Raw genomic sequence first — 115,546 nt, forward strand, 5'->3', positions numbered from 1 at the left:
GGGAGATGGTTACTTTGGACCTCTACCAGAATTGCTGTCGGCAGAGAAACCAGCAATATATCGTGATTTCAGCGCTCAAGAATTCCTTGAAAACTTTTACACCAAGGGGCTGGATAGCACGTCTTTGATTGACAAAATCACAATCAATCATGACTAAGATTACTCTAAACTAAATGTTAATTCCGAATTAGTCAATTCTTATATATGTGAATGCCTTCTAAGTGAGATATGTGTGCGTATAATTTTAATGTATAAGGAGATTATTAATTTATATATCAAGTGGGACTTATGTCGTTTTTTTAAAATGTATTATCTTACAAATTTAAGGAATTATTAATTTACCACGTTGGTCTCAAATCAAGACCGATCAAAAATATTATTTAATCGAAAACATTAATTTATGGAGTATTAATTTATATAAATTTTACTGTATATATTCATTGTTTGGTGGCTTTAATCCGACGTGAACATTTAGTTTTATCCATACCTGGACTTAACTTTTTTTTATCCATGTGAAACTGTATTAATTTAAGACTATATACGAAGAAAGAGAGATTCATTTTTTTTCCTCCTTCTCTTAATTCAAGATTTAAATGTAAAACTTTCGGCATAACAACTCAAAATTTGATCGTCCAAAATTTTTAAATTTTTTTTTATATCATATGAAATTTTTAAAATTTTTAATATATTCTCTTAATGGTCTTCTCAAAATAATTTTTTATTTAATACTTAACACAAATAAAAAATAATAGAAAATGATCTCATATGCCTCACTCAACTTTAAAGTTTTTTTTTGCTTTCTTCTTTCAATTTATATTATTATTTTATTTATATATTTTTTTTCATTTTTATTCTAGTTACTCATATGTTCTAAATTTTTATAAACTTTCTTCTTCAAATTTCTACGAACCATCAACCATATTCTTTTTCTTTCTTTTTTGTTACGTCATATGCGGGTTCTATATTCTACTTGCCATGTTTTTCTTTTTTATATTATATGGATTTTATGTTCTATAATTTTAATCTTTAAAAATTAATAAATTATTATGTAGTTTTCAAATATAAGTTATAGTATTACACTATAACTTAAAATTTCATCCATGTATCATTTTTTTTATTAATCCTAATTATGTAAGAGAAAATTATTTTAAGTGTATCATTTTTATGTGCTTTACGTTTTATATTTAGTTGCAAGAAAATTATCTTAAATATATAGTTTTTAAATAATCTTGACTATATAAAAGAAAATTATTAATATTGTCACGGCCCGGAACCTCCCTCGAGCCCATGACAATCGCCGTGACGTCCCGATTGATACTCATTACCCGAAATATCAATCGGAACCCCGCAAGGCTTACATATCAGTTTTAAACAAGTTTCAGTCATTTTCGGCTCAAGTAAATGAAAAGACAAAAATATAACATTTTTATATAAAACAATATTTATAGAAACACGTGTAAGTAATCTTTTGTAACTTAGAAGTAAAATAAATTCATACATACAATAATTTATAAAGTTATAATGTACAATAATAATTACAATGACAAGTAGCCCATAAATTCACCAAGTGTTGGTGATAGTAACCTATTGTCTGTGTGATAGAGGGGTCAACTGGAATCCTCGACAAAATCGGGTATCTACAAGCTACCACAGGCCTGAAATATTTGGAAAGGAGGTGGGTGAGATTTTGCAATCCCAATGAGTAAACAGACATTATCATAAATATCTAAAGGTGAGTAAAATGGAGACAAGTTTAAATAACAAATTACAAACCATTTCATAAGGTTTTCAATTTATTTTTTAAACCATAAAATATTTATAATTTACCAAAACAGTTGTTAAGGCTTATGACTTTTATTAGAAACAGGGCTCAAGCCAAAAACTAGTCCTCGGGGATACCTTGGCCGAGGCATCTAATCGAGTCCGCCAAGGTTGTTAAAATATTTACATGTTAAACACATGTTAGTTTTGAAAACAAGTCGTTCCTTGGCATTGGCCGAGTTACACATTCACGTGGGGGTTCGACGTTAAGTGAGCTCTAACACTACCCCAAGAGTTACCCTCCTTGCCTCTACAGCCAGAGTAACTATATAACCGGGTTTACCGTGCCCCTCTAATAGGCAGTTCACGAAAACCCGCCACTACAGTGACTAAACCCACCAATTTTAATAAAATTTCGACAATATAACGTGGCTTTTATCTATTTACCTAGCCTGCATAGTAAAAGACAGCTTACATAAATTCTCAATGCAATTATAAAATATAGCCACATATACTCATATATCATAAGCCATTCATAGAAAAATATATTTTTCAAGACAATTGGCAACCTCCAATTACTCAATTTTATAATCAATAGTTTCTTATTTCAGAAAATCAAGACAATATATTTATTTGTCACATTTATTTCTAAAACATCAAAAATCTCATTTTAATCTCATTTTCATTTCATAAAATCCATGAAGAGCATTTAAAAATAAACTCTAGATAATTTACAATAATAATAGGTTTACTCACCGTTTGTATAAATTAAATGCTTTCTAGGTACCCCGATCACTGTTCGTCGGTTATGACTTCCTTGTCTTTACTGGAAGGCTCTCCTACTAGACACATTGCACAAATTACACAATTCACCACATTGATGCTAAATCACTATATAATTGACTTAAATCCTATACTAGTGCATGGTATGAAATGCAATAGCCTAAAACGGCTTAAACGCAGTATTAAACTATTTTTAGCACTTTACCCGATAAATTGCTAACGCGCTCCATTTTAACTCTAAATTATCCCATTTTCTCTCCAACATTTCTAACCATTAAATATCAGCCAATAACCCTTTAAAATCACCAAAATCAGCTCACTTTCCTCTTTGAAAATTTTGGTCAAAAATGGGACATTAACTAGGTAAATTTTTCACTTTGTTTTTCTATCACATTTAACCATTTTTCATCATTTTCTCTTCATTTCTCTTAGAATAAAAATCAGTTCTTCATCATTGTACATCATTGAAGATTCGGCCAAGGGTGGGTATTGTGAAAATTTCATGCTTTCTTGCCCAATTTGATTTCTATACACATTTAACTAAGTAAAACTATCAATTTAACTAAGAATCAAAACCTAAAAAATTCAAAATCCTCCCCCTTAAAATTCGGCCAGCCCTTGGTATCACTTTTTGATCTCTCTCCTCAAGCATGCTAAATGGAAACAAAGGCATAGGAAAGGTAGAAATCAAGCTAAAGTCAAAAAATCTTACCGTTAGACGCGTAAACGGTCGAAAAACGCGAATTCTCCTTTGAATTTTCTACTTTTCCTTTGGTTTTTCTCTTTTCTTCCTTTCCTCTCTATTTTCTCTCCTATTTTCTCCTTATGGCCGGCCATCACCTGATGTGGGGTTTAAATGGGTTGACTTTCCTTTAAAAAAATATTAAATCATTAAAAAGTGTCATGTGTCACTTTCCCATTGGCCCATTTTTAAAATTTCGTCCTTTAAACTTCAATTTTTCACCACTTAGAATACCATAGTTATTCATATCAAAAATAAATAAATCCTATGATTTTGACAAGTTTTGGGTGGTGAAAATTACAGTTTTACCCCTCATGCGACAAAATTACTGTTTTGCCCCTATGTTTCAAAAATTGCCAGAATTGAAATTTTTCACTTCCTATCATTAAATTATACTCCAAATAGTTAATCTTGATCAAAAATTTCACTCCATGATCAAATTATTATCTTAGGTGACAAAATGACGATTTTACCCCTAAACATCAAAATTTTCAATTTTTTTCCAAATGAACCCTCGAACTCCGAACAATCATTTTTAGTCATTCTTGAACTATAAAATATTAAATTTCATCCTACGATTCTTATTTGAACTAGTTCGAGATTAAATCAACTCAAGTGTACCGTTAGGTACAATACCAGGTTTCGTCTATTCTTAGGGACTTTCTTAGCATAATAGCATGCTACTCAGTGCATGTATGTCATGACATGTGTTTATAGGGTCGAGTTTTAGAAATATGGTATATCGTATTTAACTATTTATATTTTCTGTATTATAATTTTATATTTAGTATTATAAGATTAAATAGAAATAAAATTATAAGAATATTGGATCTTGACTGTATTAATTTTTTTTTTCAAATTTGATTAAAGTTTTAATTATTGGTTAAATTCAACATATTTGTTTTTAAAATTTTTAACCTTGATTCCTCTATTTTTGACCTAACAAAAATTGGCTAGTTCCGCCCTTGCTTAAAAGTACTTTTAATTAAATATAAAGCCTACAAAATCCATCTTTTCTCCGGACTTCAAAATTCTAATAATTTTATTACATAAACCTAAATCTATGAAACACTTAAACAATATTTAAGAAGATAAATAAACCACAAGGATGATTATTAAGTGTGATATTATTAGATTAACAACTAACTAACATCAGGAAACAAGGGTGGCAAGAGTTCAAAAGAGTCAAAATGAAAAACTATACTTAGGAAGGAAGCAGTAAAATGATAAGGTACTCCAAAGCATTACAAGTGGAGATCCAGGCTCCAAACCGTGAATGTCAAGAACCTACGCTCAAGAATCTCATGAAAGATACTGAGAAGCTTGTTTAAAGGTTATGATAAGGTGATGGATGATTCCATATTGAGAAAAATAAAGACTAACAGAAGAAAATCGATAAATTTTGCCTTTGTGAGGTTTAATTAAGGAGAGAGGAGAATTGTTAAGGCTGATCAAGATATGAGGCTTTCTGAAGAAGTTGGTTTCCTCAAAACCACAATCAACTAAGTAGTTCACTAGTAGGAAAGACAATCTAACATGTAGTCAAAATTTATGATCATATGCAAGTATGTGAGTACAAGTCACAAAGCTTACCTCCTTGTTCATGAGGAATGTGAGGGAGACAACGAAGGAAGGAGTGTCACAACCACTAAAATGTGGTGTAATATCAATATGCCAATCGAGGAGATGGACCAAGCTTTCAAAAGCATGACTACAAAATTTAGGCATAATTTCATGCTAAGTGAGGTTTAATTTGAGTTCTTTGTGGGAGGCATTTGGGTCTAAATATCAACAGGGGACTAGAATGTAATGATCACAATTGGTGAGAGGAAGGAAATGGTTACATTTATTAGCAGTTATTTTGGGACATGTTCAATGTATGGTTTAAGTATTATAGATAGTTGATTTTTTTTATTACTTATTCTATAAAGAATTGTTTTACAGTGTAATGTTGTACAAAAAATAATGAAAACAACTAGAATAAGTGAAACTACTTCATACAGAATAAATGGAACAAGTGAAATAATATTTCACGCAGAACAACTACTTCACACGAATGACAGCGAAAGTAACCCGAAATAAGTAAGACAGTTCATGGGTTACTTCCATTTTAAGATGTTCTGGAGAGTTTGGCTTGGTGGCTCTGATATGGAGGTAGTTAAGAGGTCTTCCTCTTAACCTTTTCCTGAAGTACAAGTGTTTGTCCCTCTTACCTTGTTATCATGTCCCTATTCACGTACATCTTTTTCTCTTGTAAATGTTCATGTATACCTTCTTCTCCTAACTTGTTCTCGTATAGCTTTTCACATATACCTCTTCTCTATTATCTTCTACTACAAGTCTTATTACACCCAATTACTTCAATGGTTATATAACGAGTTTCTAATCGTTACTCATTATATGCAATAAAATTACCATTTTAATATTCACATCATGGGTTACAGTAACAGTTACCCATATTAAAGCTCTTCATAGTAATGTCATTCATTATGCACACATTTGGCTCATTGGTTGGTGTATAATCCCCCTACTTAAAGAGCAAAATTCGAATCCCCCCTCCCCTAATTATAAAAAAAAAAAAACTTATTCTTGAGTAACCACCACTTCTAGCACTATATATAAAGCCCTCTCAATTCATTTGGGAGACTTTCTCTGCTCCGAAGCTTAAGCATTTTCACCTAGAGCTTCTCTCTCTAAATTTTCTCTCAAGCCCTCTTTTACTTAATGCTTCTCAGTTTCACTCTACTACTCGCTTATTCTTTACCTATCCTTAATCATTACTTTACTATTCATTTAGTTTCTTCCACCTACCATGACAGTACTTCAAGAACTACTCCAATCTTCCTTTCTGTTACCTCCGGTACATCCTTTTTACTTTTTTGTAACACTTCCTCTCCCTTTCACAAGAACCTCTTTATATTTTGGTGACTTCATTAGGAAGGAATAATTGCATTAGGTAAAAGCTTAGTAGAAAACTTTGAGTTACAAGAAGAGATGGACAATTCCACTATATAGAATGAAAACGCTTCTCCATGAGTGGATTAGGGATGAAAAAGTGGACTTGCCTTATGTTACACGACCACCAACAAAAGAAGAGAAGTCTAATTATGTCACAGCCCAAATCTCGAGCCATGACTGGCGCATGGACCCAATAGGCATGGCTCATTGGGCCCAAGCAAGCCTTTTTATGAAAACTTGTTCACTAGACCCTCTGTCCCTCATTTACCTCTAAAGTTCTTAATTCATAGTTTTCAAAAATAATTTCTTCTCAAGAATGAATCATGGTAACCGAACATATACCATTCACAAAATAATATTACCATTTGCCAACCTGTGGCGACATTATCATGCAAACCAAACATACAGTGTTTACAAAAAATCTCACGAATTACGTTTAAATAACTATATACACATACAAAAAACCTTAACTATCAGCAGAGTGACTCTGGCGTGGGTACTATCATGGAGTGTCCTGGTAAACCTACCATACGATGAATAGGAGAAAATACCTCTACCTAGGATCCAACTACCTTCAAGCTTGAAAACTAAAACATGAAGTTGAAAAGAATTAGTACAAACCCAGTGAGTGAACATAAGAAGAGAACAAGCAAATGATACGGAAGGTTTTCGAAAACATGATGCACTCATTTTAAAACCATGCAATTTGTATATCATAAACAACTCAATACCATGTTGTCGTTTAACTCATTTTAAAACACTTAGGAAATTCAACTTTCAATAATCAATGCAATCACATTTCATTTTCCAAACATCCCTACTCTACAGGGCAGGTACACAAGCATGTAAGAATTCATGTATACATTTTGTGTGTATATATATATATATATATATATTTTTTTTCAAACATTCATCAAATATATCAAGATCATTCCCACACTAGTCAACATCGCTCAACGCATACAACCACAGGCTCATCAGCTCATGTGCACTCCCACATCGCACATAGCTAGAATCATCATCCATCGGTCATCAGCTCGTGTGCATTCCCACAGCCGCACATAGCTGGAATCATCATCCACCGGTCATTAGCTCATGTGCACTCCCACACAGCACATAACTGAAATCACCCATCATCACCGGCATGTGCACTCCCACACCGCACACGCGTAGTTACAATTATCACACAATATTAGCATTCAAAGCATAACATATATATCATCAAAATATAAGGAACACATGGGTTCATCACATTACACATTTTACAACATAAAACGTTTCATCAAGGGCTTGTTCCCAGGCTTGATTTAGAGAAAAAAAAGTAAAATATAATCATTTAAGTATTTCGTCTCAACAAATATGTATTTCCCAAAAATAATTTAATGCAAGTTCACTCACCTTAACAATGCCACCTAACAAGACTAGCACCCACAAGATCTTAATCCAGGTAGTCCCAAAATACCATTAAAACCTATAATTGCCAATAAACAATAATAGCTTCAAATATATCATAAATTTAAACTTAATAATTCTAATAAGCATAATCTTGATAAACTACATTCTAGCCTAATTTTTAACCTAGAATTCTAGTCTAATTCTCAAACCCATCATATCAACAATTCCAATGTAAAGGTTCTTTACCTTGGTGAGCTTGGAGGCATAAAGATCAACAAAAACCTAATATTTTCAAGAAAAAGAATTTGAAGAAATTAGGAAATAAAATTTGAAAATATAACCCATAAATTCATAAATTCCAAGAGTTAAAAATATATACCTTTTAGCCTTAAAAATGGAGATTTAAAGTTGAAAATTCAAGTGTACGGTGATGGTGGAGTAGACATAAAAAATAAAGGAAAGAAAGAGAGATTTTTTCCTTCTCTCTCCTAGAGTTTGGTTGTGCTAAAAAATGAGGTTAGAAGCTGCAAGTTTGGTGCCCAAGAAGTTAGGAGAAGAAAGAAGTAAGAAAAGAAAGGAAATGAAAAGAAAACAAGGAAAATCAAATGAAAAACATTTGATTTTCATGGAGGTGAAATGAAAATGGCGTTGGGTGGGTGAGGAAGAAGAAGAAAATATCTTTTTGTGAAGATAAGAACCAGTCATGGGATAAGGATGAAGAGTCAAAGCTTCCTTTGAAAGCTTTGACCAAACTAATGGTAAAATTATCATTTTGCCCTCCAAGGTTTTCATCCTTTTTAATTGTATCCTCCCACAATCTTTTAATTTCAATTTCTTTCCATTTTCTTTCTTAACACTTGTACCAATAAAATGTCAAGTTTATGCTTCAACACTGTATCACCGCAATATTTAAATATTTGCTTACACGTACTAGCTTTATTTAATAAAGACACGCAGGCCCCATTAACATCATTTTTCTCTAAAATTTCCTCATTCTTCTTCTCCCTCACTTAGATTGACCATAAACTCCTTCTTCATGAAAAAATTTGACACTGAATAAAATATTGATATTTTAATATTATTTTAGTAATAAAATATTATTTTATTCTAAAATTTTCCATTTGTTTGCTTAGCACCCAAAATGTTTTATTTTTCTTCGATTCACTTCTGAATCACTTTTTTTATATCGTTAATTCATTCTCAATAAAAATATTATTATCTAATTGTTATTTCTTCACATACGAAATATTTTACTCCAGAATATTCCTTTCACCTTTCATCACTTTTAAACATTTTAATTAACCTCAATTGACATTCGATAAGTTTTATTAGCCACCATATCAAAGTCTGGGTATTACAAATGGTCATTCACTTCTAGAATGAAGAGACTTGCGTAAACTATTCCATTAAAAGTCGCATGTAGGTTATTTATTGGGAACAACAGGGTCCAAAATAACTCGTTCTCGAATAATTTATAATACTTCTAAGACTTTGACTCTTCATTATTTCATGAATTGCAATTTGACATTTGAAAAGAAAAGAAATTCATATTCAGCCACTAGCTTTATCGCTTATATTTTGGCTACAATTTTATTATGCTACTGGTCGCAAGCTTTATCACTTATTCTTTGACCATAGCTCGTCACTCTCACTTCAATTGCAGGTTTTACTGCTCATATTTTTGCTGTAATGATAATTTTTTTATTGATCGCAAGCTTTATCGCTCATTCTTTGACCATAATTCATCATTCATATTCTAGCCGCTAGCTTTATCACTCATAATTTGACTGTAATGATGTTATATAATAGCTACAAGCTTTATCGCTCATTTTTTGACCCTAGCCTATTATTCACAAATTGGTTGCAACTCTTATGCTTACGTATTCAAAGGGTTGAATTTACCTCGTTCATGTTGGGTTTGAGTTAACCTTCTTGATATAAAGTTGAGAGTTCCTTTTTGGCCACATATAATAATGTGACATGTGAGTAATACACAATATGCATATAATATTATTATTATTGTAAAAAGAAAAAGAGATACGATATACCAACAGGAAAGTACTAGCTCAAACGAGCTTTCAAAGAAGAAAAAAAAGAAGAAAAAGACTAGCCAATTACATATTCCATAGAGAAGAGCTACTATTAGCAAAGGCATCTAATTGTTCTCACACTTTAGCATCACACTTTCTTGATGAAGCTATCTTCGTTGCAATGTTTTCTAAGTCATTTTCCAAGGAAAACTTGTTGAGAAAAGTTTTAGCTCTAGATCTACAATCATTGAGGCACTCAAGTTTGAATCCAATCTTACAAGCATCATCAAAATCCTGTAACATCAGTTGCAATTTTTCTAGTAAAGTACTCATCAATGGAGCATAGGAAATCACTAAAGCTCTATCCAACATCTCCATCATGGGACAAATGACATCTACGTTCTTTCAAAATGAGGTATGCCAAAATTCCCCCTCTATACTGAAAATATACTCCAAGAATTCCATATACTCTGATGAAATTGGAAAACCATGAAAGTCGACTTTCCTACCACTTTTTTCTGTACACGCTACTTAAGTGCCAGAAACACTACTAGCATCTTTGTGTTTTGGCACTAGGGAGGAAGACACACGAGCATTAATCAAACTAGCTCTAGCATCATCAGTAGCAACTCCGACATTATGAACAACCTCAACATTCGAAGTAATTCTAGCATCAACTCCAGCATCATGAATAACCTCAATAATTGAAGTAACTCTAGCATTAACTTTGACATCAAAGACAACTTCAATAGCATGAATAGCCTCATTATTAAAAACAACTTCATCTTGAGTATCTTGGGGAGTAAGAACAATTTTAGTTTCTAAAAAGAAATTCGAAACAACATCAACTGGAGTAACACAATAATATGATTCTACCTGGTTTATATTGAAATTCTGAGTATGTGAGGGAAATAGAGCATCCAAATCAACGAAATCATCAAAAAATGTTAACTCATCCTTAACTTCAGCCTCATCAACATCAACAGATTTGTCATTTGATTTGTCACCACATTTAAAGTCATATGATTCTTCCTTAGTCTTAACTTTAGAAGTCTCTACCTCTTTAACCTAGTTAAGTTCTACTCTTGTAGTTATTTCTCCCTAAAAACAAACAAAATGAGGCAATAAGTTTAATAAAAAAAATGGAAGAAGAAACAAAGGATGAACTCACTTTTCCACAAGATGATTATCTTTTGTTCGATAAGTAAGAGCATGAAGAGCAGCATCCTCTTCATTTACACTTTTCTTTTATTTAAAAGTAATCAAGCACAAGGATATATTAATGTTACTGACATGCAGAGTGTAAAGATGAGCTTTAGGATTAGCTAATGGCACGACAAAATATCTCCATTCTGCATGACATTTTCTTCAATAAGGAAACCATCCAAAAATGTGGATACCAACTTTATCAAAAGATGGGATAGTACAACTCTTAAGTTTATCTAAACAAATTTGAAGTCCTACCATAAGAAATGAAGAAACACAAAAAGAAAAACTGATAGATAAAGAAAAGTTAAGTGGAACGGCTAAGTAGAGTGTTGATTGATCATTATATTATCCAAAAAAATTAAGAACCATGGGCCATGGCACCCGAAAAATGGGGCAGTGGCCTCACGGATTCCCCAAAGTGGGTGCGATCCCGCTATAGTGGGTTGCCAACAATGGGCAACCCACTTGATTTTTTCGTTTCTTGTGGGCTACCAAATTTGGGCAACCCACCTTTCACACTTAAACCCATTTTCATTTACACCCCCTATCACTTCAACTCACATACCCCTCCCCCTTAAGTGCAAATTGCTACACTTTTCACACATTTCTTCCTACCCATTACTCTCCGTCTCTTCTCTACTCATCTTCTTGCACCCCTTCTTCCTTCATCAATATTCCTCCATACCCATTACCCATACATATTTTCAACATATTTGCTCTAACTTTCAAGTTTCAATATTTTTTTTTCTTTCTTCATATATATTTATATATATACACATATATATATATATTCTTTCTTCTTCTTCTTCTTCTTCTTTTTATTATTTTTAAGAAATATTATTGACTTACTTCACATTATTTATTTTGTTGGAAATTTGTGATGAGTATTGATGATTCTTGAGACATTGTGCTTAGTTATTTTATGGGTATATTAGATTGTTTGGATTTGTGCTTTGAATTTCACGAGTAAGTTGAAATTGGAAATATGGGTAAGTTTCTTGATTTTAAATTATTATTTTTTTATGCCTAGTAATCTAAAAAAATTTAATTGCTAGATTTTTACTTGATACTATGGGCATTATTTTATTTTGATGAGAGGGCATATAGGCTAATATTGTTGGTGGTCTATTATGTTTTGTTGGTACTTTTCTTTTCTTTGGTTAAGAATTAATTAGAGGAAATTTGAGAATGACACCCAAACAGGCAAGACAAAATTCCTGTGGCTCATTTGATCATACTAGATTTATGTCAACTGACACTGTGGCTAGACACGTTAGTTCTCTTGCCAACAAAATTGAAATACCCGAACGAGGACTAGCTCAAGGGTTGATCACACACCTTGACCTTCAACCAATGACTGATGGATGCCACTGGAAAAAATTTTGTGCCTCACCAGCAACTTCGAATGTCCCTCTAGTAAGAGAATTTTACACTAACACTATTGAAGCTACTAATGATTTGTTTTTATGCGAGGTAAATTAGTTCCATTCTCGAGCCATGCCATTAATGAATTTTACGAAACTCCTACTATTGATAACGATGGATATGGTCAATATTTGGCTGAGCATGAGGATTAGGATGATATTATTCATATACTTTGTGAGAAAGGTGCTCAATGGTGATTTTTCAATAATGCACCAATTTCATTCAAGAGGAATGTTATGAAACCAACTTTTAAGATATGGTTATATTTTATGGCTTCCAAATTACTTCTTATCACATATCTCATTGATGTCATAAAAGATCGAGCCATCTTTATTCATTCCATCATGACTTGACGCATAATTAATATTGGCCACGTAATTTACAAAGCCATGATTCACACTACACAATCAAAGCATGAAAGCTTATGGTTCCCTTCTCTAATTTCAACTATGTGCAAGCAAGCTGGTATAAATTGGGATGCTAGTGAGGAGTTGTTGCATCCTAAACTTTCAATTGAGCTCAATCTCATCCTTAGACAATCTCAAAATTCTACTAGAAGTAGTTCTTTTTCTACGCACCATCCTCTACCCCCTCACCAAGGCATCAATAACTGTCAATGACTCAAAGAATTGAGAACCTTGAGCACTTAATTGAGCAAATTGGGAACTAGTTTAAGCAACACATGACTTATCAGACCCAATGTAATCAAGATATGGATCACATGTTTCGAGCTTATGATGCTTTTATTGGAATGGACATGTCTACTTTTCCACTAGCACCTAATCCTTTTAGGAGTGCTAATGAGGTAAAGGAAAATGAGGACAATGAGGCAAAGGATGATGGAGATGAAGATGAGGATTAGAGCTTCACCAAATTCATTCAACTATCATAAGAGTATTCTTTACCTTTCCTTTATTTTTTTTAACATTAAAGAAAATGTTTAGTTTAAGTTTGGGGGGTGAATTTATTTTTTCTAGTGGTGAATATTCTATGGAAGTTTTAGATTTAGTTTTATCTGCATGCGTATCTAGATTTAGACTTATCAAAATAATGTTTCAAAAACATTCCAATAAATTATCCAACATATCAAAATATATAAGAGTGCAACCGCCCTATATAGCATCTAATGCTCTGTGTAGTTTATTTATGGGGTCATCTCCTCAACTAAACTCCTACACATCTTTATCCTTGGCCCTTGCAATATGTCATACATATGAGAACCAAGTGTAAGGTATCATATACTTTAAAATATAGAGTTGAGTTACTTAGCAAATGGTACCTCAATTAGAAACTTCAATAAGCTTCCTTTTCTTGCTCACAATAGCTAGGCAACCCTTGCAATACCTCCTCCAATGCCTAGGTTTGCCACAATGATGGCAAATATCCTTCTCTTTGTCCTTTTTTACACCTCCCTTAGGCTTTAGTGCCTTTTCATTTTGGGATTTTACCTTTTTCCCCTTTTGCACTTTCTTTTTTTGTTGCTTCATAAGAGCCTTTAAAAAAAAATAAGAAACAATGATCCCTTATCTTTCCTAATGGACTTCTCTATCGTGTTTAGCATGTTCAAAAGTTTAGGAAAAGTGGCTTCCAATCGATTCATATAGGAGTTCAACACAAACTGCCGAAGATGTCAAGAAGAGATCATAGAACTAAGTCTATTCTTAACTCATGATCCATCACTAATCCCAATTGTCCAAGTCTCTCGATGAGTGTAATCATCTTTAGCACATGGGGCTTGATAGAATTGCCTTCTACCTTCTTGCATGGGAATATTTCCTTAGATATCTCATATATCTTAGTGTGCCCTTCCTTATCAAATAGTTCTTTAAGGTAAAGAATCATGGATTATACATCTATGTGCTCATGCTACTTTTGGAGCTCAAGGGTCATACTAGCCAACATCACACATGCTGCCTAATCATCATCATCTTCATGACGTTGATATGCTTCCTTATCCCCAGCACTAGCATTAACAACAAGGATTGATGGAATAGGAGTATCAAAAGACATATGATTTCTTTTCCTGTTTCAAGACAATTTTGAGATTCTTAAACTAATCTAGGAAATTTGGGCCAGTGAGTTTATATACATCCAGGATGCTTTGTAGTGACAGATTATTAGCCAATTGTAATGTATATAAATATGTTTGAATAAAATAAAGCAATTGGTAAATAACATACATAAACTATTTAAAAGAAGGTTTTAAGATTTTAAATAGTTCTCCCACTATTTTATATGCAAAATGACAACCCTCAAAGTCATTTCGAAAAGTCTTTAACAGTATCCTTCTAATGGGCTAGGTCCCATTCATTCTAGTCATGATCTTGAGTTTTCTTAACAAATCATGATAGGTGAATTAGGTAGGTAATTGTGCTTACCAATTATAACTCTATATAACTCCTAGATTAGCTAGGTGGCAACACATTACTTGAACATATTATATATGTTTCACTTAGTCATTGCCTCTAGTTTCATAATAATCAAGTTTTCACGCATTCGAATTTTATGAAACTAGTTGAGTAAGACCCACCAATAGCTCAAACATACTCATGTAAAAGTTTGGCCTTGAGTTTTCTCAACAAACCTTCAATTAAAAGAGCAACCAAGTTATCTTGCTATATGGTCATATGTGGCATGTGACTCAATATATAATGAGGGATTTTGTTTTTGATTTTTTTAAGGTCTTATCTTTGCATGCATAAAATACACCAATTTCTAAACTTCATTTATTTTCAATCTCAATAATACATCAACCAAGAACATTTAGAGATTATGCTTTGATGCATAAGGATCTCATAATTGCAACCCATTACAATTCTCTTGCAAGGCATATTAATCTCATGAACTTTATCTAATAGACTTATAACCTTTATAATTGATGTCTTATTGATGAATGAAAACCTCTAATCACTCAATGTGAATGATATAATTGCATGATTAGAACTATGCCTTGACCAATGTCAATTGGTTGCAGACCTCATTCTAATAAAAAGGACAGTTGTTCACTAAAGGCACTATCAAATTACTCAAATACGGGTCTAAAATGTATGTGTCAGATGTTGATGATTTAAAACGAGAGATCTTAGAAGAGGCCCATGTAGTAGCCTATGTAGTATATCTAGGTGCCACCAAAATGTACCAAGACTTGAAAAAAATGTACTGGTGGGAAGGTCTAAAGAGAGATGTGGCTGAGTATGTAGCCAAATGCTTAGTGTGCCAACAAGTTAACGCAAAACATCAGAAGCCTGCCAATTTATTACAGGCCTTATCTATTCTCAAATAGAAGTGGGAACATATCTCAATGGATTTTGTGATTGGACTACCCTATACAAGTAAGGGGTATGATTCTATTTAGGTGCTAATGGATAGACTGACTAAGTTTGCTCATTTTCTTCTAGTGAGGACCACTTATGGAATGGCGTAATATACTCAATTGTACATGGATGAGATAGTGCAATTGCATGGAGTTCTAGTCATTATAATGTCAAATATAGGCATGTAATTCACTAGTTGATTTTAAGGAAAAGTTCAAGCAGCATTAGGGACTAAGTTAAATTTTAGTAATGCTTTTCACCCACGAACAAACGGACAGTCTGAGAGGACTATTCAAACCTTAGCAAATATGTTGAGAGCTTACATTGTAAACTTGGAGTCGCATGGGATCAACACTTGCCATGGAAAAGTTTGCCTATAATAACAGCTTCTAGTCCAATATTCAGATGGCACTTTATAAGGCTTTAAATGGACGAAGATGTAGATCTCACATATGTTGGTTTGAGGTCAGTAAGTAGAAGTTACTTCGATCGGAGATTGTTCAAGAGACCACTAACAAGATACAATTGAATAGAGAGAGGATGTTGGTGGCACAGAGTCGTCAAAAGTCATACGTCAACCATAAACGTCAAGATTTGGAGCCTGAGGTTAAAGATCATGTATTCCTTAGAGTCTCGCCAACCAAGGGCATTAAGATATTTAGAAAGAAGGGTAAGTGGAGCTCGAGGTTATCTTGGTCCATTTGAAATCCTTGAGAAGACTGGCACCGTAGCTTATATTTTAGCACTTTCGCTAGATCTTGCTAATGTCCACCCGATATTCCATGTTTCAGTATTATAGAAGTAACATGTGGATCTGTCTCATGTGATTCAACATGAGACCATTCCATTGAAGAATTACTTGAGTTACGTGGATAAGCCTACAACCATTTTGGATAGGCAAGTTAAGAAACTTCACTCCAAAAAAAAAGATTTGGTCAAGGTACAATCACGCAATCACTTTAATGAAAATGTGACGTGGGAACTTGAGGACAAGATGATTGTGAAGTACCCACATTTATTTTTAATAGCATAATCTATTATGTTGATGTAAATTCGAGGACAAATTTTCTTAAAGAGAAGAGAATGTGAAACCTTAATTTTTTTTTTATGATTGAAATTGATAAAAGAATCTAAGCTTTATGGATTATATATTGGTGATGATTATCAATGGAAGTTTCTTGTTATTTGATGTTCAAACTCTCCATATTATTAAGTTACATTCATGGAAAAATGTTGGTTTCAAGAATGGATGAAAAAAAAAAAGGAAACTAAAGATATTGATTGGGCTATGATAGCCCAAGGATTATGTGAATGAATTATGATTCCATACAATGTCGGATGATGGATGAGTTTTCCCAACAATATTGGTGTGAAATTCTTGCTATGATGATGTTATAGTTGATGTAATGTGATTGAATGAGAGAATGATATGAAATGATGACCAAAGAAAGGCAATTTTTACAAATCTAAGCTTGAAGAATTGATTCTAAGGCAAGAAAGGTCAATTCCAAGGTATATATGAACCTTAGATAGCTATTAGAAGTGTGAAAAATTGACCTCAAGCAAGGAAATATCGATTCTTGCCAGATAGAATAGCTTCTGGATTAAAAGAATTAATTCCTGGAAATTGAGAAGTCGATTCTTGCAACTCAAACAAGGTTTTGAACTAGAAAAATCAATTCCAAGAAATCAATAAGTTGGTTCTTGCAAGTCTAGAATTCCAAAGAATCGATTCTTGGGAATCAAGAAGTCGATTCTTTGGCTCTAGCATGGAAAAAAAATATAAAACCCAATTTGAGCCCTAAAATCCATTTTACACTTTTCCAGCCTCCAATTCGTCCCCAACACCATCCAAACCCTCTCCCAACCTCCCAAGACCCCATTGGAAAAATATTCAACCTTCCAACTCAAATCTAAGGTAAAATTTAGCATTTTTGAATTTAAACCTTATAAGTATGACCTAACACTAGATTTTTTTAATTTCAGCTCATTTAGATCCATTCTTGAGCTTTTGATTTTGGGGATCTTGCCTTTCAAGGAGGTTGTGAAGGTAAGGAAAGTTAAGGTTGTTCATTTATGGATTGGACTTGAAATATGGAAATTTATGGATTGGACTTGAAGTATGGAAATTTATTAGAACTTAAAGAAAGGATCTTTCAATAAATCTCCTAGTTTCCAAAAATGGGTTTTTGCTATAAACTAAGAGCTTATGTTAGGATTTGTGTTGTTAGGTGATTGTCAGAGCTCGAGACTATTGACGAGCAAGATTTTGGTGACTCAAAGCTTAAGAAAAGAATATGCTTCTTGTCAAGATGAGTGGATACACCACTTTCAAATTATTTTGGTATGTAAAGCTGAAGCATGATTTGATGAGTATGGTTTCACATAAAAGTTTTGCAAAGTGAAAATGTGTTTCTAGATGATAAATTGTTTTGAAATGGTTTTCAAATCTACTATGTATGCATAAATATTCTATTATGTATTAGTCTTCAACAATGAGGGATAAGTCTTTTCAAATGTTTAGACCAAAACCACCACTCTATGAGATGTGTATGAAATGCTTAAAGCATGCTAATCGCTATGATTATGATTATGTGTATCAAATGAATTCCACAAATTGGATGAAGTTATGAATTACTACATGTTGTATGTATGTTAATTTGTATGTGATGACATTACCACATATCTCATGAATGAGAATAGACATATGATGTAAATTATGTTAAGATATGTGAGATAAATTCCACGTAATCCATGATATGAGAATAAGCACATGTTGAATGTCATGATGCTAAGCATGAGAGGTGGTTCCACATACCACACGTTATGAGTATGAGGGCACAACATGATGCCTAATGAACACTATGATTCTAATGAATAATGGTGAATTATAGATGAGTATTTGATGTTAAGACGTGAAATGTTGATGTTGCCCATGGTTAACGAGGGTTATTCCATTAACAAATTTTATAAGGTAATGAAGGATTTTTCCATTACCATATTTTGAGTAAAAGGAGTGAAGTGATGATTCCATTCCCCTATATGCCAGCACTCAAGCCGACAAGAGTTATATTGGAAGGCCTATGGTGAATTGGTGTTATTCCATCACAAACATGAATTGATGAATGTTAATTGATTAATGTTACTTGATGCATGTTAATGATGTATTTGATTTTATTTAATGACTATGATGTGTATTATTTGTGATGGCATGATTCATAAAAGGTTGGGACAAGATTCCTTAGTCTATTATGAAAGCAAGAGGTAAAGTTTGATGTATGAGATTTGGAATCAGATAGTCTGAATTCCTTGACTTTCAAGTCCATGGTTGTTGAACTCTACAAGGAAAGCCTCACTTCCATGATATGAGATGATTAATACATAAGCTAGCCTTTTTTGGATGAGATTCAAAAGGTTTTATATTTGAATTGGTTCTAAAAGATTAAATGATTTCATCGGGCATAAAAAATGTTTTCCTACTTTATTTGAACCCTCAACTCAACGATTTAAAGGAATGGTACCTGTTTCCAATGAATTTATGAAACTTATTTGAACATGTGATTATTCTCTTATAGGTTCCCTATACGTATTTAAAATATCATAAGTGCATGGTTATATAAATGTTAATTGTGCAAAAACTCTAACCTCTTGACTTGTTCCATTCCCATATCTACTCACAGAGTCTTTGTGACTCACGTTAATATTCTCCAATTTTATTTGCAAATCAATGATAGTTGTTAAGCACCCATGTCACGAAAACGTGGTTTGTTCTTCCTTCAATAAGTGACATAGCAACCTTTTAAGCTTAGGGAGTCAAGTCATGTTTCACTTGATGAGTCGATCTTTAAATTTCCATTTATAAATGTTTGTTTATGGATAACTATTAAGACATTGAGTGGCAAGATATCTCTCATAATGTTATGTAAAGGCTATGGATTATGACTTGAGGCCTTATGGGCACCTAAGGTGTCAATTTCAGAATTTATATGAAATGTACTGGGTATAATTACTATGAATGAAATTGTTCACACCTTTTATGTTGAGATGTCTATAATTGTGTGATTCGCCCATGTATGGATGTTTATGATTATATGACTCATGTTATGCATATATGATGATAATGATGGCAAATGAGCCAAATGTGATTGATTAATAATAGAATGACATTAGAAGGCTTACTAGGGTCTAGTGAGCCATACCTTTTTAGGTTTTAGTGCCGGTGATAATCCTTCCAAAAAATGGGATGTAATAGTTTAGTAGCAGAAAGTAAAAATTCACCACACTCATACTTGAACTTCAAAATTGATTGCCTTGGAATACCAACTCTTTTATGAAGAGGTGCTTTTGAGCATAGACAATCCCAATCATATCCAACGAATTTAGAAAGATGTTCCTCAACTTGTCTGGCACGGACTTCTTTCCAAAAACGATCTTCTTCTCTTTCTCTAATAACTTCATCTTCCTAGTTTTCAAAAACGAAAGAAACTTCACTAGTTTTTCTTACTCTAATCTTCTTGGGATGAACAATTGCAAATGCAATACTCTTCTTTTTATGTGCAATGGCCATTTTTCTTGTTGTAGCCCTTCTAAGCTCACCATAATGAATCTTTGCAGCTAAACGCGTCCTAGACATAGAGGAAGATGGAAAGGAGGCTTACAAACATAATGATGGAAAAAGAGACAAGTATCATATATAATAATGTTTTTATTCTTATTAGCATAAATATATATACATTAAAAAAAACTTATCAAAATTATAAATTTTATCAATATTTTTATTGATTTGGTTGTTAAAAAAATTATGAATAGCAACAAATAAAGTTGCTCGCAGCACAAATAAAAGAACAACACGCGACACTTGTATGCATGGAGTCCATGCACATAAGTTACTGTTCAAAATATATATAATTAATTTTTTTTCTTTCTTTTTACTATGTTCTTCTTCTAAAATCAAACAATTTTTTTTTCTACTTGAACATATATATATATATATAAAAATTCTCTTTCAATAAAAAACCTTTATCTCATGCATGAAAAATTTCTTGTTTTATATTTCAATTAAAAAAAATTTCATACAAGGGGCAATAAGCAAAAGAAATTCAAATTTATTTGAAAAGTAAGAAATATACAAGTAAAAAACATAAGAATAAGGCAAGTAAGAAATTATAAGAAAAAGAAGAAAAACTTACTTGCTCAAAAAAAAAAAACAAGATTCACAAAAGAACCGACTTTGCTCTGAATTTTGTTTAGCTTTTTGAAGTTTGCTTTATTTTGAATCTGAATAAAGAAAATTGTTCATAATAGCTTCATTTTTATAGGGCACATAGAATCAAGGTTTTTTTATGAAAAAGATTAACTTTCCTTCTACAATTTGTATCTTGAAAATCTTATTTTATATGAAAAATATATTATTACATAATCAATCAAATATTACACAAGATATTTGCATCACACCTTACACTAACATGTTACTACCTAAGGCATTACTGCTTCAAATGTAACTACCTAAGGCATTACTATTTCAGGTGTTACTGTCTAAGGTGGTATTGCTCGAGGCTTTCCAGCACGAGGTGTTACAATACAATGCATTATAGTACAAAATAAAAGTTTTTCTTAAATTAATATATAAGAACTATTAAAAAAAAATTCTTATGCAGGGGGCAAAATGTAGATAGTTGATTTTGGTCATTACCTATTCTCTAAAAAATTGTTTTACAATGTAATGCTATACAAAGAATAATAAAAACAACTAGAACAAGTGAAGCACTACTTCACACAAAACTAGAACAAGTGAAATACTATTTCACATAAAACAACTACTTCACATAGATTATAGTGAAAGCAATTAGGAATAAGTGGAAGGATTTATGAGTTACTTTCATCTTCGGAAGATCCGGAGAGTTTAGCTTGGTGGCTTAGATATAGAGGTAGTTAAAAGGTATTCCTTTTAACCAAGTGTTTCTCTCCCTTACCTTATTTTCATGTACCTATTCATATACACCCTCTTCTTTTGTATATGTTCACGTACATATTTTTCTTCTAACTTGTTCGCGTATAGCTTTTCACATATAACTCTTTACTTATCCTCAATCACTAATTTACTATCATCTAGTCTCTTCCACTTATCACGACACTTAATACTTTAGGAACTGCTCCAATCTTTCTGTTTGTTGCCTTCGGTACATTCTTTTTATTTGTTTCCAACAATCCTGTCCCCTTTACAAGTATCTAAAACCTTACAACTTGGAGGACACTAGTGTCATGCCAACTTGGGTCAAAGTGGAAAACATGCCTTTCCATTTATGACATGAAGATGTTTTTAGTTCTATAGGGAGTAAATGGAGCAAATTCATCACAATTGATAGGGCTACCAAGCGAAGGGAACGGTTTGATTAGGCATTTTTGTTGAGTGAGGTGGTTAATAAGATGAGTTTTCCAACCAAAATTAAGCTCAATGTTAATGGACGGTGTTTCCTCGTTTTGGCCTCTGTGGTGGAGATGAGCAGGAGAGAATTGCAGAACTAAGCGTGGGAAGCAGATAAGCTATCAGAAGCAGTAGCAGACTTCTCCACTGGAACTAATTCCGAAGCTCTACAGTGGTGGAATGCTGAAGATGGGGCTTGCTCCAAAACAGTGGATAGCACCGGTCAGAATGTCATCTCGATAAGCAGGGATCGCCATACAGAGCAAGTAAAGATTTTGAATCGGGTCAAGTATTGACCTCGAGTTCTAACAATGATAGCACTAGGTATGGAAACACAATGTGCAAAAGAGTAAGAAGACTGAATAGGGTGGTTCGGCTCAAAAAGGGCTCAACAGCACTTAGGCCAGGAGTTTGTGGCTGAAGCCTGCTTAGCTGCCAAGGGCCTAGGAAGTTGAGTAAATATCAGTAGGCCTGCTTGTGACGGTTGAGGGTGTAGAGGAGTGATAGACCGAGCCCAAGAGATGAACAGGCCTAACGGCTAAATTAATGTTAAAGGACTCTTCTACAGTAGTAGCCTTACAATGAGACAAAATGCGACGATCACTGTATAAAATGACTGGGATACCGCAAGCCATACTGCCATGAGATGATACGGAAATAACATGGTCTCGCTTATCCTCTGCATTCTGTTAAGCTAAACCCGCATAGACCATCTCTTCAATTGATTGCCGCTTTGTTTGTTCACATGCGTGCCCATATGTTTAGTCTAATGCATAAATATGTCCCATTATTGTTAAACTCTTATGCTTACATTCATAGCGATGAAGTTGCATTTTCTGCAACCTACTATAAAAGTTTGACAGATATTCAATTGAGAATTCGCCTTGCAAGTTGCAACTTCTTTTTTTTCAACTCTTTTTAGTCGACGGCAGTGTAAGGAACTCCAGGTCCACACTAGATCTTCTCTTACAACATTTTGTGGAGATTAGAGCAATCCCACACATATATCCACACAAGGAAAACACCTAGCGTAGTCAAACATAAAATTGAACCTCAATTTAAACTCAAAATCTTCATCAATTGCCAAATCCCGACATCACATGTCAACAAAACAGATCAGCAAAGAACTAAATGGAAAAATTTTCCAAGTCTGATATTCAAATGCTTTTAAAGCAGGTATTATAACCCCACTCGTAGTTTACTTGATCTTCTTCTTGGGCCTCAACTGCAAGAAGGTTAAGGGTTATTTAGTTCATAGCAACAAGAGGAAGTTCAACGAATATTACAACCTACATAAAACCCAAATACAGAACACAAACCTGATTGCTATGACCGCACTTCTTCTTTCGACAGTTCACAGCTCTGGGATGCAAGCGAGCATAACACCTAGCCAACAAAAAATTTAGGAGAATAATATTTTTCAGTGACCAAAAACTCAACAAATTAAGAACATTCACAAATATTTAATAGTTTTACATGGAGATACCACTTAAACCATAATATTCAACAAAACTGAAAAAAATTAACTGATAAAATGCCATTGTCCCATTGAAGAATCAGAGCATACTAGTTCATGTCAGTAGGCCCTTCGACTTAATCATTCACTCAAATCCTACATTATATGAGACATCAATCTCCACAAGAACACCGCAATAAGTGTTTTTAAATAAGCCTCAAAACAATTAGAAAAAACTAATCTTGAGCTTTATCAAGTCTCATACACAAGGGGCAAAGCATCAAATATCATGTACCAACCTAGAAAATCAACTGCAAGTAAAGATTAGACCAGTTGACAAAGTTAAAGAATGGAAATTTCAATGTTGGGAACTAGGATGCCCTCCGTTACATTCTTTTACTTCAAAAGAGGGTTCAACTTGTAGTCCCATTATCACTGATATCAAACATTAAAAATTTGAATGGAATTTATTTATTGAATCTTTCCATTGTGCCATTCATGAAAACCAACTGCCAAGAAAATTAGCTCAGCTGACAAAGTTGAAGAATGGTTACAATCATTTTTGGGACCTCGTATGACCTCTATCTCATTTCAACTAAACAGTAGAGGCTAAGTCAGGTCCCCCTTACCAATAACTAAAAAATACCCATAAAATAAAACAAAGTACAGGAAAACAGAAGGAGCTTACTTGCGGCAAATCATTTTGTCTTGGTTGTATTTGCGAGCCAAAGCCATCAAAGAAGGCTCAATGATTCCACCTCTCAACCTCAATACTAGATGAAGCGTTGATTCTACCCAAAGAAGAACCAGAAAAGACAAACCTTAGTTAAGTATATTAATCAAAATTAAAAATTAAAAATATCGTTAACAAGAGAGTAAACCCAAAAGAGAAACCTTTCTGGATGTTGTAGTCAGCCAAGGTCCGGCCATCTTCGAGCTGTTTTCCGGCGAAGATGAGACGCTGTTGGTCCGGTGGTATTCCTTTTAGTTCATACAAGTTAAACTTTTTGAAGTGATTTCTGATTTTAAGATGAAAAGAAGTGAAAAAACAGGAAAGGGAAAGGAAGGGAAAAGCTACCTTCTTTGTCTTGGATCTTGGCTTTGACATTATCAATAGTGTCGCTGCTCTCGACCTCGAGAGTTATGGTCTTGCCGGTGAGGGTTTTCACGAATATCTGCATCGTTTCCTGGCTCTGTCCTTTCTTTTACCGGCCGTCACAAAAAGAATGAGCGGCTCAGTTGGGAAATGTCACGGTTTTATAGTAATGTTCTAGGGTTTCTTTCTTCTGCAGGTCAATGTATTGGGCTTTTTCTTCTTCTTTTGTCTTTTTTTTGGATAGTGTACTGGGCTCTTTCTCTTTCCACCGAAAAAGGAAAACAATTCTTTGGTATTTGAATGGGCTTATAACTACAAAAGCCCAATTTTAACTATAATTATCATTTTAAAATGGTATGATATTTTTTAAAAAAATTATCTATTTTAAATAATTTAAATAAATTTAAATACATTTTATTTTTTTATTACATTAATTAAGTTTTTATATTTTTATTTTGAATAAAATAACTTTTTGTAATTACTGATTAATTAATTGTTATTAGTCAAAATATAATTTGTCATTCTATATCACATGACATATTCATATAGCATAATAATCGATGGCATGACATGCTAGTATTACACGATGATATAATCATGTGAAATTTTTCATTGTTCACGTCAGCACCACATAAGCATCAAATGACAAGTGGCATATTGATTAATGACAATTAGTCAACTATTAATTATAAAGGTTTATTTGATTATAAGAATTTGATTAAATACAATAGAAGAATAAAAATAAATTTAAATTTTTCCAATAATTCAAGAATTTTTTAAAGTATTATACTTTCTAAAATTATCAACTTCATTTTTTTTAATTTTAATTCACTCATATCTCATAATGATTTAATTTCTTTTTTTTATCTTTAAATTAAAGTTCAGTCAATTTTTTATTTCTGTAAAACAATATGTTAAATTGATATAAACATAGAATGGGAATACAAATAAATGAATCCTTATATAAGAAAAATAAAAAACGAGTCTTGTTTTGTCTTCAATCTCTTCCCTATGTCGTTTCAACGAATTTCAATTGTTTTCATAAAAGGATTTAAAATGTCACTTATGTCAAGACAAATTAACATAGATTATGCATGTATTAGATAGTGTATTGATAATAAGTCCAAGAAGCTCAAGAAATAAAGGGAAACAAAAATCCCAGATTAAAGAAAAGATGAGGAAAGCAAAAGGCTGGACAAGGAAGAAGAAATAAAATGCATAGTTTCATTTAATTAAAGAAACGCACCATATTAACTAACTAGGCTTAGTGCAGTGATCATTGAAAAAGTTGCTATTTAAGTTTTTAAATGTTAGTTTTTAGTTAAAGCTGTAATTAATTCTCTTTTACCTTTCTTCTAGGTTAGTTGAAACACATGTATATATACTCTTTGTACCATTGATTTTGTATCAAAGAATGTATTCACATTCCTTCATACCCTTTGTGTGGTCTCTCATTTTCTGACTTGGTATTAGAGCAAGTATGGCTGTTGTGGAGATCCATTTCAAGAAATCAACAATAATTGCAAGTTTGTTCATTGTTTTTTTTTTTTTTACTGTTATTATTGATTTCATTCTTCACAAAAATCACCAATAAGTTTTTCATTTTCTTCTAGTTTTATTTCATCATCTAGCATTTAGCTGTAATCAAATGGCTGAGTCTACTACTGAATCTATTACTTCGAGACCACAAGTATCTCAAGCAGCATTTGAATCGACATAACAGATATCCCCTATTTCAAGTCCACGATCACCATACTACCTCCATCACATAAACCGTCCAAGGTCAATCATAATCAATCCTAAGTTAACCACAAATAACTATGTGGTTTGGAGCAATTTTTTCATTTTAGCACTTTTCATCAAGAACAAGTTAGGATTCACAAATGGGACCATACCAAAACTTGCAATAACAGACCCTTTATACCTTTCATGGAGTCACTACAACAACTTGATAATTGCCTAGTTATTGGACTTTGTGTCTCAAACCATAGCTTCAACCATATTTTACATGGATTTAAGAGTTGAAATCTAGAATGCATTGAAGCAAAATTTTGCACAACCCAATGACACAAGAGTATGCAATTTGCAGTTCAATTTGCGAAATGTGACACGGGGGAATAAGTTAGTTGATGCCTACTTCATCAAGTTAAATGGTATTTGGGAGGAATTAAAAAGCTTTCAACTATTGCCACATTGTGAGTGTGGAAAATGCAACTCAAACTACTTCAAGAAGTATATTGAGTAGTATCAAAAAGATATAGTATTCAAATTCTCAAATGCTTTTAATGAATCATTTTCAACTATCAGATCACAGATCATCCTCATGGATCTTATCTCTCCTCTTGATAATAGGGGGGCACTAGGCAGTTCGGTTGGCCTTGGTTGTGGAAGAGGCCACAACCTATCAAGCCAATCGAGGTGGTGGAACCGGCCTCCATCAACAAAGCCAAAGGATAAGCCGATCAAATAGTGATCAACCATGCTTGTTCTAACAGTTGCCAAAGTAAATTTGGCATAACAAACATGGTGGCGATAGACATCCTCTCAAAGCTTTCAGTTGAATCCTTGGCATGTTTTAGTTGTGTTTGTAAGCCTTGGTCTTTTTCTTTCCAGACCTTTGATTTCATTATTAAACAATAACCTCAAAAACAACAACCTTAATCTCTTTCTCAAATGTTGTCATAGCATCACCCTTGATGACATCCATTATTTCTCAACACTTTCAATAGAAAAAGGGAAAACCTTTTAGTAGCAAAGAACATTCACAGTTCACTTGCTTTTTTTTAAGAATTATTGGTATGCCCTCATAGTTTCATGTCCTTGTAATGAATTTCATGGAAAAAGCTCAACTGAAACCCCTGTGAAAGTCGTGAGTAGTTCTCAAAGCAAAGAGTGAAAGGATGATCAGAAAGAAGATGTTAAAGAAAAGTTAAAGCTTAACCTTTCACTTTATAAGGGTCAGTTTTTTGATCGGTGTCAAGGGGAAAGATTCCCCATTGATGACCGAATCGATTAACTTCCCAAACCACCACAATCAACTGACTCTTCAATCGGAGTCGATTGACTAAACTTTTTTCAACCAAAATAGCTAGAAATCATCGGTTGGGTGGTTTCAACTACCCAGATGCTCAGCCTACTTGATAAGGTATACAACCTAGTTCTCAGGGAAGAGACACAAAGAAATCTTCTGTTTCAATCAGAACTTGTCCTTGAATCTTCTGCCATGTTAACTACAACTGATGCAAGGAAGAAAATGAAAAAGGATCTGATGTGCAATCATTGTGGAAAAAGAGGTCATACAAAGGACAAGTGTTATAGATTAATTGGTTTTCCTAAAGATTTTAAATTCACCAAAAAGGAATCAAGCCACAAGAGAGGAAAAGCATTGGTAAACAATGTCTCTGCTACAATTGAATGCAAGCCAATGAAATACAGTTAAATCATGATAAGGATCAGGTGAGGGCTAGCAATATGTCTTAAATGTCCATTATCAAGCAACAAGTTAGCAGATTAATGGATCTCCTCAACGAGGATAGCATAAACTGCAATGATGGTAAGAATAATTCACCTAATAGCCAGCAGACAAAACATTCCTTTGTGAACTCAACATTTGCAAGTATTACATCCAACCATTCTCGTTTTGATACTACAAACAACTTGCCATCTAGATTTAAACATATTAGTAATCTCATGATAAAACAAAATAGTTGGATTGTGGATTCTAGTGTAATTAACCAAATGTCTTATACTCTGAATAACTTTATTTCAGCCACACCTGTTAAAAATTGTTTTGTACAACTACTAAACAATGGTAAAGCAATTGTTTCTCACATAGAAAAGCGAAGGTAACCCCCTTCTTGATACTTGAAAATGTCTTGTGTGTCCATGATTTTAAATTCAACCTTGTATTAGTAAGTGAGCTGACTAAATCAAAGAAACCTATGTTCTCTTCATTGACACATATTGTGTTATTCAATATATTCCCACATGGACAGTGACTGGGGTTGCTAGGGTGTTTTCAGGCTTGTATCTAATGCAGGATAGCCAAGATGGTCAAGATTTGTCACAACTTAGTTTTAAAAAATTTGTTAAGACTCCTTTTAGTTTTTCAATCAATTCTTTTAAACAAAGACATAAAGACTTTGATCTTTGGCATTTTAGACTTGGTCATACTCTTTTTGAGAGAATTAATGTAATAAATCAAGTTTTTCCATAAATTAATTGTTCAAATGAGTTATCGTGTGAAGTATGCCCACTTGCAAAACAAAAGAAACTACCATTCCCCATGCAAGTTCAAGGTTCTAAAACTGTTTTTGAGTTAGTACATATGGATATTTAGGGTCCATATGAAAACCCTACTTTATCTAGTCATAGATTTTTTTCAACTATAATTGATTTTTCCAGATGTACCTAGATTTTTTTAATGAAAAGCAAATCAGAGGTTTCATCAATTATACCCTATTTTAATAGTATTGTTCAAAAATAGTTTGATGCTAAAATTAAATGTCTTAAAATAAATAATGGGAAGGAATTTGAAATGATTGAATTTTATCCTAAAACTGGTATAATACATCAGTTATCTTGTGTAGATACTCCACAATAGAATGGAGTTGTAGAAAGAAAATACACATTCTACTTGTAGCAAAAGCCCTAATGCACCAGTCATGTGTTCCATTTCATTTTATGGGAGATGCAGTACTTATTGCAATTCACATTATAAACAGAGTTCCTACCAAAATTCTTCAAAACAGATCACCATATGAATTGTTTCATAAAAAAACACCTACTTATGACCATTTTAAAGTATTCGGGAGCTTATGCTTTGTTTCCACTCTAGCCAAACATAGAAAGAAATTTGATAAAAGGGTTAGTAAGTGCATTTTCGTTGGTTATCTAAATAACACCAAAGGATATAAGGTATATGATATTGATGCACAAAGAGTCCTAATATCTAAAAATATTATTTTCATGAAGATTCTTTTTCTTTTCTATCAAGGTAGCATGATAAACATCAATCTGCATTTTATCAAACACTTGAGATGCATGACAATTCTCATACTCTTTTTGAACCTAATTTCACTAATCATTCACTTTTAGACCATACATTCGCTAAATCATCTTCTGTTGAGCCTATTCTAGTTTTAGACCAGCCAAATTCATCATACTTAAATGAAAATTCAAATGACTTGTTGGTATCAGATAGTTTGCATACTAGTCACAATACTGATGAAACAGAAATCGACTTTGATCCTAATCAAACACAGCCAATTAGGAGAAGCATTCGAACTAAACACACTCTAAAATACTTAAATGATTATGAAATAGATATACCATCCCATACAGACACAGTAACTTCACACTCTATATCCAAATACCTATTATATCAAAATCTATCCTCTACACATAAAGCCTTCACAATATCCCTATCAAACATAAAAGAACCCAGTTCATACTAGCAAGCAGTTAAGCATTCTCATTAGAGAGATGCCATGAATCTCATATTAAAAGCCTTGGAGGACAATGGAACTTGGAGTATTGTACATCTACCTTTATATTCTCATACAAATTGGATGCAAATGGATATATAAAGAAAAAATAAATGCTGATATCAAGATAGAAAGGTTCAAAGCAAGATTGGTTGCCAAAGGAAATAATCAAGTAAAAGGTTTTGACTACCAAGAAACTTTCAGTCCAGTAGTAAAACAATCAACTGTTAGACTATTCCTGGTTTTAGCTGTTGCAAACAACTGAACACTGTCTCATTTAGATGTGAATAATGCATTTCTTCATGGTGATATAAATGAAGATCTGTACATGGAGATTCCACAGGGTATGAAGTTAACGTGGAGTGTCATGGAAGTTCAAGATTAGTCTGCAAACTCCATAAGTCTTTATATGGACTCAAACAAGCTTCTAAGTAATGGAATGCCAAGCTAACTTCATCTATTTTACAGTATGGATTCAAACAATCATTGTCGGATTACTCATTGTTCACCATGAGCTCAACAGATGGAGCTTTCACTACATTATTGATCTATGCAGATGACATTCTAGTTGGTAGCACATCAACCAAAGCAGCAAATGATGTGAGAGAATACCAAAGTTCATAGTTCAAACTAAAGGTCTTAGGAGTAGTAAAGTACTTCCTACGACTTGAGGTTACTCAGTTACTAGAGGGCATTTATATATGTCAAAGAAAATATGCATTGGATCTACTTTAAGAATATGGAATGCTTGGAGCCAAACCAGTAACCACCCTTGTTGATTATAATCACAAGTTGTCAAGAATAAATAAAGATAAGGAATTAAACAATCTAACAAGGTACAGGCAGTTAGTTGAAAACTATTATATCTTACTTTTACAAGACCAGATATATCATATGTTGTACAGGTCCTTTCTCAGTTCATGGATAAACCAACAAAAAAGCATCTCAATGTAGCTCACAGAGTGCTGAAGTACCTAAAAAGAGCACTAGGTCATGGAATTCTAATGAAACCAAGGTCCAATCTAAAAATCACAAAATATTAAAACATTGACAGGGTAGGATGCCCAAACACCAAAAAGTCTATAACAAGCTATTGTATATTAAATGGAGATTCGATGATAAGTTGTAAGTAAAAAAAACCACAGGCTGTAGCTCGAAGTTCAACTGAGGTAGAGTATAGATCCATATTATCAACATGCTGTGAGATGATATGGTTAAAATACTTGTTGGTAGACTTTGAAATCAACCAAACTCTATAGTGACAACCAATCAAAAATCTATATCAGCAAAAACCCTATGTTTCATGAGATGACAAAACACATAGAGATAAATTGTCACTTCATTCAAGAGAAAATCTTATATGGGGAAATCAAAGTTGAGCATGTTTTAACACGGCTTCAATTTTATGACATGTTCACAAAAGGTTTACAACCAAGACAATTCCAAAAGTTATTATGCAATATGAGTGTTCATGACATTCACACTTCGTTTTAAGGGGAAGTGTCAGATAGTGTATTAATAATAAGTCCAGGAAGCTCAAGAAATAAAGGGAAACAGAAGACCCAGATTGATGAAAAGATAAGGAAAGCGGAAGGCTAGACAAAGAAGAAAAAATAAAACACACAATTTCATTTAATCAAAGAAACACACCATATCAATTGAATATAGGCCTAATGCAGTGACTGTTGAAACAGTTACTATTTAAGTTTTTAAATGTTAGTTTTTAGTTAAAGTTGTAATTAATTAAACTCTTTTTTTACCTTTCTTCTAGGTTAGTTGAAACACATGTATATATACTCTTTGTACCTTTGATTTTGTTATCAGAGAATGTACTCACATTCCTTCATACCCTTTTTGTCGTTTTTCATTTTTTGATAACACGAACAAGAATATTTTTTTTCTTTCTTTTTTTTCCATAAAAGAAAATTTTATAATTCAAAAGAAGATATATTCAAATCTCACTAAACTTTTTGTTCTTTGCTGTTTACCATTTAAGTTAAGCATAAGTCCAAGTGAATTGATAACACTTTGAGCCTATTTGACTTTTTTTTTTTTTTTAACTTAAAAGCTATTATGAAATTCTTATGAAAAATAATAAGTTTTAAAGTTAAGCTAAATCTGTTTGGTTATTTTATAAGTTTTTTCTATAGATAAGTTATTTGTCAAAGCAACTTATATAAGTTCTAATTTTAGTTATGTAGACACTTAATTTTTAATGAATATTATTTACCTGTTAATTAAATATTATAATAAGAAACAAAAAAAAACAACACAAAACAAAAAAATGAATGAAAAAAATGAAAAAATAGTACTGGCAGGGCTCAAATAATACCCCCAGATCCCACCAGTATGATGGGCGGATCCGGGAGAACGTCCTCGATAAAAGGTTATTCGTCCGACATTTTTTATCTCACGCCATGCATTTCATCTTGCCTCACATTTGCATTTCATTTTATAATGGAATAAAATAATTTAATAAATTGGAGATAAAATAAGCAAATTATAGCTAAGGAAATATAATGAACTTAAAGATTAAAGCCCGATAAGATAATCTAAAAATAGTACCGTTCATGGAACGGGCATATCAGAGGTGCTAATCCTTCCTCGGGCGTAACCGTACTCCCGAACCTAGATCTAGAAAAACGTAGACCAGTTTAAGATTCTCTCGGCAAGCTTAACATTAATTTAAGACTCCGTCGATTAGAATCGAGTAAATAGGTGACCAATCACACCTAGAAAAAAGATTGGTGGTAACTCTTAGTGTGTCTTCATCACGTCTGGCGGTCGGGTTCTCGGACTCGCAAGTTACTACAAGTGGTGACTTCACTGGGGACTGCCGAGAGTCGAACCATTAAATAATAATAGGTTATCCAAGGCTTTAAATAATTCAATGTTTCCTTAGTATTAATGATTTGCTCTACATATTTTGTTTGATGCATTTGTTTATTTCGTATTTATTACTTTATTACTTTTAATAATTATGGGGATTTAAGATAAAGGGATGTGAGATTATTGGTCCAAAATCAATGTGTTCCTTCACACATACAACACATTTTGCATTCATGCATAAGCCTTCTACCCGGACTATGTCCATTTTTAGGAGGGAGTTTAGTAGCTATGCTCTCGTGAGGTGATAACCTCCGCACGAGCTAGTGAAGACTCCCACTTAAATCTAACCTAGTCCATTTGAAGCTTGTAATGGGTGAGGACCGGGGTGCCTTACTAGTCCACGTGGACAACAGTGAGGAACGATTTGGGAACCTTTAGCTCCGTCTATAATCCCAGCTCAGCATATAGAATACTGAGAGTAGCTTATTCCTAGGTAGGGCCTTACTTGTGAGAGTGTACCCTATAAACAAGTACACATGAAGAAACTTCTTCTACTCCCTCTATTTTAAATTTCCCCATGAGATAATAAAGTATCGTGGAGTAGATAATGTCTAATGACGTTAGTAATACCCATTATACTAATTATTATTCTCTCATTATTTTTAACACTTTATTATTTTTACTATACTAACTTAAGTTTATTTTGCTTGTCATTTGCATTTTACATGTTCATTTGCATTAATCATAATTGCATATAGGAGAAAATTGGCTGCACAACACTCAACCAAAGAGATCCCAGTTACATCCATGGCATCTTCATTAGCAAATCCACTCAATAAGTACAGAAATGACTATGAGATAAAGTTACAGATGAGGCAAGCTCAGCAAGAAGAAGGAGATTATTTGACTCAAAGACATGTCTCAACTTTGCCAGAAAGAGTTCACCTTGATCTTCAACAGAATGATTTCACGAAAATGATAAGTATTTGGGATCAGTGAAGATGCGCTCACCGAGACAATTTTCAGAGCAAGTATGGACATATTGCATGGCTTCTCTATGTACCCATAAATGACCAAATGCTTAGAGTTATTGTCCAGTTTTGGGATCTTTCGTATCGTTGCTTTGTGTTTAACAAGGTGGACATGACCTCAACTACAGAAGAATACTCCTCTCTACTCTGAATAGAGCAGATGCAGCCAGATAAGATATATTGGAGGGCCCATAAGACTGGACACTGGTGAAAGTTGGCCAAATTGCTAAGTATGACTACAAGAGAGATGCATCAGCATCTGAAAAAGAAAAGGGACACAGAATGCCTTCCATGAAGCTTATTGAATGGGTACATTAGAAAACACATGAAAGATGAGCAAGGTTTCCTAGCTTTCGCGATGGCAATATACGGCTTAGTGGTCTTTTCGAAGGTTCTGGGTCATGTGGATGTATCAGTTATAGACTTCTTCAACCAAGTAATGAGGAATATCAACCCGACTCCATCCATCTTAGTCGAAACCTTTAGATCATTGAATTACTGTCGGCGTAAAGGTAAGGGATGTTTCATCGGGTGTGCCCAGCTTCTAACCATATGGATTAAAAGCCACTTTGAATGTAAGGTAAGCAGATTTTGGAAACCTTTTTTTTCTACGAGTTGTCCTGTCCTCGAGTTCTACGAGAGTGAATGGCCGGATAGCAAGAAGAAAGAAGAGTGGATCGCAAGGCTCAAGAGGTTGATAAGCGTCGAAGTAACTTGGAGAACCCCTTGGATGCCACGGATGCAAGTGATGTATAAGTGTGGGGACAAGCAATGGGTGCCACTGATGGAACTATGAAGAGCCATTAGTTATGCACCGATAATGGTACGAAGATAGTTTAGATCCGAGTAATTCGTGCCTATGACTCATCAGCTTAATTAGTTGGAGTTTGCATACGAAAAGTTGAAAACTTTGAAGAAAATTGAGGAAATTGCGCAAGATTGGAAAAAAACGAGTAAGGTAGATCAAGGGAGGTTTACCGATGAAGTCATCACAGGATATGTGACTTGGCATGCACAAAGGGTGAAAGATGTTGTGTGCCCTTTAGAAAATGCATCAAAGCATTCTGTAAACCCAGAACCCCAAGATGTCCTATTAGAGAGCGAGTTGACAAGGAAAAAACTTGAGAAAAAGATGGCAAACATGAAGCGGGGACATGGGGATGAGCTAGAAGAAATGAAGAAAGAGACAGCAAGAAAGGTATGGATGGCTTTGGAAGAGCGAGATGAATGGCGAAGCAAGTTTAAGGGATCAAATGCAGCAAATTCTTCTCTGATGGCCAGAATGCAAGAAATTCAAAGCATCAATGACACTTTGCAAAATAAAGTACAAAGGCAAGAACACACTATCCAAGGGTTGAGAAACGACTGTGACTTGATGAAAACCGCCATGGAGGGCTACAAGGCACAGTATGAAGCTGTGAGGCGAGAGTATTTTCAGATGAGGGGAAAAAATGATTTGTGCACACAAAGCCTTCAAAGAAAAAAAGTCGAAATGGGATGGATACTGAGGCAGATGAGAGAAGTAGTGTTTAAGGCATAAGTGATGGCGGACAAGACAGAAGAACTCAGGCAAAAGATCTTTCCGAAGGATGAGTTGAGTGAGCTGTTGATTGATCACCTTAGGACAATTCGAGACTAGTATGACAGAATTGGTTTTTCTTTTTGGTAATTATGTAAATGTTTTGGACATGGATGTAATCAGATATTCAGTTTTATGGATATGGATTTTCTTATGGTAAATGTTGGATGGCCAATATTTTTCATATGTTCCTTTGCAAAGCATTTCATTTGCATCATAATTGCATGATTCATTTAAATAATATATGAAAAATAATAATAAATAATACATATTTGTCAACATTATTTTAATAAAATTCTAACTTATGCATTTGACCCATAAAGAATAAAATTTCAAAGAAACGAACTCTCCACAGATATAACATAAGAGCTCGTTCTAAGATCATGGGGGACGAATATTCGAAAAGAATGGATAAGATCGAGAAAAAGCTTAAGTTCATTATATTTATTAAATTAAATATTTTATTCCATGAATGTTACGACTGGCCCATAATCTCTTCTTATCTTTTCTCTATCTTATCCATTCTTTTCGAATGGTCGTCCATCATGATCTTAGAGCGGGCTCTTGTGTTATATCTATGGAGAGTTTGTTTCTTTGAAATTTTGTTCTTTATGGGTCAAATGCATAAGTTAGAATTTTATTAAAATAATGTTGACAAATGCATATTATTTATTATTATTTTTCATATTTTATTTAAATGAATCATGCAATTATGATGCAAATGAAATGCTTTGCAAAGGAAAATAGAAAAAATATTGGCCATCCAACATTTACCATAAGAAAATCCATATCCATAAAACTGAAGATCTGATTACATCCATGTCCAAAACATTTACATAATTACCAAAAGGAAAAACCAACTCTATCATACTGGTCCCGAACTGTCCTAAAGTGATCAATCAATCGCTCACTCAACTCATCCCTCGAAAGGATCTCTCGCTTGAGTTCTTCTGTCTTGTACGCCATCGCTCATGCCCTAAACGTTACTTCTCTCATCTGCCTCAGTATCTATTCCATTTCGGCTTCTTTTCTTTGAAGGCTTTGCGTGCACAAATCATTTCTTTCCCTCATATGAAAATACTCTCGCCTCACAGCTTCATATTGTGCCTTGTAGCCCTCAATGGCGGTTTCCATCAAGTCACAGTCGTTTCTCAACCCTTGGATAGTGTGTTCTTGCCTTCGTACTTTATTCTGCACAATGTCATTGATGCTTTGAATTACTTGCATCTTGGCCATCAAAGAAGAATTTGCTGCGTTCGATCCCTCAAACTTGCTTCGCCATTCATCTCACTCTTCCAAAGCCATCCATACCTTTCTTATTGTCTCTTTCTTCATTTCTTCTAGCTCATCCTCATGTCCCCGCTTCATGTTTACCATCTCTTTCTGAAGTTTTTTCCTTGTCAACTCGCTTTCTAATAGGACATCTTGGGGTTCTGGGTTTACAAGATGCTTTGATGCATTTTCTAGGGGGCACACGACATCTTTCACCCTTTGTGCATGCCAAGTCACATATCCTGTGGTGACTTCATCGGTAAACCTCCCTTGATCTATCCTGCTCGTTTTCCTCCAATCTTGCACAATTTTCTCAATTTTTTTCAGAGTTTTCAACTCTCCGTATGCAAACTCTAACTGATTAAGCTGGTGAATCATAGGTACGAATTGCTCGAATCCAAATTGTCTTTGTACCATTATCGATGCATAACTAATGGCTCCCCATGGTCCCATCAGCGGCATCCATGGCTTGTCCCCACACTTATACATCGCTTGCATCTGTGGCATCCAAGGGGCTCTCCAAGTTATTTCGACGTTTATCAACCTCCTAAGCCTTGCGATCCACTCTTCTTTCCTCTTGCTATCCGGCCATTCACTCTTGCAAAACTCGAGGACAAGACAACTCGTAGATAGAAAAGGCTTTCAAAATTTGCTTACCTTACATTCAAAATGGCTTTTAATCCATAAGGTTAGAAGTTGGGCACACTCGATGAAACGCCCCTCACCTTTGTGTCGATAGTAATTCAATGATCTAAAGGTTTCGGCTAAGATGGATGGAGCCAGGTTGATATTCCTTGTTACCTGGTCGAAGAAGTCTATAACTGATACCTCCACATGACCCAGAACCTTCGGAAAGACCACTAAGCCATATATTATCATCGCAAAAGTTAGGAAACCTTGCTAATCTTCCATGTGTTTTCTAATGTACCCATTCAATAAGCTCCATAGAAGGCATCTGTGTCCCCTTTCTTTTTCAAATGTTGATCCACCTCTCCAGTAGTCATACTTAGCAATTTGGCCAACTTTCGCCGGTGTCCAGTCTTCTGGGCCCTCCAATATATCTTATTTGGTTGCATCTGCTCTATTTAGAGTAGAAAGGAGTATTCTTCTATAGTCAGGGTCATGTCCACCTTGTTAAACACAAAGCAACATTACGAAGGATCCCAAAACTGGACAATAGCTCTGAGCATTTGGTCATCTACGGGTACATAGAGGAGCCATGCAATATGTCCATACTTGCTCTGAAAATTATCTCGGTGAACGCGTCTTCACTGTTCCCAAATACTTATCATTTTCGTGAAATCATTTTGCTGAAGATCAAGGTGAACTCTCTCTGGCAAAGTTGAGACATGTCCTTGAGTCAAATAATCTCCTTTTTCTTGCTGAGCTTGCCTCATCTGTAACTCTATCTCATAGTCATTTCTGTACTTATTGAGTGGACTTGCTGATGACGATGTCATGGATGTAACCGAGATCTCTTCGGTTGAGTGTTGTGCAACCAATATTTCTCCTATATGCAATTGTGATGTATGCAAATAAGCATGTAAAATGCATATGACAAGCAAAATAAACTTAAGTTAGTATAGTAAAAATAATAAAATGTTAAAAATAATGAGAGAATAATAATTAGAATCATAGGTATTACTAACGTCATTAGACATTATCTACTCCACGATACTTTATTATCTCGTGGGAAAATTTAAAACAGAGGGAGTAGAAGAAGTTCCTTCATGTGTACCTATTTATAGGGTACACTCTCACGGGTAAGGCCCTACCTAGGAATAAGCTGCTCTTGGTATTCTATATGCTGAGCTGGGATTATAGACGGAGCTAAAGGTTCCCAAATCGTTCCTCACTATCGTCCACACGGACTAGTAAGGCACCCCGGTCCTCACCCATTACAGCTTTAAACGAACTAGGTTCGATTTGAGTGGGAGTCTTCACTAGCCCGTGCGGAGGTTATCACCTCACGAGAGCGTAGCTACTAAACTCCCTCCTAAAAATGGACATAGCCCGGGTAGAGGGCTTATGAATGAATGCAAAATGTGTTGTGTGTGTGTGAAGGAACACATTGATTTTGGACCAATAATCTCACATCCCTCTATCCTAAATCCCCACAATTATTAAAAGCTATAAAGTAATAAATACGAAATAAACAAATGCATCAAACAAAATATGCAGAGCAAATCATTAATACTAAGGAAACATTAATTATTTAAAGCCTTGGATAACCTATTATTATTTAATGGTTCGACTCTCAACAGTCCCTAGTGGAGTCATCACCTGTCATAATGTGCGAGTTCGAGAACCCGACAGTCAGACGTGATGAAGACACACTAAGAGTCACCACCAATCTTTTTTCTAGGTGTGATTGGTCACCTATTGACTCGATTCTAATCGACGAAGTCTTAAATTAATTTTAAGCCCGTCGAAAGAATCTTAAATTGGTCTACGTTTTTCTAGATCTAGGTTCAGGAGTACAGTTACGCCCAAGGAAGAATTAGCACCCCTAAGACGCTCGTTCCATGAACGGTACCATTTTTAGATTATCCTATTGGGCTTTAATCTTTAAGTTCATTATATTTCCTTAGCTATAATTTGCTTATTTTATCTCCAATTTATTAAATTATTTTATTTGATTCTAAAATGAAACGCAAATGTGAGGTAAGATGAAATTCATGACGTGAGATAAAAAATATCGGACGAATAACCTTTTATCGAGGACGTTCTCTCGGATCCGCCCTTCATACTGGTGGGATCTAGGGGTATTCTCTCACTTAGGGAATTATTCGAGAAATTCGCCTTCGCAAATTCGACGAATAAATCCCATAATCGGGGTTATCATACATTTTTTAAAAAATACAATATTTTCATGAATTTGAACGTATTACGACCAAAAGTCTTTTTATTAAAGATATTTTTCGAGCCCTCCCATCATACTGGTGGGATCCGGGGACATCTTTTTACCTAGGGAGTTTTTCGAGAGAAACTCGCTTTCGCAAGATCTTTGAAAAATCCCATCATCGGGACTTAACTAGTGAACAAAAATGTGTATATGCCATGATATGCATGATACGATAGAAATCTATACTAGGCTTGTGAAGCTTATCTTTATTTTATTTTTATTATTATTATATTTTTTATTATATTTTTTTATATTTTATTAATTTTTTAACTAATTTTTATGTAGTAATTTTTTTAATTATTTAAAATAAAAATCTCAAAATCTCGAAATGGAGGCTCTCCCATCGTATTGGTGGAGCTTTAATTCGGATTTCGAACCTAGGAAAAATTAGCCCGGGATTACAACTCCTTACATCCCGACCAATCATCCCATCATCGGTATTGAATTCATTTTTATCCCATTTTCATCATCTCTCTATTTTTATAAAACTATTTCTTTGAACAAGTTTATCATCCACAAATGAGAATTCTATTTATTATTTTTTTATTTTTCATAATTCATTCCTATGTTACCTATATAAATTCACATACTTATGTGTTTTACAGTTTTATCTAAGATCCCAACCTTCCATATAATTTATGTTTTCTTTTGTCATTTAAAAAAAAATTATAGTATATCTTTTATTCTAATTAAGCTAAATTAATTATTTTCCTATTTAAATAATGAATCTAACACAATATCACAAAGTTAACATTAGAGAAAGTAAGAGGTATACCTTCAATGGGCTGACAATAGTCTAACCCAGATAGCCTGCCACAACTAGCCTACCCCACAAAAGCCCACTAGATCTCCCCTGAAATGCACTGATTCAATGCTTAACCGGCAACCACTCCCAAGTGCCCAAGAACGACGCCGTTCAAAGTGATGAAAGAGAGAAACTCTTTGGAAGGCCAAAAAACGACGTCGTTTGGTGTTTTTAGACTCTAACTATGTTAGCTATTTTTTTGCACTTCACTTTCTACTTTTTCTCCTCTCAAAGCCGCCGACCCTTCGCACCCCTCTAACTCTCCAGTCGCACCTTTCCTTTTTCTCCCTTCCTTCTGCTATCGTCGACGACAACTGAGCTCCCAAGCTTGCAGCGCCAGCCCGGTCCCCTTCTCTATCTCTTTTTCCTGCCTTTTGCTCGACAACTCTAGATCTCTCTCAAAATGTCACCGACCGACTCTCCCCTTTAGTGCTAATTGGTTTTCTCTCTCTATCCTTTCTTTCGCTCGACAACTCTAGATCTCTCCCAAAATGTCGCCGACCGACTCTTCCTTTGGGGCCGATTGGTTCTCTCTCTCTCTCTCTCTCCCTCTCTCTCCCTTTCCTCCCTTTCGTCGACCACCCAAAAGCTCTAGATCTCTCCAAACGGTAACCCAAAACCCCCAAAATCTCTCTTTTAACCGACGGCAGGAAACCCAAGACTCTTCTCCTGAAACCAACGACACAAACCCCTCCAAATCTCCCTAAAAACAAACTAAAAATTTCCCAAAAAAACACAGCCACTTGCTTTCTCTCATTGTGAATTTTTTTATTTTTTTATTTATTTTTAATTTTTTTGGTATTTTTTTATTATGGATTGTGGTTGTTTCTAGTTGCTAGACTAGAAATTTGATTTGCAGGTTGCTAAAGATTTTTTAGGGTTTTTTTATTGTTGTTCCTCCCTCGTTGTTGTGGCTACAGTACCTTTTTTATATGCTCAATTTTTTTGGTTGGGTGTATCAATCGAGTGCCATCTCCACTACTGTGCCAGACGCCATTTTTATGCGTTTGGCGTTGCAATGCAGGTACTGGTGAGGTGCGTCCGCGCCCTGCCAGTACTCTTTTTTCATTTTTCATTTTTTCTTCTTTTTCTAATTTTTTCATTCATTATTTTTATTTTTTTTGTTTTGTTTTTTTTAAAAGTAAAAGTCAGGTTAAATAAAAATTTAAAAATTTAAAAAGTATTTTTTATATAATATAAAGTTTATAATTAATTATAAATTATATAAAAATAAAAATGAATAATATTGAGATTATTTTTAATAAATAAGGATATTTTTAAAGCAAAAAGAAAATTTTTCTTAAAAAATTGACGTGTTTTTAAAAGAAAAGCTCTTGAATTTTTTTTGAAATTTTTTTTATGTTAAATTTTTTTTAATTAAAAAATTATTATGAAGCTTTTAAAAAAATAATTTTTAAAATTAAATTAAATTTGTTTGGTAAATTTATTTTGATAAATTTTTTTATAGATAAATCATTTTATAATATAACTTATAAAAATTTTAATTTTAATTAAAATTATCATAAAATGTATTTAATAATTAACTATTTATTAATCACAAGTTTTTTTATTTACAATGGAAACAAGTTAACTTAATTTTTTTATTTATTAAAAATAAATTTTAAAAATATAAAAAATATTTTTATATAATATAAATTTATAATTAATAATAAAACGAATAATATTAAGATTATTTTTAATAGATGAAGACATTTTAAAACAAAAAGAAAATTTTCCTAAAAATTCATATTTTTAAAAAAAATTAAAAGCTTTTCGAAAATCTTATTTGATTTAAACTAAAAAAAAAAACAAACAGACTAGATATTTTCAAAAAAATTACTTTTTTTTTAACTTCTTAAAATCTTATTTAACTTGACTTCTACTTTTAAAAAATAAATAAATTAAAAAAATCAAACCAAACAAACTATTTCACATGTTGATTAAAAATAAACCTTACCCTGCTAATTTGTTATCCAAGTTAAATTAAAAAATAAACCTAACCCTGTTAATTTGTTATCCAAGTTCAAAAGAAATCTATTTACAGAAACCAATTTCTTTAAATAAGAATCAGGCATTTTCTATAAACTCAATTTAACCTGAGCTGCTGGACTTATCTTCAAGGGAAGATCAATTGGCACTGGCAAGATTTTTATCTTTTGGGGCAGTTTAAGATTAAAAGTCTTACTGCTATTAAACAAAAGGTGCCATAACCATAAAAATTAATTATAAGAGGGGCGTTCCTACACCTCCACATGGAAAACCAAGAACAATAATTATAAGCTTATCTTTAAAGTTGGATGGAATAGTTCCACAACTTTTGTCTTTGTAAATTCAGATCAAAATCCATTCCAGAACTACAAATGTGCAACAAGAGAACAGGGCAAAACAAGCTTGAATCTAATCAGAAAATTGTTTTAAAAAAAGAAAGAAAACTTCCAGCATAGGAGCAGCAGCTGAGAAAAAGATAGGAAGCAATGAATCACAGCCTTCTTCCACGTCTACCACCCTTTCTACGGGTACTGTCAGTGGGAATGGGAGTCACATCCTCTGAGGTGAAGAATACGTTTCATGTCAATTTACAGGAGTTGAAGTGAATGAACCTAACCTAAGAAACCATGAGAAATAAAAGGATGAGCGCATTGTACCTATGCGACCAATTTTCATCCCTGAACGAGCAAGAGCTCTAAGTGCTGACTGGGCACCAGGACCAGGTGTCTTGGTCTTGTTCCCTCCAGTTGCTCGGAGCTTGATATGCAAGGCAGTAATACCCAACTCCTACAGATAAAAACATGAATAGGCATAAGTTTACTGCATAACTATGTATTGCACCACAATTCAGAGGGTCAGTGATCAAGAAAAAAATTCAGAGAGTGAGCTATAAGACCTTGCAACGTTGAGCAACATCTTGTGCTGCAAGCATGGCTGCATAAGGGGAAGACTCATCCCTATCAGCTTTCACCTTCATGCCACCTACAATTGAAAGACACAAGGAATGAGTTAAAAAAAATAATATTCACTGAAATAACTCCAAGCTGAGTTATGAAGATCAAGGCATGTTGCAATGTTAAATTAACATTTTTTTATCACAACATTTTAACTGGATTTTATAGTAGTAAGCAGTTGGTTCCTTTTCATAAATCCAACTTGGGAGTTGGGCAGTAAAATTATTAGAACCAACGAAGACAATTGTAAAAATCTAGAGATAACAATAACAGCAGAAACCCAGGATAGCAAAAGAAATCAGTTTTCAAAAGGCAAGCATCAAACATACCAGTGATGCGAACCATTGTTTCCCTCCCAGACAAATCAGTCACATGCTGCAAATACAAACATAGCATTTTAAAGGTAGTGAACTAACAGAAAATCAATGTAAATAGAAGAGGTTATTACTTACGATAAATGTGTCATTAAATGAAGCAAAAATGTGAGCCACCCCGAAAACATGCTCGCCCTCTCGTACAGCAGGTCCAAGATTAGTATTCTCCTCCTTGGGCTCCCTAACCTTTCTCCTTGACTACAAAATACCACAAATCAATCAATACATCACATCGGCTATCCTATTTGCATCTCAAAAAACACCACCGACAAAGAATGCGAGGTTAAAACCTAATGCAATTAGTAAATGATTCCATTTAAACTTGCCCATTTCAAGACTAAGACAGAGCATCGCACATTTCCTATTTTAATTTTACTTCAGTTTATCTAGCATAGAAACATACTAGAGCTGGTGCAAAGTAAATAAAATCAACCTTTCAAAAAATAAAGAAACATAAAATCACATTGTTTTTAAATTTAGTCTGTAAAATTGATTCCTTTTCAACTATTTTCTATACACAAATCCCAAACATTTTCTCAGCCGCCGGACAAGCTTTAGTTACCGGCGAGAATCGAATAGACGAGAAGAGAGACTTACCATGGCTTCCGGCTAATGAATGAGAGCTGGAGAAACTAGGGTTTCTGAGAGCGCTTTAGCTGATGCTTTAGCCTCCAAGGACTCTGGCTTTCGAAGGGAAGCTTGGATATCAGCGGCTACGATTTATAGCTAGGGTTTTGGTGGCCGTGATCTGAAATGACGAAAAGGACCTTGCATTGGTTTGAGGTTGGAGCAGGGTAAATGCGTCCTTGTAAATTTAGTTTTTGCTGATTGTTAATAAACGTTTTTGTTTTCCTAGGTATTTATTGGATAAAAGAATAATAAGTAGGGTTCTCAAATTGCCCTAACCCAAATCTTATTTGATAGGTTACTCGAGTTTTAAAAATAGTCTATTAAGTTTCTATTCGAAATCCGTATTTAAATATTTTAAATATTATTTATTAAATATTTATATCTATTAAATATTTGATTAAAATAGCATTTAGCTCATTGGTTAATGCATGATCTCCTACTTAAAGAGTAAAGTTTGAATCCTCTCTCCCTTAATTATAAAATAAATAAATAAATAAACTTTTATGTATATTATTAATAAAAATTAACTTAATAAATTAAAGTAGTTCATAAAAAAATTTAAAATTTAAAATCATACTTAAAACAATTAATGAATTTTAATAGGTATTACATTAAGTAAAAAATTATAACAAAAAATAATAATATATAAAACTAAAAACTAATATTTAAAATCATTATATATAATGATTCGGGTAGTGAGTGTCCTAAGACCACTATCTAAACCCTACCCGAACTCATGATGAGTAGTAGTTTTATTATCCAAATTTAGTCGAACCTAATTATAGGATAACTTAATATTGTTTAATAGGGTAAGGTAATATACAGGTACCAGATTATAATGTACTTATTAACATCCCTACAAAAGAATGTTTATAGGATATTTTATTTCCAAAAAAAGATTGGTATTTGAAAGAAATTATAGGCAAAGATAATTAAAAAATAAATTCTATGAAATAAAAATTTAGCAAGCCCCATAAGTATGAGCCTTCTGTGAGGCATAAAGAATGAAAATAAATAAAGAAACGGAATATTAGTTCTACTTCATTTTTGAAAAAGAGAAAGGAGAAGTCTTGTACAATTTTTTGTATGGGAAAGAAATCTCAAGATTACAAGTTGTGATCAATTCAACAAGAAATAACTAGATTAATTAGTGGTGTCTGGATATACTCTAGTGGTAGTATCAAAATTACCTAACTTCTGATTTTGGTTTCCTTTTCGCTTGTATCAAAAGTATTTTAATTGCGCAGATTGTGTTAAATTCAAGAGTTAGAGCTGGTGTAGATTTGAAGTAAAAGTTTTAGACTTGTTGTATCAAATAATTGCATAATTTTGCCTTTATGATGATAACCTAATCCATTATAAAATTCCAAGCAAACCATTATAACTCTTTAGAATTTGAGAGTGGAAAATTTATGAATACATCCAAATGCTTCGCTGAAAAAGCAATGGCGCCATGGATATTTTGGAACATTTTATTGACATCCCAGATGATGAAGGAGATATTCCGGAAGCTTGGCCTGCAGAAAATTTGACAGCTACCATGGATGATGTAGAACATATTCATGAAGCTTGGCTAGAAGAAACTTTTATGGACAACACGGATGATGGAGATATCCATGGCGCCAACAGAGATATCTCAATATTAGATGCTTCGTTTCTTGATTGAGTGAGATAGAACTCGAAAGGTAGACAGAAATAATACGAGAAAACGATTTTTTCTATCACTTTTCTAAGTTATGAAGCAAACATTATTTTCTTTCTTGAAACATTTTAATTATAGTTTTAACAAAACTCAGGTTAGCATCCCAGAATAGATCTTTCTCGTAGTCAATGTTCTTATTGAGCTTCTATCAGCAGCTTTCCTCTGTGAATAAACCTCAATATGCTTTAATTGCCATGTTAATGTCGTCTGCGGCTGCAATCACACGCATCCTCGAGATTGCTTGCAAGGCCGGAAAGGAAGGAGTCTTCTGGAGGTGGGAAAGCAAGTTACCCTGGTTTTACTATTCATCTCCAAGCCACAGGCCCTGAAATGATCGGATTAGCTTGCGCCATGCTGCAGTCTATTTTATCAGCAGTTGCATACACCTTTTACCTTCAACATGCTGAATATCCCTTCAAAAGTATCTTTTTGGCCACTTGTCTTCGCTCTTGATCTATTTTGCTCTAACGTTATGTAGAATCCCTTATCAGAAGGCCTTTCATAGAGATTATAACCTACACTTCGGCATTCCAAGTTTCAACAGAATGATTAACTGTTACCTTACTTACTAGGCAGTTGCCTCCCCACCTTCTTCTTCTTTTGCATTACGTTAATACGGGCGCAAGGCTCCTTGGTAACTAGAACCCAGGGGCCCGGCCTCGGGTAATCATCCCTCTAAGGGAGGCCATCAATCGACCACTAGGTCAAATCCAATAATTCTTTGGCACTTGCTATTTCTACTTGATGTTAAAATGTAGGGGGAGGAAAAGAGATAGAAATTTGAACAATAGTACAATTTATCCCTTGATGTTACTAGAGCCCAACATCCCACCATACATGAAACAAACTGGAATACATCATACGTGCATCTTTCATTGTGACAATGCTGTATTGAGACCAGAAAGATAGCTCCAGGGCATAACTCTGTCTATGTGTCTACAGCCATGCAATGAAAACCTTTTAGACAGTATGAAGCAGCACATTCATCATAGGATTTGAAAATGAATTAATAACCATTCCAAGAACTATAATAGTCATCTGATGATGCTAATGAATTAAACATATTCAAAATAGAACAATATAAGCAGAGATAGCAGTTGGTTTCAACAATACCAAATAAAACAACAATAATAGATATTGCTTTTGCCAACAAGATTATTGCAATCTTAGGAAATTTCATTCAAACGTGTTCCCCCAATTAAGTCACCCTAGTAGCCTAATGACTAAATTAAGAGTGTTTTATAATCCCAAAGCAAAATGGGTTTATACCTGTATCACACCATCACTGTATGCCCCAAAAGCCTCTTAAAATTACATCAGAACAGGCACTTCACCTTGGGTGCCACAATCTCAAGAAGGCCCTTGGGATTATCCACATGAACCCAATGGCCTGAATTGGGAAGAACATGAACTGAAATTTTCCCAGCAGATCCATCTCCTTTCTGACCAGCAAGCCTTTGAAGCTGATTAATCACATCTGTGTCCCACTGGTCACTTTTCTCTGCACGGACAATTGCTATCTCCAGTCCTTTTGGAGGGTGCTCCAACAGGGACCAATAGGACATCTCCCTACAAAATTTTACATTGATTAATTCACTAATAAGCCTGCAAAGAAAAGATGTGGGCAAATTAAAAGTGGGATAAGTTTATCAATGTGGTATCATTAAATATTATAACCTGTAGGAATGAAACATCTGGACAGCACCTTCAAGATTAAAAGCCCATGTCTCTTGTTCTCCGGATTTCTTGAGGTTGGTGCCTATCCACTCCGACAATGACTTAGAGAACCCAAGTTCAATCATATGGTTAACAAGCCACCTGAGAGTAGATAATATAAGTACACAAGAGGAGCATATTTTTGATCTACATATCATCCAAAAGGACAAAATTATTAGTCAAATTATGCTTCTCAACTTCACTGTCATATCACAGAACAAAGGATAAAATGATCTACCATCGCAATTCATGCTGAATGACTAAAGCACAACTGAAGTATTGGCCACTGACTCATTAATACTGTAGAGATGCATTAAAGTTCTTCCGTGGCTCTAAATAACAATTTTCAATGGGCAATTAATAGTTTAAAACAAATAGCTAAATGCCGAACAATCATCTTCCCTTGAATCCAAACCATCTTTAGATTTAAGATTCTAGTGATTTCATTTTAAGGCTCAATGATATATATAAATACAGGTTTGAGACGAATTATCCAATAGATAACAGGGCCATTAAACAAAGAAAACAATGCATGAAGATAAAAAAAACATGCCACACGAGGAGCAAAGGCTTTACTTCCGTGACGGCACCATTGAAGGTAAATTTTGCAAGGTCTGTAAAACATTTTCTACTTCACCATCACTATTTTCAGAGGTAACTTTTCCAGGGACAGAATCGAGTACCCACAGCTGCTCTGCACCAGTAAATAAAATAAAATAAAATTCGCAAAAATTAAGTTCTCAAACACATACAATCAGCAAAAGCAACAAGGATTTTTGGGAATTCGGGCAATGAAGCAGTAGATACCTGTTTGGGAAGTTTGACATTTTCACCATACTCTCTATTGACACAGCTCTGGGCAAATTGCAATGCAACTTTGCCACCCATAGAGTGGCCAATGACAACATCAGGCCAATCCCAGCCTTTGGAATTTACCAAATTTCCCAAATCTTTGGCTGCATTTACCATATCATGCGGTGGATCCAATCCTTCTATCTCCGCTGACTTCCCATGATTCCTCAAATCCGCCAGCACCATCCTCCACTCTACAGAATAAATAAATAAATTAGAGACTTTTCTTTTATTTCCAATTTTTCTCAGGAAACAAACCGGAGGGGGGGTTAATTACCAGAAGAAGGGGAGGTGGAGAGACAGGAGGCGAGGTTGCGGGAAAAGGAACGCCAGTTGCGGGCGGAGCCGAGGAGGCCGTGGAGGATCAAAGCAGTGTCAGTGTAGGGTTTGTTTGGATTGGCTTGCATTTCTTCGTAAGCTAGGGTTTGTAGCGATCTTTTCGAGATAGTTTGGGGATGAGTCAGCAGGGAACTCGGTGAATTAAGGAAGCGAGTCGAGAGATTACTGGGAATTACTTTGTTTCTAATGAGTCGAGCCATGTGGTAACTCGCTTGCTTCTTCCGAACTCTGTAATGGCTGCCAGATCAATTAAAAGGAGAAGGGGAAAAACAAAAGTTCAACGATGTCGTATTAGCTGGGAATAATCAAAAAGTTAAACGACGTCGCGTTTAAGCAGAATGGAAAAAATTAAAAATATGACAGCTGTGGGATTTGAACCCACGCCCTTCCGGACCAGAGCCTAAATCTGGCGCCTTAGACCACTCGGCCAAACTGTCTTCCGGGCAGTTGTTCAACAGAAAATTAAATATTCCTTGTTTACATCTCTACCACTTGAAAATAACTTAACTGCCCGTTAACTGATGGATGCAATCGCTTGACTTAAAAGTTCACCCTCAAATAAGTTCTATTAACTAAATTATTTTTGCTAAGTTTAAATTTATATTCAAATGATGCAGTTTAAATAACGGACCTTGATTACATTTTCGCTTGTTACAACTTCTTACAATAATAAAGGAACATACTTCCTGATCTGCAGGAATAGATAAAAGGCAAGAACGAGACTGTATTAACCATTATGACATTTGCAATCATTAACCAATCATACATTTAACATTCCTCCCACATTCCCTACTTTTCTAGTCTTCTATTTTCCTTCTTTGTTTACTTTCATTTAATGGGGGGTGGAGGTAAGGGGCTCAATAGCTTGTCATCCTGAAAATTTGAGGGGGGAAAATGGAGAGTCTTCAACCTTCTTTAGTCAAATGGATCAATCCGTGGGTCATGTTCGCTAGCCATCAGCATCCCGGTGCACAGACAAGTTGGGCACATCACCTAAGTTAGAACTGACAATTAGCTTCTGAATTCTGAAAACTCAATAAACCATATATAGGTGATCTTAGGATTGTGTATATCCAGTTTACCTTTCCTGAACCGGAGCAGTTCGGACACCTCTGAGTAGTAGGCACTTTCAAAGGCTGACCAGAAGCACTGGATAGTGAGATAGGATCAATGTTCAAGCATACGCCACTCGCTGAACATTTTGCACAGCCCAAATAACCTGCTCTTAGGATAACCACAAAAAACCAAATGAAAATTAGTAGAAACTCAGATGATTTTTCCTTTGTTGAGGGAAAGAGTGCATTAGGCAAAAAAGTACTACTTCAAATAGTCTGAAGGAATAAAATAGAGTTACCAGAAGTAAATAAAGGAAAAGAGCATGTCCTCAGAACAAACTAATACATACCATTTCCATGGCAATATTTACACCTTTTCTTCTCTTGTTGCTCAACATTGTTGGCTTCAATTAGCATCAAGGCTGAAATTACACCCACCACCCCTCCTGAAAAGGATGCCACGATGGGATCAACTTGACTGAATCAAGAAACCAATAAGTTTTCAGTGTAATTCAAAGACTTTAATTATCCAATTCCATGGTCATTTGCACCAAAGCAGTAGTTACTCTAGGTTTCAAAATTAGTAAATGAGGATAAGCGGATGAATACCTCAACTGCAATGGCAGATGCATGTTGCGTATAAAGTCTTCATATGAAGTACCTCCTAAACCTAATTTTAGTTCCAGCTGCCATGAAAAGTAGATTACAATAACAAAAACAACCAGTGATTAGAGACAAATATATTTAGATCAACTGTGATACAACAGGACATGCACTTGGCATTCGAATCAAGTGAGACATTGGTTGGTTGTAGTTAGCCTAGGCACTAAATCTAACCGATTAACAAACACAGAATAAAGGACTTGTTCAAATGAAAACGAGAACATACATCACTTCAGTCCAGCCATGGTAACCTTTACTTTGGTCCATAGCCCGTTCTCTATTTTTTCATATATAAGTAACTAAACTCTCATAATTTAACCATAAACAATTAGAAACAAGTCTATGAATGCCATATATGATAGTTAAAAGAAGGAAATGACAACTTTAAATCAAATTTAAGCATGAACACTACAACTTGTATTTATGAAAAACTAAAAATAAAATTAAAAGTACTTAGCACCTACTGTTGGTGCAATAAGACCTCCAAATACAATTATTCCAGATATAAATGCTAGGCTTGTGAAGTAGAGCTGCTTCATGGTCTTCGGTGTCTGCTTCAACAGAAAGATGAAGAAGATTAGTAAACAATGAAAACATAAAATGCATCACTAACAACAGATCTCAATATAGGGTTGTTTTTTTTATAAGGCATGCTATTTCCCAGATAGATAGCATTGCTTTTTAAGGCATGTCTTCCCTATACGTGCCTCTACTAATTAAGCATAAAATGTCAAACTGACAATATATCTGGACCTTAAACTCACCACATAAGAGAGAAAAGGAATTGAAGACGGAATGTCGGGCATCTCATCTATTTCTTCATTGCCATTCTCATTGATAACTTTCACATTCTTTATTCGCTGTTGTATCCGCAATCTCCTTACCTATACAAATTATATTTTAAAATGAAAATAAAAAAGAGAACAACTCAATCGAATGCAAAAAAGCATTATCCTATTTGGCAACCCTTTTTGACCCTATTTTATGGACGGATGGTAATAACCCAAAACTACTTCCAAGTCTATATGTGCATCAGATAAAGAGCTTCAAGGAGCAATGCGAAGGATTTATAATACTGACTTGTTGTCACATACAAAGATTCCTTCTCTATACAATATGTACTTTCAACCCTTACGAAAAGACCCAGATTAAATCAAAACAATTTTTTTTATAGATAAAATAAAACATCTTAAATATGAAACATTACCTCTTCCATGAGAAGAAAGATCCTATTGCGCCTACTCCTTATATTATCTTCAATTTCCTGCAGCTGCATCTGCCCAAAATCCCGAACAGTCTCCGGTCCCTCAATGATGCAAAAGTTACTGAAAGTTGAGAAACAAAAAACTTTTCATTCATTTGAAATTAACAATGAGAGCAACCAAAAGTAAACTCAAAGTAAAAAAAAAAAAATTACTTATAAGACAATCAAAATGAGAAACCCATTTAAAAAGTAAGTAGTTAGTACATCGGGATTTTAAAAAAAAATCAATAATTTAACAACTTTCAGCATAGAAATATTCGAGTTTTCCATTGCCATGCAGTAGCAATGTAATTCTGATTTTCTAGGTTTCATTACCAGAAACTTGACTTCGATAAACAAAAAAAAAATTGATAAGAAACGAAAATGAAAGGGGAATTGAGGAACGAACCTGGTATTGTTATCAGCAGAAGGGGAAGGGTTGTTTTTAGAGGAAAAACAGAGGAATGAAGAAGGAGAAGAATGTCTAGGTGAAGAGAGGAATTTAGAATTTCCATTCAATGGAATCAGGGTTTTGAAACTTGGAGGAGAAGTCGTAGGAAGAGGAAGAAGAGGAGTGTAGAAATGGAAAGTGGTCATTTTTTTTTTCTTTCTTTTTCAATTTCTCATTGAGTTAAGAATTAAGATAGGGTTTTTACGTGATATTGGCCTAACTTCTTGCTTCCCCTTGTTGTCTCGACTCTCTACCCTAACCCATCACAATGTAAGGGTCCGTTAGTTAATTTTTATTTTTATTAAACAAATTATTTTTAATAGATTTATATTGATATAATATTTTAAAAAATTTTAAATTGCTCAAAAAAAAGTTAAATAAATTTTTATTTTTATTACGTTTAATTAAATTTTTGTATTTTTATTTTTAATTCAATAAATTCTTATAAAAAAAATAAACTAATTACATTTTACATTTTATACTTACAAGAGACTGATTGAAAATATTTTCAGTTTTATCTTTTTATTTTACATCATTTGGACATGATGTTGCCTTGTTATAGGCTTTTATAAATAATGAAACAACAAAGTATACTCACTAATGGACTCGTTACAAGAAAACGCACTATCATCATAAACAACAATCCAGAATCAAGTTTCAGATTCAACAAAGTAAAAATGGTTTAAATTGGCCAGCTAAGCTACACTTGTTATCCTTTGGCATGTATGTGAATTTTTCAGCTTGAAATCACAGAAGCAACTGAAAAGCATTTCACAGTTAAGAAAACTAATGCAACCAAAGCAAATAAAGGAATAAGCCTGGTATCTGAAATTAATGTATCAAAAGTTAAAGAGGATATGCCTGAATTGCTGATACAAGATAATTTTTGTCAGTAGAATTCTTGGCATTATATGGACACCCAGCAAGACAATTTCCACAAGCTTTGCAGATATCCAGATTTTGATGCATCAGTAATCTGGATGGGGGCTCTCCAAGATCAAAATTCATGCTTAACTTCATTGAATCCTGAACCATTTCTTCTACCTCTCCGTAATCTATTTCTTTCATAACTTTGGCAATGGGGAACTGGCCAGGAACACTTCGTATTCTCAACATTGTCGCAGCAGAAGCTTCACCAACTATCCCAGTCCCATTCCCATTCCTTTGGCCGTTTCGAATTTCTTCTAGTAAGAACTGGGTTTGGCGGCGTTATTCCCGCATTCACTAGTGAACCTCCACCAATCCCACAAGCCACAGTTGCCAGTGAATCATTTGGGTTCATTAACCTGTAATTTCATTAAATAATAATAATCATAATTTTGTTTACACTATAGTTAAGATAAATTATGACTTTAATCAGGTTTCAAACTCATGTCATAAATATGAAAATGATTGTCAGCGCCAAGAACAGAAGCACAGTCTTCCTATTAAAATATCCTCAAATAATTTATGTTGTGTGGAACAGGAGACTGACCTGAAACAAAGCATCCCTTGGGCCAAAGCTGACACCTATACTCCGACTCTCCATCCTCACAGCTGACATGATCCTTAGCTTCCCATTTTCTGCCCTTCTCAGCCAGGCATACCTTGACTCCTGCCAACCGACAAGCAGCAACAGAACCCCCATATCCAGACCCCACAACAACAGCATCATAACCATCTTCTCCATCAGGAAGCATTTGTTTTAAATCTGCTGGTTTCTCCATTTTTTTTTAAACCCAGAACTGAAAGTTTCGGGACCTTCCAGTGATGTCTATTGACTTTAAGTCATGAGCAATGAAGAGAAGACAAGAAGCATTTCAGTTTCATATTCAATTAATTTATAGGATAAACACTGCCCCATAGGAAGTAACTGGATGAAGAAATTTTCTTTTTTTTTTTACCATATATTTTGTTCAAGGAGAGCTATAACATCATTAATTCTGCATGAAGAATCCATTGCATTCACAAGGAGACAATGGAGTTGGCATATCATCTAGACCTATGCTCCTTGACAATGTATAATTAAATTTCTTTACAGATTATTCAAAGAACAGAGAAACGATAGAAAATGTTTCTTTCTTGTCAACCAATTTGGAAGTATATAAGTAAATCATGGTAACAGAAAAGAATTTTCCTCTTGTTGTTAACAGCATTTAAAACAGCACAGACATACTTATTGGTTTATGCCACTTATAACCGTTGCTGCAGTAATTTATTGTGTATCATTTCCAAAAAAAGAAAGAAAGCATCATACTATTCCTTCTCGTTTCCAATTTTTATGTGTATCTTCGAAAATGAATATAAAATAAACATGACTGGACTTAGACCTCTTGATATTGAAGAATCATCAAGGTTTTTATTTATATATATATTTAGGGGAAGAAGGATTCAAACTTTACTCTTTTTGAGAAGAAAATCATGCACTAACCAATGTGTCAAATGCTCCGGTGTAAAAGAATTATCAAGTTTATATATCTTTAGTTTAGAAATAGTATCTTTATCTAGGAAAGAGAGATAAAGAAGGTGGCAGGTGGGGGATATGGGAAAATAGTGCTACGTATCAAACAAAGTCTTGCTCAAACTCTAGCAATTTCAACTGACTTCTGCAGGGCTTGAAGAAGACTTCTCATGATCCTTGGCTCACCAGGGGGAGACTGATCTTTTAAGGGTCCATTTCTTATTGCTCGAAACATTGGACCTGAACCATCTGTTGCTGGAAAGACTAGGCAATCTATATACACCAGGACATCAGTCTTTCCATCTCCAATCGTAATAAAACCAAGTCTAGCTCCACCTGGTATTTTGTCAATCTGTATGAACAAAAAGTGAAGAAACATTTATGGCCAATAGGAGTTGTAACTTCATTGTCCGTCTTATGCATAGCATGTTTATCCTAATAGATAACAAACAGAGCAATAAACAAATGACGTCCAATAAGAATCCCCAAGGTCAGGATGAAGTCATACATTAACATGTGCTGGTTAGAATATTAAAACCATGTTTACTGCAAAAGAACTGAAACTAATAACCCGGACAAGACTTGGGGAAAAAACAAGGTTTAAACACCAATATGATACAGTTAGATCAATAGGAATAATGGTTCACCATACAAAATCTTCCAGTTATTGCAAAACAAAAAAAAAAAAAAAAAACACATAGGACAGCAGATGTCATCTTATATATTTCAAATTCACATAAGGCCTTACACTAAACAAATGTGGCATGAAGATAGAAACTCAATTTGTCACATATCTAGCAAGACATCTTTATATCAATTTGAACAACTTAAAGTTGTAGGCCAAATAAAATAAGTACTATAAAAATAATAGCCACAAACTTGTTTGTGATGAAATAATAGCCATAAACTTCAATTCATATAAGATGGTAAGCACAAACATCTGGTCCATCAAGAAGCCAAAGCTAGCTTTGACATGCTAAATTGGGAATGACGAGTAGTGTGAGTTTCAATCCTTTATATGTGATGCACACATTAAATGTTCCTCCGAAATAGACCTGAAGAATAGTCTTCTTAGCATTATGACTAGACTGAGTTAACATACCAGTTAATTCCTCCAAAAAGGGACTTAACATACCAGTGGCAAATGAACTTTAACTAATGTCAGTAGCCTGTATCACCTTGGCTGATCTTATCCATCTAGAATATGAAGTTTTGAGGGCTATGGCTACTGATGAATATACGCATTGTCACATTCCATGAACATGTGCCTATGTGCAATTACCATTCAAAAACTTTAAGTTAACGAGAATTCTAATGACAAACCTTTAAAGGTATTGGAAGTGGCACATTCGCTCCTTGGCATAGACTGTTGGCCCACTGTTATAGAAACAAAGAAAGAATACAGACAAAACTCAAATACTCTGATAGAACAGTCTACTTTGCAAGAATCGCAGATTCAAGGACGCATCTTAGAGCATTCACTTGGAGTTTTTTCAATCTGTTTCTTTTCAGTTGTATTATTTTTTCAGCTTTTGCTATGTGACTGCCCTGGATTTTGGCAGCTTGTGTGCTTTGTAGCGAGATTGCTTTGGCTGAAGGAAATCTTTATTTATCCAAAAAGACAAATAGTCTGATGAAAACTTCAATGTGATTCTACGTGTTCTTTTGTATCACTTCCACGACATTGAAGGAAATGGACAGAAACATCCATGGCAGGAAGAACTGGAAAGTGAATCTATCATTAGAAAATAAAAAAGAAATTCTGAATTTTGTTTATTGTTCGGACGTGTGAGCAAGCAAGACTTTCCTTTAGTGGCAAATAAAACAGCCAAGTAAACAACTTGGACATGGAGTATGGACAATACCAAAGCAAAACCTGAATGAAACTTTTTCATTGGTCAATTACTGGTAAAGCATTAATATGGACAAGGCTTTTTTAGAATAAAAAATCCAGTTGTCAATTACTGGTGAAGCATCAACATGTACAAGCATTTTTTAGAAATAACATAACAAAATTCAGGGAAAAAAACAAAGCGCTTTTTTTTTTAATAGAAAGAACAACAAAAATATCCAGGAAAAAAACTATCATTGAAAAGAACATAAAAAAATCCAGAAGAAAAAACAAGCTTTTAATCCAGGAAAAAAAACCTCCGACCAACTGAGCTATTCCAGCTTTATTGAGTTATTTCAGCTTTGTTGCCTTAATTAGCATCGGATTCTTGCTAAACGTAGTGATTGTAAAGCTGAGAATTACCTGAAACAACAAGGTTTCAAATCTCTGAAGATCAGTGTTGGAAGGCAATTTCATGGTACCAAGAGAGATTCCGTCTTCTTCGTCATCAGCAGCGGGCACAATGTCATCCTTTCCTGCGGAAGCCTTTCCCATTAACTTCACAATCAGGTTTCGTTGGCCGTAATGTCCACTCAGCTTGGTAAAAGGCAGCCGTTGCTTTTTATGCTCGAGGAATACTAGGGGTAACGAGGAAATAACCCGCTGGAAAGAGTGTTGCACAGGCGGAATGGCGCCCGTGGCGTGGAGGGGCTGCCTCGAAGCGCTGGCCATGAGAGAAGTTGGAAAGGAAGAAGAGTGCGAAAGAGAACCTCGGATAAGAATAAGATCCATTAGGATTTTTAAGAGGCGGTGAGTGGCTCATCATATGCTTGCATGGCATGTCATGTCAGCATAATATAATGCAATTGTCGATTTCCCCTTTTCTAATATCACCTACAGTAAAAGCCCTCTACCACTCTTCTTTGCAAGCACAATCTCATACACAGTTAAGATATCCTGTCCCATATCAGTTAACAAAATTGAACAGGAAACCCACCGTAAATTTAACATTGCAAAAAACTTTTAAGTATGAATTTGTATGAAAAACACAACGAAAAGTGCTTTCTTTTTCTCTTTTTCCAGTTGTGCTTCATGAATGAGTTAAATCGTTAACTCACCCTTTTACTCAGTTTAAACTTTGTACAAGTAAAACCTAGTCAAAACATTGAGAAGAACCATAACTGGTGCAACAGAATGGCAGAGCTAGCTCCAGATAGTCAAGATTTTACAGTGCGCGTGAGCCACCCTGCCATTCCTTAAATCTAAGAACTGCCCAATTGAGGTAAGCAACAAGTTTGATGATGATTACTAGTCCTTCCTTCATTAAGTAGAGGAGCAAGCTTCAAGCTTAGGAAGGAGACTTCGCCAGGCATCTGCAATGCTATTTGCCAGTCGAGCCTGTCCCTTTGCAAATTCATGAAAAGCAATCCCCATGTCTTGTGTTTTCTGTTCCTGGAAACGTACAATCTCTTCATTCATCAGTCGCACAATTGTCTCAAATCTTCTTGTCGCCTCCTCACTCTCTGCCTTCAACTGCAATCACAAAACCTATGTTAGCAGAGACAATAACGAATGGCCTCAATAGGCATATATTAGTGGAAGCTAGGATAAAGTGGCTTGCCTCCCTATACTCATGCTCCGCTTCTCCCACCCTATCAGAGCGTGTTAGCATGAGCTTGTCACTGCAAAAAATAGATATTGCTCAGATTACAAATTCAATTAACAAATATAACTTATAAAGATAGTCAAAGCATGCTGCTTGTTCACAATATCAAAGGCTCATGCACAGAGGCCACTGCTAATGGCAACACTAGATAGCAAAAACAAAAAAGGGAAAAAAAGGCATAAAATGCGGATGACCAGGAGCATACAGATTTATCTCCTTCAACTTCATTGTTTCAGCCAGTTCACACTGTTGCCTGAATGCATTGGCTCTCTCTCCTATTGTGGCCTGTTATAAACACAGATGTAAGAGGATCAGCTCTACAATTGTCACAAATCTTTCCACTTCAATTTTACCAGCACATAGGATGAAAAGGGAGCTAAAGTCGGAAGAAGTGCTCCCATCAATGATTCAACAATACCATTACTTTCCCATTTAACTGTTTTCAGTATTGTAGGTAGCAACACATGGTTCTTCAATATTTTCTTCAAGGAAAGCTATGCCTGCTAAGGCAGATGTCAGTTATCAAATATTACACAAGACCGCAGCCCCACTCACCTTTATGGACTGGACGGCACGAACATAATCCTTCAAAGGTTCTTCAAAATTCATCAAGAGTTGATGGGCCTGTAGCCAATTTAAAGAATGTCAAAATGTAATGTTACCAATGTGAGCCATTTAATATCGAAAAAGGTTGGGTATCATTTATTAGGCAACAATTAGGAATGCCTGTAAGGTTGCAAGACAAACTACCAAAGTGCAAGGCTCAACTTAAAAGTCAGCCTACCTCTTTCTGCAGCTTAACTGATAGTGTCTCAGATTTAGCCCCAAGTTCAGAAAATGCCTTCCCAAGAGCTTGTCCTTCACAAGCACCAAGAAGCTTGACTGCCTTACCAAAATCAGATAGTGATTGCCCCAACTCTGAGAATAGACAGAAACAATTTGTTCAATTGTATTCAAACCAAAAGGATATAAACACTTGAGAAAGATATAAATAAGAAGCATAAAGTGTTCAGAGCCTCAAAATCCTCATTACCTTTGTGTCTCTTTACCAGACGATATGCATGCTTCTGAGCTTCAGTTAAATGATTCTCAAGCTCAAAAACATAGTGTTTAAGCTTCTCATATTCAGGATTCGATTCTTCAACAGGTTTTTCCTTTCCAAGAACAACATCGCTCACTTTAGACTGTACATCCTGTTAAATTTCAAGACAAGTTAATGCAAGATTAAATAACATAAAAATTTCAATAACATGAACAAGTTATAGAATAAAACATTAATCAGCCAATTATTACACATTAAAAAAGTAAAAAAGGGATACCAAGGTATTATAGAAAGCAAGCAGTGAGTTCCCTGAGAGCTTCAGATAGGATGCAACAAGTTATCTATGACAGATTTATAAGTTATGTTAGAGGTCTTCTCCCTTAAAACGTGGCTCAGATAACAAGATTAAATTTTGTAGAAGAAATTCATTATTATGGCAAGAACTTTTGTTTATGGTTATTCACCAATCAAAATATCTACTAGAAAGAAATGTTCAAGCTAAAGTTTTCTGACATCTCATTAGTCATTAGATATTTTATTTGCATCTGTCTACTCTATAGTCATTCTACTGACATCCTAACTCATTATATTGTCACGAAGAACTTATTTACCTTGAGAATTTGCATGAAATCCGCTGGCTTCTTCTTAAAAATACCAGTCTCCTGAGATCTAAGTCTCTCCATTGTCTGAAAAGCCACAAAGTTTACATTCAAATTTGTGTTCTCAAAAATGTAGAAATTTAAAAATAAAGCATCAAATACACAAAGCAGGAACAGAAAATTGAGAAACTTGTCACCAATTGACCAGAGAACAAGATTTTACATTAGTCAACATGGCAAGTTCCCCCTGAACAGATCTGGCCTACTTAGGTAACTAAAATCATAATCCTTCCTTGTCAACATATATTACCAAAAGAATCTCCAATGCCAAACATGGCCCTAGATGGAATAATAGTGCTGGTCTCTTGGATAACAGTTCATTTAGAAATGTAAATGGTGCAGTCTAAATGAATCACAGGGCTGAACAATAATGAAGACAAAAGTGAACATATTGCCTACCCCCCTTCAAAGAAGTTAAATTTGTATAATTCATGAAGACAATTTCAGATAATAACTATAAAATATTCCCTTTACAAGAAATTTTTAAGAAATGTAGTCTCCATCTCAATGATTAAAAATGAGATAATGCACCTTACATGCAAAGTCACAATTATCTACAACACCCAACTTTCAAAATATCCAGAAGGATGATCTGGTGATTATCATTAGAACATGCATAGAAAAAACAAAACTGAACCATTCAAAGCAAAAAACCCTAAAAGCATCACCTCTTCATCCGCCTGCAGAAAAGTTCTAAGATCTTCACTTTGTTGAAGATCATTATGTGCAGCAATCCGATTAACAAATACATCCAATGCTTGACGTCTCATTTCAATAAATTCAGCACTAAATCGAAATTTCTCTGCAATTGCGACATCCACAAAATTAGATTACTTCAGACACAAGCTTACACATTTAACCAGAAAAATATATTTACAAGTACTCAAAAAAACATGAAATATTGCAATCAAAGGAATTGATCGAAAACTTACTGCTTTGAAACAAATCAAAATAAAGGTAAAGAATGCTCAATTTGTTTACCTACAGCACTCTTCTCGGGAAGAGGAGGAATAAAAATGCCTTTGTACTTCTCGAAAAGGCGATCACGTAACCAAACAAAGTCATTGTAACGCCTAATAACAATCTTTTCCGGTCCTTGGTATTCTGGGAAATTGGTCTGTCCAAACAGTGAAATTCCCCCCCCCCCCCCCCCCCCAAAAAAAATCCAATATTTTTATTAGTATTGAAGAGAATTTAAGAACGAAAGAAGAAATCAGTTTAATTATTAGCAACGGATACCTTGGTGATGACGCGATAGGATATATAAGCTTGGACGCCATTGCCTAACTTGACGGGATCCGTCACGGAAACTGAAAGATACGGTTGAGACGACGGAGATCTAGGGCTCTGCGACGACCCCGATAAGCTTCTTTGCTGCTCCATTTTTCACACAACCAAAGAAAACAAAAAAGATTGTTAATAATAAACGAATAGGCGAAAATCAAAGGACAATAGAAAGGTCGTTAGTGGCAGAGTTGTAATTACAGCAGTAATCATGGTTTATTTCGGAATTGTGGAGTCCGGTAAATACAGAGGTTTTTTTTATTATTATTATTATTATTTTCTTCTTCTTCTTGGCAGCGAAGAGTCTTGCTCTTTTATTTTTTTGGTTGCGCGGTGGTTGATGGGCTGAGACGCTTGAAAAGAAAGGGACAATTGAGGTCCCGTCAACACTCAACACGCTATCTGAGAGTCTGGCTCGAGACAAGAGGTTCGGACTTCATATCCATTTGGGTGACACGTGCAAAGCATGCGTATTATTTTTTTAACAAAATAACCCCATTTTCAAAATTTTAATCAAATTACACTTAAGTTTGATAGTTTTTAAAATAAACATTCTATCTTAAAAAAAAATCTATCACTGAACATATAAATTCATTCGTTAATCAATCATTATGATTTGGAAAAAAAAATTTTTAGCCTTTAAAAATAACGTGTTTTTGTAAATAACTCTCGAAATAATTTTAACTGTTTTTAGTCACCAGAATAAATTTTGAGACAAAAATACCCTTAATGAGCTATCTTTGTTAGCGTGCACTCTCAAACAGGCAAAAAATGAAAAAAAAATATGCAAAGAATTTTGACAACATCTAATTTTGTGCAAAACATCCATTTTTTTTTTTTGTGAAGGTTGTGCAAAACAAAATAATATTGCATGAGATGGTTTTTCAGAGATTTGGGACATGACATTTAGATAATAAGAGAAGAGTGATATTAAACCGAACGAGGAACCGATCGTGATGAATGGAAAGCTTGGCTAATGATGTGAAACCAGAAATCCTTGATACGGTGGTGAATTGAAAGGAGAAATATGTGAATCCAAAGCAGGAAATGGTCTTGTTATAACAGGCCATATGTGAGAGGCTGTGGCATGGCAGGGTTTAAAGTTTGTGAAACGTCATGTTGAGAATGTGTGACACGTCAGCATTCAGAATTGGTGAGACACTATGGAGGGAATCTGTGACACGCCAGAATTAAGAGTTGGTGACACGTCATGGTGGAAATCTGTGACACGTCAGAGTTCAGAGTTGGTGAGACGTCATGGAGGGAATCTGTGACACACCAGAGTTTAGAGTTGGTGCCACGGCATGCATATAATTTAAAATGTGGTAACACGCCATGCATATAACGGAAAATGTGGTAACACGCCATGCATATAACGAAAAATGTGATAACACGCCATGCATATAACGTAAAATATTGTAACACGCCATGTATATAATGTTAAATATTGTAACGCGCTATGCATATAACGTAAAATGTTGTAACACGTCATGCATATAACCAATGTCATGACACGCTAAAATAACAGTAACATATGTTATAGATGCATGGTGTGTAATAACTTTGGGTAATGTTTCTAATCCATGTTCTAATTTACACCAAATGTTTCAGAAATTTAAGTGTGTTGCAGCAATAAACCCAATAACAAGTACCTTGATGTCATCTCTGCTATAGGGTTTGTTAATTTACGACAATATGGCCAGATGTCGAGAGATAGACCATAGCTCGATGGCGATGGTGCTCAATAGAGAGTTGATAGAGCTCGTACAGTTCAGAGATCTGAGAGAGCTGATGACAATGGTGCTCAACAGAGACTTGGTAGAGTTGAGAGAGAAAGATGACTGAGCTCAAACAGTTGAGCATTTATTTTTTTTTCTCTCTGACGAGAGGGAGATAGCTCAAACGGCTGACCATTTATTTGAAACGATGTTTTTAAGGGCATTTTGGTCTACTCATGCTTCTTTTTGGCTAGAAACAAATAACTTTATATTGATGGTTATTTCTGAAATCATCTTATCACAAGGTTCTTTTCTCACAATTTCCTCTTATGATTTCTATTAATTTGATGATGTGATAATATTAATTTTTTTATTTTTTATTAATTTTAAAAATTATTATTATATTATTTTATTAAATTTTTATTAATTTAAATAAAAAAAAGAGAGCTCTAATCGAGCTCCTCCAAGGGAGCACTGAAGAGCTCTATTAGGGCTCCCAAGAGAAGCACCGAAGCTCCCTTGGGGAGTCCAATTGGAGCTTTGATGCTTTCAGGAAGCACCGATTTGGTCTTTCCATGGATGGTCGACTAATGTAAAGATGCTGTCGATCGACTTGAGAAAAAGAAAACATTAGAAAAAAGAAAAAAAAGACATTTTAGATATTTCATATCAAATATTAAATTGTTTAGAATTTTGAGATAAGATGTCTATTTTGAAAACTAATAAATTTTCATATAATTTCGATTAAAACTTAAAGAGTGAAAGTATTTTATCTATTTTTTCGATAGATACTTTAATTTTCGCATTAAATTGATTCAATTACACAAATTTTCCATGCAACGGTGTCGCCTAAAAGTATAAAATTATTAAACGGTAGTCGATTTATACCCTGTGCTTTTTATGGATGATACAATTTTTGGTGTAACATTATAGTGGGGTGATATCATTTCCCTTGTTAAATCTGTTTATTAAAAATAAAATTTTTAAAAGTTTTATTTAAATTTGTCTGTTTAACTTAGTAAATGAATTTAATTTGAACTCATTTACAATGTGTTGGACAAACATTTGATTCATTTACATGCTAATATCTCTTTTCACCGTTTATAAGACTTGAAAAGTAAAATCCTCTTCTATCTTCTAATTTTCTGGCGTAAGTGCATTAGGAAAAACAAACTTCCCTCTGGTACAGAGTTTCATCGGGCTTATATTGAAAAATAAACTAGTATTAAGTTTGGACAACTTTGTTTATGAAACTAAACCAACATCATACAAATTTTAAGTGGAAGAGCATCTTAGCCTCCCACCCCATTATTGAGAACATTTCATATTCTCCATTACTATTTGTAACAATACTTTTTATATTATATGTAATAGTTGATAATTAATATGATAAATTCTAATACATTCGAAGAAAATATTATTATTTAGTAAAATTACTTTAAATAATATCCAAATATACTTGTTAGCAAAATTCAAAAATAATATAAGAAACTCTAATAAAAAATATTTGGCTTTACATTCATGTATCTTAATATGTTAGCTTAGGATCGAATCCAAAGCCAAGGTGGCCTTACAACTTACAAAGGAAATATGCCCACATCGCTGAAGCCAATCAAAAAATAGTTGCATTTCAGAGTCCTTTTTACTGTTAAAGGATAGGCTGTTCAATCTTTTTCCATTTTTTAACTAGTAGTTATCCACAATAAAAGGACAATGAACGAGGCTGACGCGGCGCAAAGTGATTGGAGAGAAGAAGTGGACCACCAAGGATCGAATCGTAGACGAAGACGCCTTTTCACCGAGGTTCCCAGATAAGGCCCTGATCGAACTTATTTAGCCACGTGGGTTCCCAAAAAAAAATTCCGTCGGCCTCGTCACCATTGGAAAACGATCCAATGGGCCCCACTCCCACTTAACCCCAACCCAAAGCCCAAGTCCAACACACTTCTCTCCTTTTTCCTCCTCCTCATTCCTCGCCATATTTCTCACATGTTCGCTGATCCTACAATGGATCGCTTCCTCAGTGTTACCTCCGCATCCTCCGCCACCGCCAACGACGGAGACGAACTCACCGAAGATGATATTTTCTGGACCACCACCGATTTCACAGAACAAATCCACCACCAGCCGCCTTCCACCACCACAACCAATTCCCATAATCGCTGCCCGTCCTTTTCGCACAGTTCCGGAATCCTTGCCGCATTGCCGGAAACGAATCACTGCCAAATCCTCTATCGGAAACCGACGATTCCTTCTTCTTCACCAACCGTCAAGGTGGGACCAACGATTCCTCGACCAACGCCGCAGGACAGAGAGTATTCTAGGAAGTTCCAGCAGCAACAGTCGGCACCGGTGAACGTGCCGCTTCTGTCGATGGCGGTGGCAAGGGAAAGGAATAAGAAGTTTCTGGAAGTTGATTACTACGATGAGGATGGAGAGCAGGAGATGCTGCCGCCTCATGAAATCGTCGCGAGAGGTTCTGGAGTGTCGCCGAAGACAACTTTTTCGGTGCTTGAAGGAGTAGGGAGGACTTTGAAAGGCAGAGATCTTAGGCAGGTCAGAAATGCTATTTGGCGTAAAACTGGGTTTCTTGATTGATTTTTCTATTTTTATTGAGTTTGGTAAATGGGTATATTTAATATTTTCCTGAGGAATTTCTTGTTTTAAGTTCAGGCGAAGTTGGACAGTGAAGTGGAAGATTGACTTAATTTTGTAGATTTTTGTACAATGAAATACTTAATCATGGAATTTTCTACTGTAGAATTCATGACATACACTTACATCTTCCTAATTGTTGTTTTAGGTTCTGGCTTTGTTTTTTTAGGGGTGTTACGTGTTCACCTTTTTTTTTTTTTTGTTTTGTTTCTTTTTCAGATTATGCCAATGTGTTGTCTAAAACTTTTGCTAAGGTTTTCATGAAAAAGTAAAAGTGAAATAATTATTACAAAGCCTATATGAGATAAAAATTAATAAGCATAATTCTTTAAAAAATCTTTTAAATTATTTAAAAAATATTTATTCTTTTATTGTATTTAATTAAATTTTTGTACTTTTATTTTGAGTTTAATAGATGTTTTTGACTAACTTATTAATTATCATTAATCAAAATATCACTTGTCATTTTATATTCATGTAATACTGATACGGTGTTGATGTGAAAGATAAAAATATAACAATAAAGTCACGTTATATAAAATGATAAATGATATTTTAATTAACAATGATTAATCTATTATTAGCTATTAAGATTTATTTGATTTAAAATAAAAATATAAAAATTTAATTAAATATAATAAAAAATAAAAATTTAAATAATTTAAAATATTTTTAAATATTTTCAAAAAAATTAATAGTTCGTACACTTCACAATGATTAAGGAGCAATAGTGAATAAGGGGCACAAATTTTTACTAGTATAAGTTTCTATTAATAATCATGGAGCAAAGCTTCTCATTAGGATATATTTTAATCAATGGGTTGAATTATTATAAGCTTGTTAATTATCCTATCAAATCCATGTTTGATGTAACGTTACAATAACATGATTAATAGCAATTATTTTAGTTTTAAACATTTAATACTACATTAAAGACTATTTGTCTGGTGGAAATTGATATTCAAAATCTCTTTCTAATATTTTAAAAATTAAATTGAGCGGTACAAAAGAAGTTTATTTATTTATTTATTTTATCTGTTGGTAAGTGTTTTTATGTTTTTTTATATATACAGCAACATAGAAAACTTTGAAAACTATAGTTGAGAATAGATTATTATTGAATAAAATAAGGTAACTACATATTGATGGTAGGTCAGTCTTGCGTCATCATCTTTTGTTGTTTCCTATACAAAAGGTTCTCAATATGATCTTCAGTAATACTTAACTAATGTGAAGACATGGTACTTACAAGTTTTCTGATTCATCGAGGCTTGATATAGGCCTCAACTGTAATTTTAAAAAAAATGGTGAAAGAAGGAATTCCAAACTTATTAATAAAGTCTAAATTGGATTGGGAATCCAATTTGAGATCATAAAAAAAAAATTTAAAGATAAAATTCGAATTTAAAATGATTCAAATACAAAACACAATTCCAATTTAAAACAATTTGAATTCAAAATAATTTAACAAAAATTATGTTAAATGACTGCTTTTTATATAAAATGTAAGATAAACTTCATAAGATCACTTGTGATATGCTATTTTTTTAATTAACATTTTAAAGTTCTTGTTTTAAATAAAATCTTGTATTTTACTATTGTATCCACATGAATAATAGTGTTAAATTTTCCCTAAAAAAAAAATATCTCTATATTTAAAAGCCTTATTTCTTGCATTTGAACCTCAAATTCTCAAATTCTTCTTCCAAGAGAGAGAAAAAGGATTGAACATACTATTTTCAAGCTTGCTTTTAGAGAGAGCATCCATCCAAAACAAAGAAAAAAAATTCAAAAATCATTGAGTTATAGTTGTACGAAGATGACAAGCAGAAGTTTTCTTGCAATAAAAGAAGACTAATCAAATTTCATAATTTACTAAGATTACCATGGTTCTTCCCCTTGTTGCCATTGTTGTAGTAAGGCATGGGCCTTGTAGTCGACCAATGCAAGCACACCGTGAGTGAATTGATACCAAGTGACAACAAGCATTATTGGGGAAATTAATCTATCAAATAATAGAAAAGAGAAGTTGCATGCTAATCCACTTCTAGTTTGTAAAATGCAAATGAAATAAATCTTCATGATCATGTGATTGAGAAGAAATTGTGGAGGTAAGTCCATAGCATGTTAACAATGAAATTTGGTTTTTTTTGAATTGTTTTTTCTTTTTGTTTCATCGAAATCTAGGTGTTGAGTAATTACAAATTTAAAAGGTCTTCATTTTTGGGTTTATAGTATGTTAAATTTGGCGTTTCATCAAAAGTCAGATGTTGAGTAATTACAAAATTAAAAAGTCTTAATTTTTGGGTTTATGGTATGTTAATTATGGTCTACTGTGTGGTGTCCTAGAAAAGTCCTTTAGGTTGGTGCGATCCCATGTTTGTCAATTGGTTAATTGGTGTTCTAGAAATGCATTGACATGATGTGGATATGTTTGAAGTTATTATAGTGCTTAGGTTTTTGTTTTAATCGTGTAATTGTTAGGTATTTCTCCAAATTAGTGAAGATTTGGTGATGCTTAAACTAAAGACTTGTTTTCACCTGAACTCGTTTCCTAGCCTTTATAGTAGTTTTTTCTAACGTGGATAGTGTTGCATCCTTATCTTATAATCAATGATTGTTGCCTAGCGCTTGTTGAGTTTCATAAAAAAAGTGTTTTTTGTTATAGAATATGGATATATCACACCACATTAGACCAATTAAAACTAGAGTAAATTTAATAAATGATAAATGTATTATCCACATTATAGGTATTTCAAGATTCATCTAAATGTGGATATCATCTAAGTGATAATGTGAGATTTATCAAGAAGATAATGTAATTTAGAGATGTATCTTAGTAGAAGATTGTGATAGCCATAGATCTATAAGGGGCTTCAACGAACCCTCATTTGTATCATAGTTATTTCTCATTCCAAGCATTGCTTCAGTAATATATAGAGCATTTTCTCAAAATCTCTCTTTTCTTCTTGTTTTTATTATTTCTTTTACAACACGTTAATAGTGTGATCACTAAAAGAGGAGGTAATTTTCTTGGTTTTTCATCAACGAATTAGATTTTGATTTTGTATACCGTCCAATCGGTCTGAAGCCGACAATGGACCTAGAGCATTTTTCTGGCCTTGAAGCGTCTGTGGGCCTTTGGGAACCTTCCTAGTTGTCGTAATTAATTTATAGGTCCATTTTTTTGTGTCTAGAATTATGGCAAATATTGAAAAGCCCATGCTCCACATCCTAGAAATGGGTGGAAACAATTATCTATCCTGGTGCCTTGATGTGGATATGCATATCCAAGGGCAAGTTCTTGCTAATGCAATCATTATAGACGGGGAAAGCAAATGACAAAGATACGGTGAATGCATTGATCTTCATTTGTCGTCATTGGCAAGAGAGTCTGAAGACTCAATATTTATTCGTCCAAGACCTTGAGAACTTGTGGACGAGGTTGAGAGAGAGGTATAATCATACAAAGACAATTATCCTCCTTCAAGCATAGTATGACTAGAAGCATCTTGGCTACAGGACTTCAAATCAGTGTCTGACTACAACTTAGCCTTATTTGATATTGTTTCTCGACTAGAGTTATGCGATGTTAAGCTCATCGAATCAAAGCTATTAGAGAAAACTTTTTCCACTTTTCATGTGTCAAATATTGTATTGCAGTAGTAATAAATACCAACAGTGTCAATTTAAGATGTACTCGGAGTTGATTTTTGTCTTCCTGACTGTAGGGCAAACTAATGAATTACTATTCAAGAACCATGATCTTAGACTTGCTGGCTTGAAACATTGCCTAAAGTAAATGCTATCTCTAGTAAGAGTATAGGCTGATTTAAGGGTCGTGAACATAGGCAAGGGCATACCCCACTTAAAGCTTATTGGAAGACTTAACCGCCTTAGGCAATCCAATCTTGGTCTAAATCATGGTAAGGGCAAGAAGCCCACAAAAAAGCATGATGAAAGTATCTGCCATCATTGTGGCATGGCTGGACACTAGTTACGTACTTGTTGTACTCCTTTGCACTCTAGTTGCGTACTTTTTCAAATCTATGACAAAATGTTGATCTTGACTCCCCTTCATTTTCGCAAAGAATTCAAGGTGATACTTGTGAACCAATACAATTGGCGAGTGGGCTGTTCCGATATTTTATGCTATTAGTGGACGCATCCTGCAGATGGTTTCATGTTTGCTTGTTATCTACTTGCAACATCGCCTTTGCACATTTACTTACGCAGATTATAAAGTTTTGGGCACGTTTCCTTAATTATCGAATCAAGATTATAATGATGGATAATGCTAGTGAATTTACATCAAAGAGCTTTGATACGTATTATGCTTCACTAGGAATCGAGGTTGAGCACCTGGTTCCACATATTCATACTTAGAACGGATTGGCAAATCCTTGATTAAATGTATCTAAATTATTGCCCCATACTTTTTTATTAAGGACAAAACTTAACTATTCAGTGTGGGTCATGCTGTTTTGCATGCGGCAGCACTAATTAGATTGCGCCCCACTGCTAACCTTTTGTAATCTCCCATGCAGTTGGTTCTAGGCTATGAACTAGACATTTCACATTTACGCACTTCTAGTTACGCTATACAAGTGCCTGTAGCATCGCCAAAAAGGATTAAAATGGGTCTTCAACATCGTTTGGGCATTTACGTTGGGTTTGATTCACTGTCCATTATTAAATTCTTGAAACCAACAATGGGTGATCTTTTTAACGTTAGATTTGTGGATTGTTATTTTGATGAGATAGTGTTTTTATCGATTAGGGTACCTAAGGCTTTTATGGCTGAAAAGCAAAAACTAGTTGAGAATTTCTCCTTGAATGAGAAAAATCTATCTCATTTAGACCCAAGAACTCTTGAATGTGAAACGAGGTGCAACGTATAATCCATTTACAGGTTATTGCCAATAGACTTCGTGACGCATTTAATGATAATGCCAAGTTCACGAAGTCTCACATTCCAACTATGAATGCTCTAGCTAGGATTGTTGCTCCTAAAGGACAAGCTGAAATGGATCAAATGGCCCACTCTTGAAACATGGATAATCGATAAGATCAAAAGACACTGTCCCTCAAAAACAAAAGAGGAGGAATTAGGAATCCACTCCAGAAATGCCTAGTATTGAGCTTACTCTAGAAGAGCCTTTTGCCCTTGAAGAGGCAGAACCCATGAAAAGATCACTAGCCTCGAGAATACTGAGATCTCTATTACATATTGTAATGAGATTTGAGATCGAAATGAGATAATCATCGATGATGTTTTCACACCCTTAGTTGCTCATGAGATTATGAACGATGATTATGAACTACAATCTATTATCGAATGTTGTTAAAGGCAAGATTGGCCTAAGTGGGAGGAAGCAATCTAGGCTGAATTGGCTTCCCTAGCTAAATGAGAGGTTTTTGAACCAATAGCTTGAACCCCCAACAATGTAAAGCTTGTTAGGTACAAGTGGGTCTTTGTTTGAAAACGAAATACGAAAAATGAGGTCGTGAGGTATAAACCTCGACATATAGCCCAAGGCTTTTCTTAGAGACCTGGGATTAATTATGATGAGACATATTCATCTATGATGGATACGGTTATTTTTCATTTCCTTATTAGCCTAGTTGTTTTTGAAAAACTAGAAATGTGTCGACGTTATGACGGCATATCTAAATGGTTCATCATACTTTGATATTTATATGAAAATTCTCAAGGGGTTCAAAATGCTTAAAGAATACACTCCTTGCAATTTATTCTCAATAAAGTTACAAAAATCTTTATACAGGTTAAAGCAATCCAGTCGCATGTGGTATCAACGCTTAAGCGAGTACCTAATTAAGGAAGGGAACAATAATGATCCTATCTGCCCATGTGTGTTTATTAAGAAATTGGAAACCAGATTTGCTATGGTAGCAGTTTATGTCGATGACATGAATTTGATTGGAACTCTAGAAAAATAATCTAAAACTGCCAAATATTTGAAAAGGAGTTTAAAATTAAAGATTTGGGTAAAACCAAACTTTATCTTGGTTTCGAGCTTGAGCCTAAAGCAAATTGAATACTTGTTTATCAGTTAGCATACATTGAGAGATTACTTAGATGTTTTAACATGGACAAAGCTCACCTATTAAGCACTCTTATGGTTGTGAGGTTTTTTGATCCCTAAAAGGACTCGTTCCATCTTAGAAAGCCTGATGAGGAGCCACTTGGTCCTGAAGTACCATATCTCAATGCAATTGGAGCTTTGATGTATTTGGCACAATGTATGAGACCAAATATTATTTTTGTGATAAATTTGCTGGCGTGTTTGAATTCTGAGCCAACTTAGAGACACTATAATGGGATAAAACATATCTTCCATTATCTTGAGGGAACGATAGATTTGGGATTATATTATTCCAAGGATTCCACTAACTTTGATTTAGTTGGATATGCTGATGCGGGATATAAATATGATCCGCACAAGGTTCGCTCTCAAACCGGTTATTTATTTTGCTATAATGACATCGCAATTTCTTAGAGCTCTACTAAGTAAACGCTAGTAGCTTCATCCTTTAACCATTTCGAAATTATTTTTGTATATAAAGCTAGAAAAAAGTGTGTTTGGTTGAGATCCATTATAACACATATTCATAATTCTTATTTTTTAACACCGGTTTCAAATTCTCCCACCATAATTTATGAAGATAATGCTGCCTGTGTTGCAGAAGTCAGGGGAGGATGTACTAAAGGTAATAGGACGAAGCATATTTTGTCAAAATTTTTCTATACCCACGAACTCCAAGAAAGTCAACAAGTTGATGTTAAACAGATTCGCTCCACCAATAATCTTACAGATCTTTTTATCAAGTCATTGCCAATGTTAACATTTGAGAAATTAGGATATGGCATTGGAACACGACAAAAGATTGATTTGTCCTTAGAGTGGCAAAGTATCAATTACCCAAAATTAGTAAGTCCTAAAAGTGGTAGACCTTAGAAGTGGCAATATGACTCAATTGAGGGAGAGCAATTATAGATTAGTGCACTATACTCTTTTTCCCTTTTGTCCAGTTTTTTGTCCCATTGGGTTTTTTCGGCTAAAAGTTTATAACGAGGCAATAATAACACATCCAATTAGGCCACTATAGTGATGTTTTGTCTAATGGGGATTTTTATGGAATATGGACATATTACACCACATTAAACCAATTCAAATTAGATAAATTTGATAAATGATAAATGTATTATCCACATTCTAGATATTTCAAGATTCATCTATATGTAGATATTATCTAGGTGATAATGTGGGATTTATCAAGAAAATAATGTAATTTAGAGATATATCTTAGTAGGAGATTATGATATCCATTGATCTGTAAGGGGCTTCAACTATAAATAGGGGGTCACCCCACCCTTATTTGTATCATAGTTGTTTTTCATTTCAAGCATTGCTTCAGTAATATATAAAAAGCATTTTCTTAATATCTCTTTTTTCTTCCTATTTCTATTTCTTTTATAACATTTTTAACATTCTTTTTTTATCCTAAAATGAATAATATTGACAAAATACCCAAATAAACCCTCAACTATACAAAAAAAGCCCTTATTCTTTTATTGCATTCAGTTAAGTCCCTCAACTTTTATCTTCGATCAAAATAAGCTCATCTTACTAACCATTGACTAACCAACGACGTAGTTGGCTATTTTATATCACATCATTTGCCACATGGCATGTTGATTTGTCATTTTGACAATGTCAATGTCACATGGAAGATGACGTGGCAATAAAACCTGCCACCTAAGCTATTTGACATAGCCTAATCTTATGGCTAGTTTGAAGCATTGCCAAGATTTATGGTCAGTTGCAACTTCTTCAAGAATACTTGAAAAATGCTTGGAATTGACTTGTTGTGAGGCTGGCCATGACCAATGAAGCAAATCCTTTTGTAGCTACTTTTTCTTTATATAGATCAGGGTTTCCACTTTTTTGTGATAGTAGAAGCAATAAAAGTATGAAAAATAGCTTTTTCTGAGTAACTTGGTGGTTTGAAGACTTTTTAGTTTTAAGTCTCGATTTGATTAAAATGTTAATAAAATCTATGGTCTCTCGAAAGTACAATCATGTATTCCTTTTCCATTACAAGAAGTCAAAGTTTTATACCACTTTGGTTGATGAGAAATGCAAAGTTTTGTAGAAATCATGATTGATATTCTTTACACTCTTGATCCAAGTTATATTTCTTGCAAGAGTTTGTTTGAGATTTGTCGAATGGTGTTGAGTTTGAATGTAAGCAAAAGTAGCAAGAATAAGTTGAAGAGTATGATAGGTTCTCAAATGGATCAATCAATGTTAGATAACCTTCTAACAATACTAAACTTTACACAAACTTTCCTTATAGGTTTACCTACACCCAAGGCAAGTCAAAGAAAGACGAAACTAGTGAACAAGCTGTTCTTTACTTTGGGAAACTAGACATGTCAGTTGACAATGAGAATCTCAAAGTACATTTACAATGGATGCAATGAAGGATGATGGAATTGGAGAAAATCTACAAGAAAATGTAGACCTAGATAGCCAAAATCATGAAACTGAAAGTATCAAGCCATAAAATTGCAAGATCCTTATCCAGGTTTTGTTCATTAAGAGAAATGTTGCATAACATTTGTATCTTTTAATTACTTCCTTGTCTATGAATAGCATTGAGGAATGATTTTTAAATTTTTCCTTTCTTTTCTACATATATTAAGGTGACTAAGAATGTCTCCTTTGCTAGAGAATGAGATCTTGGTTTACACAGTTAGAGAAATAGAGAAAACTTTTTTCATCTTCCTTCAAAAAAATTTCAAACCATGAAAATTATCAAAAAACATGATTGAAATTAGCACCAAAATTCAGAACAACCTTCGCTAATTCCTTACACATAATGCAATGTTGATTCTACAAAGTTTAATATGATAATTTCCATTTGCATCTACAACTCAATGTGAAATAGAGAATGGTGGCAGAAATCTAATTGGTTAAGATTGTATTATAATTTTAGCATATATTCATTTATTTAAAATATAGATCAAATAAAAAATAATGTTGTCAAATACATACTTTAGTGGTGAAAAGTGATTCTAGTAATGATGTATTAATTTCAAACAAAACTAAATGATAAAAAAAGATAAGAAAATTAACTGAGGACTATTTAAACTTTTAAAAGATGAGAATTAAATTCCAAGAGTTCAAATCATTAGGCCATAAACTTGAATAACTTTTTACTATTGTATAGTGAATTTCATCTATATCCATCCATTTCATTTACAAAAAAATAAAAAAATAAAAAAAAGAACTAATGAAGTTAAGGACAATGAATATACTTTTTCAAAAAGGAAACCATCCATAAAAAAACACAATTTTGTATTTATCAAAAGATTACAAATCATTATTCTATATTTGAAGGTGCATTTAGATTACCTTGAGTTCCAATGCATGAAGTTTTACATGTTTTTTGTCCCTTTCTTGGTCATCATAACATCCCTTTGCTTTTTAAGTTTCTTGGATGACATAACTTTATTTTCTTTCCACCTCAATCCACGAATTTTTTAAACATGATTATACGTGGATGGATCAATTACTCCAATTTTCTGTTTGTTGAGAGGGTCTATTGATTAGGACTTCTAGGCTGTATAACAATATATATTAATTGAAAGTTATGTAAACAAAATACTTATAAGAATTAACAATTGTAGCATCTACTTACATTTCACATATGTTCACCAATGTGTGGTATCAGAAAATTAGGAAATAATATGGTCTATCTTAGCCTGCTTCACTGAGCATCAAAATAAAGAACACTTGGATTACTAAAGCAGGAAGAAAACCTAGGAATACAAGAAAACCAAAACTCACCATTAAAATAAAACAAGGGATGCATAGCACATGAGGTGAAAAATGCACCTTTTAACCAAGAAGATTTCTTAATTCTTTTTTAATTTTCTATTATGTTAGTTGAATGTAATTATTACACTTTTCTCTTTCTTACTTTACCATATAAACAATGTACATATATAAGTTCTTTGAGCTTTGATTTAGTAGAGAAAAACCTTGAGATATTTTTCTCAAGGCTGCACCATCTTGTTCTTTTCTTCTCGTCCTTTTCTAACATGGTATCAGAGTAGGTAAGAATCCAATTGGTGGTCAACGTGTTTCTACAATAGCAAAAAAACTTTTTCATCAGCAAAGGATAGAATCGTTGCTTATTTAGCATCAGTTACTTGGTTTCCTTGCTACTATATCATCAGTTAGGTCCATTTAATCTTTATATTGACATTATTCTTCAATATTTGGTTCTTGAGAGTATTTTATTATCATTTGATAAACTATGGCTGAGAACACAAAGTTTTGAACTCAAATTGGTACACAGACTAGTACACAAACCAACACTCAAATCACCCAACTTTCACTTATAGCAAATCCTCAGTCTCCTTATTACTTGCATCACACTATTAGTCCTGGTTTAATGGTTATTAATCCTAAACTCAATAGCAACAACTACATAGCATGGAGTAGGTCTTTTTGGCTTGCAATGTCCATCAGGAACAAAACTGGTTTCATTAATGGTGCCATACCTAAACCTAAAATCATAGATCCCCTTTATCTACCTAAGACCCATTGTAACAACTTATTGGTTGCTTGATTCTATTACATAACCAATGGCTTTGACCATCTTTTTCATGGACTTAGTTGTTAAAATATGGAGTACCTTAAGGTAGAATTTTGCCTAACTGGATGATACAAAGGTACGCAACTTGCAATATACCCTGGGAAACATAAGTTAAGGCATTAAAATAGTGGATGCGTATTTTATTGAGTTGAAGGGAGTATAGGAGGAGTTGAGAAGTTATAAGCCTTTACCACACTGCTAATGTGGAAAATGTGATCTTAATTGCTTTAGGAGATACACAGACCAATATTAGAAGTATATGGGTTTTAGATTTTTCAATGGACTTAATGAATCATTCTCAACTATTAGGTCTCAAATTGTCATGATGGATCCTATTCCAACTCTAGACAAAGTATATAGCTTGGTTCTAAGAGAAGAGACATAGAGGAATCTATTAATCCAAGCATAACTAGTCTTTGAATCATCTGCTATGATGGTTGTAACAGATATCAAGAAGAAAATGAGAAAGGATGTTTCAAGCAATCATTATGGGAATAAAGGACTGTATTACCCCGTATTTTGATACGGTAGCTAATAAAGTTTACGGATGACAATTGAGGTTGATTACTGAGTTAAAAAGGGTAATTCAGAAGATAACTTGTGAAATCTCGATCTCCATAGGCACATAACTAGAAGTAGACGTGATAATACAGACAAGGGATAATTTCGTTATTTCTCTTGGTGAGCCCCTAAAAGTAGTTTTCTAATGTTATTAAGGTCCAAGTAGGCCTAAGGAATAGTTTGGGATAAAATATTTCTCATGCGAGAAAATAATAATAAAATAATAATATTTTTATCGGAGAAGAATTTACGGGATAAAAAGTGATTTGAAAGTCAATTGAGGCATAATAAAGTATTTTGGGTGCTAAGGAGACAAGAGGAAATTTTTGAAACAAAATAATATTTTATTAATAAAATAATATTAAAATATTAATATTTTATTCAGTGTCAAAATTTTTCATGAAGGAGGAGTATATGGTCAATCTAAGTGGGGGAGGAGAAGAATGAGAGAATTTTGGAGAAAAATGTCGTTAATGGGGTCACGTGTCTTTATTAAGTAAAGATAGCGTGGGCAAATAAATATTTTAAATATTATGGGGACACCGTATTGGAGTACAAACTTTATACTTTGTTTGTACATGTGTAGAAGAAGGTAATAAAAGAAAATGAGAGTTAAATGAGTGTTTGGAGGACTAAATTAAAATGAAAGGAAACAAAAAAGGTAAAATAGTCATTTTGCACCCCGAGTAAAAATTTTAAGTTTTCATAAACTCGAGTAGTTTAGATCATTGTGGACCTTGTCCCAGTGTCAAAAGAATAAAAAGATTGCACAAAGGATTGGAGAAGAACAAGTTAACTTGCTAAAGGGCATTTTCATAATTTATAAGGGAATTGGATAAGTTGGAGCTATAAATATCTTCTCCTTCCAGTAGCTTCTTAAATTTCTAGCAGCTTTTTCTTCTTCCTCTTTCCATCTCACGTTTGTTTCCCTCTCCATGGAAGCATGGTATGAAAGTTTCATAACTTTCTTTCTCTAGCTCCAATTTTCATGCCTTTGTGTACCTTTTCATGGAACCCTTGTGCTCTTTCACTCTTTTACTTCAAAACCCTTGAAAAATCCAACTTTCATACATTCTCTCACTAGCTAGGTGTTTAGAGATAGAAAGAGAGAGAAAGCTCCCATAATAGCTTGGAAAATTTATTGGAAAGAATTTCAAAGTTACAAGTTACCAAGGTGAGTAATGAATTAGAATTTATTTTTGTGTTGGGAATGATTAGTAAGTAGACTTGTGAATGTTGTAGTTGAGGTTATCCACTCATCTTAGAGTGATTAGGGTAGTGAAATAGATAGCCATTTAAATGGCAATTGGAAGCTAGCTAAGAGAAAGCTTTAGACTTTATAAATATGTGAATTGACAAATTGGTGATGCTAATGTGATGATAAGTTCCAACGAAGCCCCATTATCCCATTTGGACAATTAGGGAAGTTAGAGTCGAGCAAAGGTTTAACAAATTACTGGTGAGTGAACTGCATTTCAAAATCGTTTTGGGAATGTGACTGTTTTGTACAAAGCATTTGAATGATTTTATACAACTTTTCTTAAAAACGAGTGCCTTGGGAACAAGCCTTTGATAATTGACTTTATGTTGTGACATGTGGTTGTTATGGATTCGTGCACTACTACATTATGTTAGTATATATATATATATGTTGTGCATGATGGTTGATATTGTGTGATGATTATAACCGGGTGTGTGCACGATGTGGGGGGATACACATGCCGGTGATGGCGTGGTGAGGGAGGTGGATGATGATAGTGCCCGTGTGCACGATGTGGGGGGATGCACACGATGACTCCGGCTATGTGCACGATGTGGGGGGATGCACACGATGACTCCGGCTATGTGCATGATGTGAGGGGATGCACATGAGTTGGGTGTGATGATGGTGATATTGGTGGTTATCTATGTATTCATGTATATCTATGTTTATGAAATAAAAGCTTATGAATATGGCATATGATTGAAATGCATGTGAAACTTGACATGTTGAACTTTGAGAAATTATATGTGTTTTATGTTGTTTTTGTCATTTCAGTAGGACGACTTTTTCTTGAGGAAATGGGAAATTTTTGTTGGTGCCCTGTTTATCGTTGCAGCGAGATTCATTCTCGCTGCAGCAAGAAACTCTCGGGTTTCGAGGGTTTCACCAGAATGGTTCTCGCTGCAGCGAGAAAGTTTATGTTTTATGGCTTGAATCTCGCTGTAGTGAAAAACTTTCTGTTTTGCTTAGTATCTTGATCGATTGCTGCGCTATTTTCCACTTCTTTGGTACCATAGTTGAGCATGGACCCTTTACATTAAGTAATTTAATCAATTAGGGTTTTCCTGAGGGGTTATGATAAGCATTAAGTTAAATTGCATTCTTTTAAAATAAGTGCATCATGATTTTCAAAATTTTCCTATTGATTGCTTGTTCCCTTCCTTGTTCACTCACTGAGTTTCGTACTCACGTTTTTAAAATTCATGTTTTTTAGATTTAGAGGCAGTTGGGACCTAGATTGAGTCGCATACCTATGCTCGTCTTCTTGGTAGATACTATGGCATTTCAATAGTTGTATCTTCACCTAGAGTCACTCCGCTGACTGTTTGGAGTCTATTACTTCTGAAAATGTATATGTTGGATTGATGAGGACAGTACTTTGATATAATATAAATATGAATATTCAGTTGTTATAAAATATTACTGGAACATTTACTTTTGAGAGTTACAGCACTTCATTTTAAAGATGATGGATGGGAATGATAATCGGAATTGCATAAAGAGGCTTCCTTAGGCTTAGTGGGCTATGCCCACTAGACCCATGCACCGATCATGGCTCTGGAATTTAGGCTGTGACAAGGACATACCAAAGATAAATGCTATAGGCTCTTTGGATTTCCAGAAGATTTTAAGTTTATAAAGGGAAAGCTAGACTTCAATAAAGGAAAGGTAGTTGTGAATAATGTAGCAACAGTGAATGATATGATAGATGACAGTAAAGTAGAATAGGAGGAAGAGATGGCTAGAACAGGTTCCATGTTTCAAATATCCATTATCAAGCAATAGGTCAACAAGCTAAAGGAACTCTTGAATGAGAATAGTACATGAAGCACTGATGGTAAGGTTTTCTTCACAAAAAACTTAGTTGGCAAACCTCTCATTTATCAACTCAGCCTTTGTAGGTATTGTCTTGGGTCATCCTTGTTTTAATACATTTAATAACTTACTTCATAGTTTTAGAAATTTAAATGTTGATGTGGTAAAGCAAAGTTATTGAATTTTGGACTCTGGTGCCATTGATCATGTATGTTATTCCCTAAAGAACTCTATTTATGTTAAACTAGTTAAAGACTACTATGTTCAGTTGCGTAATGATAAAAGGGCAATAGTTTCTCATATAGGAACCATTAAATTAGGTCTAAAGTTAATCCTTAAGAATGTCTTTTGTGTACCTAAGTTCAAATTCAGTCTCATTTTAATAGGTTAGCTTACCAAAACTAAAAAAACCTTTGTTCTCTTTACTGATATGCATTGTGTTATTCAGAACATACTCTCATGGACAATGATTGGGGTTGCTAGGGTTTTCTCAAGACTATACTTGATACAAGAAAATTTAGATGATCAAGATCTCTCTAAGTTTCTTTTTGACAAACTCATTATATTTTCTTTTACTTTTTTTTTGTTAAAGCTCATAAAACAAAGGACAAATGTTTTGATCTTTGGTTCTTTAAGCTAAGACATGTGCCTTTGGAAAGAATGAATGTTATGCAAAAACAATTTCCATATATTAAATTTTCAGATGGTTTGATTTATGAAATTTGTCCACTTGTTAAGCAACGAAAACTTCCTTTTCCTGTGCATACTCAAAACACAAAAACAACTTTTGAAGTAATACATCTGGATGTTTAGGGTCTATATGAGACACCAACATTGTCTAATCAGAGATACTTTTTCACTATAGTGGATGACTTTACATGTTTTACGTCGATATTCTCACGAGAAGCAAATAAGATGTTTTGTCAATAATTCCTTCTTTTAATAACTATGTTCGAAGGCAATTTAGTTCTTTAATCAAGTGCATTAGATCAGATAATGCCTTAGAGTTAAGAATGACAGATTTTTTTTTGATAAAATTAGGATCATTCGTCATTTTCATGCGTTGAAACTCCTCAATAAAATGGAATTGTTGAGAGAAGGCATCAGCACATCTTGATGGTAGCTAGAGCCTTAATGTTTCAATCTAATCTACTTATCCATTTTTGGGGAGATGTAGTTTTAACTGCAATGCATATCATTAACAGAGTTCCTACCAAATTGTTACAAAACAAATCTCCATTTAAGTTATTATATAACAAGTTACCTTTATATGAGCATTTCAGAGTATTTAGGAGCTTATGCTTCGTGTTTACTCTGTCACAACACAAAAATAAACTAGACAAAAGAGTCACCAAATGTATGTTTTTGGGATATCTTAATAACGTTAAAGGCTATAGAATAAATGATCTTTGTGCACATAGAGTTCTAATTTCAAGGAATTTAATCTTTCATGAATTAATATTTCCATTTCAACATGAACAGTGTGACAAATTAGCAAATCCATTTTATTAAACATTTGAGATGGATGTTGGATATGTTGATGATTTTGATACTAATTTTTCAAATTTCCCTTTTCATGAGCACACACCTACTGAGTTAAGTCAAAATGGACCTATTTTAGCTTCAGAAATACCTGAAACCTCAAGTTCAAGTGATTCCTCACCAAATTCACATAATACTACTAGTTTGCCTATTTTAATAACAGTGAGAATGATGCATATTGTGAGACCCCAACCTCTATAGGCTTATAACTAAACATAGATGTAATAATACGAGCCAAGGGTAGTTTCGTCATTTTCTCTAATAAGCTCCCAAAAGAAAGTTTTATGATACTTTAAGGTCTAAATAGGCATAAGACTGCATAAATGAAGTGTAATGATGAAAATATGAAGAAAACTAGAAATGACAATAATTTTCACGGTAGGGGCAAAATGGTCATTTTTCACCTCGGATTAAAATTTTAAGTTTTCATGAACTCGAGTATGTCTAGACCATTATGGACCTTGTCCCAGTGTCAAAAGAGCAAAAAGATTGGAGGAGAGTAAGTTAATTGGTGGAGGGGTAATTTGGTAATTTTAAGGGAATGGATAAGTTTGGCCTATAAATACTTTCTTCCAGCAGCTTCTTCTCCCATTTTCTAGTAGCTTATCTTCTTCTTCTTCTTCTTCTCTTTCACATTGCTTCCAACCTCCATGGAAGCTTGATGTGGAGCTTGTATAATTTTCTCTCTCTAGCTCTAGTTTTCATACTTTTGAGCCCTTTTGACTAGAACCCTTGTATTATTTCACTCTCTCACTTCAAAACCATTGATAAATCTCATTTTTGTACTTTCTCTCACTAGTTGGACGTTTTAGAGAGAGAAAGAGAAAATTATACCATTTATTGGAAAGCTATTGGAAAAGAATTTGACTACAAAGGAGCCCTAGGGTAAGTGATGAATTAAGCTTAATTTTTGGCTGTGGAATATGACTAGTAATGTAGATTATGAGCTATTTTATTGTTGAGTATGTTCCTTACTTTTTAGTGATTAAAATAGTGAACATAGATAGCCATTTAATGTGGCAATTGAAAACTAGCTAAGAGATAGCTTTTAGGGTTCATGGTGTGTGAATTGACCTATTGTTTATGCTAATGTGATGGTAGGTTTCAAGGAAGCCCCATCATCTCATTTGGACAATTAGGGGAATTGGAGTCATCTAAAGGCTCAACAATATACCGGTGAGTGGACTTGCATTTCAAACTTGTTTTGGAGAATGTGAATGATTTTATCGAACTTGACTTTGAAAATGTGCCTTGGGAACAAGCCTATGGTGAAGTGATTTTATATTGTGGAAATGTGCTATACAATATGCTATGTGTTATCAAAATATGATAGTAAGCATGATATGCATTGGGTACTTCTTTGTATGTTGATGTGGACCCGGCTATGTTGATGTGGACCCGACTATGTGCGAGTAGGAGTGCACATAAGTCGTTGCTGACCTAGCTATGTACGAGTGGGAGTGCGCATAAGCCGTTGCATATGAGATGAGGATGATGGGAGGGTGTATACGATGATTGATATATATATATATATATATATATATATATATATACATATATGGTATATGGTTGTAAATGCAAAAATGTGAGCATTTGATTTGTTGAAATTTGGGACTTTGCATGTGTTACATGCTATTTTTGTTATTTAGCAAGATGGCTTTGTTTTAAGGGAAAAGGGAACCTTTTTTCTGGATGTTCTAATTCTCGCTGCAACGAAATTCATTCTCGCTGTAGCGAGAAACCCTCAGGTTTTGGAAGGGTAGGTTGGCTGGAAACTCGCTGCAGCGAGGATGCATTTTCGCTGCAGCGAAATTTATTCTCGTTGCAGCGAGAAACTTTTTGTTTCTGGATTACAATTTCGCTGTAGCGAGATTGAATCTTGCTGCAGTGAGAAACATTTTGTTTATGGGTCATAATTTCGCTGCAGCGAAAAACTTTCTGTTTTGGTCTCCTATCTTGTCCAATTGCTGCCCTATCTTTCACTTCTTTGCTACCATATCGGAGCATGGACTTCCAACATTAAGGATTAAATGAGTTAAGTTTAAAATGAAGAAGTTTGGTGAGAAACCCTCGGCCAGTTAAGAAACCCTCGGTTAGATGATAATTTAAATCAAGTGTCGCTGCAGAAAAAATTCATTCTCGCTGCAGCGAGAATGCCTTTCCGCTGCAGCGAGGACCCATCGTTTATTGACTCGATTCGCATGAATGCTATTAAAGTTTTCACTCTTCAAATCCTTTATTGAGCATGGACTTCTTCTAATAAGTGATTTTTCTCATGTGGGGTTTACATGAGGGGTTTAATAAGGTCAAAAATAAATTACATTGTTTTGAAAAAGAATGCATCATGATTTCGTTAAACCTTCCTTATGGTATGCTTGTTCCCTTTCTTGTTCACTCACTAGGTTTATACTCACTGTTTTCAACTTCATGTTTTCAGATCACGAGGCAGCCGGTAACTAGGACGAGGTGTCCTTGTAGATTTGTATCCATCTTTTGGTAGGTGTCTCGGCATTCAGTAGCTGTACATTCGTCTGAGTCCCTCCGCTGGAAGTCGAGTATTATTTTGTTGTGTATAGACGAACCTAATTTAATTTGTTAAGATACATATGGTAGACAAATGTACATACACTTGTTTAGTATGCCAGTATGAGATGGCAATGTTTAATAATATTTTGATTCTAAGTTTTGAAAAATGACTTAGTAGTTTATGATGGAATGATGAGCACGTCAGATTAATAGGCTTGCTTGGGCTTAGTGGACTACGTCCATTGGGCCCATGCGTCGGTCATGGCCCGAAATTTGGGTCGTGACACATGACAACAAGATAATCAGAACTTAAAAAATGCCTCTGTTGACTTTCCAATTAGAAAGAGTATAAGAGTTAGGCATGCCCTTGAGTACTTAGATGCTTATTATGTTGATATGCCTTCACAATTAAACACTGTCACAAGTCATCCAATCGCAAAAAAAACTTATTAACTCAGCTTCTTTCACCTACACATAAAACCTTCATTACATAATTATTTTATATATATGAGCCTCATACTTACCATCAAGCTGCCAACCATTCACATTGGAAAGATGCAATGGTAGTTGAACTAAAAGCTTTGCAAGATAATAGGACATGGAGCATTGTGCCTAGACTTTTAAATTCTCATGCCATAGGGTGTAGGTGGGTTTATAAGATCAAGCTGAATGAAAATGGCACTGTTGAAAGATACAAAGCACGTTTAGTTGCTAAAGGCAATAATCAAGTAACAAGGTTTGACTATCAAAATTAAGCTCACAAGATGAAGAGATTACTTTTAGCTCTTTAAAAGCCATGAGGCATAATTCAATTTGATTTGAGGATTCATCTTCACTTGATTCATTATTTGCGTTTGCTTTATTGCTTATTGAGCATTGATTCTCAAAAGGCTTGTCTTCCAATTCCTTTTCTTTCTTTGTTTCTCCATACAACTCTTCTAATTTTTTTCCCAAATTCTTTAGCACTTTTGCATATGAATACTTTATTGTATTTTCTATAATCAAGTGCACAAACGAGAGTGTGCATGACCTTGGAGTTTATTTGTACTCTTCTCGTTTCAGTTTCTGTCCACTTATTTCTATCTTTGGGAGTTTTCTCACTATTTACTGAATTGGTATTCATAAGGATGAAGGGACCATCAGTAATGACATCTTACATCTTAGAGTCATAAGTCCTAGCATAAATGGACATCCTAGTACTCTTAAATTGATAACTAGTTCAATCAAATAGAGGAGGCCAATTTGTGGATTGAACATCAACATCATTAGAATTTTGAGCAACCATTGAATCTTTCCTTTAAGATGTTAAGCCTTAAAATCAAGGGTTAAGTTTTGATACCACTTTGTGGTCCAAAAAAAAAAAATGCTAAAGGAGGGTAAATAACATTTAAAAATATTTTCAAAGGAAATATTTTAAACTTAAAATTGAGATGGAAGCTTTGAATACTTGTTGATGTTAGTGAACATGAGTAAAGAAATGTTAAAATAAGTAGACAAAACTCAATATTTATAGGGGTTCGGTCCACCTGACCTACATCCACTATCTTGATTTTCTTAATCAAGGATTTTTAACCCAACTTCATTAAAACTAGTGGAATTAACATCTTTTACCAAGTTTTTACAAGGTGAGCTTTTAACCCAAGTTCTAAACCCTTACAATAATTCCTTTAGAGTGTATCGCACACTCTAATAAAACAAGAACAGGAAAAAGATGAAGTATAATGATCATTTAGCTGATCTAATGCGTACAAGCTTAAGCTCAAGCAAGTTTACAAAGAGTTGGGGTGAAATATAATTTCAAAGGGAAGGTTTTTGGGAATTCTAAGCTCAAAATAACTTTAGATGACTTCTTTTATCATTTATGACCATTGAAGAGGCTTTAAATACTTGGAGATCAAATTTGATCATTGGAGACAAAAATTAGCTGTTACAAACAGTTTTTGGCTGTTATTTTATCCTTTAGTACTTTAATTCAAATGTACAGATAGTGCTTCACTAACCGGTTAAAGGGGAGTTTTAACCGATTAAGCTTTCTTTGACTTGAAGACTACTTCTCTGTGTTAATCAACTAACAGTAGCTTTAACTGATTAATGAATTTCTGTTTTCAAGCAGCTTTAAACACTGTTTTTCACCAATCTTCATTCAATTGATTAATGCTCCCTCTAATTGGTTGAGGCTTCTCTCATTTCATCCTTAATTGATTAAAATTGACTTCAATCGATTAGAAAATCTTCAACTTTGAATCTCCTAGTTTGGTGCCTTTGAATGGTCATCATTATTTTGAATTTAGTTTTTGCACTTTTTCATACTTCAAGTTTTGACTTTTAACCAATTAACTCCTTGGGTTAATTGATTAAAAAGATTCTGTTTTTCACTTAATATATTCTTAATCAGTTATGCCTTGTGCTAACTAATTAAGGCTTTACTTCTTTTCTTTGATGTAACAACCTTAATAGTTTTAACTGATTAAGGCTCTATGTTAATCAATTAACATTATTTTGACTTTACATAGTCCATTGTTCTTTGCTCTTTTAATTGATTAACCATTCTTGTAACACAACAAGCTTTTTGACTTACTTTCAATCAGCCATTCTATTAAGGGATTTAAACTTTGTCTTGCACACTTAAATAATGTAATTAAACACCAATGAATGAGGACTGTTTTGTTATCATAAAAAATATATGGAGTCAACATTTTGCACTGCCGTCAATATTGAGTTTAACAAAGGACTCTTTAGGCTTTTTCTAAGTTATCAACACTTCTTGCTTCCATTTGGCTTGTTCTCTTCTCAAATTATCCTAAGCCTTTTTTGAATAGGTCCATATTTGTTGCCAAGCATTTTGTGACCAATAAAAGAGCTATCAAAGATCAATAAGTTTCGTTAATACCATAATAACCACACATTATGAATGAAGATTATGCCCCATGATATGGAGTCTAACATTTCATTGCTGCACATATTATCCAATAACCATTGTTTCAGGTCAACATTTCATTTGCTGCACATATTCGTATATATCCTTTCAATGCTCACTAATCATCATTTCAAAACATTTCTCAGAAATACAATTTAAATCCAAGATATGCAATCATTTGGATAAACAATTTTGTAGTGCCATATACAAAAAATTTATGAGGAGAAAATGAGAGATTCTTTTTCCTTGAGGTACTGGCACCTTACCTTAGGTGACAATACTAACCTTGCATTCATTGCAATTTAGTATTTACCATACCTCTATATAATTAGTCAAAATTTTCACATAACTTACATCAACCATAACAACTATAAACCACAGGAATGCAATATCTATCTCATTTACGTCGTCTTACCTATAGTGAGTGGTGCTTGTTGTAACTCAAAATGGATAGTGGAAAAATCCTCATTACCTCAAATTCTTTTTGATCTCATGTGAGTGGCAAATCAATGTCACCCATGTTTGAGCGATCCTCACCCCAACTCAGAATGGATAGAGAAATAATCTCGACTACTTTAGATTCTATTTTTCCTTTTGTGAGTGGCATATCATTCTCACCCATGTTACTCTTAACTTGAGAGTCAATCATAATCGTAATAAATCTCATGAATTCATATTCAAATCCACTAATTCATTACATTCATACTTCATCATGTATGTGGAAGCTACATAACATACCATTTCATAGTCATGCATTTCATGCCATGACACATTTTACTCAAGCATTGCTATAGATGGGAATACCCACATCCACCTAAGCACATCATCATCATAAACATGCATTTATTATCCATTCATAACTTAAGGGTGGAAATGATAACCTCTACCCTACATTCATTTATCATACATACCATTCTTATCATCATACCATTGGGATCGTTTTGATAAAAACCATTATTGAAAACTAATATGTAGTTGAGATATTTACATACATAGTAGGTTCGAAAACCATCTTCGAAAACATTTGCCATTAAACACTTTAGATTTATCAAAAACCTTATAGCATCATGTAGACACCATTTTGTGTTCAACCTTATCTCATTATTAAGCTATTATTAGGTCCAATTTTTTGTTGGGTCCAATTTTCTGTTGGGTTAAAGCTCAAAGAAGCCTTACTTGCTTTTAGATGGGCCTTTCGGTCCATTAAGCTCGAAAGGCCTTTAAGCCCAATTGATAATAAAATATATACATAAAAATAAAAATAAAAAACATAATTTTTTAAAAAGAAAGAAAAGAAAAAATAAAAATTGGTGATTTGCTGCCATACTTGGCATGGCAATTGGGCAACTATGTTGTAAAATTTTCACACAAGTGCACGTTATCACAAACAAGTCATATAATAGAAGTAGAGTATCGTTCTCACAAGGATTTGCTCCTAAATTTTTGCTAAGTACTAAAATCTTATAAAAAATCAATCTTATTTAAGTAACCAAAATTTACAAAAAATTAATTAAAACAAAAGTAGAATAAACACTAAATTAACCAACAAAAATTAAATATACTTGAGAAAGATAGTAGACTAAAAACCTAGGATTATAGGTTCATTTAATACTTCATTTGATACCAACTTCTCTTATTTTTTATTTTCCTGGATAGTTTTACTAACCTAGGATCTAAGACTATGTACAGTCTCCGTTGCGATGCTTGCACAAATACCTAACTTAATTAGTACACTTTGTGTCTATAGGAATCAATTAAATTAAGTTCATTAAGCTAGTGTCTTAATTTGGCTATGCATGGCAATTGACGTATGCCTATCCGAATTGTGAATCAGATAACCTAAGTGTCGTGAATATACACTATTCAAATCTTAGTCCAAGCTAAAATCTCTTTGTTGAGTTTTAATTAGATTCACAAATAAATTAATTGTTGATTAGGCAATTAAAGTCATTAAAAACATATTTGAATAAGCAAAACTAAACCCATTCATAATGAATAAAAGAGAATCTAATATTCAAACTACATGTTGAAATCCACCATAATCTTAGTAAAACAAATTAGTTCATGATATCTAACTACAACATAATCCAAAGAAATTTAGCCATGAATTCAAGTTAAAGAAAATAAGAATAACACAAAATAGAGAAGGAAACTAATGTTGAAGCTTCATGATCTTGAATCTCTCTCAATTGCTCTTGTTTTCTTGCTTGATTCTTAGCTCCAAATTTTCAGAAAAGCTGCTGCTGTTATCTTCCTTGAGGGCTATGAAAAAGTCCTTTAAATAGGGTCAAGTTAACCTAATTTCCATATTTCCATCAATAATTTTATTTTTGGAAAGTAGTGTGGCACTGCGATGCCAATGTTGTCATTTGTGGTGCTACTTCTTCAGCACAGTAATGCTGTGGCCTCAGGAGTTTGTATGATGCATTCTAATTGTCCAATGCTATGCCCATGATCTTTCGAGTGCTGCGACCCAAACTCCATTAACGCTACAGCCTTGGGTAACTCAAGGCTGCGGCCTCTAGTCAACATACTGCCTTGTGTAGAATTGTAACTGTCTAGCATATTTCAACATGATTTTCTCCTTAATTTGATTCGAACTGGATGAAGGGATAAACATGAAAGTTGTATCCCATTCTTTTATCTTTCCAATGGATCAAGAATCACATCAATTGAACCCTTGTAACTTAAGTTATCCTCAAAATATTGTAGTATGTAAAAATGAAGCCTTCACCATACCTGTACGATTTTAACTCAAATAAACCTTTCTTATCAAATATCTTACAAAAACCATGAAACAAAAATCAACAATAACTCTTCTTAAAGTAAATTAAAGCAAAATAAATTAAAACTAAACTAAAATAATTTAAATTAACTACTCAACATGTAGTCAACTTATATTGGAAAAACATCTAAAATGCTAAAATCCAAACTTAGAACCTCTAAGATCTAGCAACTTAAGCCCTCAAAATGTGTAAAAATAACTCTATATAATAGAGTTTTCAAGCTTCTGTAGAAGCTAGCTAAGGTTGGACTGCAATGGTAGTTAACCTTGTTTCCCCCAATAATCAAGTAACCCCATTTTTTGGAAAAGGTTTTTCACTCTTACAATTCACCTTTTGCCTTCTCCCCAATTCATGAAACAGACTAAAAAGTTTTGAAAAAAAGTCAAGTGCTTGGTAGCTTGCCAAACCCAAGAAGCGTACAACTAGTAAAGTGCTATCAATGGCAGCAAGTAGGGAAAAGAGGTTTTCTAAACCCTTTTCCTCGCTTATTAAATAAGGGGTAGGGAACAAAAGAAAAACTAGAAGAAAACCTAACAACCAAAAAACCTTAGTTTTCGCTAGCGGTCAATACCATACATAAAAAAAAATCATCTAGCAAACAACCCCCCCCCCCCCCCCCCCAAAAAAAAAAAAGAAAACAAAAAAGAATAAAAAAAAATGAAGCAAGGGAGAATGCTCTGTCAAGACAGGTACGAATTTTTAGTGATTTGTGGGGATTTGAAGCTAAAGTTGATGTTTGAAAAATAGAAATAAATGAGGGAGAGAAAGGAATTTATGGGCGATGACGACGACAATGGTGGAGAAAGGTGGCAAAGAAGGGTTATTTCTTTGAGTTTAAGGGAGTTTAGGTTAAAGAGGGATAAGGGTTTTAAATAGAGAAAAGAAATGGGAACATGAGGCTTGAAAAAAAAAGAGTTTAAATAGGTAGGGTTTTTAGGAAGGATAGACGCTAAGCAGCACTGTTTAGGGTGCTAAGTGAAAGCTATCATTGGCATTCAAACAACGCCGTTTCATAAAGTCTCTTTACATAACAAGTGGTGTGCTTTATTGGGCCAACAACAAGTTGTTAAAGCAGGCCTATTCTAGCCTATGTGAAAAAAGAGGGGAGCCAACCTAGAAAGCTTTAGCTCGTTAACTCATCCTAACCTAGTCTTTTTAGGCCAATTATGGTCCAAGTTAGGTAAAAGATTCCTCGGGCCCTGATGTTTATTTTTATTTTTTTATTGTTCATTTTTATGTGGTTGATTATTTGTATGATTTTATTTATTTTTAATGATGATATTAATTATCATGCTAATGTAATTACATATTTATAAAATATTTTGTTACAAAAGATGACATGTGAAAGTAGATCCATGAAAAATATATAATATGAAAATGAAGCAAGTATGTAACTTAGTAAATTGCATATGATATGCCTAAGATGAGCAATAATTTTTTTTTTTGTTTAAGAAGAAAAGAAAGAAAAAGAAAGTAAATGGTGCTTCAAACTAGTTAATGGAGAATATGTGTGTTATGTACACTACCCTCAAAGATAAAGTGTTTTCAAAAGTAACCCTTTTTTTAATTTTAACTGTTTTTAGCCAAGAGAAAAGATTTTTGGACAAAAATGCCTTTAATGAAACCTCCTTATATTCAAGTGCATGTGTTCAAAAAAAATGTTGTTACATGCCATGTTAAAAAAAAATTGTTGCACGTCATGTTTAAGGTGTTTAACTCGAAGAGTTTATGTCATAGTAAAATACAAAGATAGAGACCAAGTTACATGCCATGTTTAAAAAACAATATTGTTACACACCATGTTCAAAAAAATATTGTTACACACTATGTTGAAAAAAAGTTGTTAATGCCATGTTTAAGGTATTTGATTCTAAGAGTTTATGTCTTAGTGAAATACAAAGATAGAGACCAAGTTATATGCCAATGTTGAAAAAAAAACTTGTTACGCAACATGTTGAAAATATGAGTTATTACACACCATATTTAAGGTGTTTAACTCCATGAGTTTATGTTCTAGTGAAATACAAAGATAGAGACCAAATACATTTTTAAACAAATGTTGGATAAAATCATTCAAATGTTTCATCCAAATACATTTACATCTCCCAAAGAAAATTTTGAAATGCAAGTTCACTCATCGATCTTGTTGATTCTTTTGCTTGACTCTAACCTCAACTAATACTCCAAATGGACATGTGAGGCCTTGTTGGAACCTATACACACACAACATCACAACCAACCCAAATTGGTATTAATATAATCCAAAAGCTCTTTCCTAATTAAGTTCCACTAGTTATTCCTAACTAGATTCCAATTGCCCTTAAATGGCTAGTTATTCACACTACTCTAGTCACCCTAAGAGTGAATAAACAACCTCAATGATAAAACACTCACAAACCCCATTGTTAGCCATTATCACCAACTAAAGAAATTTAACCTTAACTTATACTCACCTTGATGATCTTTGTAGTTGAATTCTTTTTCAAAATTCTTCAAGCTAACAAGGGAAATCACTCTCTTTCTCTACATGTCTAGCTAGTGAGAGGAAGATGAAAGTAAGGCTTTGTAAGGGTTCTAAGGTGAGAGAGTGAAAGAGCACAAAAGGTTTCCATGAAAAAGTGCTCAAAAAGATGAAATTAAAGCTAGAGAGAGAAAGTTATGGAAGCTTTAAGGGAGGCTCCCATGGAGATGAAGAAACATGAAAGGGGAAAGGAAGAAGAAATGGTTGGAAGCTGCTGGAAATTGGTAGAGCTTTAGATATTTATATCTAAAGTTTATCCATTTCTCTCATAAATTACCAAAATACCTTTAACATGGTGACTTTGTCTTCCTCTAATCCTTTGTGCAACCTTTTACTCTTTTGACACTAGGGCAAGGTCCATAATAGTCTAGAAATACTTGGGTTCATGAAAACATAAAAATTTAGACTTGAGATGCAAAATGACCATTTTGCCCTTACCTTGAAAATTATCATTATTTTTATCTTTTTCCTTTATTTACCATCATAAACATCATTTATTCCTTCCTTAGGCCTATTTAGACCTTAATAGCATCAAGAAAACCCACTTGTAGGAGCTCACAAAGAGAAATTATGAAATTACCCCTGGTCCGCATTATCGCGTCTACTTTTAATTATGTGTCTATGGAGATCGAGATTTAATAGGCTCACTTCTGAATTACCCTTTTAACTCAATAATTAACTTCTATTGGCATTCGTAAACTTTATTAGCCACCGTATCAAAATACGGGGTACTACACTTATAACGCTTTTTCACAAGAGTAAACGGAACCCTTACAATGCTTTTTCACAAAAACAAGCAGAACCTTTCAATAATGGTTTTAAGCAGGGTCAACCATAAACCTATAAATATTTTTTCAAGATTAAGCTATAACCTTTACAAGATGAGTACAAAGTATAGAAAGAATGCCTCTACAAAGATTGGGTGATAAAAAGTTTAAGCTTGGGTACAACGAGTCTAAAGGATTTTTAAGTGAATGATTCTTTAAAGCTTGATGAAAGACTAAGATGAAGGCTAAAGAGGGAAATTAAGCTTTAAGATTTCTCTTTAGGGTTTTTCAAGTGAGTGCTAGTCTCCTCTTATCTTCAAAATGACTTAAGGGTGGCTTTTATAGCTAGAATAAATTTTAGAGTTGTTAGACACAAGTTTTAATTAAATCTTACTATTGTTGAAGTTTGAGGGTCAACTACAACATTCATGGTCAACTATGTTATTTAAATTTCTCAAATTAAGGTTCCATAGTCAAGGATAACCTTCCTCTGCAAGATCCAATTCTCAAGAACATGTTTTTTGTGAATTTGGGCTGAGGTAGTTAACTATGGTGAAGTTAGGGTCATCTATGTCTTTCATTTTCCCTCTTTTTCATGTATTAGGCTTGCCAGGGTCGACTATGTCTGTGTAATTCTTCAATTTTTTGAGGTTTCCATTTCAAAGTCGACTATAAACACACCAGGGTCGACTATGGCTTTGTATTCTTTAAGTTTTCCACTTTTCAACTTTTGAATCGTCTTGAGCTTCTCCAAGATTGACTTTTGACTTGTGTCTTCAGGATTCTTTGACTTTTTTAGTGCCTCTCTTAAGCTATTTATTCCTTGCCTTGTTCCTATACTTAAATAATATTTCAAGGCATGTATGCTTTTTGTTTACTTAGTTGAATATTTATTATTTGAAAGCTTTTGACATCTTTCCTAATGATGCATGGCTTTTCAAACAATTTTACGACTTCAAGGGATGAAAAATATGATTGAGACAATTTCAAATGCTTGACATTAAATTCAAAATATCATGCAATTTTTGTCAAATTAAAACATTATGTAACTCAAGGCTAACAAAAAGAATGTGTAGCATTAAGGTCAAACAGATGGGTAGCATACCTGTGACAACTGTATTAGATGTCTGTACATCTTGTGGGTCAAAGCATAGAATCTAGCCTGACCATAACCAACTGTTCCTTATGTTTTACATCCTAACCTTGAAGTTCTGCCCTGAGTAATAGTGTTAGCACCTTTACCCTTAACTCCCCTTGGTCCCTTTGATGGGCTGTGCCATAATGGAAGTGGAAGGCAAAGCTGGCTATGTCTGTCCCTAAGATGATTTTTGTGATTGTCGACCATTTGGACACTCCCTTGTGAAATGCCTAAATAATCCACATGAATAGCATGAAGTAAAATCTCAAAGACACTGCCTTTGGTGCCTTTTACCATAAATAGAACATGGTGAACCATCCTTACTAAACCATCTAATAGTTTGCTATCTAAGAGGTTTAATAGTACTCTTATCCTTCCTAGTATTGCCATTAGAACTACTCCCTTACTAGGATGGTTATGAACCTTTCTATTGGCCTTGACGACCCTCTATCTTGGCCTTTTTTAGCCCTATCACGATCTCCTCTATCTTTTTGATCCTTCATTTCTATCTTTTTTAGCACAGTTCACTACCTTAAAGTAGCTAATGAACTTTGAAAATGCTATGGTCCTAAATAGTGGGTGCACCAATCCATTCACGAACCTTTTGGTCTGCATCTCTTCATTAGCTAATAAGTATGGAGCATACCTTGCCAACTCAATAAACCAAATATTGTACTCTTATATGGTTATACTAGATGTCTGCACCAATAGCTCAAACTCGCATGCTTTAGCCTTTCATACATTGATCGGTATAAATCTATCTAGGAATCTCATGTCATCGAAGAATAGTTTGTTGGCTTACTCCTAAGCTCAGTACTATACCACTGCTGGGCTACACTACCTAGTCTAAATCCAACGAATTCAACCATACGAATGCTGGTGCAGCTAAGGACTCAACATATCCTCTCAATATCACTAGAAACTCCACTGCATTAGTAGATACATTTGGTCTTGAGAACGAAAGAGGCTTCAGTTTCATGAACTCAGACATTTGAACCTTAAGCATAATCTTAATTAGCACAATCTGTTGCTGATCACTCCAACTATGCATATCGGGAAAAGCTTGTACAATAGGGTGGGCCTCACCCATCACCACTACTTTAATATCTCTTGAGTAAGCAACTTCATAAATATGATTGACTCACTATAAACTTGCAACTAAGTCCTCTAAAGTAATAACCTAAGCTACGAGTACAATCTTTACCTTGAGCGCATGTCCCTCTACTTGACCACTAGTGGGGATATTAATACTCCTTGTACTGGTGGCCCTGTCGCGTCTATTATGGCTTTTAATAGTAGATGTGCATGGTCTTACTGTAGTCTCAGCGGGAGCATTTGGCTCTAGCACGCCTTAAGCACTAGCTTGTGTCTTAGTCGGCATATCTCACTTAGACAAAAGCAATCATATACTATATGACTCAACTTTATAGACTCATAGTAATTCAAGACATAATTCTTAAGCATAACTCGGGTAGACAAATAAAGAATTATATACGAGTCTTTTGTTTTCGGTTTGTGATCAAGTACACAAAACAAAAACAAGATTTATATATACGACTCCAAACATTGTGCTGACAACCAATGACAACCTAGGACTTTATGAACCTAGAGCTCTGATACTAAGTTTGTCACATCCTGTTTCTTGAGGATCATGATCGACACTAGATCCCACATAGGTATGGCCCATTAAGCCATAGTTAGCCTTATAATCATCATTCATATATTACTCAATCATAATGGGCCTTTTAGCCACCATCATCATCTTTAAATGCTTTACAGACAACCAATACATGCATCCATACTTTGGTGTCCTTACACAATTATGGAACTTCTCAAGATAAAATGTGTAAACCCATTTCATTGATAACATCCATAAGCATATATACATTTCAAGTCAACATTGGATTGCACCCTTGGTGCCCATATGGCACTTAGGCCATAATCCATATCATTTATACATTGCTATATAAGCATAATGCCATTCAATGGCTTAACAATCAAATATAAACAAGTATCTATAAACAAGATAACAACGAACGACTCATTAACGGAACATGACCCAACTCTCTAGGCTTTAAGTGGCCATTAGATCACCTACCAAGATATGACGGATCCCGTTTTCATGACACGAGCTGCTATAAACCCCTATTCACTAATTTGTAAAAAATAAAAAATAAAAAACTAACGTGTGAGTCAAAGGACTCCGTGAGTGAATATGGGAATAGGACAAGTCAAGGGGTAGAGTTTTTGCAATAAAACTTACTTTTTGAAAACAACATGAGATTCATAAAATATCGTATAGTTCCTTTCATGCTCAATAATCATCATTTCAAAACATTTCTCTTAAATGTAGTTTAAATCTGAAATATTCAATCATTTGGATAAACAATTTTGTTGTCCCATATACAAAACATTTATGAGCAGAAAACAAGAGATTCCTTTTCTTTTAAGTATCAACACCTTACCTTTGGTGACAATATTAACCTTTCATTCACACCCCTTACAGTGGGTTCCATTCATCACAATTTAGTATTTTCCATACCTCTATATAATCATTACACATTTTTACATAACTTACATCAATCATAGCTACAACAAACCATAGGAATGCAATATCTCATTTATGTCATCTTACCTATAACGAGCCAGTACTCCTATAGTTATAATCACTTTTAAGGTTTCAACTTTCAAGTAGAAATAATGTTCATGGATTAGTACATTATTTTTATTTTGTAGAATCTACAGACATAAACTTAAGTGAGATTACTGAGGATATCATGAACACAACTATGAGCAAAGAAGATGTTATATCAGCACAATGTTTTTTTGCTGTCGAATTAGAATGATCTTGATTGAAAGGTTACTAAAGTTTAAATTAGATCTTAAAGTTTATATGCATTTTTTTATTTTGACCCAATTTTACTGATATATTGTTTGTATTTCATAAATAAGTTGTGGTGATAAGAATGTGGCAATGTCGACATGGTTATAGTGTACAATTACCAACCTTTGAAATTCTGTGTTAAGGTTGATATGGCTTGATATGATTATCCATGGTGTATAGTTATCAACCTTTGAACTTTTTTGTGTTAAGGTTGATATGGTTTGATATGATTATTGATAACTCTTTGATATAGAGTTATTTGGGCTTAATTTTGATATTAATTTAGCTTACTTCTGGTAGTAATACATAAAAATTAGTAGGTTTAATTTAATTATTTTAGGTTAGTTAATTTAGATGAGTCAATCTAATCTTAGTTAATTTTATGTTTAATTTGGTGTTAATGTGAATAAGATAAGTTGTTATTGATTTATTTGTGCTTTTGTAGGTTTAATGAAGGAAGAATTTTAATTCAAAAAGGAGCGCAATTTCGAGGTGCAGACCTCCACTGTATATATTTTGGTATTTCAACCATAACTCTCTGTATAGAGCTCCAAATGAGATGATTCTTAGACCATTTGAAAGTTAAGAGAAAAAGCTACAACTTTTATGTTTACCACTTTCCCAGTTCAATTTGAAAGATGGTAACAAATCTTATTGAATTTGAAGTACTGTAGTAGTCCTAGAACAGTTACGATTTCTACTAATTAATTGGTCAAGGCCACAACTCACGTAGTGTGATGAGAAAATCTTGATGGAAATTGAATTCTTTCTTCACCTAACTTGGCTTAATTTCAAAGGCCTATAAAAATAACCTTTCGAAAGACTTTAAGAGAAGGGAATGAAACACTAGATTGAGAGTTGAAAATCAAGCCCCAAAATCATTAAAGAAAAGTCTTATTACTGCTAAAGAAATTGAAGATTTCAAGAAGATTTAGAGATCAAGATTTCAACTCTTGGGCTCCTTTTATCTTTTTGTTGTTATTTTGTTTTCTTGGTTTTGGTTTTGATGATTAACTTTAATTTAATCATGATGTGTGATTTGATGGGAAACTAAATTGCTTATCTAAGATTATGATTGAACTCAATACATAATCTGATTCATTTATCTTTTTTTTGCTTATGTTTGATGGATTTTAGTTGTTTATTCTATTTTATTCTTAATACTTTTAGTTGATTGGCCACCAATTAGATTGAATTGGAAACCTAGGTTAAAATTTGACAAAGGAGATTTAGATAAACCTTGAATAGAATATCGTATGATTGAATACACTTAGTTGATTAAGTGGTTTGATTTGCATGTAGGGTAGACATACACCTATAAGCCAAATGTAGCCTAAATTAGAGCACAAACTTAATGAATCTATCTTTAATTTAATTTGCATAGACATATAATAAATTAATTAGGAGATATATTTTTATGATAAACTCGACAGAGACTTGTAAATAATTTAGGACTCTAAGTTAGCAACTTAATTCATTAAGCTAAGTTAAGAGAGAGAGAGAGAGAGAGAGAGAGAGACAATAATCAAATGAAGTATTAAGGGATATCATAATCTTAGGTCTAAAAGTCAATCAAGTTTAGAAAACTAATTTTGCTGAATAAATTTAGAGTAGTTTAGTTTTTAAGTTTTGTTTTTGAATTCAATTTTTAGTGTTTGGATAAAATTAGGGTGTGTAATTTTAGTAATTAATAGTAAGAATTAATTCAATTTCTTGTGAGATCGACACTCTACTGATCATTATATTATCTTTGCAATACTATACTTGTGTGGGTAGAAAATTGAATAACAAGTTTTTAGCGCCATTGTTAAGAAGTTGATTTTTAGTTCTTTCTTGTTAATATTAGTACTAAGCATTCTTAATTTTAATCCAGACTTTTCTTCTGTTTTAATTTTTTACATAATTTTGGTCGTTGTATGCGAAAAGCCCGAAATTTGGATATTGTTTTTTTAGAACCAGAAATCGAGAAGACCTTTCGAAGATTTTGGAGGAAAAATAAAAAAGTTTCTGCTCTAAGTAAAAAATGGCTGATTAACAAGAGGAAGAGACCAATTCTTTAAGGGATCATGCTATCACATGAGTACAATATCTCCACTCTAGTATTTGAAGACCTTCTATTCAAGCCAACAATATTGAAAATAAGTTATCAATCATTCAGATGATTCAGGCTATTATTTAGTTTAGAGGTTTGCCTAATGATGATCCAAATGCTCATATTGTAAATTTTCTAAAAAATTATGATACATTCAAGGCTAATGGTGTTACTGATGATGCCATAAAATTGAAACTATTCCCTTTTTCATTGAAAGATAAAGCAAATAGTTGGTTAAATTCGCTTCTTGATGGTTCCAATAATACTTGGGATGATTTGGCTCAAAAATTCTTAGCAAAGTACTTCCCACTTGCTAAGTTAACAAAGATGCGAAATGATATCACTTTTTTCATGCAATTTGATTTTGAATCACTATATGAAGCTTGGAAGAGCTATAAGGATTTGATAAGAAAGTGTTTTCACCATGGGTTACCTAAGTGGCTGCAAGTTTAGACTTCTTATAATGGTTTGCTAGGACCTTTTAGAACTACCATTGATGCTGCTGTTGAAGGTGCACTCATGAGTAAATCCATTGATGAGGCTTATGATTTACTTGAAGAGATGGCTTCCAATAACTATCAATGGCCATTTGAAAGATTGGGTACAAGAAAAATTGCTAGAATTCATGAATTGGATGTGATGAATACTTTACCTACACAATTGGCTTCTTTTACAAAGAAAATAGATAAACTGAGTGTTAATGTTTTTCAAAACCCCTTTGTGATTTGTGAATTTTGTGGAGAATGACATTTCAATGACAATTGTCCCATCTATTATGAATCTTGTCAATTTGTTGAAAATAAGCAACAGAATAATCCTTATTCCAACACTTATAATCCTGGTTGGAGGAATCAACCTAATTTCTCATGGAATAACAACCAAGGGTCTTTATCAGCATCTAAGTCAAACTTTCCTCCTGGATTTCCATTTAGAGTCCCCATGCTAAAAAAAAAGCCTTCAATAGAAGAGATGTGCATGCAATACATGACAAAGACTAATGCATTCGTTCAAAGTCAAATAAAATCAATAAGAAATCTTGAGACACAAGTGGGCCAACTTACTAATGCTCTAAATAATAGAAGTGGGCTAACTTGCTAATGTTCTAAATAACAGACCTCATGGCACCTTACCAAGTGATTCTGAGCCCAATCTAAGAAGAAAAGGTAAGGAAGATTGTAAGGCAATCAATCTTCGCAATGGGAAAAAGGTAAGTCAAGAGGTAAGTAATAAGGCTTTAAATTTTGAAACTTCAATTCAATCTGATAAGAAAGAAATTGAAAAAGATGTTGAAAAAGAAATTATGGTTGAACAATCTACTGAAAATTCAAAAGAAGAAAAATCACAATTAAAATTTGGTCCCACACCTCCACCACTTTTTCCTCAAAGATTTTAGAAAGAAAAACTTGACAAACAATTCCAGAGATTTATTAATGTGTTTAAAAAGTTACATATTAATATTCCTTTTGTTGAAGCTCTAGATCAAATGCCAAGATATATTAAATTTTTGAAAGGCATCCTGTCTAAAAAGAGAAAATTGGGTGAGTTTGAAACTATTGCACTTATTAAAGGGTGCAGTGCCATTATTCAGAATAAGCTTCCACCAAATCTTAAAGATCCAGGTAGTTTTACTATTCCTTGCACTATTGGTGCTCTTTGTTTTGCTAAATCTTTATATGATTTAGGTGCAAATATAAACTTGATGCCATTGTCCATTTATAAAAAATTGGGTTTGGAAGAGATTAAGCTAACTTTTGTGACTTTACAACTTGCTGATCAATCCATCACCTATCCTTATGGTATTGTGGAAGATGTTTTGATAAAAGTTGGTAAGTTTATTTTTTCAATAGATTTTATTATTATTGATATGGAAGAAGATCGTGAAATACTAATCATTCTTGGAAAACCGTTCTTGAGAATTGCTTAAGCTTTAATTGATGTGGAAAAAGTGAGCTTACTTTAAGGGTTGAGGATCAACAGGTAACATTTAGTATTTTTAGAGCTTTAAAATTTTCCAATGAACATAATGAATGTTTCTCAAATAATCATGATCCACTGGAAACTTCTCTGAATTCGTCATGTGATATTATTAATAAAAAGTTCTTGAATATGCTAACCATCTTGATGCCCCATCACGTCTCCTGAAATCCCAATTTGAGTGTTTGGAATTATCAATTATAACTTCACCAATCAAGCCTTTCATTGAAAAACCTCCCTCACTTGAGTTTAAACCACTGCCTAATAATTTAAGGTATGCTTTTTTGGGAAATTCTTCTACATTACCAATATTTTTTTTTCTCTTTCTAATGAACAAGAAAATAAACTCCTTCGAGTTTTAAGAGACTACCAAAAAGTAATTGGGTGGACCATTGATGACATTAACGGAATTAGTCCATCAATTTGCATGCACAAAATTCTTTTAGAAAAAAATCACAAAGCAACCATTGAGCATCAACAAAGGCTGAATCCAATCATGAAAGAGGTAGTAAAGAAAAAAATTATTAAGTTGCTAGATGCATGTATTATCTATCTTATTTCTAATAGTTTATGGGTAAGTCCAGTCCAATGTGTTCCTAATAAAAGAGGTATGATTGTAGTCTTTAATGAAAATAATGAGCTCATTCCCATTAGAACTGTGACTAGATGGAGAGTATTTGTGGACTATAGAAAATTGAACAAAGCTACTAGGAAAGATCACTTTTCACTACCTATTATTGATTAAATGCTTGATAGACTAGCAGGTAGGAATTTTTATTGCTTTTTGGATGGTTATTCTGGTTATAATCAAATTGTCATTGCTTTTGAAGACCAAGAAAAAACCACCTTTACTTGTCCTTATAGAACTTTTGCTTTTTGTAGAATGCCTTTTGGACTTTGTAATGCTCCAGTCACTTTTCAAAAATGTATAATGGTAATTTTTTTTAATATGGTTGAAAAGTTTTTGGAAGTATTTATAGATGATTTTTCAGTTTTTGGGAATAATTTTGATGATTATTTAATCTTACTAGAGTATTTAAGAGATGTGAAGAAAATAATTTAATTTTAAATCAGGAAAAATGTCACTTTATGGTGTAAGAAGGCATAGTCTTAGACCATCGAGTCTCTAGTAAGGTTTAGAAATAGACAAAGCAAAAATCAAAATAATTGAAAAACTTCCACCTCCCACCTCTGTTAAGGGCATTCCTAGTTTTTTAGGACATGATGGATTTTATAGGAGATTCCTTAGAGATTTTTCTATAATTTCTAAATCACTTTGTAATTTGCTAGAAAAGGATACTCCTTTTAATTTTGATGATGCTTGCCATGATGCTTTTATTGAATTGAAGAAGAGATTAATTTCTGCCCCTATTATCATTGTTCCTGATTGGAATCTTCGTTTTAAACTAATGTGTAATGCTAGTGATTATGTAGTTGGTGCAATTTTGGGCCAACAAAAAGTGAAGATTTTGCATCCTCTTTATTATGCTAGCAAAACATTGAATGAGGCTCAAGCACATTATACCACAACTGAAAAAGAGTTGCTTGCTATTGTTTGTGCTTTTGATAAATTTCAATCTTATCTTGTTGGCACTAAAGTCATTGTTTACATTGACCATGAGCTATTAAATATCTGATTAAGAAAAATAATGCAAAACCACGCTCAATAAGATAGGTACTTTTGCTTCAAGAATTCAACTTGGAAATTCAAGATAGGAAAGGTATAAAAAATCAAGTGGCAAATCATTTATCTAGAATGGAGAATGGAGATCAAGTTAGGATTTCAATAGTGATCAATGAGACTTTTCTTGATAAGCAATTGTTTCATATAGAGAAGCAGAAAAATTTTCCATGGTATGTTGATGATGTGAATTATCTAGTGAGTAAACTCTTCCCTCTTAAATTTAATTCTCAACAAAAGAAGAAATTCTTGCATGATGTCAAATACTACATGTGGGATAAGCCTTTTTTTTACAAGTATAGTGGAGATCAAATGATTAGAAAGTGTGTTCTAAAAGAATAATTTGAAAATATTCTTCATCATTGCCATTCATCTGATTATTAAGGACATTATGGGGGAAATGAACTATTGCAAAGGTTCTACAATCAAGTTTTCACTGGCCTTCTCTTTTTAAAGATGCTCATAATTTTGTTGCAAGATGAGATAGATGTCAAAGAATGGGCAATATATCTAGAAAACATGAGATGCCTCTCAATAACATCCTGAAAGTTGAAATTTTTGATGTGTTGGGAATTGATTTTATGGGTCCATTCATTCCATCCTTCAATAATGAATACATCTTGGATGCTATTGATTATATCTTTAAATGGGTTGAAACTATTGCATTGCCAAGGAACGACTCTAAGGTAGTGATAAACTTCTTACAAAGGAACATCTTCACATGTTTTGGGTACACCTAGAGCCATAATTAGTGATGAAGGGACTCATTTCTGCAACAAAAATTTTAAGGCGATCCTGGCCAAATATGGAGGCAAGCACTAAATACCCATTGTTTATCATCCTTAAACGAGTGGCCAAGCTAAAGTTTCAAATCAAGAAATTAAAAGAATTTTGGAGAAGATTGTTTGTCCTTATAGAAAAGATTGGTCCAAAAAATTGGATGACGCTTTATGGGCTTATAGGATTGCATATAAAACTCTAATTGGGATGTCTCCTTATAGATTGGTGTTTGGAAAGGCTTGCCATCTTCTAGTTGAGCTTGAACACAAGGCATATTGGGCAATTAAAAAGCTTAATTTTGTTCTTCAAACAGCCGAAGAAAAGCATCTTTTGCAACTCAATGAGATGGATGAATTTTGTCAAGATGCATATGAGATTGCAAGAATCTACAAAGAGAAGATGAAACGATGGCATGATCAAAAAATCATAAGGAAAAGTTTTGAGCCAGGCCAACATGTGCTCCTATACAATTCTCGTTTAAGATTATTTCTTGGAAAGCTGAAATCTCGTTGGTTTGGACCTTTCACTGTGATGAGTATACCCTCGTGCAGCAGTGGAGGTAGTTGATGATAAATCAACCTTCAAAGTGAACGGGCAATAATTAAACCACTATTGGGGTGGCAATTTCGATCGTCAAAGGTCCTCAATCACGGTTATCAATGGAATTTAAATTAAAGAAAGTCAACCTGACGATTATAAATCAAGCGCTTCTTGAGAGGCAACCCAAGCATTCTAACTTAATTTAATTCCTTTCATATAATTTCATTTATTTATTTTTCTTATTGGTACAAATTGTTAACAATTTATTTTTATTTTACAGGTATGTACAGCCATTTTCAAAAAAAAAAATTAAGGGGGTAAGTCGTGGCTCCCATTAGGGTAGGTCGCGACCTCTCAAACTTGCCAAGACATGGGTCGCGACCCCCTTTTTAATAAAAACTAAAGAACGGGTAAGCCGAGACATCCTCAGGCGGTGGCCACGGCCTAGCGAAATGAACCAACTCAAGCCATGGAGCCCACTAAGTGAGCCGCAATCTCACGACTTTAGGGAACAAGGTTAACAACGTTCACCAGGGGTAGGTCGCGACCTCGTGTTTTGTGGGCTGCTAACTTTGGGCAACTCACAATAAAAAGAAAAAGAGAGAGAACCTTGCTCGAAGCCGCGGCTCCCCTAAGGAAGGTTGTGGCCTAACGGCTTCTTAAGGACACGAGTTGTAGCCCCCCCTTATGTGGGTTGCCAATAATGGGTAGCCTACTACCCAAACCAACCCCTCTCCATTTCTTTGGGCTGCCACAATAAGTAAGCCCTCACCTCCCATATATAAACCCTTCCATGCCTTTAACTCACTTACCCCTTCTCCCTTAGTGCAATTTTCCACACCTTTCACTCCTCTCTTCTCACTCATTCCTCCCGTCTCTCTTTTACTTTTCCCTTTACAATTATTTCCCTTGCATTTTTGTTTCTTTGTACCAATTACCCATGTCCATCTTTTCCCTTCCACACTTATTTTCAACACTTTTACTCTAAATATCAAGAAATTTGAGAATGGCACCCAAACGAGCAAGACAAAATTTTAGTGGGTCATTCGGTCATACTAGGTTTATGTCAACTGATGTTGTGGCTAGACACGCCAGTTCTCTTGCCAACAAAATTGCAATACCTGAACAAGGACTGGATCAAGGGTTGATTACACACCTTGACCTTCAACCAATGATTGATGGAAACCATTGGCAAAAATTTTGTGCATCGCTCGTAGCTGTGAATATCACTATGGTAAGAGAAATTTATGTTAACACTGTTTAAGCTACTTATGATTTTGTTTTTATGCGAGGTAAATTAGTTCCATTCTCATGCCACGCCATCAATGAATTTTATGAAACTCTTGATATTGAAAATGATGGATATGGTCAATATTTGGTTGAGCATGATAATTAGGATGATATCATTAATATGCTCTGTGAAGAAGGTGTTTAATGGTGATTCTTCAATAATGCACCAGTTTCATTTAAAAGGACTATGATGAAACCAACTTCTAAGATATGGTTATATTTTAGGACTTCCAAATTACTTCCTACCACACATCTCAGTGATGGCACAAAAGATCGAGCCATCCTCATTCATTTAATCATGACAGGATGCACAATTGATATTGGCTGCATAATGTACAAAGCCATGACTCACACTGCACAATCAAAACGTGAAAGCTTATGGTTCATTTCTTTGATTAGTACTTTGTACAAGCAAGCTGGTGTAAATTATGATGCTAGTGAGGAGTTGTTGCACCCTAAACTTCCCATTGATCTCAATTTCATCCTTAAACAATCTCAAACTTCTAGTAGGGGTAGTTCTTCTTCTACACACCATCCTTCACCCTCTCGACCAAGACACTAACAACTGTCAATGACTCAAAGAATTGAGAACCTTGAGCACTTAGTTGAATAACTTGGGAACTAGTTTGAGCAACACAAGACTTATCAGACCCAATGTAATCAACATATGGACCACATGTTTCGAGCTTATAGTGCTTTTATGGGAATGGATATGTCTACTTTGCCACCAGTACCAAATCCTCCTAGTGGTGCCAATGAGGCAGAGGATGATGGAGACGAATATGAGAACTAGAGTTCACCAAATTCATCCAACTGTCAGTGGAGTATTATTTACCTTTCTTTTATTTTTTCTAACATTGAGGATAATGTTTAGTTTAAATTTGGGGGGTGAATTTATTTTTCTGATGATAAATATTTTGTGGAAGTTTTAGATTTAGTTTTATTTGCATGTGTATCTAGATTTATAAATAATTTAGGATTAGCTAGTAAATGAATTTATTACTTGTTCAAATCTTAGGAATCTAAAATAAAGTTGTACCAATATTCAATGATTTTTCTATCCAATGATGATAACTAGTTGTCTTGAATTCTTAGCTTTCGGTGAATAAGGTTTTTGTTTGGATTCATACTAAATTCTTTTGTTAAGTATCATTGTTAAGATGTGATTTCCACAATTTTGAGCACAATATCTTTTAATTTGAATTATTGTGAATATCTAGAGAAGGTTTATATTGATGTGAATTTTAGATTATGTCATGAATTCTAAAATTTGCTTGATTCTCTCTCGAGGCAAAATCCTAGACAATATTTAGTTAAGGACATGATTTAGGCCATCTTTGGACTATTTGAGCCTAAAAAACCAACCTTATTAAATCCTTATCCCTAGTGTACACCTTTAAGCCTAATTTTAATTTTCTTTATTTAACTAAATAACAATTGAGCTTAGCCTTAAAATAAAATTTTCAATTTTACAACCCTCACTCCTAAGCATGTATATTGTTTTAGGAAATATAGATTAAGCTAAATGTTAAAAAAAAGGTGGAAAGGTAATGTTGATGAAAAAAAAAGTTCAAAATATTAAAAATCACCCCACTACCTACAATACAAAGAAAATAAGTTTAGGGATGTGAAATTGAGAAAAACAATGGTGTACTTGGAGAATGAAAATAGAGCTCTCTATTTAGGTCTTAGAATGATTATGTGCTTAGGGTGATTTGAACCACATTATTATCCTTTATCTTACCTAGACCCTAGCCATACATTACAAGCTTTATAAAGTCCTATTGATACCTAACTTTGTATTAGTTTACATTAGCGAAGAGAGAGATGAAAAGTAAACCTATTGTGTTTTAGTACTAATTTAAAATTTGTGTTGGCATAAACTCATTTGGAAGTCATGATATTCTTGGTAAAAAAATACACACACACACACGAAAATCCATTCAAGAATGTACTTGCATTGGAATTAAAACATGAATTTGAATGATACTTATATTTTTCCTTAAGTTAATGATTGATAAATATACTTTTGAGGAAATTATGGGGAATCATTGAGCTTGTACACTTTATCTCTAGTAGTAGTAATAACTATATTTATTTTGTTTTCGCTATTTAAAATTTATTTGGGCTTAGTAACTATATTGAGTTGGTACACTTTGCTTGAGGACTAGCAAATTCTTAAGTTTGGAGGTGTGATAACTCTCTGCTATAGTGTTATTTGGGCTTAATTTTAATATTAATTTGGCTTAGTTCTTGTACTAATGCATAAAAATTAGTAGATTTTATTTAATTATTTTAAGTTAATTAATTTAGGTCAATCAATCTAATCTTAGTTAATTTCATATTTCATTTGGTGTTAATGTGATTAAGATAGGTTGTTATTGATTTATTTGTGCTTTTGTAGGTTTAATGGAGGAAGAATTTTAATGGAAGGAGAGCAATTTTGAGGTGTAGACCTTAGCTACATATGTTTCGGTATTTTGACTATAACTCTCTCTCTCTCCGCAAAACTCCAAATGAGAAGATTCTTAAATCATTGAAAATCTAAGAGAAAAAGCTACAACTTTCATGTTTACCACTTTGCCCATTTCGACCTAGAAAATGGTCAAAAATCTTATCGAAGTTGAAGTATTGTAGCAATCCTAGAGCAATTACGATTTTTGCTAATTAATTGGTCAAGGCTGCAACTCACGTAGTTTGATGAGGAAATCCTTATTGAAATTGAATTCTTTCTTCACCCAACTTGGCCTAACTTCAATGTCCTATAAAAATAAGCTTTCGGAGGAGTTTTTGAGAAGGGAACGAAACACCAGATTGAGAGCTGAAAATCAAGCCACAAAATCATTAAAGAAAAGTCTCATTGGAGCTTAAAAAGAAATTCAAGAATTCAAGAAGATTTGGAGATCAAGATTTCAACTCTTGGTTTCCTTTTATCTGTTTGTTGTTATTTTATTTTATTGGTTTTGGTTTTGATGATTAACTTTAATTTGATGATCACGTGTGACTTGATGGGGGGCTAAATTGTTTATCGAAGATTATGATTAAACTCAATACGTAATCTGATTCATTTATCTCTCTTTTGCTTATGTTTAATGGATTTTAATTGTTTATTCTATTTTGTTCATAATGCTTATAGTTGATTGACCATCAATTAGATTGAATTAGAAACCTAGAATAAATCTTGACGAAGGAGATTAAGGTAGACCTTGAATAGAATAGTGTATGATCAAATACACTTAGTTGATTAGATGGTTTGATTTGCATATAGGATAGGCATACACCTATAAGCCATATGTAGCCAAAATTAAAGCATGAACTTAATGAATCTGCCTTTAATTTAATTTTCATAGACATATAGTAAATTAATTATGAGAGATATTTTTATGAGAAACTCGATAGAGACTTGTAAATAATTGAGGACTTTAAGTTAGCAATTTAATCCATTAAGCTAAGTTAAAAGAGAGAGACAATAATCATATAAAAGTATTGAGGGATATCATAATCTTAGGTCTAAAAGTCAATCAAGTTTAGAAAAGTAATTTTGCTAAGTAAATTTAGAGTAGTTTTAGTTTTTAAGTTTTGCTTTTTAATTCAATTGTTAGTGTTTGGATAAAATTAGAGTATGTAATTTTAGTAAATAATAGTAAAAATTAATTCAATTTCTTGTGGGATCGACACTCTACTGATCATTATATTATCTTTGCGATAGATATATTTGTGTGGGTAGAAAATTGAACAGTTATATATGGTATATATTATTAACCTTTGAATTTTGCTGTATTAAGGTTGATATGGCTTGATATGATTATATATGGTGTATAATTATCAAACTTTGAATTTTTTTTTCTTTGGTTTAAGGTTGATATGGCTTGACATAATTATGATGTAGAGTTATTAACCATTGAATTTTTTTTGTATTACAGTTGATATGGTTATGGTATTATTTATATGGTGGTATATTTAAATTTAACTATGGTTGATATTGTATAATTGTTGTTCAATTTTTTATGGTTTATGATTGTGGATGGTGATTATGGATTTAGTCATGTTAAATTTCATAATATTTAATAAATATTTTTATATTTTTTATTTTTGGTGGTAAATTTGTATGATAGAAGTATATTATAATTGTATTTATTTAATTAAATCGTTTTAATCGTGTTAATTGTATAAATCATGTATTAATCATATCAGTCGTGTTAATCATGTAATATATAATAAATCATATAATCATATTAATCGTATCGTATCGTATAAAATTTAATATAATACGATTAATACATGTACTAGTCTTGTTGTGTTGTATTACATAATGATTAAATGTATTCGTGTATGTGTTTAAAATCTTGACACAATTAATTAATCGTGTCGTATTCCTATTTACCCAAATAAGTGTTAATACCTTATGTTTATATAACATGAATAAGACACGGATACACGAATTGTCAGGTCTAAGCAAAACCCCCAAAAATCTTTAGCTTAATGGAGTTGTATTTGCTAAAACTCATGGAAAATGCAAATTAGGTTGTAACCATGATTTTTTACTTCAAAAGTAGCTAAATCTTACCTAAAAATCAAGTTGGAAGCTCAATCCTTGCTATATGGAGTCCATGGAGGCTGCAGGAAGGTTTGGAGAGTGAGAGAGTGTGTTTAGAAGTCGATGAAAGTGAGAAATGAGGGAAAAATTAAGGCTAGGTCTTTTTATTTTTTTCTGACTTAGAGCCTAAGGATCAACCCTTTAAACCTTAAGGGTTGATCCCTAGGCTTTATTTTTTGCCTAAGGTTTCTAGGATCAACCTTTTGACCTTAGGGGGTCGATCCTACTGAATTCTAATAGCTAATTTTGAGTCCTAAACATGTAAGGGTCAACCTTTTAGCCTTCAGGGGTCGATCTTTGTATTTCCAAAAGTTTTTGGAGTATTTATCTTGTAGGGATCGACCCTTTTTTCCATAAAGGTCTATCCTATTCAATTCCAGGAGCGAATCCAAGTACGTTGTGAAGTGGAGATCGATTTTCCCTTTCTCAAGGATCAATCATGGGCATTTCTAGTAGCTAACTAGATTCCATGCACCTCTAAGGATTGACCCTCTTTAACTAAGGATCGACCTTTCATGCTTAATTTTGCAAAAATGCCATTCTTTGGTTTCCTTTTCCTACCATTCTTTTATCAATCAAGTTCACATCACATCAACACAGTAATAAGAAAAATTCATCACCATATAGTTGGTTAAATTCATCCAGCATCCAATTTATATTAAACATAATCCATTCTGTTAGGAATGTATTAACTCAATAATGATGAGGAAAATATCTAAGACAGAGGCTGAATTGGATTTCCAATAAAAAAAATTTCTAACAAATCGAACTTTAAAGCTTAATGACTAGTTTTTCAAATTTGTTTTCTCTTTGAAACAAATCAAAAGAAATGAACAAGCAAGTTGAAGACAAATTTTCAAAACTTTTCAAAATAAAATATGCAAACATAATAAAAAGGATTTGAGGAGTGAGTAAAAGAAGAAGTTCAACAACAAATATTCAAACCCTTTGAAGAGTGAAAAAAAAATTGAAAACAATGATTCAAATCTTTTCACAATAAAGTGAAAACATACAAGTATATAAGGGAAGAGTGAGTGAGTAATGAGTTTCAAAATTTCTTCAAAGTAAAAAGCATAAGTTTGAGAAAAAGGGACATTCTCAAAACTTGCTCTTACTTTAGAACATGTCAAAAACAATTTGGAAATCAAATGAGCAAGTAAGTTGAAAATAGATTCTAAAAAAACTCTTCAAAGTGAAGTGCATAAATTAAAAGTGTAAAGTAAATTGAGGAGTAAATCAAAGAATAAAGCAACCAAAGTAAAAGGCATAAGTATCTTAAAGTGAGTCAAAAGTGATTTAAAGAACAAGCAAGTTCAAAAATAAATGTTCAAATATCTTCACAGCCAAGTATAACAAACAAGTAAGAAGTCGTGAATAGTAAAGAGAAAATGCACAAGTTCAAGAATAAGGAGAAGAAAAAAAAGACACAAATCATTTATAGAAGTTCAACCTTCTCCGTAGACGCCTACATCATTTTCCTTAGCTCATCAAGGAGTTTGTAATCCACTATAAAAAATACTTTTTCAAGGCTCAAGTATGACCATTATAACAATGCCTTTTTATGGGAGGAAGCATAACCCATACAATGCCTTTTCAAGGATCAGACGTAACCTCTTGCCTTTTCAAAGATTAGGTGTAACTTCTTTACAACACTGTCTTTTGAAAGCTTAGGCATAACTTTTCTCTCTTACAAGCTGAAAGCAAATGATACCTCTAGAAGGTGGGTTTAGCTTAATAAGTATATGGAGGAAGAGTTCAGTAAAACTAAAGAATGATTACAAAAGATGTGAGTGAAAGCATAATGAATTTAAAGCACAAGGTAGCTCACAAGCTTTTTTTTTAGAAGAATATGAATGGCTTGCTCTAGCTTGATTTTTCTCTTTTTTTCCTCTTCTTCTTCATCTCATTTGATTCTTGATCAAATGATCTTTTTCTCAACTCTTCTCTCACCCAAAGTGTGTTGGAAAAGTCACTTTCATAGTTAAAGAAGCTTTGGAGCCGTTAGGGATGATTTGGTGGAGAAACTAGTCATTTTTGTTGTCTTTTTCATGTCTAATGGCTTCTTTTCTAGTTTAAGAATCAATTCCTTTTTTGAGATGTCGGTGTCACGACCCAAATTTTGGGCCATGACCGGCGCATGGGCCCAATGGACGTAGCCCACTAATCCCAAGCAAGCCTATTTATATAACCTGTCCATCATTCCATCATAAGTTATTAAAGTCACATTTCATAATTTCAATTCAAAATAATGCTAACCATTGCCATCTCGTAGTGGCATTTCCGATCAAATATACATACATTGTCTAAAACATATATCTTAATAATTTACATCGGGTTTGTCTATACACAACAAAAAGGGATACTTGACTTCCAACGGAGAGACTCGGCAAAAATTCAGCTATTGAATGCCGAGATACCTACTAAGGAAACGAATCTACAAGGACACCTGGACCTAGTTATCGGTTGCCTCCTGATTTGAAAACATGAAGTTGAAAATGGTGAGTATAAACCCAGTGAGTGAACAAAGGAAGGGAACAAGCAAACGATAAGGAACATTTAAAGAAATCATGATGCACTAATTTCAAAAACAATGCAATTTAGTTTGGTTCTTATTAAAACCCCTCATTAAACCATTAATGAGTTAATCCCTTGATGATGAAAGATCCATACATAACAAAGAATTTGAAGAATAAAAGCTTTAGTAATATTCAAGCAAGTCAAATGAAACGACGGGTCCTCGTTGCAATGTTTTCGCTGTAGCGAGAATGATTTTTTGCTGCAGCGAAATTTGGCCTCAAATTATCAGCTGGACGAAGGTTTCTCAACTGGCCAAGGGCTTTTCTCCACAACCCCTCCTTTCAAACTTAATTAAATAAATCCCTTAACGTTGGGAGTCCATGATCAACTGTGGTGTTAATGAAATGGAAAATAGGGCAGCAACCAACAAGATAGCATTCTAGACAGAAAGTTTCTCCCTGCAGCAATATTCAGGCGGCAAAACATAAAGTTTCTCGCTACAGCGAGAATCAAGCCAATGTAACCTTCCAAACCCGAGAGTTTTTCGCTACAGCGAGAAACAGGACACCAACAACAAGTTTTCATTCTCTCAAGAAAAGGCCATTTAGTTGCAAAGACAAGATCAACTTGAACATGCTTAGAAATTTCCAAGGTTTAACATGCAAGATTCACATGTATTACAACCATATACCATACTCATGAACTTTCTATAAAGCACATACTTATATATATATACATTATCATGCATACCATCCCACCATCATCAACTCATGTGCACTCCCTACTCGCACATAGTTGGGTCATCATTAGCTCCTGTGCACTCCCATTCTGCACATAGTTGGGTCATCATTAGCTCTTGTGCACTCCCATTCTGCACATAGTTGGGTCATCATTAGCTCATATGCACTCCCACATGCACATAGCTGGGTCATCATTATCACACAAAAAGGAACATCCAATGCATATTATACATATCAACATATTGTGATAACACATGAATCATTTATATGGCACATTTTCACAAGATAGAAACATTTCACCAAAGGCTTGTTCCCTAGGTATATTTTTAGAGAAAAGTTGGATAAAATCATTCAAATGTTTCACCCAAAATACATCTACATTTCCAAAGAAATTTTGAAATGCAAGTTCACTCACCAGTATTCATTAAATCTTTAGTCAACTACAACTTCTTCTAATGGTCCAAATGGGGTGGTGGGGCTTCGTTGGAATCTATCATCACATTAGCATTATCACCATCAACCCAACTTGGCATTAATACTATTCCAAAGCTATTTTCTAAATTGAGTTCTACTAATCATTCCTACTAGCTTCCAACCACCATTAAATGGCTATTATTTGCATTACTCTAGTCACACTAAAAATGATTAAACAATCTCAACAATAACACTCACAAATCAAATTACTAGATATTATCAACAACTAAAAATAAATTTTAATTCACTACTCACCTTGGTAGCTTTGTAAATTTGAAATTCTTTCCAATAATTTTCAAGCTATTATAGAAACTCCCTCTTTCTCTCTCTAAAACACCTAACTAGTGAGAGAGAATATGGAAGTAAGACTTTTCAAGGGTTTTAAAGTGAGAGAGTGAAAGAGCACAAAGGTTCTATGAAAGGGCACACAAAAGCATGAAAAGTGGAGCTAGCTTAAGAGAGTTATAGAAGCTTGAAGAGAACTCCCATGGAGGATGAAGAAATGTGAGAGGGAAGAAGGAAGAAGAAGAAAAAGCTACTGGAAATGTGAGAAGAAGCTGCTGGAAGATGATATTTATAGCTCAAGCCTTTCCAACTCCACTTAAATTACGAAAATGCCCTTAACAAGTTAGCTTGTTCTCCTCTAATCCTTTGTACTATCTTTCTATTCTTTTGACACTGGGACAAGGTCCATAATAGTCTAGAAATACTCGGGTTCACAAAAACTTAAAAATTTTGACTCGAGATGAAAAATGACCATTTTGCCCCTACCTTGGAAATCATCATTATTTTTATTTTCTTCGTCATTTGCCCTTATTTTCATCATTCATTTATGCCTTAGGCCTACTTAGGCCTTAATATTGTTTGAAAGCATACTTCTAGGGGTTCACTAAGGAAATGACGAAATTACCCCTGATCCGGTTTATCGCGTCTACACCTAATTACGGGCCTATAGGGGTCGAGGTCTCACAGTCGGTTTTTCTTTGGTTTGGAGTTTTCTACTTTTAAAGAATCAATTTTTCATTCTTAAGAAATCAGTTCTTATTGTCCTGAGAATCAGTTATTTCTTCTCTAGATATTAGTTCTTCTAGCTTCAAGAATCAACATTTACCTTTCCAAGAATTGATTCTTTGTGCACCTAAACTTGTAAGAATTGACTTCTTGATTACTAGAATCGATTCTTGAACGTTCAAAAACTTGTCTAAGTACTCCATTTTTGCAAGAATCAATGTTTCCTTTCACAAAACAACTTCAAATGTTAATCAAGTAAAGAAACATAAAAACATATCAAAAGCATTCAAGGATCACTCAAGTTATTCAAGGATCACTTAGACAAGAAATTTTGATCATTTTGGTCATGTCAAAACTATAATCATTTTCAAGCTATTAAAGCTAACACATTTACTTCAATTCAACAATGTTACTTATGTAAGGTTGGTGTTTCTCAATCGTGGTTAGTCACAGTTTGGCCAATTTTTCTCTTTGCTTTGTCCATGGTGGTTAGTTCTGCCACCCCAATCAACTTGATCAGTTATGGCCTCTTTCACAATTGAAACCGACTAAACCGCCTGATGCTCAACCTTATATGTAAAGTTCTTGTCAGTAAGATACTTAGAAACATTTCAGAAGGATCCAAAGCAAAATGTTTCATCTCTTTAAAACAGAATATCGAGATAATCAAGATAT

General features: G+C 33.8%; 8 protein-coding genes, 2 non-coding genes and 1 pseudogene across 12 annotated transcripts in view; 3 read left to right on the forward strand and 8 right to left on the reverse strand.

Annotated features, from left to right (window-relative positions):
• LOC18598281 (1-aminocyclopropane-1-carboxylate oxidase homolog 4-like) overlaps window positions 1-305 on the forward strand; it is a 4,472-nt gene extending 4,167 nt beyond the window's left edge. Inside the window, exon 3 of one of the 2 annotated variants that reach the window (XR_001927750.2) lies at window positions 1-27. This exon is cut by the window's left edge and continues 107 nt beyond it. Coding sequence is in view for 1 of the 2 variants with exons in the window: in XM_007027748.3 (XP_007027810.3) it covers window positions 1-157 (157 nt within the window). In the remaining variant the exon portion in view is untranslated. The other variant, XM_007027748.3, reaches the window with a different exon arrangement.
• Window positions 306-23,072: 22,767 nt separating this feature from the next.
• Window positions 23,073-24,735, reverse strand: UBQ1 (ubiquitin extension protein 1). The gene is made up of 5 exons (XM_018122451.2): window positions 24,576-24,735; window positions 24,392-24,478; window positions 24,186-24,288; window positions 23,361-23,427; window positions 23,073-23,266 (listed from the first exon to the last, which is right to left on the reverse strand). The coding sequence occupies exons 1-5, from the start codon at window positions 24,676-24,678 to the stop codon at window positions 23,240-23,242; spliced, it is 387 nt and encodes a 128-aa protein (XP_017977940.1). The 5' UTR covers window positions 24,679-24,735; the 3' UTR covers window positions 23,073-23,239.
• An 18,035-nt stretch (window positions 24,736-42,770) lies between these two features.
• On the reverse strand, window positions 42,771-44,544 carry LOC18598283 (small ribosomal subunit protein uS11z). Its single transcript, XM_007027751.3, has 6 exons — window positions 44,414-44,544; window positions 43,895-44,014; window positions 43,772-43,817; window positions 43,385-43,470; window positions 43,146-43,275; window positions 42,771-43,047 (listed from the first exon to the last, which is right to left on the reverse strand). Exons 1-6 carry the CDS (start codon window positions 44,414-44,416, stop codon window positions 42,980-42,982), a joined length of 453 nt encoding a protein of 150 aa, XP_007027813.1. The 5' UTR covers window positions 44,417-44,544; the 3' UTR covers window positions 42,771-42,979.
• A 2,721-nt stretch (window positions 44,545-47,265) lies between these two features.
• Window positions 47,266-49,288, reverse strand: LOC18598285 (alpha/beta-Hydrolases superfamily protein). The gene is made up of 5 exons (XM_007027754.3): window positions 48,994-49,288; window positions 48,672-48,910; window positions 48,441-48,553; window positions 47,826-47,966; window positions 47,266-47,717 (listed from the first exon to the last, which is right to left on the reverse strand). Exons 1-5 carry the CDS (start codon window positions 49,253-49,255, stop codon window positions 47,465-47,467), a joined length of 1,008 nt encoding a protein of 335 aa, XP_007027816.3. The 5' UTR covers window positions 49,256-49,288; the 3' UTR covers window positions 47,266-47,464.
• A 124-nt stretch (window positions 49,289-49,412) lies between these two features.
• On the reverse strand, window positions 49,413-49,492 carry TRNAL-UAG (transfer RNA leucine (anticodon UAG)). Its single transcript has one exon. It is a non-coding gene; the product is annotated as a tRNA-Leu (tRNA).
• Window positions 49,493-49,759: 267 nt separating this feature from the next.
• Window positions 49,760-52,742, reverse strand: LOC18598286 (chaperone protein dnaJ-like protein). The gene is made up of 8 exons (XM_007027756.3): window positions 52,426-52,742; window positions 51,981-52,098; window positions 51,538-51,657; window positions 51,238-51,324; window positions 50,720-50,796; window positions 50,461-50,588; window positions 50,138-50,274; window positions 49,760-50,048 (listed from the first exon to the last, which is right to left on the reverse strand). The coding sequence occupies exons 1-8, from the start codon at window positions 52,611-52,613 to the stop codon at window positions 49,971-49,973; spliced, it is 933 nt and encodes a 310-aa protein (XP_007027818.2). The 5' UTR covers window positions 52,614-52,742; the 3' UTR covers window positions 49,760-49,970.
• A 2,157-nt stretch (window positions 52,743-54,899) lies between these two features.
• Window positions 54,900-57,577, reverse strand: LOC18598288 (uncharacterized). Its single transcript, XM_007027759.3, has 3 exons — window positions 57,162-57,577; window positions 56,231-56,284; window positions 54,900-55,259 (listed from the first exon to the last, which is right to left on the reverse strand). The coding sequence occupies exons 1-3, from the start codon at window positions 57,528-57,530 to the stop codon at window positions 55,026-55,028; spliced, it is 657 nt and encodes a 218-aa protein (XP_007027821.1). The 5' UTR covers window positions 57,531-57,577; the 3' UTR covers window positions 54,900-55,025.
• A 195-nt stretch (window positions 57,578-57,772) lies between these two features.
• SNX1 (sorting nexin 1) lies at window positions 57,773-61,799 on the reverse strand. Its single transcript, XM_007027760.3, has 11 exons — window positions 61,591-61,799; window positions 61,345-61,479; window positions 61,087-61,222; window positions 60,774-60,907; window positions 60,058-60,132; window positions 59,438-59,597; window positions 59,189-59,322; window positions 58,960-59,028; window positions 58,610-58,689; window positions 58,360-58,420; window positions 57,773-58,271 (listed from the first exon to the last, which is right to left on the reverse strand). The coding sequence occupies exons 1-11, from the start codon at window positions 61,600-61,602 to the stop codon at window positions 58,062-58,064; spliced, it is 1,206 nt and encodes a 401-aa protein (XP_007027822.3). The 5' UTR covers window positions 61,603-61,799; the 3' UTR covers window positions 57,773-58,061.
• Window positions 61,800-65,013: 3,214 nt separating this feature from the next.
• On the forward strand, window positions 65,014-65,881 carry LOC18598290 (protein S40-7-like). Of its 2 annotated transcripts, XM_088806188.1 has the most exons (2): window positions 65,075-65,663; window positions 65,781-65,881. In XM_088806188.1, exons 1-2 carry the CDS (start codon window positions 65,097-65,099, stop codon window positions 65,808-65,810), a joined length of 597 nt encoding a protein of 198 aa, XP_088662314.1. In that variant the 5' UTR covers window positions 65,075-65,096; the 3' UTR covers window positions 65,811-65,881. The 2 variants fall into 2 exon arrangements, with proteins under 2 accessions (XP_007027824.3, XP_088662314.1); XM_007027762.3 differs by having other exon boundaries at window positions 65,014-65,881.
• A 6,571-nt stretch (window positions 65,882-72,452) lies between these two features.
• Window positions 72,453-74,218, forward strand: LOC108661921 (BTB/POZ domain-containing protein At3g22104-like; annotated as a pseudogene).
• Window positions 74,219-99,591: 25,373 nt separating this feature from the next.
• LOC148762389 (small nucleolar RNA R71) lies at window positions 99,592-99,698 on the reverse strand. Its single transcript, XR_016026819.1, has one exon. It is a non-coding gene; the product is annotated as a small nucleolar RNA R71 (small nucleolar RNA).
• Between the last annotated feature and the right edge of the window lie 15,848 nt (window positions 99,699-115,546).

This window comes from Theobroma cacao, chromosome 5 (assembly GCF_053813885.1).
Source record: "Theobroma cacao isolate CCN51 chromosome 5, ASM5381388v1, whole genome shotgun sequence".
NCBI lineage: Eukaryota > Viridiplantae > Streptophyta > Magnoliopsida > Malvales > Malvaceae > Theobroma > Theobroma cacao.

Excerpts from the sequence above, each read along its gene's own strand:
- LOC18598288 (XM_007027759.3), bottom strand. The coding sequence starts at position 57,530 with ATGGATCTTATTCTTATCCGAGGTTCTCTTTCGCACTCTTCTTCCTTT. Across the intron at positions 56,285-57,161 it reads TTGAAACCTTGTTGTTTCAG|TGGGCCAACAGTCTATGCCA; the intron begins GTAATTCTCAGC and ends TTTCTATAACAG. Across the intron at positions 55,260-56,230 it reads CACTTCCAATACCTTTAAAG|ATTGACAAAATACCAGGTGG; the intron begins GTTTGTCATTAG and ends TTGTTCATACAG.
- LOC18598283 (XM_007027751.3), bottom strand. Across the intron at positions 43,276-43,384 it reads ATGTTGCTCAACGTTGCAAG|GAGTTGGGTATTACTGCCTT; the intron begins GTCTTATAGCTC and ends TTTTATCTGTAG. Across the intron at positions 43,048-43,145 it reads GATGAAAATTGGTCGCATAG|AGGATGTGACTCCCATTCCC; the intron begins GTACAATGCGCT and ends TCTTCACCTCAG.
- LOC18598290 (XM_007027762.3), top strand. The coding sequence starts at position 65,097 with ATGTTCGCTGATCCTACAATGGATCGCTTCCTCAGTGTTACCTCCGCA.
- LOC18598285 (XM_007027754.3), bottom strand. The coding sequence starts at position 49,255 with ATGGCTCGACTCATTAGAAACAAAGTAATTCCCAGTAATCTCTCGACT. Across the intron at positions 48,554-48,671 it reads ATGTCAAACTTCCCAAACAG|CTGTGGGTACTCGATTCTGT; the intron begins GTATCTACTGCT and ends GGTGCAGAGCAG. Across the intron at positions 47,967-48,440 it reads TCAATGGTGCCGTCACGGAA|GTGGCTTGTTAACCATATGA; the intron begins GTAAAGCCTTTG and ends ATCTACTCTCAG.
- LOC18598286 (XM_007027756.3), bottom strand. The coding sequence starts at position 52,613 with ATGACCACTTTCCATTTCTACACTCCTCTTCTTCCTCTTCCTACGACT. Across the intron at positions 52,099-52,425 it reads TCTGCTGATAACAATACCAG|TAACTTTTGCATCATTGAGG; the intron begins GTTCGTTCCTCA and ends CTCAACTTTCAG. Across the intron at positions 50,275-50,460 it reads TAAATATTGCCATGGAAATG|GTTATTTGGGCTGTGCAAAA; the intron begins GTATGTATTAGT and ends TCCTAAGAGCAG.
- SNX1 (XM_007027760.3), bottom strand. Across the intron at positions 60,133-60,773 it reads TTCTGCAGGCGGATGAAGAG|ACAATGGAGAGACTTAGATC; the intron begins GTGATGCTTTTA and ends GTGGCTTTTCAG. Across the intron at positions 58,690-58,959 it reads GTGCCGTCCAGTCCATAAAG|GCCACAATAGGAGAGAGAGC; the intron begins GTGAGTGGGGCT and ends TGTTTATAACAG.
- UBQ1 (XM_018122451.2), bottom strand. The coding sequence starts at position 24,678 with ATGCAGATATTCGTGAAAACCCTCACCGGCAAGACCATAACTCTCGAG. Across the intron at positions 24,289-24,391 it reads TGACTACAACATCCAGAAAG|AATCAACGCTTCATCTAGTA; the intron begins GTTTCTCTTTTG and ends TTCTTTGGGTAG. Across the intron at positions 23,267-23,360 it reads AGTGCGGTCATAGCAATCAG|TTGAGGCCCAAGAAGAAGAT; the intron begins GTTTGTGTTCTG and ends ACCTTCTTGCAG.